At 45.7% G+C, this 101,941-nt stretch overlaps 1 long non-coding RNA gene across 1 annotated transcript; it reads right to left on the bottom strand.

Moving 5' to 3' along the window:
• Positions 1-3,829: 3,829 nt before the first annotated feature.
• On the bottom strand, positions 3,830-59,588 carry LOC143959450 (uncharacterized). Its single transcript, XR_013270236.1, has 2 exons — positions 59,485-59,588; positions 3,830-4,074 (listed from the first exon to the last, which is right to left on the bottom strand). It is a non-coding gene; the product is annotated as an uncharacterized LOC143959450 (long non-coding RNA).
• Positions 59,589-101,941: the final 42,353 nt, after the last annotated feature.

Genomic DNA, 101,941 nt, shown 5'->3' with positions numbered 1-101,941 from the left:
TCTTTTTTAATCTAATTTCCCCCCAGCTCCCTCGTCCCTGGTGTAAAAAAAACATTGTCTTTCAAATAAATTAGTGGGGAGTTGTATTTCCAGTTTTTTTGTGCATGTATCCTATCCCATATTTTCAGTGTATTATGAGTGATTTCATGAGTGTTCTGTCCTAATTCCCTAGAATGTGGTGGATTCCATACTATGTGACCCAAATGTGTACTACTCATGTTGAATTCTATATCCCTCCATCTTTTGTTGCTATTCTCCATTGTCTATTCAACCAACCGTGATATTACCACCGCGTAGTAATATTTTTTAAAGTCTGGAACAGCCAGACCTCCCTTTTTCTTACTTTGACACAAAACGGCACCCGTGATACGGGTTTTTCTTTTTTTTTGTTATACCATATATAACGCGAGATGATACCTTTTTAATGTTGTAAAAAAACGATTGCGAGCTCCTTATTGGGAGCATTTGATATTTATAAAGGATTTTGGGGTTATCATCATTTTTATCGCATTTATGCGACCGAACCACGAGAGGGGGGCGGACGACATTTTATTTACTTCTCTCCTTGTCTTGTCCAACAGCGGGATATAATTTATTAGATATATTTTCCTCAGAGTATCAGTTAATATAATCCCCAAATACTTTATGTCCTGTTTCCAAATAAAATGGAACTCTTTTGCTAATCTCTTTTCTTCTATATGGTTTATATTAATATTTAGTATTTCTGACTTCGTGGGATCGATTTTGAGATTGGAAAGTTCTCCGTAATTTTCTAAGACTCCCAGCAAATTAGGCAGCGATGTCCTAGGATGTGAGATAAAGAGAAGTACATCATCAGCGAAAGCTGCTAGTTTATGCTCCTCTCGGCCCATCTTATCCCCCTTATATCCACACTATTCCTTATATAAGACAATAAAGGTTCCAATGTCAGTATGAACAACAAGGGGGACAAGGGGCAACCCTGCCTTGTTCCATTACTCATCCTAAAGGGGGAGGACGAGTACCCGTTTACCTTCACCCTTGTCTGAGGGCCCCTGTACAACGCTTTAATCCAACTAATCATCCCGGGTCCCAGCCCCATCATCTCCAAGACTTTCCACATAAAACCCCAGTCTACCCTGTCAAAAGCTTTTTCAGCATCAATAGACAGGAATAGACTGGGGTTTCCTTCGCTCTTAGCTGCCTGTATTAACAACAGGGCCCGAACTCCATTGTCCCGGCCCTCCCTACCTGATATAAATCCAGTCTGGTCCGGATGGACCAACTCACTCTTCCTCTCCTTCAATCTGTTCGCTAGAATGCTTGGTTGGAGTTTAGTATCTGCGTTTAATATCGCGATCGGCCTATAACTAGAACATAATTTATCATCTTTCCCTTCCTTTAAGATTAGCGTTATTGAGGCGAGCAGCGCATCTGACCCCATATCGCATTCTTTACCCACAGTATCTGCATAACTTCGGGACCAGAATGTCTTTAAACTTCTTTAGGTATAAAGTCCTAAAGCCATCCGAGCCCGGGCTTTTGCCCGGGGGAGATTTTTTTAGGACTTCTTTCTCTGTTATTGGATTATCCATGTACTCCCTATCATACTCCGATATTGTATTTAACACACAACTCTCGTAGAAATCCCGTATCTTTGCTTCCATTATCTGTTCTTCCACTTTCTGTCCCTCCTGATTTTCCTTCCTTACAGTATACAGGGCCTCATAATAATTTCTAAACTCTTGTGCTATCTCTTTTGTAGTATAAATGGGATCTCCACCCTTATTCAGAATTTTCTCAATATAATTGACCTCTCTTTTCTTCTTCACGGTCCTGGTTAATTTTTTGCTGGGCTTGTTTCCCCGTAAGTATTGGTTCCGTGCTAACCTATTAATCTCTTTCCTGGCCGCCTCTTCCATGATGTCCTTTAATTCTTCTCTTTTACTGACCAACTCGTGGAAGACTGCCTGTGAAAACCCCCCCTATTTTTATGTTGTAATTCTAAACCATGAATTTCTTCCGTAAGTTTTTCAATATACGTTTCTCTTACCCTTTTTTTTTTCTGGCCCCTATGGAGATAAGGATCCCTCTTATATACGCCTTAAGCGTTTCCCAGAGAATATTGGGCGCTACTTTACCCATATCATTAGTTGAAAAATAAAACTCAATTTCGGTCTCTTTATCCAATAATAGACTTTCATTAAGCCGCCATGTATATGGTATCCTTTGGATCCCCGGGGTCCCCATCTCCATAGTGACCGGGGCATGGTCAGATATTGATATTATTTCAATCTTAACCTCCTCCAATACTTTGTGTTCAACAAACAAGTAATCCAACCTTGAATAGGTCCCGTGCACAGGGGAGAAAAAAGTATAGTCCCTAACACCATCATGTTTTTTCCTCCAGACGTCCATTAGTTGGACTTGATGTAATTTTGCTTTTATCTTTTTAATTTGTGCCTTACTCCTCCCCTGTGCATGCAACGTACTATCCAGCAAAAGGTCCAAACCAGAGTTTAGGTCTCCCGCCAGGACCACCGTTCCCGTCCGGAATCCCTCCAATATGGTCAATATTCTATTAAAAAATGTACAGGGTTCTTGTTTGGGCAGTATACATTGACCAGGGTATATATCCCTTCTCCCATTTTACCTTTAATGAACATATAGTGCCCCTTCGGGTCTATCCTTCTATCTAGTATCTTAAATTTAACCCTTTCCGAAAATCCAATTCCCACCCCATTTGCCCCCCTTATTGGTGAGTCCCCATAGAACCAGGTAGGATAGTCCCTTGAATGCATTTTAATATTTGTCTGCTGGGTTAGGTGAGTCTCTGGAATAAAAATTACATCTACAGCTCGCTGTTTAATTTGGGGATTTTAAATCTCTTCCCATACAAACTCAATCCCTGCACATTATATGTCATGTATTTTAGCTCCATCATCTACCGGGTTCTATGTTGGGTCCGGTTACTCTAGGGATTCCCATTCATTCTTGTCCTTCTACATATTTATCTGAGATACGTGCATGCCCCCCCCCCCCCGACCTTCCCACGACCATTCCGGTCATATATCTCACGTTGGGTATCTAAACTCATACCCACGGAGACACCTATTCCTGAGGGTGAGACTCAGGCCCTGCCAACTTAACTTTCACCCCCCCCCCCCCAGAACCTCCCCCTATTTACCAGGAGAGATCCGTAGGAGCCCCACTGTCTTTTCGGAGCTCTTCAACCATTTCCCCCTGCTCTCTCGACAAGCTTGTACACAAATAACCCGTGTCTCCCCCTCCCCCCGTCCCCTTAAAAAGGGACAACAAAGACACACCTCTCTTACCCGACTCGTGGGGCACACCTAAAAGGCTTGTGTCGCTCGCCACGCTTCGGGCACGGCCTCGCTTTGCTCGGCTCTTTTTTATTCTAACTATGTCCACTTGGATGGTGGGGCTAGAACCTGGACTCACGACGCAGGCGCCGTTCATCTTCGGATCTTTTCAGAATCTGCTTGTCATGTGTACTGCGAATGCGGACACTATCTGACAGGACACCGCCGCAGCCTCTAGTGGGAAAAAAGATTTAGACCGGGACATTTCCCAGGAAACTGTAAGACCGGGACAAAGGTCTAAATCCTGAGAATTTCCCAGGACAGTTGGCGAGTATGCTCTTCTGGCTTGTAGCATGGATGGGACATTTGGCTGAGACTTTCTCTCTCTCTCTCAATTTCCTGGGTTTCGAAGCCAACAACTCCAGGGCAGGAAGTGCATACATAATATATTACACATGCATAAAGAGAGCATTCCCTAAGACACAAAGTTCAATAGGACTTTAATGGTACCACACCAAGAAAAAATCTCCAAGTAAAAAACAACTTTTATTGTCTATGTTCAGTAAAAATATCCTAAATAAGGCACCAAGTTAAACACATAATACAAAACTGTACACTTTAAATCAAGGTGAGGACAATTATACAACATGTTATATAAATGCCGTCATACATTTTTAAAGATTCCACTCATAGCGTCTTGAATATGTTCTCGACACGTTTCGCAGGGCAGAGTCTGTTTCTTCAGGAAGACAAACTGATGAAGTAGAACTGTCTAAAGACATAAAATATGGGCATTAACTTCTTGCAAAACAATTATGAAGAAAGTATACAGTGCATGTATAAATACAAAATAATATGATTGTCACAGTGGTAACAAAAATGTGAAGGACGACCTGCTGTATAAGGACTGCAAGATGCTGATATAAATATCTAATGCTCAACAAACACTCCTATAGAGTTTGTATGGCATTAGTGTGGGCGTCAGACCGGCATCAATGAGCTTTAGTCTGGGCATTTGACAGGCATTTTACAAGCATTAATGAGGAGTTAAAAATGCTCCCCAAACACCCTATGGGCAGTTTTGAAGCATTTGATGAACGTTAAAACTGCTCCACAAATGCCTATTCCATTACAGTAAATGAACAAATCTTAATGCCCTGCAACCGCCTACCAGAGCATTTACCATAGACTTGAATGGGGGGCGTTGAAAAGGCTTCAAACACCTCCTGACTCGACATGAGGCTTCAATTTTGAAGCAACAGGATGCTAACGCTTAGTGTGAACAGCACTATATATCTATTGTATCTTGTGCATAGGCATTTGGGGGGCTTTTTAAAACTCCTCTCAAACACCTGCTCTTAATGCCAGTGTGAACTCAGCCTAAGGCAAATTCAGGTAAGTACACAGCTTAAAAAAAAAGAAAACATATATGGGCTGGCCCAAGACATTGTGCTGCCTGGGTCCAGGAATGAAATGCTGCCCAGCCCACCTACCCCCCCCCCCCCAAAAAAAATCCCACCCACCAAAAGCCCCCACAACCATTATTTTATATCATGGCAATGAAAATTAAAATGTAATTTATCAGGAAGTAAGATTTAAATGCAACAGTGGTGGGGGAGTTCAATCAAATGCAATGGTGGTTGGGGGGTTTAGACACAGGCAGGGGAGGCGGGGGGGTTTAGGCACAGACAGGGGCAGCGGGGGGGTTTAGACACAGGCAGGGGCAGCGGGGGGGGGGGGGTTTAGACACAGGCAGGGGCAGCGGGGGGGATTTAGACACAGGCAGGGGTAGCGGGGGGGGTTTAGACACAGGCGGGGGGGGGGTTTAGACACAGGCAGGGGGGAGGTTAGACACAGGCAGGTGTGGGGGGGGTGGTTTAGACACAGGCAAGGGTGGCAGAGGGGATAGACACAGGCAGGGGTGGCAGAGGAGATAGACACAGGCAGAGGTGGCAGAGGGGATAGACACAGGCAGAGGTGGCAGAGGGGATAGACACAGGCAGAGGTGGCAGAGGGGATAGACACAGGCAGAGGTGGCAGAGGGGATAGACACAGGCAGAGGTGGCAGAGGGGTTAAGACACAGGCAGGGGTGGCAGAGGGGTTAAGACACAGGCAGGGGTGGCAGTGGGTAAGAATCAGGCAAGCACCCTGACTGCCATTTGGTATCAGGATGAAATCAGAAATCATTATCAGACCCTACGCTGGTGCAGTGGGTTCTGGGTTCCTCCTGGTGTATGACAATGCCCGGCCTCATGTGACAAGAGTATGCAGCCAGTTCCTGGAGGATGAAGGCATTGATACCATTGAATGGCCCCCACAATCGCCTGACCTAAATCCAATAGAACACCTCTGGGACATTATGTTTCGATCCATCCAACACCGCCAGGTTGCACCTCAGTCTGTTCAGGAGCTCAGTGATGCCCTGCTCCAGATCTGGGAGGAAATACCCCAGGACACCCCAAGACACCATCTGTCGTCTCATTAGGAGCATCCCCAATGTTATCAGGCATGCATACAAGCATGTGGGGGCCATACAAAGCAATGTAAGGGGTGTGATGGGAGATCAATTCACTTTGGTGAGATTTCCTGTTGCCTCTCCCAGACAAAATATGAAGGGAACATTTTCTTAGTAGCAAACTTTTAGAAAAAATACCAGATATGGGTTAAGTACCCATTCACATCGTTGTCACTTGTCATACGAATTTGACAGATCCAAAAATCGCATGACAAGTCGCACCTTGTTGACAATGGAACTGATCGAATGGGTGCGTCTTCGACTTTGAGGTGCCTCGCCGATTTGAAATAGAAGTTCCTGCACTATTTTTTGCGATTTCAGTTTTGCACTTGAAGTTGCGATGACCTGCAGCTTTGAAATCTATTTCAAAGTTGGATTCGGTGTGTGAACGGGGCCTTAACCCTTTCCTACTCCATAAAAAAAACCAAAAAACGACCTTTTACTTTTGCAAACACTATGGGTCGATTTACTAAAGGTAAATAGTCTGATCACTGTGTCACTCCTTAGCTTACTGAATGTGGTGAAGCTCTGTTGACCTCCATAATCCAATCATGTGAAAGTATAAATACTGATTTTTCGATCTTCTTTGCACAGATTTTCACCACATTCACTAAGCTAAGGACAATTTCCCCTGTAAAGTCACACACAGTAAATTCAATTTCTGGGGATGTTTTGTACTCGAATGGTGTACTGAACTCCTCCAACATTCCATCCTGCAGGGGAAGAGGTCTGACTGGCAATTTTAGGGGAAAAAAGAGAGAAGACAGGCGCTAATCACTAGAAAGGGTTTCGGCGCTGATTGTGTGTTGAATCGCGGGAGCCACCACTAAAGGCACAATTGCCGCTAGAAATGGCACACTCAGTATACCTGCGTGCCGTTGTCTACAGTGCGTGCGCCATAGACAGCGTGACTGTCTTTTCCACACGGTTTAGGAGATATTTCTTGCACCTACAGGTGAGCCTTAATCTAGGCTTATCTGTAGGTAAAAGTGGTTTGTAAGGGTTTACAACCACTTTCCACCAAATCCCGTACCTGTACATCATTTGGCTTCAAGTGGTTATATTGGGGTGATATGCAACTGCAGACATCACCCCGGTACCGTTTTTTAGAGCCAACCGTCACTTCCTTGTAATAACAACCGATGCGGCTAAGCAGCGGAGAGAACGTTCCCCCCTCCCCCGCCTTCCGCAGCTCGCCCGTCCCACCAGGAGGCCCAAGCGACCAGCCGCCACGTCTGCCGGCAACCCGGACAAAGCTGGAATCGTCTTTGATCGGGTCTCGTATCTAGTAACCTGGAAGTGATGGCATGACATTACTTCCACTTTACTGGAGTCTTAACCACTTGCCGACTGACTCACGCACATATATGTCGGAAAAGTGGCTCGTTACCGCAAAATCCCCTTTAAGAGGCCGCATGCTGCACCACTGGGGACCCGATGCACGTGGCCGGTGGGCACAATCGCTGCCACCCACGCACGATCACAGGCACGAGTGCCAGAACAAGGATTTGTGTGTGTAAACACACAAATCCCCATTTTGTCAGAAGAGAGACAGATCGTCTGTTCCTACTAAGGCGGAACAGCCATATGTCTCCTCCTCTAGTAATTCCCATCCCCCATACAGTTAGAAACCCACACAAAGAACACAATAATCAGTGTTTTTTTATAACATTGATCGCTGTATAAATGCCAATGGTCCCATAAATGTGTCAAAAGTGTCCAATCTGCCCACCGCAATGTCGCAGTCCCATAAAAAATAAAAATAAATAAAAATCGCAGAGCACAGCTATTACTAATAAAAATAAAACATAAAAATAATACAAGCATTTAAAACCACTGTTGTTGACATTTGGAATGCTTTTAAGTGCAAAGGAGGACCCCAGATCCCCCCATAATAATACCTGACACATGCCTATTGGTGTCATAAAGGATGTTTACATTCATTGTGACGGCAACATAAGTGATTTAAAAAAATAATTTAATTAAAGCGACGGTGTCAAAATAAAATAGTATAAATAATTAGAAAAAAAGCGTACGTTGGTCCTGAACACACACAAAACAATCATTCCACACGTGGGGAATCGCTGCGAACGTCAGATCATGGGCAGGAATTCTAGCACTAGACCTCCTCTGTACATCTAAAGTGGTAACCTGTAAAGGCTTTTAAAGCATTGCCTATGAATAGTAAAATTTATGTTGTTTGTCGCCGTTGTGCGGGCGTGTGCAATTTTAAAACGTGACATGTTTGGTATCTATCCAATCAGCGTGACATCATCTTTTATATTTAAAAAAAAATTGGGTTATGTATTGTGTTTTTTCACAATAAAATGTAAAAAGGTGTAGTCTCTAACCCCCCCCCCCCCCCCAAAAAAAGCTGCGTTTGAAAAAACGCTGCACAAAAACCATGTGACATAAACAATGGCAAAACCCACCAACCTCACTGTGCAGAGACGGACCCCTCAGAGTCCCACTCTCCTCTATGGGGAGATTGGATGAAAACGGACCACCTCTCCGCCAGATGGATGGTGGTCCTGGATTTGGTGGACAGGATCAGATTGGATATCGGCGGATGTCAGCAGACGTGTGTCCACTAACATCCACCATTCCATAGAGGTGAATGGATGGTCTGATCAGATCCACCTGAATAACAGACAGGCCGACCTGATCGCACAGCCTGTGTGAAAGGGGGCTTAAAGTCACAACAATATCCTCCTTATTGAACAAATTGAATCCATACATATCCCCCATTTAATCACTTCAGTCCCGGAAGGATCTACCCCCTTAATGACCAGCCCACTTTTTGCGATACGGCACTGCGTTATTTTAACTAACAATTGTGCGGTTGTGCGACATTGTACCTAAACAAAATGTATGCCCCTTTTTTCCCCCACACATAGAGCTTTCTTTTGGTGGTATTTGATCACCTCTGCGGTTTTTATTTTTTTCTCTAGAAACAAAAAAAGACCAACAATTTTGAAAAAATATATATTTTTTACTTTCTGCTATAAACATATCTAATCAAAAAAACAACATTCATCAATTTAGGCCAATATGTATCCTGTTACATATTTTTGGTAAAACAATCCCAATTAGTATATATTGATGGTTTGCGCAAAAGTTATCACGTCTACAAACTAGGGGATAGATTTAGGGACTTTTTTCTTTTTTACTAGTAATGGCGGCGATCAGCGATTTTTAGCAGGATTACGACATTGCGCTGGACAAATCTGACACTAAGGCTGCTTTCACACTGGGGCGGTATTCAGTGCTAAAAATAGCACCTGTGTAATGCCTGAAAAAAACCGGCCCCTTTAACTCCAGTGTGAAAGCCGGAGGGCTTTCACACTGGAGCGATGCGCTGGCAGGACGGTGAAAAAAGTCCTGCTAGCCGCATCTTTGCAGCGGTGAAGGAGCGGTGTATTCACCGCTCCTACCCATTGAAATCAATGGGACACCGCGGCAATACCGCCGGCAAAGCGCCGCTGCAGCGGCGCTTTGCGGGCGGGTTTAACCCCTTTTTGGCCGCTAGCGGGGGTTAAAACCACCCCGCTAGCGCCCGCACACTGCCGCTAAAACGACGGTAAAGCGCCGCTAAAAATAGCGGCACTTTACCGCCGACGCCGCTCCCGCTGCACTGTGAAAGCAGCCTAAGTGACACTTTTTGGGAACCAGCGACACCAATACAGTGATCAGTGCTAAAAAAATGCATTGTCACTGTATAAATGACACTGGCAGGGAAGGGGTTAACATAAGGGGCAATCAAAGGGTTAAATGTGTTCCCTAGTTGTGCTTTCTTACTGTGTGGGCTGACACTAGATATAGAGAGAGATCGGTGTTCCTGATTAGTAGGAATCACACATCTCTCTCTTCTTCTGTGACAAAACGACGGACTGCCTGGTTTACAAACCACCGTTCTGTTGTTCCTCTGAACGATCGCGGACCCGCTGATTAGGTCCTGCTGTGTCCAATCACAGTGGGAGCGGGTTGCACGCACGTGCCCCAGACCAGGAAGTGCAAACAAAGTACAGGTATGTTGTTTTTGTGCAGCCGGGCCGCCCTGCGGCAGTAAATGTGTGGTGGGCCATTAAGTAGTTAATGGTCCTGGGACATTTTTCATGAAATTATTTCTCATTGTGTGTTTCTCTGCCTCCTTACCATCCTCATCCTCCTTGAGCTCCTCAACCTCTCCTTTCCCCCTCACACCCATTTCTTTTAAACAAGCAGTGCATATTATATTAGTTGCAATCATGTGTGAGCAAAAAATAAAAGAAAAGAATTTGGAGGGGGCTGAGAGCCATAGAGGATATTTTTTGAGTTAAGAATACATATTTGAAAAGATGGTTTTAAAATCAGAGTTTAGTGTCGCTTCTAAGTAGGACTGGGGAAAAAATCTATTTAAATCTTGAATCGAGTTGAGAGGTCAAATCGATTCAAAATTTAAAACAAATTGATTGTTTTAGATTTTTTTTTCACCAACCCGCCAGTCCTGAGGTGCTCCGGACAGGAGTTTTTAGGCGAGGCCATGGCTTCAGGCCTAGTCCACAAGGCAGGAAGCCAAGGACTAGGCCGGAGCCTCGGCCTCGCCTAAAAACTCCTGCCCACAGCTCCTCAGGACTGTCCATCAAAAAAAAACAAAAAAACAAACTTGATTTGAATCGTGAATCGAGTTTTTTTTTTTTAAATCGCCCAGCTCTACTTCTAAGCCTCGTACACAATAATCGTTTTTTTTTTGTTCTACGCGGCGGGCTAAACAAAGAAAAAAAGAAAACTGACAATTCAGGGGGAGCCGCTGTACTATCAATGCAATGTTAGTACGGCGATCTCTCCTGCTGTGTGATTCTGTTGTGCCAGGGGAACAGCCCACCCACCAGAACACTCCGGTCAGCACTGAATGGGAGTCGCTCAGCAGACCTCTTTCAGTCATAACCCTTCCAGAGAAGCTGGCTAAAAGAACGGCTTGTCGGATTGGCTGCAGTACACACGGGCCGAACGAGCCCGACATTCACCCGTGTGTACGAGGCCTCAGAGTCCCCTTCCCATCCAAGTATGAAATCATTTGGCTACAACACAAGCAGTAATACAATCATTGCATTTTTTTATTCAAAATTATTATTAATATTAAACATTTGAGAGTCTATTGTTATTCTCTCTATTGTTAATAAGAGAATCCATTTATAGTAGAATAAAATCCACCAGAAAAACTGAATCTGAGCTTTTATACAATCGACCCGTGATAATGCGATTCTATTACCCTACTGTGCAAATGAAGACAATTAGAGAGAATAGAGCATTGTGCAGCACATGTCAGAAGAAACATGCAATAATAATTCTGCCCATACGGCTTCAGTTCACAGATAGGACAATTAGGGCCGTTCACACCACAAAAACACATTCCAGATCTGTTCCGGATGTGTTTCTGCATGTGTGTCTTTAGTGCATTTTTGGATACATTCCTGATGCTTTTTTTTTCTTTTTTTCAGTGTAATGGGATCCGGTGCGTTTTTGATGCACTACAGTGCATTTTTCATGCATTTTACCGCGTTCCAGTACAGGAAAAATGCAATACTTACATTTTTTTTTCTGGAACTGGAGAGCCCCGGAACTGACCGCACTGGTGTGAAATATGCCATAGAAAACCATATAAACTACTTTCCATGCGTTTTTGATGCAGAAAAAAATGCACTGGACTGCATGTGGTGTGAACAACCAGCTATGAGTGACTCCTGTATTGTACAGCCGCTCAATACCTGGGAAGGGAGACAAGCACTATTGCCTGTTGTCAGCTGACATGGCAGAGCAGCTATAGGATCTGGAAGGATCCCGACCATATTGTTGGGATCCACCCAGCTGCCTGAATCTCAATCCACGAGTAAGGCCTGGTTCACACCTGTGCATTTTTTAGTGCGTTTTTAGTTTTGCAGAAACACACTACAGTATGGCTATAGTTCACATCCGTGCGTTTTATGTTACATTTCCTTATTTAGGGCCACATGCAGTCCAGTGCATTTTTTTTCTGGAATCAAAAACGCATGTAAAGTAGGTTATATAGTTTTTAACCCTTTCATGACTAAGTCTATTTTTGGCATCTTGTGTTTACAAGTTAAAATCCATACTTTTTGTTAGAAAATAACTTGGAACCCCCAAACATTATATATATTTTTTTAGCAGAGACTCTAGAGAATAAAACGGCGATTGTTGCAATATTTTATGTCACACGGTTTTTGCGCAGCAGTGTTTTAAACGCAACTTTTTGGCAAAAGGGACACTTTCATGAATTAAAAAAAAAAAACGAAACAGTAAAATTAGCCCAGTTTTTTGCACAATGTGAAAGATAATGTTACGCCGAGTAAATAGACACCAAACATGTCACACTTTATAATCGCATGCACTCGTGGAATGACGATAAACTACGGTACCTAAAAAATCTCAATAGGCGACAATTTAAACATTTTTTTACGGTTACCAGGTTAGAGTTACAGAGGAGATCTAGTGCTAGAATTATTGCTCTCGCTCTGACGATCGCGGCGATACCTCACATGTGTGATTTGAACACCGTTTACATATGTGGGCACGACTTACGTATGCGTATCGCGGGGATGGAGGGCGCTTTAAAAAAATGTTTATTTTTTTATTTATTTTAAAATTAATAAATTGTTTTTTTTAAAAAATAAAAATTTTGATCACTTTTATTGCTGTCACAAGGAATGTAAACATCCCTTGTGACAGTAATAGGTGGTGACAGGTACTCTTTATGGAGGGATGGAGGGTCTAAAAGACCCCCCATCCCTCCTTTACACGTCAATGTATTCAGATCGCCGAAAACGAAGATTCTGAATACTGTATATTTTTTTTTAAAACCGGCGCCATTGGCAGCCGAGTAAACGGGAAGTGACGTCATGATGTCGCTTCCGTGTTTACAATTAGGAGACTGGAATGAAGCCGCTTACTGCTTCATTCCAGTCCCTCCCCAGCCGCTGGAAGCGGCGGATGTGAGATCGGTGCTCCTGATTGAACGGGAGCACCGGTAAGAGCGGCGGGAGGGGGGGGGACGTCCCAATCCTCCGGCATAACAGCCGAGCGGCTTTTAGCCGCATCGTTTGTTATGGTTGGATAGCCGATCGCCCGCTCTGCAAAACGGTACCGGGATGATGCCTGCAGGTGCGGGCATCATCCCGGTATAACCCCCGGAAGCCGAGTACGCACATCTGTGTACGCTCGGCGGGAAGGGGTTAAGAAGAACACGCTGCATTTTTCCTGCACTGGAACACTGTAAAAAGAAACAAAAAAACACTGGAATGCACCTAAATGCACTAAAACACACATATCCGTATTTAGGGCCAGTTCATATCATAGAAACGCAGTTCGGATGCGTTACAGATCCTTTTCGGCATGCGTGTTTTTGATGCAATCCAGGTCATTTTTTCTACCTCTTTTTTCTTAACCTTAAATGTGTGTTTCAGTGCGTTTTTGGTGCATTTAGTTGCATTCCAGTGCGTTTTTGGCATGTTTTACAGTGTTCCAATATAGTCAAGTGCAGGAAAAGTTTTTTCTGGAACTGGAACACTGTAAAATGCACCAAAAACGCACTGAAACACATATGTTCTTATTTAGGGCCAGTTCACACCACATGCAGTCCTGTGCGATTTTTCCTACATCAAAAACGCATGGAAAGTAGGTTATATGGTTTCCTATGGCATAGTTCACACCAGTGCGGTCAGTTTCAGGGCTTTCCAGTTCCAGAAAAAAAAAAGTAGAACACGCTGCATTTTTCCTGCACTGATCTGTATTGGAATGCTGTAAAAAGCATCAAAAACGCACTGGAACACACATGTCCTTATTTAGGGTTAAGAAAAAATGGGAGGGAAATGCACTGGACTGCATTAAAAATGCACCAAAAACGTGCATGCAGAAAAGCATCTGGAACGCATCCGGACTGCGTTTCTATGGTGTGAACTGGCCGTAAGGACCTGTGTGTTCCAGTGCATTTTTGATGCGTTTTACAGTATTGCAGCACAGTCCAATGAAGGAAAAATGCAGCATGTTCTATTTTTTTTCTGGAACGCACTGGAAATGCAAGCACTGGTGTGAACGATGTCATTGAAAAGCATATAACCTACTATCCATGCGTTTTTTAGGCAGAAAAAAATGCACCGGACTGCATGTGGTGTGAACTGGCCCTTTACCATTGGTCATTGGATCCGACTACAACTGAGAGCAGTGAAGAATTGGGGTGAAGGGTGCGATGCCCCCGAGCATCCATTGGGTGAGGAGGGGGCATCCAGGGACAGAACAGACACAGACTGCCGAAGCAGCTCCGTCTGTCTGGAAACTCCCCAGGGGGTGGTAGGTCTGCCCACAGCTCCCCGGGCACCTCGGGCACACACTACTTGTTTGGTATATTGCACTCCGCTTCTCTGCTAAGGCAGGAATACAGAGGGGGGCGGTAATATCACTCCGCCTGACACTGCCGCACTATAGAAGCCGCATCGGCTGATGCGCCGGCTGTTCTCTGTGTGGCCGGCGTTTCCGCTGCCAATAAACAGTCCCACATCTGATAGTCGGCTCGGCAAGCCGAGGTGTCGATCAACCAGTCACTGTGTGGCGATCGACGGGTTGCCAACCCCAGCTATAGAGGGATATGCATTCTTCATATTTCATGTCTGAGGTTTACAAACACTTTTACCCCCCCCCCCATCATTAGTGGTCATGGAAGTGTCATGTGACCATCCCTGTATTAGGGGTCTGGGGCAGTGAAAGTCCCCTCCCCCTCCTATTTCTAGTCATAGCAGCCCCCTCTATGTATATGGGATGGAGGACAGGAAGTGTTACTGAATGATCACCATGGTGACCAGGAAATATAATGCAGATCTGAGGGCTGCTACTCTGCAATATATTACATTTGTTTTATATCATCAGAGGGGGGAGGGGGGTCAGCTTACACATTATAGGGGCCTCAAGTCCGCCCTCCCCTCCCCCACACCCCCTCTCTTCCAGCAATGATGAGGGGGATTAGGAGGCACAGACTGGGGGGGGGCAGATGAGGGGTGATGGGGGGCTCCAGCTATGTCTGCCCCCCCTCCCCCGGATATTATCACCTCTACAGCCGGCTATATACTCCCCATTACACCTCAGAGCTCACCTCACACCACAGAGCGCACACAGTACATTCTGTCAGACCTACCCCCCACCTACTTACCTCCCCCCCACCGCCTTCTCCTACCTACCCCCGGCTCTCCTCCCCTCTGTACTCCTCACCTGTAAAGCTCTGCTCTCCTCACTCACCAAAATTCCCGGATTGGGTGATTTCTTCAGCTTTCCCAGCAAATATAAACTCATAACAATTTCTCATACACAACCATTAGCCAAGATGGCGCCCAACTCCCACTCTCCTCACTGCACAGCCTTCAGCTGATTGGACAGGGACATAGTGGTATGCAAATTAGCTATGGGAAAACGGAGACTGCCACCTAGTGACAATTTTAAAGAATTAAACCCTTAAAAAACCCATTAGAATGTAATGAAATGTGAAATGAATGTAATGATATAAGATGTAGATGTGTACAGTGTTGTATGATGACATATGGGCAACAAATACGATGCTGTGAGGTCACCATAAGATGAATGATAGGCGCTTACTAGAGGGGGATGAGGCTGAGCCTGTCTCAGGTCACTTCTCATTACGAGTTGCTGAGTGCGGTTGCTCTGAGCTGTTGCTCTGCGATCTCACAGCGTTTGACTGCTTTTCCTTGTGACTGACTGCGATTTTATCGATTTTAATTGATAGTTATCGCTATTTCTACCATCTTATTGCTAATTATAATATTATTATTAATATTATAATTTTTTAGCCTTTTTCAGGTATAAAAGGCACCCTTATACCATCGGGATGCGTCGTCCTTCTCGTCCCGGATCCCGGCAGAGGCGTTCTCGTCAGGACGGCGGAGAGTCACCCATCGCCCATCGGACGAGGTCTAGAGCCCGTCGGAGGAGACAGGAGGACCATAGGAGCCGTTCTCCTAGAGACCGCGGCAGAGCTCCTCAACAACCCCCATCACCACCGCCACCCATCCAGCCGGGTGGTGAGGACCAGCTGACATGTTCCATTTGTTTAATAGATTTTCAAAATGGAGAAGACATTACGACTCTGCCCTGCAGTCACCAATTCCACCTGGAATGCATCCAGCGATGGGCGCAGCAGAGCAGGACCTGTCCTCTGTGCCGGGCTGCTGTTCCCCGACTGCCCCGCAGACTGCCCGCTGATGCCCCAATCACCTTGGAAGAAATGCTCAACTACTGGTTTGACATTCGTGTTGATCCCAATGGTGCTCCATATCTGTTTCTAATCCCCATTGTGTGACACATTTTCTTTTTATATACATTACATGAAGTGGTGTAGTACTAGTTCAGGGGTCTCCAAACCTTCTAAGGAAAGGACCAGTTTACTGCGGGAGGAATAGTGCCCCGTTATTGGAGTCTGTGGGAGGAATAGTGCCTAATTATTGGAGTCAGTGGGGGGAATAGTGCCCCATTATTGCAGTCAGTGGGGAAATAGTGTCCAATTATTGGAGTCAGTGGGGAGGAATAGTGCCCCATCATTGGAGTCAGTGGGGGAAATACTGCCCCATTATTGGAGTCAGTGGGAGGAATAGTGCCCCATTATTGGAGTCAGTGGGGGGAGTGGTACCCCATTATTGGAGGCAGTGGCAGGAATAGTGCCCCATCATTGGAGTCAGTGGGGGAAATAGTGCCCAATTATTGGAGTCAGGAGGGGAATAGTGCCCCATTATTGGAGTCAGTGGGAGGAATAGTGCCCCATTATTGGATTCAGTGGGGGAAATATTGTCCAATTATTGGAGTCAGTGGGGGAATAGGGCCCCGTCATTGGAGTCAGTGGGGGGAATAGTGCCCCATTATTTGAGTCAGTGGGGGGAATAGTGCCCCATTATTGGAGTCAGTGGGGGGAATAGGGCCCCATTATTGCAGTCAGTGGGAGGAATAGTGCCCTGTCATTGGAGTCAGTGGGAGAATACTGACCCGTCATTGGAGTCAGTGGGGGAATAGTGCCCTATCATTGGAGTCAGTGGGAGAATAGTGCCCCATTATTGGAGTCAGTGGGGGGAATAGTGCCCCATTATTGGAGTCAGTGGGAGGAATAGTGCCCCATTATTGGAGTCAGTGGGGGGAATAGTGCCCCATCATTGGAGTCAGTGGGGGAATAGTGCTCCATTATTGGAGTCAGTGGGGGAATAGTGCCCCATCATTGGAGTCAGTGGGGGAATAGTGCCCCATTATTGGAGTCAGTGGCAGGAATAGTGCCCCATCATTGGAGTCAGTGGGGGAAATAGTGCCCAATTATTGGAGTCAGTGGGGGAATAGTGCCCCATTATTGGAGTCAGTGGGAGTAATAGTGCCCCATTATTGGAGTCAGTGGGGGAAATAGTGCCCCATTATTGGAGTCAGTGAGGGGAATAGTGCCCCATTATTGGAGTCAGTGGGGGGAGTGGTACCCCATTATTGGAGGCAGTGGCAGGAATAGTGCCCCATCATTGGAGTCAGTGGGGGAAATAGTGCCCAATTATTGGAGTCAGGAGGGGAATAGTGCCCCATTATTGGAGTCAGTGGGAGGAATAGTGCCCCATTATTGGATTCAGTGGGGGAAATAATGTCCAATTATTGGAGTCAGTGGGGGAATAGGGCCCCGTCATTGGAGTCAGTGGGGGGAATAGTGCCCAATTATTTGAGTCAGTGGGGGGAATAGTGCCCCATTATTGGAGTCAGTGGGAGGAATAGTGCCCTGTCATTGGAGTCAGTGGGAGAATACTGCCCCGTCATTGGAGTCAGTGGGGGAATAGTGCCCTATCATTGGAGTCAGTGGGGGAATAGTGCCCCATTATTGGAGTCAGTGGGGGGAATAGTGCCCCATTATTGGAGTCAGTGGGAGGAATAGTGCCCCATTATTGGAGTCAGTGGGGGGAATAGTGCCCCATCATTGGAGTCAGTGGGGGAATAGTGCTCCATTATTGGAGTCAGTGGGGGGAATAGTGCCCCATCATTGGAGTCAGTGGGGAATAGTGCCCCATCATTGGAGTCAGTGGCAGGAATAGTGCCCCATCATTGGAGTCAGTGGGGGAAATAGTGCCCAATTATTGGAGTCAGTGGGGGAATAGTGCCCCATTATTGGAGTCAGTGGGAGTAATAGTGCCCCATTATTGGAGTCAGTGGGGGAAATAGTGCCCCATTATTGGAGTCAGTGAGGGGAATAGTGCCCCATTATTGGAGTCAGTGGGGAATAGTGCCCCATCATTGGAGTCAGTGGGGGAATAGTGCCCCATCATTGGAGTCAGTGGGAGGAATAGTGTCCCATCATTGGTGTCAGTGGGAGGAATAGTGCCCCATGATTGGAGTCAGTGGGGGAATAGTGCCCCATTATTGGAGTCAGTGGGGGGAATAGGGCCCCATTATTGGAGTCAGTGGGAGGAATAGTGCCCTGTCATTGGAGTCAGTGGGAGAATACTGCGCCGTCATTGGAGTCAGTGGGGGAATAGTGCCCCATTATTGGAGTCAGTGGGGGGAATAGTGCCCCATTATTGGAGTCAGTGGGAGGAATAGTGCCCCATTATTGGAGTCAGTGGGGGGAATAGTGCCCCATCATTGGAGTCAGTGGGGGAATAGTGCTCCATTATTGGAGTCAGTGGGGGGAATAGTGCCCCATCATTGGAGTCAGTGGGGGGAATAGTGCCCCATTATTGGAGTCAGTGGCAGGAATAGTGCCCCATCATTGGAGTCAGTGGGGGAAATAGTGCCCAATTATTGGAGTCAGTGGGGGAATAGTGCCCCATTATTGGAGTCAGTGGGAGTAATAGTGCCCCATTATTGGAGTCAGTGGGGGAAATAGTGCCCCATTATTGGAGTCAGTGAGGGGAATAGTGCCCCATTATTGGAGTCAGTGAGGGGAATAGTGCCCCATTATTGGAGTCAGTGGGGAATAGTGCCCCATCATTGGAGTCAGTGGGGGAATAGTGCCCCATCATTGGAGTCAATGGGAGGAATAGTGTCCCATCATTGGTGTCAGTGGGAGGAATAGTGCCCCATGATTGGAGTCAGTGGGGGGAATAGTGCCCCATCACTGGAGTCAGTGGGAGGAATAGTGCCCCATCACTGGAGTCAGTGGGAGGAAGTGATCCATCATTGGAGTCAGTGGGGAATAGTGCCCCATCATTGGTGTCAGTGGGGGGGAATAGTGGCCCATTATTGGAGTCAGTGGTGGGAATATTGCCCCATCATTGGTGTCAGTGGGAGGAATATTGCCCCATCATTGGAGTTGGTGGGAGGAATAATGCTTCAAGGGCAGGATAAAAGCAAGCAAAGGGCCACATCTGGCCCCAGGGCTGCAGTTTGGTGACAACTGTAAGGCCCCTTTTACACGACTGACCCGCTTGGATCCATTTTCAGTCAGATCTGAGCCGGCCACTCATTGACTCATATGGGCAGGCGGATGTCAGTGAAGATGTGTCCGCTGACACCCACCTGCCATCCGACCTGACAAGATCTGCTCAAAACAGACAGATGGCGATATGTTTGCCATCCGTCCAGCGGATCAGATGGGATCGGATGAGAACGGTCACGCAGTCCATTTTCATCCGATGTGCCCATAGAGAACAGCGGGGCTCTGATAGGTCCATCCCTGCACAGGGAGCGGAGACAGACCTGTCATCTGCCGGCTCAGCGAGGATCAACGGAGCGATCCCCCACTGAGCTAGCGGAGCCCATCCATCCGATTCGTCCCGTGTGAAGGGGGCCTAATAGTTAAGGGTTTGAAAAAAATGTATAGAAAATGTATACATGTAAATGTATAAATATTTAACATCTTTCCTCTATACAGCATACTTCTAGCAGTTTTATAGTAATTGATGTTTTGAGAAAAAAAACAAAAAAAACAAAAAAAAATTGTATGAATGTATAAGTATAGTAATAACAGATATTTTCTTTTTAGACTGGGTATTTTTATAAAAAAAAAAAAAAAAATACTAAACATGCCTATACTTACCTGCTCTATGCAATGGTTTTGCACAGAGCAGCCCCTCTGGGTACCCCCCACTGGCACTCCAGGACCCTCCTCTTCATCAGGTGCCCCCACGGAAAGCCGCTTTCCCTGGGGGCACCTGTGCGTGCTCACTCCCGAGACTCGCTGCTGCATCTATTGACACAGAAAGCGGGACTCTGGCCACCGCGCACCCCCATGTCATCGGATTTGATTGACAGCAGCTGTAGCCAATCGCTCCCACTGCTATCAGTCTGTCCAATGAGGAGAGAGACAGCGGTGGAAGCTGGATCGGATGGGCTCAGGTAAGGAAAAGGGGGGTTGGGTGGGCGGCTTCAGCAGAGAAGGTCCTTCTCCTTAGTACATAGAGTGCATTAAGGTGATAAAACTTAGGGCTTTAGAAGCACATTTAGATAGCCATACACTGTAAGATTTGGAGAGGTTGAAGGAAAGAAAACGACTGATTAGGAGAGAGCAGATCGCACACACAGATTATAGGACGAGGCCTACTACAAACATACATCCAACATTAGAAAATCGATGACTAGCATCCAGTAGGGTAGCTTAGTGTAGTTTAGTGTAGGTCCTGCCCTAGAAGAGTCTACCTTGTCGTGGTGGGCAGGCTTGGAATCTATTGGTCAAAAGTATGTTAGCGAATGGGAGAGAGGATCACTAGATCGTCACTTCTGACCAATCGATTTCACCAAAGGACTCTTGGTTTAATCAGAGCACATGAAAAAAGTTCATGAATCAGGTTTACATCCACTTTACGATGAAAGGAGGCTCCAGGCCTCAAGACAACCTTGTCCATACAAGTTTTATACAAGACAATATTGCTAGCACTCACCTCGCAGACATGATGGCAATAAGGAAGGCCACCTTGTGAAAGTTGGCTGGGGATACACTTTAAAGTGGAGCCTACAATCCTAAAATGACCCCCCCTACATGCACTCACAGCCCCCACCCCCCTCTGTATAGTAAAATGCTATTCTTCAGTTAACTTTTTTCATACCACTCTCCTGGGATACCACATCATGTATCCTAGGAGGCTACAGGAGAAGGGATCTGCAGCATCTGATAGGCAGACGTGGCGTGCATCATCTGGAGGGGTGGGGGCGGGGCTTGTGCCTGAACCCAGAAGAGGCAGCCAACTCTCAATGACCAGGATGGCAGCATGGGACCCAGGATGTGACAACTGAGTAGCGGATCGCAGCAAGACAACACTGGATTGTCTGGGCAGAGACAACCCAGCATAAGAGGGACTTAAAACAATGTTATATATATAACCATATTATCTATACCAGCTTTTATCAGCCAGGATGTCCAGGCACCCTGGGGCACCGTGAGGTTTCTTCAGAGGTGCCTTGGCAAAATGCCTGAAAATTGCCCCAAAATTGTATACAAGCCAGCATGTGGATAAAGCTGCCTTTCAGCCACAGGTTTCCATTGTGCACCATTACAACCTTCTTGAGGGCACTTTAGCTGAGTGATGGAGAAAATTTGAGGGAAAAGAGAAACCTTGGAATCCTAGTCAATACCAGTTTATAAAAGATGATTTGCTTTGGAAGAATAAATCCCCCCCTAATGTTGGGGGTCCTACATGTGTGGATGCTGCTGTGTTATGCAAAACTATTAGAATAGTTTTTACCTTTTGAAATGGGGAGCCCCCAGACTGTCCATATTTTTTAAAGGGTGCCTTGACTGATAAAAGTTTGAAAAATAATGATCTATACAATGAAAAGACTGAAAAGATTGTTCAATGTGCCATATATTTAATTGCCATTAACAATCAGGCCGCCTTCACACCTGGCCGACACATTGTTTTGTTTTGGTGCATTTGTTGTGTGACAGCATAGGGCAGCCAGCGCCAAAGTAGCTCCTGTACTTTTTTTTCAGCGGAGAGCCAAGCATATTTTGTCACAAGACTGCTACCCGGGTTTGGGGTGACATTGAGGTTCTGTTCACACAGGAAAGGGGTGTTCTGTGCACATTTCCTGCATGGGAGGGGAACACGTTTCACATGCGGTCTCTTTTTATTTGTTTGATTTTTAGTTGATGATATTGATTAGGAGGTGATCATGGATTTTGTAAAGGGTGCTGCCTTTCAAGACGAATACGAATTGTATAGATTGATGTGTCATTATAAAACTTGACCACTAGATGGAGATGGATTATCCACTCTGAATTAAAGTGATAGTAAAGTCTTTTATGACATTTTTACCTATAGGTAAATTTATAATAAAGCTTACATGTAGGTAATAGGAATATATAATAAATGTGCACTGTTTAGGAGATATTCCAGTGAGCAGCAGCCAGTGACATCACCAGCGCATGTACTTTGAAGAAACTGAACATTGGTGCCATTCCTTCAGAGCTCTGTGTTGAGGCTCCCGCACGAATGCGCTGGACTGACATTTTTGCAGCTACCACATCCAAATTGCAATAGTGTGAACCCAGCCGTAGCCTCCCTGGCGGTATGATTATGTCAGATCTTTGCGTCTCAAAGCAGTACAATTATTTTGCATAGGAATTTGGCGTTTTGTGTTAGAAATAACACACTTAAATCTGTCCAAACAAGAGTCTAGTAGACATCCCGGGTATGATGAAGTTTGAAACACAAACTTATAATATAATAAATATAAATAATTCTAAAAAATAATAATATGATAGTAATAAAATTAATTTCCACATAATTAACTATCACTCAATTTTGCAAGTGTTCTAATTTACTATTGGCGTTTTCTAGCTGGTCTAAAAACACTTTTGACATAAAGGCACACTTTTTGGTTGCTATGGACAATTTCCAGTTTCCAGGCAGTATTTATAATACAAGAAGAATCACTAAAAAAGAGTGTATATCCTCTGATGGGAAATTAAATAGGGTTACTGGCAATAGGTAATAGTACAAGAGTAGAAGAGATTAGAGTCTTTCTACTATTACCTATTGCCAGTAAACTATTTAAAATCCCATCAGAGGATATACACTCTTTTTCAGGGATTCTTTTTCTATTGTACTAGAGATGTGGGTTCACTGACAATCAAGTCTCATACAGGGGCGACACCACTCCTCTGTAGTGATGGCGGAACGGTTCTCTCCCGGCGGTTGTTTCGTGGCGAATTTCGGCTGTTCGCGGTCCGCCCGATCAGCGGACTATTGCCGCCATTCACCGGGCGGGCTTCCGTGTTTACTGTGTAAAAGAACTTTGACCTATGATGACACATCCATCATGGGGTACAGGCAGGCATGTACTGGCCATCGGGACTACCGGGAGTTTCCCTGTGGGCCGATGGCTCAGTGGGCCACTCTGATGTAAGGGGGCTGGTGATGGGACACTCTGATGTAAGGGGGTGCTGATGGGACACTCTGATGTAAGGGGGTGCTGATGGGACACTCTGATGTAAGGGGGTGCTGATGGGACACTCTGATGTAAGGGGGCTGGTGATGGGACACTCTGATGTAAGGGGGCTGGTGATGGGACACTCTGATGTAAGGGGGCTGGTGATGGGACACTCTGATGTAAGGGGACTGGTGATGGGACACTCTGATGTAAGGGGACTGGTGATGGGACACTCTGATGTAAGGGGACTGGTGATGGGACACTCTGATGTAAGGGGGCTAATGATGGGACACTCTGATGTAAGGGGGCTAATGATGGGACACTCTGATGTAAGGGGGCTAATGATGGGACACTCTGATGTAAGGGGGCTAATGATGGGACACTCTGATGTAAGGAGGTGCTGATGGGACACTGATGTAAGGGGACTTGTGATTGGACACTCTGATGTAAGGGGGCTGGTTATGGGACACTCTGATGTAAGCAGGTGCTGATGGCACACTCTGATGTAAGGAGGTGGTGATGGGACACTCTGATGTAAGGGGGCTGGTAATGGGACACTCTGATATAAGGGGGTGCTGATGGGACACTCTGATGTAAGGGGGCTGGTGATGGGACACTCTGATGTAAGGAGGTGCTGATGGGACACTCTGATGTAAGGGGGCTGGTGATGGGACACTCTGATGTAAGGGGGCTGGTGATGGGACACTCTGATGTAAGGGAGTGCTGATGGGACACTCAAACTGTAAGTGGGCCGGTCTGGATGAAGTCCAGGGCCACATTTCTGTCCCAGTCCAGCCCTGGGTACAGGACAGCCAATTGAGACATTACAGCACATGGACACTTGGACATTCCCCCTAACTTATAAATAGACCTGATCCGGCGGCCATTTTACATTCTTTCTTCTGTCACTATAGGGAGAGATTGCTGTGTGGAGCAGGGAGAGATTGCAGTGACCCAAATCGCTAGCTATTTGGTACACAAAAGTTCTTTTCAGGACTGGTATAGGTGTTAGGTGTAGTTCAGGATATAGGTTTGAGGCACTGCTGTGCTACTGATTGTTGCAGCAGCCTGAGTGTCTTTTGTCAGTTTAGAGAAAGGGACAGGACGGTGTGTGCTGCAGGGACAGTCAGTTTAATCATTAGCTGTTACTATCAGGTCCACAAAAGTACTATTCAAGTTATTGTTCCAGCAGCCTCTCTTTTGTCAGTTTATATAGGGACAGGCAGGAAGCTGTGTGTGAGGCAGTGAGGGTCAGTTTAATCAGTAACTGTTACTATATTAGGTCCACAAAGGTTCTTTTCAGGACTGGTATGGTAATAGGCTTGTACACGTATAATATTCTTTCCTCCAAATATAGAAAGAATATTATACTTGACTGCTGCCCTTCTGCTGCAGTCTGCTAATCAGTCACAACCTACTTGTTCCACAAAGGTCCTTATAAGGACTGGTAACTTGGTCTAGGGTGCTAGAGTACATAGGGTTGAGTGAGGTACAGTCTGCTATTCTATAAGGACTGGTATAGGTCCACAATACATAGGGTTGAGGTGCACTACTGCTGACTGCTGCCCTATACTGCAGCAGTCCTTCATCAGTATAGGGACTGACGTACAGTCTGCTAATCAGTCACACACAACCTACTTGTTCCACAAAGGTCCTTATAAGGACTGGTAACTTGGTCTAGGGTGCTACAGTACATAGAGTTGAGTGAGGTACAGTCTGCTATTCCGTAAGGACTGGTATAGGTCCACAATACATAGGGTTGAGGTGCACTACTGCTGACCGCTGCCCTATACTGCAGCAGTCCTTCATCAGTATAGGGACTGAGAGTTTTGTCACAGGGTTATTTAAAAAATGACAGGCAGAGGAAGAGGCAGGCCCTTCCGCAGGGGTAGGGCAGGAGCAACAGGCTTGATCCAAAGTGGGAAGTTGCAGAAGGTGCGTTCAATTCATTTAAAGGACGCACCAGACTTGGTTGAGTGGCTCACTCAGCCTTACTCTTCTGCACCCTCCTCATCCTCTCGATCTGCACCCTCTTCTTCACTCTCTGCTATGTGCACCCCCAAAGACACTACCACCAACAACACCATCACCTCCACATACCTTCCGCTTGAGTCACAGGAATTATTTTCCGATCCATATCAAGACATTTCTGATGCGCAGCCACTCTTGGTATTGGATCAGGAAGAGGAAGTAGCAACAAATGCTACTCAGCAGTCTGACGCCAGTACCCAGATCAGCCCAAGGAGGAGGTTGGTCCCCGGTGTTGCTGCCTACTTCGAGATCTCTACTTATAGCGGTGGGGAAGGTGACGTCGATGATGACATGTCTAGTGATGTCACGTGGGTGCTCACAAGAGAGGAAGAGGAGGGGAGTTCGGAGGGAGATATGGACCAGCAGATAGGGAGGAGAAGCAGGAATAACTTACATTGCACAGGAGGGACAAAGCAGACTGCAAATGTATCAGGAGCGAGTCATCGACCATGTACGGTGTTAGGTGCAATTGTCAACTTAATTGCTTTCTAGTTTATATTGCTGTGCCAAATTTTAGCTCTTTAAAGAATGAGACACAGAAAGACCATGCTCCGTATGCCAGCTTTGAGCTTCAAATGTCCCGTGCTCAGCTTCTTCCTCTTTTTTATTATCTTATATAGGGTGGTTACAAAAGTATAGGTTTTAGCAAAGTTTCCATATAAGGTAACAAGCAGTTAATTTCAACATACATCACGCGATGGTCAGTCGTTTAACAGAAAACCACAAACTACAACCTTGCAACATATTTTGACACGTACACATAGAATGCAGAGAGAGAAATGAAAGAAAATTAAACAAAACTTAAGTAGAACTATAATCCATTAATTTCCAATCTTATCATTTTTCCCCCTTTGACATCATACCCTTCACCATTCTGGGTCCTTGCAAACAAGTGAACAGCCGATACTTCAAAGAGTACTATCCCTGACCGCGGGTTGTCAGAGGAGGATAAGTCTTCTCTATTTACCCTCATCCCTCAAATCCATACCAGCATCTTATAAGCAAAGAGAATAGAAAAGGGGTGATGTCAAAATACCCTTTTTATCATTAGAGTTCCTTAATATCTTTCTCTTTCCATTCTATCTGTTCGTGCCTTAATCTTCCTATATAAGCAACAGTTTATTATGGTAGGCAATACAAAAGCTAAAATTAGAATAAGCATCGGATTGAGCATCCAATTGAAAATACCCGTAGCTGTGGGTGACCATCCACTGAAAACATCGTACCAATGGTGGGTAGTTTCAGCTCTTATCTGTGAGGATAAATGTATTAATTTTCCTTTATCTATAACTGCAGATATTAGATTATTTTGAAGGGTATGTTCCTGTGTCTCTATGTGTTTTCTAAGTATTTCGGACTCTCTTAAAATTTGTTGTAAGGGCTCTAATGATATTATGAAAGGTGTAGTATCAGTAAGATTATCTACCGTCCATTCTTGATTGAATATTCTATGTGCATCTGGTTCAAAAAGGAAAGTTTCATTCTGCCATTTAAGCATTTTAACATTCTTTACACATCCTGAATAAGGAGCTGTTTTATTTAAACTTTCCATAGTTTCCTGATCATTTGTAATTAAACAAATATGTTGTGGTCCTATCTCCATAAATCTGTTTCCTACACTTACTGGTAGTCTCTGAAACTTACATATATTAGATTGATGTTTCAATAAGCAAGGTTCATAGACTGGAGAACTTCTTCCACAAACTATTCCCTTATTAGTTTTAGTACATAGACTTAGATCATGAGTCATGTTTTGTGTATCTACATAATGTCCATAGATCTCAGGATACCAAAATTCAGGTAGATCCTTCCCTATCAGGAGTGGCATTACTATTAACTTACACATTACCTCAATCCCTTCTACTTTATATACATCAAATCTTCCAGCACACCATCTTTCTTCACATTCAACTTCTTTTCCTGGTACTTCAAACCATGTATTTTCTAAATTTAAACCCTTGAAATAGGTCATCCAAGTGTGATAATTCCCCAATCGTAGCTCATCTCGAGCTCTATTAATTTGAATGTGATAAGATAGTGTAGAGAAAGCACATTGAGTAATATTTATGAACGTCTGATTTGCTTTCCACAACTCCAAACTAGCTAGTACTGTGTGATTAACCATAATATTGAGATATTTAGTTAACTGTACCTGGCTAATTTGTGTTTCAAATGTTGTAGGTAACCATTTGCTTGTGATTATTAAACTATCAGCTATGTGACTTCCTGCACGTTTCCACTTATTTTGTATCATTTCCATCTGTATCCCATTCATTACTCCCATTCCAGTTCCTGCAGCTCCCAAAACTGTATCATACCATTCTCGTCGATACCTACACTCTGGTAGCTGGGGAAAAGTTACATTAAATTTGATTTTTGTTTTCTGTTGTGATACCGAAACATTTATGCAAGTTTTAGGAATAGGAGTTAATACAGAGGATTCAAAGATGGTAGGTAGAGTGTCCTCTATCTTTATATCGAAACCATAATGTTGCCATTGTATATATCCTCCTATTTTTTTACCTGATTTCCTTATTGGTACAAAATACCATGCTGCACAAATATAAGTTGCAGATTGATTTGTACTAATAGGACCTGTTAGATTGAATTGTTCACTTCCACTTACTGGTCTGGGACCCTTTCCCCTCGGTTGGTTCCTGTAGATTTGGGAATCTGGGGTAAAAAGTAACATTCGTGTTTTGTCAAATACTTCCCAAAAAGTATTTCATATGGGGATAACCCTGTTTTTCCCGTTGGAGTATACCTTATGGAGAACAAAGCTAAGGGTAGGCATTCAGGCCATGGTTTATTTAACTCCTGCATAGCTTTTTGTATTTTTAACTTTATTGTCCCATTTACTCTTTCTACTGATCCTGAACTCTGTGGGTGGTAAGGGGTGTGGAAACTTTGTTGAACCCCTAACATAGCCATTACATTCTGCATGATTTCTCCTGTAAAGTGTGTTCCCCTATCTGATTCTATGGTTTCAGGAAGACCAAACCTAGGTATTAACTCAGTGATCAGTTTCTTGGCTGTGGCTTTTGCTGTAGCTGATTTCACTGAATAACTTTCGGCCAGCCTGAAAATAAGTCGATGCACACGAGACAAAATTCAAATGGGCCGCTCTTAGGCATTTGGATATAGTCAATTTGCAGTCTCTGAAAGGGATACTGGGCCCGAACCTGGTGTTTCTGTGGAGTTTTTACTCTCTGTCCTGGATTATTCAGGAGACAGATTTGGCAGGCTGCACAGTAGTTTCTCGCAATACTACTGAATCCAGGGGCGAGCCATCCTTGGTTCACAATCCTATACATGGAATTGGAACTGACATGGGTGGGTAGGTGAACTGCCGCTGCCATTGCTAGATACAGAGAGGCAGGTAGGCATATTCTGCCTCCTTCCCTCCATATATTGTCAAGGCCTAGCGCTGCTCCCATTTTTACCCATCTGTCTTTCTCACTCTCCCCTGCTTGCTCCTGTAGTTTACTCAGCTGCTGCCATGTCGGTTCTGGGATACTCACCTTTACCGTTGCTAAGGTTTCAGGGCTTACTTCCCCTAGAGCTGCCTGTTTTGCAGTTAAATCTGCAAATGCATTTCCTTTTGCCTCAATTGTTTTTGCGCTCGTGTGTGCCGCTATCTTCATAATGGCCACTCGTTTACCCTTTTGAAGATTGTTCAGAACTCTCTTAATCCCTTCTCCATGTTTTACAGGTGTACCTGCTGCTGTCAGATAACCTCTAGCTTTCCATATGTGACCATAATCATGTGCAACACCATAAGCATAGGCAGAGTCAGTGTAAATATTCCCTTCTCGCCCTTCTAAGTATTCTAGGGCTTTTTCCAAAGCTGTTAATTCTGCTTCTTGTGCGGACATGTGGACTGGTAAGGACCGTGCTTCAATTACCAGTGTATCAGTCACTACAGCATATCCTGTGTGATATTTACCCTTGTCATCAGCAAACCTACTGCCATCTATATACAAGGTGTGCTCAGCATTTAAAATTGGTGTATCTGTAACATGTGGAAACCCCATTGTCTCTTGTTCCATGAGCTGAAAACAATCGTGTTCATCTATCTCTTTAAACAAAAGAGTGTCAGTGTCAGTTTCCTCATTTCCTTCCTTATTAGCACTATTAGCACTATCATTCCCCCTTGCCAAATCTGGTGACTGAAGAGGCAAAAAGGTGGCCAAATTTAAAGTTGTACAGCGCTGAAAAGTGACATTTGGAGGTAAGAGTAAAGTACACTGTAGCCTTAGTTGTCGGGCCATGGATATGTGTTTAGGCTGTATCTGAGACAAGATTGCATGTATGTCGTGTGTGGTATGCACTACAACCGGATTGTCTAGAACAATTTCTGATGACTTATCTATGATAATTGACACTGCAGCTACCGCCCGTACACAGGACGGCGAACCTCTGGACACAGGATCTAGTGCTGCTGAGAAGTAGGCAACGGGTCTTTGTTTTATATGTGACTGTGTCAAAACACCTGTGGCGTGTCCAGTGATCTCAGCAATGTATAGATGGAATGTCTTGGTGTAATCTGGTATACCGATAGCCGGTGCAGAAATCAATAACTTTTTTAGAGTGACAAACGACTCATAAGCTACTTCCGTAAGCATATATGGCACGATTTTCAAACAATCGTATAATGGCTGCATCAAAGAGCTAGCGTGTGGTATCCATTGTCTACAATATGACACAATACCTAAAAACATACACAATTGTTTGAAATTCCGTGGGGGTAACATTCCCTTTATCACTTGAACCCTCTCCTCAGTGAGATGTCTTGTACCCTGTGATATACAATGTCCTAAAAAGATAACCTTTTCCTGACACACTTGCAACTTTTTCTTATTAACCTTACAACCTTTTTCTGCCAAAAATCGCAACAATTTAAGGGTAGTATCTAAACAAGTTTCCTTGTCAGGGCAGCATAACAATAAATCATCCACATATTGTAACAATACACAAGAATCAGGTGGTACCCATTCCTCCAATACCGTTTGTAACATGAGATGTTTTTATTGTCTATTTGTATTGGGATGTGTAACATTTTTGTATGTGATTTTATATCATCATTATTGTTGCCCCTGGGCTGGTTCCTTCTCTGATTAACTGGAGAATCAACACCTTCCTCTCCTTCATCCCTTATTCTTTTCCTACAGTTGCGTCTGATGTGACCAATCTTGTTACAGTAGTAACAGGTGAGGGGTTTGCGAGAGGAACCTCTACCTTGCTCTTGGGGACCCACAATCGCATTGATTGCATGATGTTTCCTCCCTTTGGTTTCTGCTAAGTCCGCCTCTATGCCTTGTGCCTTCTGTAACAATGTCCCTCTATCTCTAGTTGCCCTCCACTCTGGTGTGCAGGCTTTCAGTCTTTCACTTATCTGTGGAATTAATCCTTCCATGAACTGTCTATTGAAGGCTCGGATCGTGACTGGCAGAGCCAAATCCAATCCCTCATCTGCCATCATACTTTCCATAGATAAGTAAAATTCTGAAACAGTTTGTCCTGGCATTTGTTTCATGGGTGATATGGACCCCCTCTCCTGTTGTTTTGCCTGACAGAAAGCTTCTAATCTAGCAATAAAAGGGGCCCTTGAGTAGTGATGGACGAACTTCCGACGGGACGTTTCGCGAACGCGAAACGCGAACGGACACAAACGTTCGCGAAAACGACCGTTCGCCGCGGGCTCCATTGACTTCAATGGGAGGCGAATTTCGCAAACCTTTAGGTCGAATTTGCGGCCACGGGGTAATTATTAGGGGGTAGCACGTAGTCCCACCACCTGGACAATAGCATAATACATGTATGAGGTGAATTTGGGATCGATAACTACAAGCATTTTTTTTTTATTTGGGAAATTGTTCTGACAATTCAGGACTATGGAGCTAATGAAGGCAATGGAGGAGAGGGAAGGTCAGGGACCAGGGTAGGCAAACAAGAGGGTGCAGGAGATACAGAGCACTGACAGCAGCACCGTAATACAGAGCACTGACATCAGCACCGTGACATACAGCGCTGACAGCAGCTCCGTGACATACAGCGCTGACAGCAGCTCCGTGACATACAGCGCTGACAGCAGCTCCGTGACATACAGCGCTGACAGCAGCTCCGTGACATACAGCGCTGACAGCAGCTCCGTGACATACAGCGCTGACAGCAGCACCGTGACATACAGCGCTGACAGCAGCTCCGTGACATACAGCGCTGACAGCAGCTCCGTGACATACAGCGCTGACAGCAGCTCCGTGACATACAGCACTGACAGCAGCTCCGTGACATACAGCGCTGACAGCAGCTCCGTGACATACAGCGCTGACAGCAGCACCGTGACATACAGCGCTGACAGCAGCTCCGTGACATACAGCGCTGACAGCAGCTCCGTGACATACAGCGCTGACAGCAGCTCCGTGACATACAGCGCTGACAGCAGCTCCGTGACATACAGCGCTGACAGCAGCTCCGTGACATACAGCGCTGACAGCAGCTCCGTGACATACAGCGCTGACAGCAGCTCCGTGACATACAGCGCTGACAGCAGCTCCGTGACATACAGCGCTGACAGCAGCTCCGTGACATACAGCGCTGACAGCAGCTCCGTGACATACAGCGCTGACAGCAGCTCCGTGACATACAGCGCTGACAGCAGCTCCGTGACATACAGCGCTGACAGCAGCACCGTGACATACAGCGCTGACAGCAGCTCCGTGACATACAGCGCTGACAGCAGCTCCGTGACATACAGCGCTGACAGCAGCTCCGTGACATACAGCACTGACAGCAGCTCCGTGACATACAGCGCTGACAGCAGCTCCGTGACATACAGCGCTGACAGCAGCACCGTGACATACAGCGCTGACAGCAGCTCCGTGACATACAGCGCTGACAGCAGCTCCGTGACATACAGCGCTGACAGCAGCTCCGTGACATACAGCGCTGACAGCAGCTCCGTGACATACAGCGCTGACAGCAGCTCCGTGACATACAGCGCTGACAGCAGCTCCGTGACATACAGCGCTGACAGCAGCTCCGTGACATACAGCGCTGACAGCAGCTCCGTGACATACAGCGCTGACAGCAGCTCCGTGACATACAGCGCTGACAGCAGCTCCGTGACATACAGCGCTGACAGCAGCACCGTAAGCAGCCCCAGGAGGAAGTCAGCACAGCACAGGGATGGTGTGATCCCCTCATAATAAGAACCCCCAGGAGGAAGTCAGCACAGCACAGGGATGGTGGGAGCCCCTCATAATAAGAACACCCAGGAGGAAGTCAGCACAGCACAGGGATGGTGGGAACCCCTCATAATAAGCAGCCCCAGTAGAAATATGACACCGCTCAACCTCTTCAAAGAGGAGGGTAGGGGCATATAGTACGGTGTGCTTTTTTGGGTCAGGGAAGTGAGCCAAATGAATTAAGAAGGTCTGTGTGCTTGATTCCAAAAATTGTTTATAGACATATACATGGTCTACTGATCACATGTGTTGAATTCCTCCGAGATCCATGCCTCATTCATTTTTAGAAATGTGAGGTAGTTAACACTGTGGTGAGCTAGGCGAGTACGCTTATCGGTCACAATCCCCCCTGCTGCGCTGAACGTCCTTTCGGACAGGACACTGGATGAGGGGCAAGCCAACAGTTCGATTGCAAATTGGGCAAGCTCTGGCCAGAGGTCAAGCCTGCCCACCCAGTAGTCTAGGGGTTCATCACTCCTCAGAGCGTCCACATCGGCCGTTAACCCAATGTAGTCGGACACCTGACGGTCTAGGCGTTCCCTGATGCTGGATCCGGATGACACCTGTCGATGGGTCGGCTGAAAGAATGACCTCATATCCGAAGTCACCAACACATCTTCAAACCGGCCTCTTCTTGCAGGCGCTGTTGGATTGGTACCCGCAAATCCTTCTCTGGGAGTGGGAATTGCTCCTCTGCCAGCGCACGCAAAAGCAGAATGCAGCATTTCTCGAAGCAAGGCCTGGAAGTGCTGCATTCTGACAGCCCTCTGCGACGGCGGTAACATTTCCGCCATTTTGTGTTTGTACCGGGGGTCTAAGTACGTTGCCACCCAGTACTGGTCCTTGACCCTCATGCTTTTTATACGGGGGTCCCTATTAAAACACTGGAGCATGAAGGCCCCCATTTGCACTAAAGTGGAAGCGGTGTGGTGGCCTGGCTCCTGCTCATCATCCAGGATAATGTCGTCCTCTTCATTCTCCTCTCCCCATCCTCGCACAACAGGGATCCCAGAAAGGTTTAAAGCATGCTCTTCTTGCTCCTGCTCATCCGCCCCGGCACCATCCTCCTCTGACTCCTCATCAGACTCCTGTTGTTGACTTGTCTCAGATAGAGTAGCCCCCCCTGGGAATTCATCCAGCATTGCGACTTCCTCATCTTCCCGCTCCTGCTCCTCCACAGCCTGATCAATGACACGACGCAATGCACGCTCCAGAAAGAAGGCATAAGGTACCATGTCACTGATGGCGCCATGGCTGCGACTGACCAGTTTGGTGATCTCCTCAAATGGCCGCAGAAGTCTGCATGTGTCGCGCATGAGCAGCCACTGGCGCGGTGAAAAAAAACCCAGCTCCCCAGAACCGTTTCTTTCGCAGAGTTCATACAGGTAGACGTTAACTGCACGTTTCTGCTGGAGCAGCCTATCAAGCATATAGAAGGTTGAGTTCCATCGCGTCGGGCAATCGCAAATAAGACGTCTGACCGGCAGATGGTGTCGCCGCTGAATGTCAGCAAGGCGAGCCATGGCCGTGTAAGATCTTCTGAAATGGGCCGAGATTTTCCTTGCCTGCCGCAAGATGTCCTGGACCCCAGGGTATTTGACAAGGAATCGCTGCACGACCAAGTTTAAGACGTGTGCCATGCACGGCACGTGCGTGATTTTGCCCTGTTTCAATGCGCTAAGCAGATTGGCACCGTTGTCACACACCACTTTACCAACTGTCAAATTGAGCGGTGTTAGCCACTCATCTGCCTGTGAACGCAAAGCTGAAAGGAGTGCCGGGCCAGTGTGGCTCTTTGCTTCCAGGCACAACAGACGCAGCACGGCATGGCAACGTCTCACCTGGCATGTGGAATAGGTTCTGGGGAGCTTGGGCGGTGCAGTGGAAGAGACGCTAGCAGCGGAAAAGGAGGAGGCAGCTGAGGAGGAGAGGGAGGAGGATGGAGTAGGAGGAGGAGAAGAAGAGTCAGGCCTGCATGCAATCCGTGGCGGTAAAACCAAATCTACACGGGTGCCACGGGTTACATGCTTGACGGCCGTCAGAAGGTTCACCCAGTGGGCAGTAAAACTGATATACCTTCCCTGCCCGTGTTTGCTAGACCACGTGTCTGTGGTCAGATGTATCTTGGCACCGACACTGTGTGCCAGAGATACATTCACTTGCCGCTGAACATGGCCATATAGCTCTGGGATGCCCTTCTCTGAGAAATACTTCCTTCCTGGGACCTTCCATTGTGGTGTTCCAATGGCCACAAATTTGCGAAAGGCCTCCGAGTCCACCAGTTTATATGGCAGTAGTTGGCGGGCTATGAGTTCTGACAAGCCAGCCGCCAACCGTTGGGCAAGAGGGTTATCCGGCGTCATCATTTTTTTACGCTCAAACATTAGGCCCACGGAAGCCTGCCTTTTTGCAGAAAAATGTGAGCTTGGCGTGATGGAAGGTGGAGTGGAGGACAATTGTGAGGAGAGAGGAGAAGGAGAAGTAGAAGACGAGGCTGGACGGTGAGAGCCTGCAGTGTGGCTTTGTGTGTTCCGTTGCTCCCACTGGGCTCGGTGATGGCTGCTCATGTGCCTTCTTAAGGCGGTCGTCCCTAGGTGAGTATTGGGCTTACCGCGACTAACGCGTTGACTGCAAAGATTGCAGATGGCAACGCTATTGTCAGCAGCGGACACGTTAAAAAAAGCCCACACTGCGGAGCCATGTGCCGGTGTCCTGGGAGCGCCAGATGTGACCGTACATGGTCGATGACTCGCTCCTGATACATTTGCAGTCTGCTTTGTCCCTGCTGTGCAATGTAAGTCATTGCTGCTTCTCCTCCCTATCTGCTGGTCCATATCTCCCTCTGAACTCCCCTCCTCTTCCTCTCTTGTGGGCACCCACGTGACATCACTAGACACGTCATCATCAACGTCACCTTCCCCACCGCTATAAGTAGAGTAGGCAGCAACACCGGGGACCAACCTCCTCCTTGGGCTGATCTGGGTACTGGCGTCAGACTGCTGAGTAGCGCTTGTTGCTACCTCCTCTTCCTGATCCAATACCAAGAGTGGCTGCGCATCAGAAATGTCCTCTTGATATGGATCGGAAAATAATTCCAGTGACTCAAGCGGAAGGTATGTGGTGGTGGTGGTGGTGGTCGTGTTGTTGGTGGTAGTGTCTTTGGGGGTGCACATAGCAGAGAGTGAAGAAGAGGGTGCAGATCGAGAGGATGAGGAGGGTGCAGAAGAGTAAGGCTGAGCGAGCCACTCAACCAAGTCTGGTGCATCCTTTAAAGTAATTGAACGCACCTTCTGCAACTTCCCACTTTGGCTCAAGCCTGTTGCTCCTGCCCTACCCCTACCACCCCTGCGGAAGGGCCTGCCTCTTCCTCTGCATGTCATTTTTTAAATGACCCTGTGACAAAACTCTTAGTCCCTATACCGCTGAAGGACTGCTGCAGTATAGGTGAGCGGTCAGCAGTGGTGCACGTCAACCCTATCTATTGTGGACCTATAGCGGTCCTTACAGAACAGCAGACTGTACCGCACTCAAGCCTATGTACCGTAGCACCCTATACCAAGTTACCAGTCCTTATAAGAACTTTTGTGGACCAAGCAGGTTGTGTATTAGTGTTTAGCAGACTGTACGTCAGTCCCTATACCGCTGAAGGACTGCTGCAGTATAGGGCAGCGGTCAGCAGTGGTGCACGTCAACCCTATCTATTGTGGACCGATAGCGGTCCTTACAGAACAGCAGACTGTACCGCACTCAAGCCTATGTACCGTAGCACCCTATACCAAGTTACCAGTCCTTATAAGAACTTTTGTGGACCAAGCAGGTTGTGTATTAGTGTTTAGCAGACTGTACGTCAGTCCCTATACCGCTGAAGGACTGCTGCAGTATAGGGCAGCGGTCAGCAGTGGTGCACGTCAACCCTATCTATTGTGGACCGATAGCGGTCCTTACAGAACAGCAGACTGTACCGCACTCAAGCCTATGTACCGTAGCACCCTATACCAAGTTACCAGTCCTTATAAGAACTTTTGTGGAACAAGCAGGTTGTGTGTTAGTGATTAGCAGACTGTACGTCAGTCCCTATACCAATGAAGGACTGCTGCAGTATAGGGCAGCGGTCAGCAGTAGTGCACGGCAACCCTATGTATTGTGGACCGATAGCGGTCCTTACAGAACAGCAGACTGTACTGCACTCAGGCCTATGTACCGTAGCACCCTATACCAAGTTACCAGTCCTTATAAGAACTTTTGTGGACCAAGCAGGTTGTGTGTTAGTGTTTAGCAGACTGTGCGTCAGTCCCTATACCGCTGAAGGACTGCTGCAGTATAGGGCAGCGGTCAGCAGTAGTGCACGGCAACCCTATGTATTGTGGACCGATAGCGGTCCTTACAGAACAGCAGACTGTAACGCACTCAGGCCTATGTACCGTAGCACCCTATACCAAGTTACCAGTCCTTATAAGAACTTTTGTGGACCAAGCAGGTTGTGTGTTAGTGATTAGCAGACTGTACGTCAGTCCCTATACCAATGAAGGACTGCTGCAGTATAGGGCAGCGGTCAGCAGTAGTGCACGGCAACCCTATGTATTGTGGACCGATAGCGGTCCTTACAGAACAGCAGACTGTAACGCACTCAGGCCTATGTACCGTAGCACCCTATACCAAGTTACCAGTCCTTATAAAAACTTTTGTGGACCAAGCAGGTTGTGTGTTAGTGTTTAGCAGACTGTGCGTCAGTCCCTATACCGCTGAAGGACTGCTGCAGTATAGGGCAGCGGTCAGCAGTGGTGCACGTCAACCCTATCTATTGTGGACCGATAGCGGTCCTTACAGAACAGCAGACTGTACCGCACTCAAGCCTATGTACCGTAGCACCCTATACCAAGTTACCAGTCCTTATAAGAACTTTTGTGGACCAAGCAGGTTGTGTATTAGTGTTTAGCAGACTGTACGTCAGTCCCTATACCGCTGAAGGACTGCTGCAGTATAGGGCAGCGGTCAGCAGTGGTGCACGTCAACCCTATCTATTGTGGACCGATAGCGGTCCTTACAGAACAGCAGACTGTACCGCACTCAAGCCTATGTACCGTAGCACCCTATACCAAGTTACCAGTCCTTATAAGAACTTTTGTGGAACAAGCAGGTTGTGTGTTAGTGATTAGCAGACTGTACGTCAGTCCCTATACCAATGAAGGACTGCTGCAGTATAGGGCAGCGGTCAGCAGTAGTGCACGGCAACCCTATGTATTGTGGACCGATAGCGGTCCTTACAGAACAGCAGACTGTAACGCACTCAGGCCTATGTACCGTAGCACCCTATACCAAGTTACCAGTCCTTATAAGAACTTTTGTGGACCAAGCAGGTTGTGTGTTAGTGATTAGCAGACTGTACGTCAGTCCCTATACCAATGAAGGACTGCTGCAGTATAGGGCAGCGGTCAGCAGTAGTGCACGGCAACCCTATGTATTGTGGACCGATAGCGGTCCTTACAGAACAGCAGACTGTACTGCACTCAGGCCTATGTACCGTAGCACCCTATACCAAGTTACCAGTCCTTATAAAAACTTTTGTGGACCAAGCAGGTTGTGTGTTAGTGTTTAGCAGACTGTGCGTCAGTCCCTATACCGCTGAAGGACTGCTGCAGTATAGGGCAGCGGTCAGCAGTAGTGCACGGCAACCCTATGTATTGTGGACCGATAGCGGTCCTTACAGAACAGCAGACTGTAACGCACTCAGGCCTATGTACCGTAGCACCCTATACCAAGTTACCAGTCCTTATAAGAACTTTTGTGGACCAAGCAGGTTGTGTGTTAGTGATTAGCAGACTGTACGTCAGTCCCTATACCAATGAAGGACTGCTGCAGTATAGGGCAGCGGTCAGCAGTAGTGCACGGCAACCCTATGTATTGTGGACCGATAGCGGTCCTTACAGAACAGCAGACTGTACCGCACCCAAGCCTATGTACCGTAGCACCCTAGACAGACCAAGTTACCAGTCCTGATAAAGAGCTTTGTGGAACAAGTGAGTTGTGAATGATTAGCAGACTGCAGCAGAAGGGCAGCAGTCAAGTATAATATTCTTTCTATATTTGGAAGAAAGAATATTATACGTGTACAAGCCTATTACCGTACCACTGATACCAGTCCTGAAAAGAACCTTTGTGGAACTAATAGTAACAGCAAGTCTTTAAAATTATCCTCACTGCCTGACACACTGCTTCCTGCCTGTCCCTATACAAATTGGCAAAAAAGAGTAGGCTGGAACGATTAGCTGGAACAGCTCTTTTGTGGACCTGATAGTAACAGCTAATGATGATGATGATGATGATGATGAAGAAAGACTAATCTGGCTGAGCTGTCCCTAAAATAGCAGCATACAGCGCTCTGTCCCTTTATCTAAACTGACAAAAGAAACTCAGGCTGCTGACCTAACACCTATACCAGTCCTGAAAAGAACTTTTGTGTACCAAATAGCTAGCGTTTTCTCTGTCCCTACTCCACACAGGATCCTTTCCCTACAGTGACAGAAGAAAGAATGTAAAATGGCCACCGGATCGGGTGTATTTATAGGTTAGGGGGAATGTCCAAGTGTCCATGAGCTGTCATGTCTCAATTGGTTGTCCTGTAACACATGATAAACGTGTCACGAAAGGTTAAAGTTCTTGTATACATTAAACACGTAAGTCCGCCGGGGCGAACGACGGAAAAAGGCGTTCGAACCCGCGGACGGCGAAAGTCGGAAATTCGCCGCGAAACGACCGCCGGGCGAACCGTTCGGCCATCACTACCCTTGAGTCTATGTGTCTCACATGCCCTCCCAACAGGTTACCATCCGCATCAGTCTGTCCTGCCGGCCGATGTGGACCTATCTCATTCATAAATTGGTTGAATAATGTCAAAGTCATTTTATGTCTACATAAGTCCTCTCCGTCCTGCTAGGCCGCTTCATGCGTATTCATTAATTGGGTTACAAATCTGCAGAAAGCGGCTGGTTTTGCTACTGGGTCTGGGGCGCTCTGTATTAATGCCATAAGGGTGTCTGCTGACCAAGGCGCCCAAGTCCTTATCTGCATTCTACGGGTGACAGTTGGTGGGGCATTTGGGTTGGCTGGTCCAAAATCTTGGTTATTCACTTGCACTATACGCGTGTCAGTTCGTACGGGAGCTACCGTTTCTGGGTGAGGTTTTTGTGCCCCACAATGCACACATTCTATTGCCCATTCTGGGTTCTGTGCTCCACAGACCTGACAAACCCATCCTCTCCCCTCAAGTACAGGATATATCTTGTGTGTCTTACGCTCTATGTCAGCATATGGGGGTGGGGTGGATGGTTTGGGGTTAACTTTAGGCTCAACCAGTTTCATTCGTCGGTCTTTCATATCCCATCCGTCACACTCTGGATTATATTTCCACCCTTCATCCTGTGCTCGATTTGAGACCTTAATTAAGCATTCAATCTGATACGTCCATTGTTTCTCTAACACCTCTCCCTGTCTGTCCTTCCTTATTTCATCCCATACTTCTGGGTCTAAACCCGCTGCTCCTTTCACTTTGAATTTACGGAGGACATTTTTCAAATCCCTCGCTCCATCTTTACCATAGATGTTTTTAACTATCTGTTGCACAGTATAGTGTGCCACAGTTCCCTGTCGGGGCTTTGTATTCAGCTGGCCCATTTTGGCAGTCTGTGCCTAGGTAGCGTGTGGGACACTTAATGTACCGATATATATATAATTCAAAAAGTTACAAAAAGCACCTCGTTACTTTCCTCCTAGGGTGCCAAAAAATACTAAAAACCTCTCCTGGATGAGATTTCTGAAATCGAATTACCTTATATGCTAGCCAACTGACAAATATTATAACCAGACTGACGGCTACAACATATACAAGCATTCCTTTTAAGTGGCCAGGTATCCCCTCTAGATCTCCGGGCTTGTGGAGACCTTATTCCCCTTTGTATCTGGGATCCCTCTCGTGCACTCTTATCCCTGCTTTATGGAGCAGACAGGGCTTATACTCTCAACTCGCCTATGGTTTATGAATTAGATGTGAGGTTAAGCATAAGCGTCAGACCCCCCCGAAAGGGCGCATTCCGTTGCTTAGTTCGGCAATCCCCTTCCAACTCATACCATCCTTGACAAGGCTCATTCACTTTCTCAACAAGACAGACAGACAACAAACAACAAATAATTCCAGCAATATAAACCAAATATACAGTAATTTAAGACCCGCCACTACAGAGGCTGATGCTCTGCACCAGGAGGACAGTAACTGACAGAACGGATAGGCACAAATCAGGGGAGCACAGAATATAAGAAAAATAAAGCTTTTTCTTACCTGCGCAGGTTTTGGTCTGTGGTTCCCAGAATGCCTGATCCGATTGTTCCGTCGGTCCCGTTCGTCCACCTCTTGTAGTTTCATTGGCCGGGTCCCTGTTCGGGCCCAAACTGTTAGGTGCAATTGTCAACTTAATTGCTTTCTAGTTTATATTGCTGTGCCAAATTTTAGCTCTTTAAAGAATGAGACACAGAAAGACCATGCTCCGTATGCCAGCTTTGAGCTTCAAATGTCCCGTGCTCAGCTTCTTCCTCTTTTTTATTATCTTATATAGGGTGGTTACAAAAGTATAGGTTTTAGCAAAGTTTCCATATAAGGTAACAAGCAGTTAATTTCAACATACATCACGCGATGGTCAGTCGTTTAACAGAAAACCACAAACTACAACCTTGCAACATATTTTGACACGTACACATAGAATGCAGAGAGAGAAATGAAAGAAAATTAAACAAAACTTAAGTAGAACTATAATCCATTAATTTCCAATCTTATCAACGGTCACATCTGGCGCTCCCAGGACACCGGAACATGGCTCCGCAGTGTGGGCTTTTTTTAACGTGTCCGCTGCTGACAATAGCGTTGCCATCTGCAATCTTTGCAGTCAACGCATTAGTAACGGTATGCCCAGCACTCACTTAGGGGCGACCGCCTTAAGAAGGCACATGAGCAGCCATCACCGAGCCCAGTGGGAGCAACGGAACACACAAAGCCACACTCCAGGCTCTCACCGTCCAGCCTCGTCTTCTACTTCTCCTTCTCCTCTCTCCTCACAATTGTCCTCCACTCCACCTTCCATCACGCCAAGCTCACGTTTTTCTGCAAAAAGGCAGGCTTCCGTGGGCCTAATGTTCAAGCGTAAAAAAATGATGACGCCGGATAACCCTCTTGCCCAATGGTTGACGGCTGGCTTGTCAGAACTTATAGCCCGCCAACTACTGCCATATAAACTGGTGGACTCGGAGGCCTTTCGCAAATTTGTGGCCATTGGAACACCACAATGGAAGGTCCCAGGAAGGAAGTATTTCTCACAGAAGGGCATCCCAGAGCTATATGGCCATGTTCAGCGGCAAGTGAATGTATCTCTGGCACACAGTGTCGGTGCTAAGATACATCTGACCACAGACACGTGGTCTAGCAAACACGGGCAGGGAAGGTATATCACTTTTACTGCCCACTGGGTGAACCTTCTGACGGCCGTCAAGCATGTAACCCGTGGCACCTGTGTAGATTTGGTTTTACCGCCACGGATTGCATGCAGGCCTGGCTCTTCTTCTCCTCCTCCTCCTACTCCATCCTCCTCCCTCTCCTCCTCAGCTGACTCCTTCTTTTCCGCTGCTAGCGTCTCTTCCGCTGCGCCGCCCAAGCTCCCCAGAACCTATTCGACATGCCAGGTGAGACGTTGCCATGCCGTGCTGCGTCTGTTGTGCCTGGAAGCCAAGAGCCACATCAGGCCCGGCACTCCTTTCAGCTTTGCGTTCACAGGCAGAACAGTGGCTAACACGGCTCAATTTGACAGTTGGTAAAGTGGTGTGTGACAACGGTGCCAATCTGCTTAGCGCATTGAAACAGGGCAAAATCACGCACGTGCCATGCATGGCACATGTCTTAAACTTGGTCGTGCAGCGATTCATTGTCAAATACCCTGGGGTCCAGGACATCTTGCAGCAGGCAAGGAAAATCTCGGCCCATTTCAGAAGATCTTACACGGCCATGGCTCGCCTTGCTGACATTCAGCGGCGACACAATCTGCCCGTCAGACGTCTTATTTGCGATTGCCCGGCGCGATGGAACTCAACCTTCTATATGCTTGATAGGCTGCTCCAGCAGAAACGTGCAGTTAACGTCTACAAGTATAAACTCTGCGGCAGAACAGGTTCTGGGGAGCTGGGGTTTTTTTCACCGCGCCAGTGGCTGCTATAGCGCGACACATGCAGACTTCTGCGCCCATTTGAGGAGATCACCAAACTGGTCAGTCGCAGCCATGGCGCCATCAGTGACATGGTACCTTATGCCTTCTTTATGGATCGTGCATTGCGTCGTGTCATTGATCAAGCTGTGGAGGAGCAGGAGCGGGAAGATGAGGAAGTCGCAATGCTGGATGAATTCCCAGAGGGGGCTACTCTATCTGAGACAAGTGAACAACAGGAGTCAGAGGAGGATGGTGCCCGGGCGGATGAGGAGGAGCAAGAAGAGCATGCTGTAAACCTTTCTGGGATCCCTGTTGTGCGTGGATGGGGAGAGGAGAATGAAGAGGACGACATTATCCTGGATGATGAGCAGGAGCCAGGCCACCACACCGCTTCCAGTTTAGTGCAAATGGGGGCCTTCATGCTCCAGTGTTTTAATAGGGACCCCTGTATAAAAAGCATGAGGGTCAAGGACCAGTACTGGGTGGCAACGTACTTAGACCCCCGGTACAAACACAAAATGGTGGAAATGTTACCGCTGTCACAGAGGGCTGGCAGAATGGAGCACTTCCAGGCCTTGCTTCGAGAAATGCTGCATTCTGCTTTTGCATGCGCTGGCAGAGGAGCAATTACCTCTCCCAGAGAAGGAGTTGCAGGTACCAATCCAACAGCGCCTGCAAGAAGAGGCCGGTTTGAAGATGTGTTGGTGACTTCGGATATGAGGTCATTCTTTCAGCCGACCCATCGACAGGTGTCATCTGGATCCAGCATCAGGGAACGCCTAGACCGTCAGGTGTCCGACTACATCGGGTTAACGGCCGATGTGGACGCTCTGAGGAGTGATGAACCCCTGGACTACTGGGTGGGCAGGCTTGACCTCTGGCCAGACCTTGCCCAATTTGCAATCGAACTGTTGGCTTGCCCCTCATGCAGTGTCCTGTCCGAAAGGACGTTCAGCGCAGCAGGGGGGATCGTGACCGATAAGCGTACTCGCCTAGGTCACGACAGCGTTAACTACCTCACATTTCTAAAAATGAATGAGGCATGGATCTCGGAGGAATTCAACACATGTGACCAGTAGACCATGTATATGTCTATAAACAATTTTTTTAATCGAGCACACAGACCTTCTTTCTTCATTTGGCTCAATTCCTTGTCCAAAAAAAGCACACCGTACTATATGCCCGTACCCTCCTCTTTGAAGAGGTTGAGCGGCATCATATTTCTACTGGGGCTGCTTATTATGAGGGGCTCCCACCATCCCGGTGCTGTGCTGACTTCCTTCTGGGCTGTACCTCTGCTGTGCATATTATGAGGGGCTCCCACCATCCCTGTGCTATGCTTATTATGAGGGGCTCCCACCATCCCTGTGCTGTGTTGACTTTCTCCTGGGGCTGTTTATTATGAGGGGCTCCCACCATCCCTGTGCTATGCTGACATCCTCCTGGGGCTGCTTATTATGAGGGGCTCCCATCATCCCTGTGCTATGCTTATTATGAGGGGCTCCCACCATCCCTGTGCTGTGCTGACTTCCTCCTGGGGCTGCTTATTATGAGGGGCTCCCACCATCCCTGTGCTGTGCTGACATCCTCCTGGGGCTGCTTATTATGAGGGGCTCCCACCATCCCTGTGCTGTGCTGACTTCCTCCTGAGGCTGTACCTCTGCTGTGCATATTATGAGGGGCTCCCACCATCCCTGTGCTATGCTCATTATGAGGGGCTCCCACCATCCCTGTGCTATGCTCATTATGAGGGGCTCCCACCATCCCTGTGCTATGCTCATTATGAGGGGCTCCCACCATCCCTGTGCTATGCTGACTTCCTCCTGGGGCTGCTTACGGCACAGGTGTCAGTGCTGTATATCACGGTGCTGATGTTAGTACTCTCTATCACGGTGCTGGTGTTAGAGCTTTATGTCACGCTGCTGATGTCAGTGTTCTCTATCACGGTGCTGCTGTCAGTGCTGTATATCAAGGTGCTGGTGTTAGTGCTTTATGTCACGCTGCTGATGTCAGTGCTCTCTATCACGGTGCTGCTGTCAGTGCTGTATATCACGGTGCTGGTGTTAGTGCCTTATGTCACGCTGCTGATGTCAGTGCTCTCTATCACGGTGCTGTTGTCAGATCTCTCTATCACGGTGCAGGTGTCAGTGCTGTATGTCACGCTGCTGGTGATCATCTCCTGCACCCTCTTCTTTGCCTACCCTGACCTTCCCTCTCTTCCATTGCCTTCATGCGCTCCACAGTCCTGAATTGTCACAACAATTTCCCATATAAAAAAAGAATGCTTGTAGTTGTCGATCCCAGATTCACCTCATACATGTGTTATGTCATTGGCCATGTGGTGGGACTATGTTTGCACAGCTACTAATTATTTTGTGGCTGCAAATTTGACCTGTATGTTTGCAAAGTTCGCCTCCCATTGAAGTCAATGGGGCCCGCCGCGAATGTTCCGGTTCGCAAACTATCGGCCACGTTCGCAGTCCGCGTTCGCGAAACGTCCCGTTGGAAGTTTGTCCATTACTACTCCTCTGTATTTATAATATAAAACTGCATGGAGGGAACTGGACAAAGCACTAGGGACAAAAGGGATGTGAAATCATTTCATACAGTGATGTAATCATTAAGATTACAGTGTACTGTATGTATTATGATTTTTCACATTTTTGAATTTGCCGCTTGGCTCTACCCCCATGCGCCGCTCGCAGGGAATGGACCCGGCACACAGAGGCATTGGGTGGAAGACACAGACACAGCGGGTGGGATATTGCAGGATCCTGGGGACAAGGTAAGTACACTGCACCAGGATCCTGCAATGCAATCCCGAGTGTGGCTCGGGGTTACCGCTAATGGTGCGGAAATTTAACCCCGAGCCACACTCAGGGAAACCGCCAGGGAGGTTAATGAGAAGTTCACTTCAAATAAATAAATGCACATTTTTTTTGCCTTTGGAGCCTGGAAAACATGGCACCAGCGATCAGCAGATTGCTGATACCATGCAGGTCTCCTGCAGACTGTCAGTGTAAGCTGTTTGCCCTGCACATCGTACAGCCAGGCAGTTTCACACTGACAAGAAGACTCAATTAACTACCATAGCACTGAACAGCGCAGTGGTAGATCATTGAGAACTGCAAACCAACAGCCGCAAAGGATGGCGATGCTTGTAGATCATTCACACACACAGAGTCCTGTGCTGTGAATGAATAATGCAGCCGTGTGAGCAGAGCCCCGTGCGGCCGCACTGTTTTCAAAAAGTGACAGCTAGTATAGGGAACTTCTCCCCATGCTGCTGCCAGAGGGAGAGGAGGGATCGGTGAATGGCTGCAGCAGTAGGAACATGTTACATGTTTCACCTTAAAAACAGATGGAACATGTAACACGTTCCCAAAGGTGGATTTATCCTTTAAAGAATCTTAAAGACACAGCGCAACATACAGTGCCTTGCGAAAGTATTCGGCCCCCTTGAACTTTTCAACCTTTTGCCACATTTTAGGCTTCAAACAAAGATATAAAATTTTTATTTTTTGTGAAGAATCACCAACAAGTGGGACGCAAGTGTGAATTGGAACAAAATCTATTGGATTTTTGAAACTTTTTTAACTAATAAAAAAATGAAAAGTGGGGCGTGCAAAATTATTCGGCCCCCTTGCGTTAATACTTTGTAGAGCCACCTTTTGTTGCGATTACAGCTGCAAGTCGCTTGGGGTATGTCTCTATCAGTTTTGCACATCGAGAGACTGAAATTCTTGCCCATTCTTCCTTGCAAAACAGCTCAAGCTCAGTGAGGTTGGATGGAGAGCGTTTGTGAACAGCAGTTTTCAGCTCTTTCCACAGATTCTCGATTGGATTCAGGTCTGGACTTTGACTTGGCCATTCTAACACCTGGATACGTTTATTTGTGAACCATTTCTTTGTAGATTTTGCTGTATGTTTGGGATCATTGTCTTGTTGGAAGATAAATCTCCGTCCCAGTTTCAGGTCTTTTGCAGACTCCAACAGGTTTTCATCCAGAATGGTCCTGTATTTGGCTGCATCCATCTTCCCCTCAATTTTAACCATCTTCCCTGTCCCTGCTGAAGAAAAGAAGGCCCAAACCATGATGCTGCCACCACCATGTTTGACAGTGGGGATGGTGTGTTGAGGTTGATGAGCTTTGTTGCTTTTACGCCAAACATATCGTTTTGCATTGTGGACAAAAAGTTCGATTTTGGTTTTATCTGACCAGAGCACCTTCTTCCACATGTTTGGTGTGTCTCCCAGGTGGCTTGTGGCAAACTTTAGACAAGACTTTTTATGGATATCTTTGAGAAATGACTTTCTTCTTGCCACTCTTCCATAAAGGCCAGATTTGTGCAGTGTACGACTGATTGTTGTCCTATGGACAGACTCTCCCACCTCAGCTGTAGTTCTCTACAGTTCATCCAGAGTGATCATGGGCCTCTTGGCTGCATCTCTGATCAATCTTCTCCTTGTCTGAGCTGAAAGTTTAGAGGGACGGCCAGGTCTTGGTAGATTTGCAGTGGTCTGATACCCCTTCCTTTTCAAAATGATCGCTTGCACAGTGCTCCTTGGGATGTTTAAAGCTTGGGAAATCTTTTTGTATCCAAATCCGGCTTTAAACTTCTCCACAACAGTATTACGGACCTGCCTGGTGTGTTCCTTGGTCTTCATGATGCTCTCTGCGCTTTCAACAGAACCCTGAGACTACCACAGTGCAGGTGCATTTATACAGAGACTTGATTACACACAGGTGGATTATATTTATCACCATCAGTCATTTAGGACAACATTGGATCATTCAGAGATCCTCGCTGAACTTCTGGAGTGAGTTTGCTGCACTGAAAGTAAGGGGGCCGAATAATTTTGCACGCACCACTTTTCAGTTTTTTATTTGCTAAAAAAGTTTAAAATATCCAATAGATTTCGTTCCACTTCACAATTGTGTCCCACTTGTTGGTGATTCTTCACAAAAAATTAAAATTTAATATCTTTATGTTTGAAGCCTGAAATGTGGCAAAAGGTTGAAAAGTTCAAGGAGGGCGAATACTTTCACAAGCCACTGTATATATATATATATATATATATATATATATATATATATATATATTAGACATGTGTGATTAGTTTCGTACGAATTTCCAAAAATTCGTACGTTCGGGAGGATCCGAAATACGAATTGCCATGCGTCCGAATTCTGTACGGAATACGAACTTTTGTTTACGAATTCCGGATTTCGGACGACGACTCGGTCATTATGCTTATTATGACTTGTAAAAGACTTTTGTGATAGAAGTCAATGTAAGTTACCTGAAGACATCAGTGAAGCACTTTCCTCCTCTCTGGGCAGGCTGCCAAGAAAAGATCAAAGTGATACAATGTTTCTTCTTCAATGGGCTGAACTCTGTGTGTAGAAGTTCTCAGTTTACCCATTTAAAGACTAAATCTTTTCTGACACTTGTTGCTTACTAGTAAAAATCCAGTATTTTCTGCTAGAAAATCACTCAGAAGCCCCAAAAATTATATATATATATTTTAGCAGACACCCTAGGGAATAAAATAGCGGTTGTTGCAATATTTTATGTGACGCGGTATTTGCGCAGAGGTCTTTCAAACGCAAGTTAGCCCTTTTTTTTCGGTCAACCTCTAGAGAGCACTGACATTAGCAGCGTGACATACAGCAATGACACCTGCACCGTGATAGAGTGATCTGACACCAGCACCGTGATAGAGAGCACTGACATCAGCAGCGTGACATAAAGCACTGACACCAGCACCGTGATATAAAGCACTGACACCAGCACCGTGATATACAGCACTGACACCTGCACCGTAAGCAGCCCCAGGAGGAAGTCAGCATAGTACAGGGATGGTGGGAGCCCCTCATAATAAGCAGCCCCAGGAGGAAGTCAGCATATCAAAAGGATGGTGAACTTTGCAAACCTACAGGTCATATTTGCAGCCACAAAATAATTACTAGCTGTGCACACATAGTCCCACCACATGGCCAATGACATAACACATGTATGAGGTGAATCTGGGATCGACAACTACAAGCATTCTTTTTTTATATGTGAAGTTCTGAAAATTCTGGAATCTTGAGACAATGGAGGCGAGGGAAGGTCAGGGTAGGCAAAGAAGAGGGTGCAGGAGATGATCACCAGCACCAGCACCGTGATATAGAGCACTGACACCTGCACCGTGATAGAGTGATCTGACACCAGCACCGTGACATAACACATGTATGAGGTGAATCTGGGATCGACAACTACAAGTATTCTTTTTTTAATATGTGAAATTATGAAAATTCAGGAATCTTGAGATAATGGATGCGAGGGAAGGTCAGGGTAGGCAAAGAAGAGGGTGCAGGAGATGATCACCAGCACTGTGATATAGAGCACTGACATCTGCACCGTGATAGAGTGATCTGACACCAGCACCATGACATAACACATGTATGAGGTGAATCTGGGATCGACAACTACAAGCATTCTTTTTTTATATGTGAAATTCTGAAAATTCAGGAATCTTGAGACAATGGAGGCGAGGGAAGGTCAGGGTAGGCAAACCACAGGGTGCAGGAAAAGATCACCAGCACCAGCACCGTGATATAGAGCACTGACACCTGCACCGTGATAGAGTGATCTGACACCAGCACCGTGACATAACACATGTATGAGGTGAATCTGGGATCGACAACTACAAGCATTCTTTTTTTATATGTGAAATTTTGAAAATTCAGGAATCTTGAGATAATGGAGGCGATGGAAGGTCAGGGTAGGCAAAGAAGAGGGTGCAGGAGATGATCACCAGCACTGTGATATAGAGCACTGACACCTGCACCATGATAGAGTGATCTGACACCAGCACCGTGACATAACACATGTATGAAGTGAATCTGGGATCGACAACTACAAGCATTCTTTTTTTATATGTGAAATTCTGAAAATTCAGGAATCTTGAGATAATGGAGGCGAGGGAAGGTCAGGGTAGGCAAAGGTATCATGAGCGAGTCATCGACCATGTACGGTCACATCTGGTGCTCCCAGGACACCGGCACATGGCTCCGCAGTGTGGGCTTTTTTTAACGTGTCCGCTGCTGACAATAGCGTTGCCATCTGCAATCTTTGCAGTCAACGCATTAGTCGCGGTAAGCCCAACACTCACCTAGGGACGACCGCCTTAAGAAGGCACATGAGCAGCCATCACCGAGCCCAGTGGAAGCAACAGAACACACAAAGCCACACTCCAGGCTCTCACAGTCCAGCCTCGTCTTCTACTTCTCCTTCTTCTCTCTCCTCACAATTGTCCTCCACTCCACCTTCCATCACGCCAAGCTCACGTTTTTCTGCAAAAAGGCAGACTTCCGTGGGCCTAATGTTCGAGCGTAAAAAAAATGATGACGCCGGATAACCCTCTTGCCCAACGGTTGACGGCTGGCTTGTCAGAACTCATAGCCCGCCAACTACTGGCATATAAACTGGTGGACTCGGAGGCCTTTCGCAAAATTGTGGCCATTGGAACACCACAATGGAAGGTCCCAGGAAGGAAGTATTTCTCACAGAAGGGCATCCCAGAGCTATATGGCCATGTTCAACGGCAAGTGAATGTATCTTTGGCACACAGTGTCGGTGCCAAGATACATCTGACCACAGACACGTGGTCTAGCAAACACGGGCAGGGAAGGTATATCACTTTTACTGCCCACTGGGTAAACCTTCTGACGGCTGTCAAGCATGTAACCCGTGGCACCCGTGTAGATTTGGTTTTACCGCCACGGATTGCATGCAGGCCTGGCCCTTCTTCTCCTCCTCCTCCTACTCCATCTTCCTCCCTCTCCTCCTCGGCTGACTCCTCCTTTTCCGCTGCTAGCGGCTCTTCTGCTACGCCGCCCAAGCTCCCCAGAACCTATTCGACATGCCAGGTGAGACGTTGCCATGCCGTGCTGCGTCTGTTGTGCCTGGAAGCCAAGAGCCACATCAGGCCCGGCACTCCTTTCAGCTTTGCGTTCACAGGCAGATCAGTGGCTAACACGGCTCAATTTGACAGTTGGTAAAGTGGTGTGTGACAACGGTGCCAATCTGCTTAGCGCATTGAAACAGGGCAAAATCACGCCCGTGCCATGCATGGCACACGTCTTAAACTTGGTCGTGCAGTGATTCATTGTCAAATACCCTGGGGTCCAGGACATCTTGCGGCAGGCAAGGAAAATCTCTGCCCATTTCAGAAGATCTTACACGGCCATGGCTCGCCTTGCTGACATTCAGCGGCGACACAATCTGCCTGTCAGACGTCTTATTTGCGATTGCCCGACGCGATGGAACTCAACCTATATGCTTGATAGGCTGCTCCAGCAGAAACGTGCAGTTAACGTCTACCTGTATGAACTCTGCGGCAGAACAGTTTCTGGGGAGCTAGGGTTTTTTCACCGCGCCAGTGGCTGCTATAGCGCGACACATGCAGACTTCTGCGCCCATTTGAGGAGATCACCAAACTGGTCAGTCGCAGCCATGGCGCCATCAGTGACATGGTACCTTATGCCTTCTTTATAGAGTGTGCATTGCGTCGTGTCATTGATCAAGCTGTGGAGGAGCAGGAGCGGGAAGATGAGGAAGTCGCAATGCTGGATGAATTCCCAGAGGGGGCTACTCTATCTGAGACAAGTGAACAACAGGAGTCTGAAGAGGAGTCAGAGGAGGATGGTGCCGGGGCGGATGAGGAGGAGCAAGAAGAGCATGCTTTAAACCTTTCTGGGATCCCTGTTGTGCGTGGATGGGGAGAGGAGAATGAAGAGGACGACATTATCCTGGATGATGAGCAGGAGCCACGCCACCACACCGCTTCCAGCTTAGTGCAAATGGGGCCTTCATGCTCCAGTGTTTTAATAGGGACCCCCGTATAAAAAGCATGAGGGTCAAGGACCAGTACTGGGTGGCAACGTACTTAGACCCCCGGTACAAACACAAAATGGTGGAAATGTTACCGCCGTCACAGAGGGCTGGCAGAATGGAGCACTTCCAGGCCTTGCTTCGAGAAATGCTGCATTCTGCTTTTGCGTGCGCTGGCAGAGGAGCAATTACCTCTCCCAGAGAAGGAGTTGCGGGTACCAATCCAACAGCGCCTGCAAGAAGAGGCCGGCTTGAAGATGTGTTGGTGACTTCGGATATGAGGTCATTCTTTCAGCTGACCCATCGACAGGTGTCATCCGGATCCAGCATCAGGTAATGCCTAGACCGTCAGGTGTCCGACTACATCGGGTTAACGGCCGATGTGGACGCTCTGAGGAGTGATGAACCCCTGAACTACTGGGTGGGCAGGCTTGACCTCTGGCCAGACCTTGCCCAATTTGCAATCGAACTGTTGGCTTTCCCCTCATGCAGTGTCCTGTCCGAAAGGAGGTTCAGCACAGCAGGGGGGATCGTGACCGATAAGCGTATTCGCCTAGCTCACGACAGCGTTAACTACCTCACATTTCTAAAAATGAATGAGGCATGGATCTCGGAGGAATTCAACACATGTGACCAGTAGACCATGTATATGTCTATAAACAATTTTTTTAATCGAGCACACAGACCTTTCTTCATTTGGCTCACTTCCTTGTCCAAAAAAAGCACACCATACTATATGCCCGTACCCTCCTCTTTGAAGAGGTTGAGCGGTGTCATATTTCTCCTGGGGCTGCTTATTATGAGGGGCTCCCACCATCCCTGTGCTGTGCTGACTTTCTCCTGGGGCTGCTTATTATGAGGGGCTCCCACCATCCCTGTGCTGTGCTGACTTCCTCCTGGGCTGTACCTCTGCTGTGCATATTATGAGGGGCTCCCACCATCCCTGTGCTATGCTTATTATGAGGGGCTCCCACCATCCCTGTGCTGTGTTGACTTCCTCCTGGGGCTGCTTATTATGAGGGGCTCCCACCATCCCTGTGCTATGCTGACATCCTCCTGGGGCTGATTATTATGAGGGGCTCCCACCATTCCTTGTGCTATGCTTATTATGAAGGGCTCCCACCATCCCTGTGCTGTGCTGACTTCCTCCTGGGGCTGCTTATTATGAGGGGCTCCCACCATCCCTGTGCTATGCTGACATCCTCCTGGGGCTGCTTATTATGAGGGGCTCCCACCATCCCTGTGCTATGCTGACTTCCTCCTGGGGCTGCTTACGGTGCAGGTGTCAGTGCTGTATATCACGGTGCTGATGTCTGTACTCTCTATCACGGTGCTGGTGTTAGAGCTTTATGTCACGCTGCTGATGTCAGTGCTCTCTATCACGGTGCTGCTGTCAGTGCTGTATATCAAGGTGCTGGTGTTAGTGCTTTATGTCACGCTGCTGATGTCAGTGCTGTATATCACGGTGCTGCTGTCAGTGCTGTATATCACGGTGCTGGTATTAGTGCTTTATGTCAAGCTGCTGATGTCAGTGCTCTCTATCACGGTGCTGTTGTCAGATCACTCTATCATGGTGCAGGTGTCATTGCTGTATGTCACGCTGCTGGTGATCATCTCCTGCACCCTCTTCTTTGCCTACCCTGACCTTCCCTCTCCTCCATTGCCTTCATGCGCTCCACAGTCCTGAATTGTCACAACAATTTCCTATATAAAAAAAGAATGCTTGTAGTTGTCGATCCCAGATTCACCTCATACATGTGTTATGTCATTGGCCATGTGGTGGGACTATGTTTGCGCAGCTATTAATTATTTTGTGGCTGCAAATTTGACCTGTAGGTTTGCAAAGTTCGCCTCCCATTGAAGTCAATGGGGCCCGCCGCGAATGTTCGCGGTCCGCGTTCGCGAAACGTCCCGTTGGAAGTTCGTCCATCACTACTCCTCTGTATTTATAATATAAAACTGCATGGAGGGCACTGGACAAAGCACTAGGGACAAAAGGGATGTGAAATCATTTCATACAGTGATATAATCATTAAGATTACAGTGTACTGTATGTATTATGATTTTTCACATATTTGAATTTGCCGCTTGGCTCTACCCCCATGCGCCGCTCGCAGGGAATGGAGCCCGGCACACAGAGGCATTGGGCGGAAGACACAGACACAGCGGGGGGGATATTGGAGGATCCTGGGGACAAGGTAAGTACACTGCACCAGGATCCTGCAATGCAATCCCGAGTGTGGCTCGGGGTTACCGCTAATGGTGCGGAAATTTAACCCCGAGCCACACTCAGGGAAACCGCCAAGGAGGTTAATGAGAAGTTCACTTCAAATAAATAAATGCAATTTTTTTTTGCCTTTTGGAGCCTGGAAAACATGGCACCAGCAATCAGCAGATTGCTGATACCATGCAGGTCTCCTGCAGACTGTCAGTGTAAAGGCGCGTACACACGGGCGGACTGTCTGGCCAACTTAGTCCGTCAGACAATCCAACGGACAGTCCGTCCTACTTTCGAATGAACGGACTTGACCACACACGGATGCAAAACAGTCCGTCGAAAGTTTGCGCGATGACGTGTACAGCACGTACGACGGGACTAGAAATAGGAAGTCCAATACACAGCAATGCAACCTTTCGCCGTGTAAATCCTTTCTGAGCATGCGCCATACTTAGTCCGTCGAACTAGCCTACTCACGAGCGGATTGTCCGCTGAAACCAAAGTCTGACGGACAATATTACGGAAATTCCGAAATACTTAGTCCGCCAGACTGCACGCTGAAAAAGTCCGCTGAAGCCCACACACGAGCGGACTGTCCGCTGAAATGTGTTTCGACGGACTAAGTTGGCCAGACAGTCCGCCCGTGTGTACCACAAAGGATGGCGATGCTTGTAGATCATTCACACACACAGAGTCCTGTGCTGTGAAGGAATAATGCAGCCGTGTGAGCAGAGCCCCGTGCGGCCGCACTGTTTTCAAAAAGTGACAGCTAGTATAGGGAACTTCTCCCCATGCTGCTGCCAGAGGGAGAGGAGGAAACGGTGAATGGCTGCAGCAGTAGGAACATGTTACATGTTTCACCTTAAAAATGGATGGAACATGTAACACGTTCCCAAAGGTGGATTTATCCTTTAAAGAATCTTAAAGACACAGCGCAACATACAGTGCCTTTGCGAAAGTATTCGGCCCCCTTGAACTTTTCAACCTTTTGCCACATTTCAGGCTTCAAACAAAGATATAAAATTTAAATTTTTTGTGAAGAATCACCAACAAGTGGGACACAATTGTGAAGTGGAACAAAATCTATTGGATTTTTGAAACTTTTTTAACTAATAAAAAAATGAAAAGTGGGGCGTGCAAAATTATTCGGCCCCCTTGCGTTAATACTTTGTAGAGCCACCTTTTGCTGCGATTACAGCTGCAAGTCGCTTGGGGTATGTCTCTATCAGTTTTGCAAATCGAGAGACTGAAATTCTTGCCCATTCTTCCTTGCAAAACAGCTCGAGCTCAGTGAGGTTGGATGGAGAGCGTTTGTGAACAGCAGTTTTCAGCTCTTTCCACAGATTCTCGATTGGATTCAGGTCTGGACTTTGACTTGGCCATTCTAACACCTGGATACGTTTATTTGTGAACCATTCCTTTGTAGATTTTTCTGTATGTTTGGGATCATTGTCTTGTTGGAAGATAAATCTCCGTCCCAGTTTCAGGTCTTTTGCAGACTCCAACAGGTTTTCATCCAGAATGGTCCTGTATTTGGCTGCATCCATCTTCCCCTCAATTTTAACCATCTTCCCTGTCACTGCTGAAGAAAAGAAGGCCCAAACCATGATGCTGCCACCACCATGTTTGACAGTGGGGATGGTGTGTTGAGGGTGATGAGCTGTGTTACTTTTATGCCAAACATATCGTTTTGCATTGTGGACAAAAAGTTCGATTTTGGTTTCATCTGACCAGAGCACCTTCTTCCACATGTTTGGTGTATCTCCCAGGTGGCTTGTGGCAAACTTTAGACAAGACTTTTCATGGATATCTTTGAGAAATGACTTTCTTCTTGCCACTCTTCCATAAAGGCCAGATTTGTGCAGTGTACGACTGATTGTTGTCCTATGGACAGACTCTCCCATCTCAGCTGTAGTTCTCTACAGTTCATCCAGAGTGATCATGGGCCTCTTGGCTGCATCTCTGATCAGTCTTCTCCTTGTCTGAGCTGAAAGTTTAGAGGGACAGCCAGGTCTTGGTAGATTTGCAGTGGTCTGATACCCCTTCCATTTCAAAATGATCGCTTGAACAGTGCTCCTTGGGATGTTTAAAGCTTGGGAAATCTTTTTGTATCCAAATCCGGCTTTAAACTTCTCCACAACAGTATTACGGACCTGCCTGGTGTGTTCCTTGGTCTTCATGATGCTCTCTGCGCTTTCAACAGAACCCTGAGACTATCACAGAGCAGGTGCATTTATACAGAGACTTGATTACACACAGGTGGATTATATTTATCACCATCAGTCATTTAGGACAACATTGGATCATTCAGAGATCCTTGCTGAACTTCTGGAGTGAGTTTGCTGCACTGAAAGTAAGGGGGCCGAATAATTTTGCACGCACCACTTTTCAGTTTTTTATTTGCTAAAAAAGTTTAAAATATCCAATAGATTTCGTTCCACTTCACAATTGTGTCCCACTTGTTGGTGATTCTTCACAAAAAATTAAAATTTAATATCTTTATGTTTGAAGCCTGAAATGTGGCAAAAGGTTGAAAAGTTCAAGGAGGGCGAATACTTTCGCAAGCCACTGTATATATATATATTAGACATGTGCGATTAGTTTTGTACGAATCTCAAATTCTTACGAATTTCCAAAAATTCGTACGTTCGGGAGGATCCGAAATACGAATTGCCGTGCGTCCGAATTCTGTACGGAATACGAACTTTTGTTTACGAATTCCGGATTTCGGACGACAACTCGGTCATTATGTTTATTATGACTTGTAAAAGACTTTTGTGATAGAAGTCAATGTAAGTTGCCTGAAGACATCAGTGAAGCACTTTCCTCCTCTCTGGGCAGGCTGCCAAGAAAAGATCAAAGTGATACAATGTTTCTTCTTCAATGGGCTGAACTCTGTGTGTAGAAGTTCTCAGTTTACCCATTTAAAGACTAAATCTTTTCTGACACTTGTTGCTTACTAGTAAAAATCCAGTATTTTCTGCTAGAAAATCACTCATAAGCCCCAAAAATTATATATATATTTTTAGCAGAGACCCTAGGGAATAAAATAGCGGTTGTTGCAATATTTTATGTGACGCGGTATTTGCGCAGAGGTCTTTCAAACGCAAGTAAGCCCTTTTTTTTCGGTCGACCTCTAGAGAGCACTGACATTAGCAGCGTGACATACAGCAATGACACCTGCACCGTGATAGAGTGATCTGCCACCAGCACCGTGATAGAGAGCACTGACATCAGCAGCGTGACATAAAGCACTGACACCAGCACCGTGATATAAAGCACTGACACCAGCACCGTGATATACAGCACTGACACCTGCACCGTAAGCAGCCCCAAGAGGAAGTCAGCATAGTACAGGGATGGTGGAAGCCCCTCATAATAAGCAGCCCCAGGAGGAAGTCAGCATATCACAGGGATGGTGAACTTTGCAAACCTACAGGTCATATTTGCAGCCACAAAATAATTACTAGCTGTGCACACATAGTCCCACCACATGGCCAATGACATAACACATGTATGAGGTGAATCTGGGATCGACAACTACAAGCATTCTTTTTTATATGTGAAGTTCTGAAAATTCAGGAATCTTGAGACAATGGAGGCGAGGGAAGGTCAGGGTAGGCAAAGAAGAGGGTGCAGGAGATGATCACCAGCACCAGCACCGTGATATAGAGCACTGACACCTGCACCGTGATAGAGTGATCTGACACCAGCACCGTGACATAACACATATATGAGGTGAATCTGGGATCGACAACTACAAGTATTCTTTTTTTTATATGTGAAATTATGAAAATTCAAGAATCTTGAGATAATGGATGCGAGGGAAGGTCAGGGTAGGCAAAGAAGAGGGTGCAGGAGATGATCACCAGCACCAGCACTGTGATATAGAGCACTGACACCTGCACCGTGATAGAGTGATCTGACACCAGCACCGTGACATAACACATGTATGAGGTGAATCTGGGATCGACAACTACAAGCATTCTTTTTTTATATGTGAAATTTAGAAAATTCAGGAATCTTGAGATAATGGAGGCGATGGAAGGTCAGGGTAGGCAAAGAAGAGGGTGCAGGAGATGATCACCAGCACCAGCACTGTGATATAGAGCACTGACACCTGCACCGTGATAGAGTGATCTGACACCAGCACCGTGACATAACACATGTATGAGGTGAATCTGGGATCGAAAACTACAAGCATTCTTTTTTTATATGTGAAATTCTGAAAATTCTGGAATCTTGAGATAATGGAGGCGAGGGAAGGTCAGGGTAGGCAAAGGTATCAGGAGCGAGTCATCGACCATGTACGGTCACATCTGGTGCTCCCAGGAAACCGGCACATGGCTCCGCAGTGTGGGCTTTTTTTAACGTGTCCACTGCTGACAATAGCGTTGCCATCTGCAATCTTTGCAGTCAACGCATTAGTCACGGTAAGCCCAACACTCACCTAGGGACGACCGCCTTAAGAAGGCACATGAACAGCCATCACCGAGCCCAGTGGGAGCAACAGAACACACAAAGCCACACTCCAGGCTCTCACCGTCCAGCCTCGTCTTCTACTTCTGATGTCAGTGCTGTATGTCACGCTTCTGATGTCAGTGCTTTCTATCACGGTGCTGCTGTCAGTGCTGTATATCACGGTGCTGATGTCAGTGCTGTATGTCGCGCTTCTGATGTCAGTGCTCTCTATCACGGTGCTGCTGTCAGTGCTGTATATCACGGTGCTGATGTCAGTGCTGTATGTCACGCTTCTGATGTCAGTGCTCTCTATCACGGTGCTGCTGTCAGTGCTGTATATCACGGTGCTGGTGTGAGTGATTTATGTCATGCTGCTGATGTCAGTGCTCTCTATCACGGTGTTGCTGTCAATGCTGTATGTCACGGTGCTGGTGTTAATGCTTTATGTCACGCTGCTGATGTCAGTGCTCTCTATCACGGTGCTGTTGTCAGATGACTCTATCACGGTGTAGGTGTCTTTGCTGTATGTCACGCTGCTGGTGATCATCTCCTGCACCCTCTTCTTTGCCTACCCTGACCTTCCCTCTCCTCCATTGCCTTCATGCGCTCCACAGTCCTGAATTGTCACAACAATTTCCCATATAAAAAAAAAGAATGCTTGTAGTTGTCGATCCCAGATTCACCTCATACATGTGTTATGTCATTGGCCATGTGGTGGGACTATGTTTGCACAGCTATTAATTATTTTGTGGCTGCAAATTTGACATGTAGGTTTGCAAAGTTCGCCTCCCATTGAAGTCCATGGGGCCCGCCGCGAATGTTCCGGTTCGCGAACTATCAGCCGCGTTCGTGGTCCGCGTTCGCGAAATGTCCCGTCGGAAGTTCGTCCATCACTATTCCCCAATAGATGGGGACTCTCATTCTGCCAGTTCATTTTTAGGATTCATACTTATTGACTACCATGAGGCTCCATAGATTTATTGTCATAGTGCATACACTAGCATTGCCCTACAGGGGACATGAATTTATGTAAGGGCCTACCCTTAAACATTGACTGGAATATGCATGGCACCTAGACAATTACACTTTTAGTCTTTCCTTTGGTGCACATACTCTACAACCTTTCCTCCGTTGAATAGTCCTTTCCTCGCAGAATGTAGACACTGCATGCAAAACATAAAATATTTCCGTTCTGTTCTGTACTTACACATATTCAGCTGCCTCACAAAACTTGCCATGTTATTGTGCTTGAAGTACTTGGGTAGAACTTCCTTTGCAAACCTGCCTTGGTCAAAAACATGGAAACTGGTGCCATTCTGCAAGAGAGAATTTGGAATATATTTAATGGTGCCGGGAACAAAATAATCTGAAACTGAAAAGAATTTAAGAGTAGTATTCCCTACTAGAAAGGAGGTAGGCCAGCAATACAATAGAACATTTGAACCCAGGGGCAAGGGCATTGCACAGCAAACTGTGAACATATTTATTGATGAATAAGTATTAATTCCACGCTAAGGGTCTATAATCTGAAATCTGGCTGCTGCCTTACCTCAACTTCCCCACCTGTAGGTGGAGTCTATAAAGGTAAGTCTAAAAGAGAGGTATGTGTGGTGCTGCCCAATACTAGTGTCTATTTTATTAAATAAATAAATTCATCTGCATGGTGCCTTTAACTTTAGTGCTAATAAAACTATGTGTTCTAACTGATTTGTGTCACTTATTTATACCTTGTTACCCTTTTAGTAGCTAAATAAATAAATAGCTAAATTGAGTGAACAAATTTATGCCTGCTGTCCCTTTAAATGCTGCACTGAATGAAAAGTGTGTGTTGTTGTTCAAACTACATTTTCCCAGTTGTAACACATTTAATAAATACAATTAATACTGGTAAATGTTCAATATGAAAGTACTCTCATGCCCATTAAACAAAAACTTATGTGCAACAAAACAATTTAAAGGTCTATAAAGAAATGTAAAAATCATTAGTCCATATAAACTCTTCCAATCCAAAATGGATGGTGCTTAAGCATTCATGCATGTACAAGCGGCTGGTGAATAGGTGAAATCACTCGTGCTCCCCCCTCCAGGTCTGTGCTCACCACCAGATGGTTAAGCCCCAACAGGGGTCAAAGGAACCAAACATACTGTAGATGCTCCAAATCCCTTTGGATGGTATCTTATATCTCATCCTCCTCTTCACAGTATATAGTCAGTGGATGTGCTCATATGGATGGGTGAACAGAAAACGCATCTCGTAGCGTAATTCAGTTTTTACATTTATTCTTATAAAAGACAAAAACTCACTTATATGAAAGAGGGAAGATAAAATGCATGCAATATACAATGTGGCCAGGATGCCCTGTGGAAACTGAAAGTGACGCGATGACGCTCCAAGCCCTGCCCTACACGTTTCATCAGAGTGACGCCATAAGGAGCTTGTGAGATAGATTAAAGTAATAAAGGGGTTTACACTAGAGTTCTCTATTTTATATATATTAAGAAAACAGTTATTTTGGAGTGGAAAAGCTGCTGCCCTGGATATATTAACCTGTTGGGGAAAAAAAATGCATTAAGATCATACTCTTCACAGAGGGGTCATGGTCATCTAGTGAGTTCTCGGCTGTGGTGGCGATGCACGGTGGAGGATTAGCAGCACGGAAGAGATAATTTATACTCAGAGCACCATATAAAGTGATATCACTTATTGTTTTATACACAGACAGTATTGGATAGTACTTGGATACTTTGCAGAAGAATTGTTATGTTAGAGCTCATAAACAAAAATACTGATTTGCACATGGAAGAACATTTGGACACTTTACATAAGACTCCCTAACTCCCTAAGGCACACAATAAAGAAGTTCCTCTAAAGCTGGCTATACCGTATGTAGTGCTACCCCCATAGGAGCCGGTTGAGTATTACCTAGATAGTCCTTACTTCTTCACTGGCAGCCAGGTAGACACACTTAGGCTTGATGTAGTCAAATACCAGTCTAGGGGTGTTGTTTTGTAGTTTTTTTTTTGAGGAACTTGGATGAGGTAGGGTGTTTGTAGTAGGACACTCCAGAACAAAACTATTTACAACTTAAGCACTCTAGCTGATCTGGAATTGAGTAGGTGAAGGCCCTTGCTGGGAGCAGATGGCAGACTTCTCCTGTGTAGCAGTGAAGGAATAAAGAATATGAGCAAAGTCTGTTGTAGTAAATGATAGGTTGGCAAAGCTCTTTAGGTCACTAGCCAGTGATCTCTTTAGTTGGACCCTTGGCTAAATGTACTAACGCAAAGGGGTATCCAAAAAGAAACACCCCCTAGATCTTTGGTCTGTACTCACAGGTGTACTAGGACCCCTCCATTTTAGCTTCAGGCCCTCCGGTTGCCCACCTGGGGCAGCATAGCAGCAGGTACAAGGGGAGGCAAGCCTGCCTCACCCCTGACTGGTGCACTCTACCCAGAGCTAAAGTGTTCTCTGAATATATAGGCCAATCCCAGCATTCTCAGGAGCACCTCTCCTGTAAATGGCCGAGACTGCTACGTACATACTCATGCTGCCTATTTGCCTAGCTCCCACCAATGTTCCAAAAAGCTCTACTAGTTTCTTGAAGACAGGAGGAGCCCCTAGGCAAACTTAGAGTGGTTGTTAACCCACTTCTATCAAATCTTCTTATTCCCTCTGTACCTTAATAACGTAAATGTCCCTGTGCCTGTGTTCTGCAAAAAATCAGTTGATCTGTACTGATATAAGCTCCGCTCCGGGCGCACAGCTGATTCCCCTCATCGCTTCTCTCTCTGGCTCACAAAGGGCAATTTGACCACACTAGTGACCAGAAAATCAAACAAACGTTCTTAACTATTTGCCTACCGCCAACAGTACATTTACTGCTGGTGGACAGCTTCCCAAGGCACTGCTGCATACCCGCATGTTGTGGTGGTGATGCGCACAGTTCGCATCCCCTGGGGTGTGCAGCATGATCCACTCTAGACACAGCAGATTGCGTTACTCATTATTGGGTCACTGTGAGCAGCCTAGAGACCAATAGTAATGGAATCCATTCATGGCATCATTGTTTACTACTGTGTGTGATCTGTGACTGGTCACCAGTGATCACATGGGCCATGGGTAATAACTGTGGGTCAATCACAGCATCATAATTGTAAGCTATAGGGTTGATTTACTAAAGCTGGAGAATGCAAAATCTGTTGCAGCTGTGCACTGTAGCCAATCAGATTGTAACTTCAGCTTATTCAATTAAAGTGATTGTAAAGGCAGAGTTTTTTTATCCTAATGCATTCTATGCATAAAAAACCTCTGTGTGCAGCAGCCTTCCTCAGCCCCCCTAATACTTGAGCCCCATCTAGATCCAGCGATGTTGCAGGAGGGTCTTGGCTGCCCGGGATTTATTTGTTATATATATATATATAGATTTGAGCGCCTGTAAAGCGCCTGAAAACTGCTTTACATGCCGTCCAAATATGAAAGTCCAAGTGCTTTCACACTTTCACAGGTGGTGCGCTTGCAGGACGTTAGAGAAAGTTCTGCAAGCAGCATCTTTGGGGCAGTTTGGGAGCACCTGAAAAGATCTTCAGAAGCACCACAAGATGGTGCTTTTAACTCCTTCTTTAGCGCTAATACTTCGGCGGCCCCAGTGTGAAAGTGGCCTTATTATTACCAAGGAAATGTAGCAGACTACATTTTGGCCTAAATTTATGAAAATAGGGTTTTTATTTGCAAATTTTTATAATAGACATTTTTTTTTAAGTTTTTCTAGCACACAACATAGGCATACTTAGAATTACTCCCCAAAACACCTTCTGCTATTCTTTTTATGAATAGTAATAGCACATGTGTGAGAATTTTGCACAGCCTATCTACATAGAGTCCCAAAATCCAAGAAGCACCTTCAGGGGGCTCTAAGGACACAAATTACTATTTCCTGACTACCTATCACATTTTTGGAGGCACTGGAGCACCAGGGCAGTGAGAACACTCACAAAATTACCATTGTTTTAAAATTATACACCCTAATGTATTTTTTAAAAGGCATGAGTTTTTGGAAAGGAAAAATGAAAGAAAATGAAAGTTTTTTGTTTTGTTTTTACAAAAAGTTGTCAGTTTAATAGCATATTATTCACCTACAGCTTAGGCATACTTACAATTACAACCCAAAACACATTCTGCTACTCCTCCCAAGTATGGGTATACCACACGTGTGACACTTTTTCACTGTTTGGAATGACTATGTACTAAACAACGTATCTTGCGTGCCACAAAAATCAACTAAATTAAAACCAATGTACTTTAATGGTAGTTTCTTTATGAGGTCAAGGAATGTAGCTTAGTGTAGCATCACCTAAAGTAGTCACAGTTCCTAAAAGCCAATCAAGCTTAGCCTACTGGTATGTGGCTTCCCTCAGGAATGCCATGTTCACTGGCCAGGAAGTACAGGAGGCTATAAAAAAAAGTAAGAACAAAAGTGTTTCTGTGATTCCAAGAGTGCAGTTGTCTGTTGAAGATGGCTGAGACTACTTTCTGGCAAGAATGTCATCCGTCTCACATACAGATGGGTCAGTTCAGTCGTTAGGCAGAGACATGGTCAGCAAACAGGCAAAGAATTAGTCCAGGCAGCATGCAAAAATGTGGTCAATAAACAGGTCAAAGTCAGTACAGGCAGCAGGCAGAGGCAATACTGCACCCATGTGGCAGTGATTAGGGACACTATTGCTTACTTACACTGGTTTGGTGACACTTGCCACTACTATGGCAGCAAATTTAGTGACACTGGTGACTGGTGACACTGGTGACACTGTGACTGGTGTGACAGTGGCGATGATCAAGAAAACATGTTAGCTTCACTGGTCTGGTGTGGTGGAAATCAGGAAAATTCTTGATGCACTTATCTGGTGACACTGATGCCGCGTGCACACGAGCGGAATGTCCAACAGAAAAAGTCAGACAGAAGCTCATCATTGTATATTCCGATCATGTGTATGCCTCATCTGACTTTTTTTTTTATTCTGACGGACCTAGAAATAGAACATGTTCTAAATATTTCTGACCGAACCAATTCCTATCAGGAAACCGCCCGTCTGTATGCTGTTCCGACGGACCAAAAACATTGCATGCTCTGGAGCAAGTACGAGATAGAAGCTATTGGCTACTGGCTATTGAACTTCCCTTTTCTAGTCCCATTGCATGTTTTATACGTCACCACGTTCTTGACAATCGGAATTTCGTGTGATCGTGTGTACGCAAGACAGTTTCAGCGGAATTCCCTCAGAGTTTATGCCAACGGGAAAACCGGTTGTTTCTACAGGGCATGAGACTTGTGTAACAGTGATCAAGAACACTGATGCTGACTTGCACTGGTCTGGTGATACTGGGATTGGTGGGACGACAATCAAGGACACTGTTACTGGATAACACTGGTCTGGTGATACTGCAACTTGTGTGGCAGTGATAATGAACACTGTAGCTGACATAAACTGATCTGGTGACACTGCAACTAGTGGCTCACTTTTTGAATGTGTGGTGGTGATCGGAGACGCTGTTGCTGGCTTCACTTTTAGGGCTCATTCACAGGAGTGGTAAAACCTTGCAGTTGAACCTCAGTTTTCCTGCCCCTCAACCACTATCCTCTTTAACTGCAGAGGCAGCGGCCGGGGGTGTACATATGCCTAGGCTGCAATCAGTAGCTTTGCAGCTGTGGGAGAAATAATATATCCCCCTAGACGCCCACCAATTGTGACCCATTCAAGTGAATGGGGTGCTTGTGCAGGGTTCAATGGGCTAAAGAGGGAGGAAGGGAAGCAATACGATGCCTCATCACCGCCTGAAAAATGCTCCCTAAAGAGCGATTCAAACAGGGATCACACATGTGAATGAGTCTTTATGGGGACACTATGACCAGAGTGGCAGTGATCAGGGACACTGGGACTGGTGTGGTGGTGAACAGGCAGTGACGGAATTATAGGGGTCGCTGAGATTGCCAAGCCCCCATGCTGCAGGGGGTCCTCAAGTATATCTGAAGGAGCGGGCGGCTGAGACCGAGCTCCCCGATCTTCAGCCGAAGTGTAATCGGCACTGTGCGGGGAGCTCGGAGTCATCACACTGCTTATGACTAAAGTGAAAGCAGTGTGTGCTCTTTGTCTACCCCTACAGTGCAGTACCCGGCAGGAAGAGGTAAGATAAAGCACTGCCATTTTTGAAAAGACTTTATGTGTGTGTGCATTTGTGTGTGTATGTGTGCACATGTGTGTGTGTGTGTGTGTGTATGTGTGTGCATGTGTGTGTGTGCATGTGTGTAGATGGCGACCGGGCGGGGGGCACACTGGGGGCATTCAAGGGCACACTAGCAGCATTTGATGGCACACTGGCAGCGTTTAATGGCACAGTGGCTGCAATTGATGGCACAGTTGTAGCATTTGAGGGCACAGTGGCAGCGTTAAATGGGCACAGTGGCAGCATTTGGCACAGTGGCTGCAATTGATGGCACAGTGGCAGCATTTGAGGGCACAGTGGCAGCGTTAAATGGGCACAATGGCAGCGTTAAATGGGCACAGTGGCTGCAATTGAAGGCACAGTGGCAGTGTTTGATGGCACAGTGACAGCTTTTGATGGCACAGTGGCTGCAATTGATGGCACAGTTGTAGCATTTGAGGGCACAGTGGCAGCGTTAAATGGGCACAGTGGCAGCGTTTGGCACAGTGGCTGCAATTGATGGCACGGTGGCAGTGTTTGGCACAGTGGCAGAATTTGAGGGCACAGTGGCAGCATAAAATGGACACAGTGGCAGTGTTTGATGGCACAGTGGCAGCGTTTGATGGCACGGTGGCAGCGTTTGATGGCACGGTGGCAGCGTTTGATGGCACGGTGGCAGCGTTTGTTGGGCACAGTAGCAGCGTTCGGGCACAGTGGCTGCGATCGATGGCACAGTGGCTGCATTTGAGGGTACAGTGGCAGCGTTTGACGGCACAGTGGCTGCATTTGATGATTTGGTTTATAAAAATGTTGTGCCCCCCAAAAATTTTGAGCATCAACCGCCGCTGTTTAGATGTATGTATGCACATTTTATGTATCTGCGTTTAATCCTGCCCCCCCTTCCCATATTAGAGCTGGGTGATTTAAAAAATAAAAATAAATTTGTCATAAAAAAAAAACTCGATTCACAAATCGAATCCAGTTTTTTTTTATGGACACTGCGCCAGTCCTGAGGAGCTGTGGGCAGGAGTTTTTAGGTGAGGCCGTGGCTTCGTCCTAGTCCGCAGGTCCGGCCTCGTGGACTAGGCCGAAGCCACGGCCTCACCTAAAAACTCCTGCCCGCAGCTCCTCATGACCGGTGTGGTGTCAGCACCGATCCTGGTGAAAAAATAAATATCTAAAAAAAACTATTTGCTGAAAATTTGAATCGATTTGACCTCTCAACTCAATTCAAGATTCAAATCGATTTTTTTCCCCAGCCTTACCCCATATGTGTACAATCAGAACTGTTTTTTTTTCTTGCTTGTTCAAAGTACCAGCAAAAAAAGGCTATTCCTTTGACAAGCGATCTGTGCTCAGATCGCTTTTCCGAGGCATTTGACAGCTGGTAAAGGGGCAATATGTTGCCTCCTGACCACCTTTCTTTTTTTTTTATAACAAACATGTTATACTTACCTTCACTGTGCAGCTCGTTTTGCACAGAGTGGCCCCGAACCTTGTATTCTGGGGTCCCTCGGTGGCTCTCGTGGCTCCTCCTCTTATCAGACAACCCCCTAGGGAAAGTGCTCTCCCGGGGGGGGGGGGTTACCTTGCAGGCGCCCCCGATGCCCGCGTCATTGGATTTTATTAACAGCAGTGGGAGCCAATAGCTGAGCTGCTATCAATCTATCCAATCAGGAGCCGGGCAAAGGAAGAGCGCATCTCCACCTGGTGAAGTTCCAGGGCTCAGGTAAGTAAAACAGGGGGGGGGGCTGGGGTTCCGATGACTGCCAGGTGTTTTTTCACCTTAATGCATAGGATGGATTAAGGTGAAAAAACACAAGGGTTTACAACCCCTTAAATGCATCATCACTATGCTGCAACCGCATGCAATGCACACAGTTGCAGGGAGGTTGCAGTGCAGCCCCATTCACATAGGGATGTACTTAAAGGGTGCCCTGACTGGAAAAAGATTGAGAAACACCAACATAGAGGAACCCATCTCTCCATTTTCCTCCTGCAGCCGCTGAATGCCTGTGGAAGGGAGAAGTGGAGAAGCAGCGGCAAATGGAGAAATTGGTTCCTTTACATGCAGCCACCCAATTGCAACCGGGCCCTGTTGTTCCGCCACCAAACTCGGAGTAAAGGGCCCTGTCAGGGGGGCCCTTCATGGTTTCTTGCATCGGGACCCTGAAGGTTCTAGTTACGCCACTGTGAACAGGGACGCTGTGACTCGAGTGATGTTATTAGGGACACTGTGACTGGGGTAGTTTTTGTTTTGGGTGACATTGTACTGCTGGTGGCCCTGACATACAGTGATTTCAGAGCAGCCAGCTATTGTCCATGATCAGTGCCACAGCAGTACAATGTCACCAAAGCAAAAAGCGATGTGTGCAAGCATTTGACACTGTTTGTCTGCATTCATGCATCCATTCAGTACTAATGTAATAGATACGATTGGCCACAGCTATCCCATGGCAAAGAACTGCTGTGATTGGCCCTGTACCATGTGATCACTGTGACCAAACACAGAGACTACAGTAGTAAACAATGACGTAATGAATAACAGCTGTTGTTTACTACTGGTAATGCGATCCCTGTGATTGGTCAGTAACAGTTGTATCCCGATCTGTTATTCTGGACACAGCGATCACCAATTGTGCTGCTGCACGCTCTAGACAGAGCAGATGAGCAGCCGATGCTGGAGAACATATGGGAATTGGTACTGCTCTCCTCCGGCCAAATATATGCATTGGCCTGACAGGAGGTGATTGATACAGCTATGTAATCATTAATACATCATTAAATGTATTTCTATATGCAAGCAGTTGGTATCAGAAGCAGTACAAGTAGGGTTGCCACCTTTTCTTCAAGCCAAACCCGAACTCTTTAGCGGCCTGGGAATGCCCCAAGGAGAGCAGTAACGTGGTGCAGATAGAGCACCACAGCAAACAGTGGGTGGGGTCAAATTGCTCTTGCTGACATCATCACCCTGCCCCCTGGTGATGCCGAAACTACCCAAAAACAGTCGCCCGCAGCTCCTGGGTGGTGTCCTGTCATATACAGTCCCCCATCGGATAGTGTACGCTTTGTACTGCGCATGCGCAGTACACAGCACACACAGATTCTGAAAATACCGAACACATTATTCAGACCAGGCTGTGGCTCACCAAGTAACTAAGATAGTCGCACACAAATCTGTTGCCACTGTTCTGGCATATAGTGTCCTGCCATCATATACTGTCCGCCCCATACTGCGCATGCGCAGCGCTTGCACAGTACGGAGCAGAAGAAGCTTTGGAAAATCTCCGAAGATGAACGTCGCCTGCGCCGTAAGTGGAGGTTCTAGCCCCACCATCCAAGTGGACATAGAGTTGGAATAAAAAGAGCCGCGCGAAACGAGGCCAATCCTGAAGCGTGGCGAGGGGCCCTCTAATTTTGCCAGCCCTATGTCCGCTTGGATAGTGGGGCTACCACCTCCACTCACGGTGCAGGCGACGTTCATCTTCGGAGATTTTCCGAAGCTTCTTCTGCTCCGTACTGCGCAAGCGCTGCGCATGCGCAGTATGGGGCGGACAGTATATGATGGCAGGACACTATAGGCCAGAACAGTGGCAACAGATTTGTGTGGGACTATCTAACTGAGGAGCCACAGCCTGGTCTGAATAATGTGTCCGGGTTGCAGTCCACCTGAAACCCAGACACATGATTCAAAACATGGACTATCCGTGTGAATCCTCGACAGGTGGCAATCCTAACTACAAGGAGCTAGCAAGTTGTGTTTCAATGCAAGGAGCCATAAACTCATTAGTCTGCTACTTCTCTACTCTGCAGGATTAGGAGGAGACCAGTAAGTTAAGTGAAAGTGCAGCTGAAAAAAGATAAAGTCTACTGCCCTACCAGGCAGGTCTGTGCTGTGTGGCAGAGATGTGTTGATCTCAGAATTGGATTTATGGAAATACATTTCTTTTTCAGATATAACAGCTCTCCTATATGTATTTTATCTGTGTGTTCAGTATTTTTCCTGTAGTTTAGCTTTAACAAACAATGAAAGTTAAAATAATTACTATATGTATTATTTTAATGCAGACAGTGTCTGTTGGACAAAATCTGCAGCATACAAATACAATGACCTGTGCTAGGATCAGTCATCTGTGGGTAGTCGAGTTATTATAACACAAAAGGTACACTCCAGATGACATCAGAGTGACGAAACGTGTAGGGCGGAGTAAACACACGTTCTTGCATCACTTTCGGTTGTCGCGATAGTGTCAGCAATACATGCTTTATTGTTTGTATCTAAATGTGAGTACATTTCCACATCTTTTTACTGAAATAAAAGGTTTAATAGTATTACTCTATTGGGATCCTTCTCTCCTTTACATGGTACATGAGTGGAACATTACCAAAATATCTTGGGTGGGCCAGTTCTCAGGGTGCTACACAGTGGCAAATACTGTGAATGCCTTATACCCCAGGCGGGTAAGAAAATTCTGGTGAGTGCAGTCACAATAGGAGCACGGATAAGTCACGTATGCTGTGATCACCTTTTGAAGAGGAAATTTGATCAGCGTTATTTTAATATTTTTTCACTAGCACAAAGCACTTTATTGGACACTAATTATTTAATGCAATGGGATTTTTATATTTTATTTAATTAACTTTATTCATATTTTCCATTGGTATTTTATGTTCACCAAGTGGCACAGTGGTGTAGTGGGTAGCACTCTTGCCTTGCAGTAAAACGCGCTGCTGGTTCAAGTCCCAACCACGACACTACCTGCCTGGAGTTTGAATGTTCTCCCTGTGTCTGCGTGGGTTTCCTCTGGGTACTCCAGTTTCCTCCCACACTCCAAAGACATGCAGGTAGGTTAATTGGCTTTTGTCCAAAAATTGTCCCTAGTATATGAATAGGGACCTTGGATTGTGGCTCCTTGAGGGTAGGGACCAATGTGAGTGTGCAATGTACAGGGATAGGGACAATTGAGGACACTTACTCAGGTTGAACTGGATGGACTGGTGTCTTTATTCAACCTTGCAAACTAACTACCGTATATACTCGAGTATAAGCCGAGATTTTCAGCCCCTTTTTTTAGGCTGAAAGTGCCCCCCTCGGCTTATACTCGAGTCACGCAGATCGGCGACCATTCCACTATTCAAAAGCTGCGCCTCCCTGTCTGTGATAGGCGGAACACTCAATTTCCCAGCAGTCAGTGTTCCGCCTATCACGGACATCCGCTCATTCTCATACTACGGACGAGGATGAGAGGATGTCCGTGATAGGCGGAACACTGACTGCTGGGAAATTGAGTGTTCCGCCTATCACAGACAGAGAGGCGCGGCTTTTGAACAGTGGAATGGCCACCGTCTGTCAGACAAGGAGGAGAGGTGTGGCGCGGCATGGCACACAGAGGCTGCAGAAGGCAAAGAGACAGGTAGGCTGCGATGGACACAGGGAGGGACGGGACACAGGCATGGACGGGACACAGGCATGGACAGGACACAGGCATGGACGCATGGACGGGACACAGGCATGGACGGGACACAGACATGGACGGGACACAGGCATGGACGCATGGACGGGACACAGGCATGGACGGGACACAGACATGGACGGGACACAGGCATGGACAGGACACAGGCATGGACGCATGGACGGGACACAGGCATGGACGGGACACAGACATGGACGGGACACAGGCATGGACACAGGGATGGACGGGACACAGGGATGGACGGGTCACAGGCATGGACGGGACACAGGCATGGACACAGGGATGGACGGGACACAGGGATGTAACAGTAGCTGCTGCATGTCTCACCCTCGGCTTATACACGAGTCAATACGTTTTCCCAGTTTTTTGTGGTAAATTAGGGGCCTCGGCTTATATTCGGATCGACCTATACTCGAGTATATACGGGTATGTGCTATTTGTATGCACATGATTGTATATCAAGTTTATTTGGAACACTTCAAAAATGTTATATTTATATACCACCATTAGTTGTCATTTTATTTTTTGTAGTTATATGTGAGCATATTTGATTATAGTAATTCAATTTTGAATCAATGAATTGCATCACTACTACTTTATCCAATTCTCAGTCAAGTTAGCTTTATACCTATTAAATGAACAGCGCCATATCTACTTTATTTTTTATTTTTTTCTATTATAACACATCGACACAGGCCATCAGGTTTATAAAAGTAAATTTTGTACTAACTGGCAGATACTACAGACCAACCCACATCAACTAGCTAAATACCTATCTATGCCAGTTCATAAACTTCAAATAAAAAAAGTCTTGCAAAAGCACCTGTGTGTGTACTCTATGACTCAGCCCTTGTACACACGGTTGGATTTTGTCCGAAGCTTGTGTTGCATACACACGGTCGGACAAAGTTGTCGGAAAATCCGATCGTACGTAACGTGATGACGTTATTTCGTTAGGACGGACTACGTTCATGCTAGTAGCCAATAGCTTTGGTCTAGGAATTTGATCTGAGCATGCGTGGCACTTTGTCCTATCGGAATTCTCTACACACAATCAGACAAAGTCCGATCGGATCGCGTTGTCAGAAAGTTTTATAGCCCAGCTCTCCAGTCCAATGGAGCCCACACACAGTCGGATTATCCGACAACATGGTCCGATCGGACATTTTCCGTCAGAATTTCCGACCGTGTGCACAAGGGCCAACAGACAAAACAGAATGTGCTTTCTTGTTGGAAAGCTACCAATGTAAAGGGTATCTCCTCCAAATGAAAACTGTGTAAGGCCCCTTTCACACTAACGTCCCGTTCAGGCCCGCCTGTCAGTTTTTCAGGCGGACCTGAACGGGTGCTCCATAGAGCTCTATGGAGCGTCGGATGTCAGCGGTGACATGTCCGCTGACATCCGACCCGCTCCGATCCGAAAAAGTGTGACGGAGGAAAAAGCTATTTTTCCATCCGTCTGCGGATCGGATCGGATGACGAGGGGCACTGCGGTCCGTCGTCATCCGATCTCCCATAGGGGAGAGCGGCGCTGTGACAGGTCCGTCCCTGCACAGTGTGCGGAGACAGACCTGTCATCTCCCTGCTCAGCGGGGATCGGCGGAGTGATCCCCGCTGAGCAAACGGACATCCACGGGGCGGATCAGAACTGATCCGCCCCGTGTGAAAGGACCCTAAGATAGAATGTAAACTACACCTAACAACATAAAATGTATTTCTGTAATCCAGGTACTTTGATATTTCCATTTTACACATGTTCAGTAGTAAGATTCATGCGCTGTGATGAGTAGCAGTTCATAGATTGAATCCCTGCACTCTGTATGTTACATAATCCAGATTTGTGCACTACAATGCTTTGAAAAAGTATTCACACCCCTTGAAATTCTCCACATTTTGTCATGTTGCGACCAAAAACGTAAATGTATTTTATTGGGATTTTATGTGATAGACCAACACAAAGTGGCACCTAATTGTGAAGCGGAAGGATAATGATAAATGGTTTTCCACATTTTTTACAGATAAATATGTGAAATGTGTGGCATGCATTTGTATTCAGCCCCCTTTACTCGGATAACCCTTACTGAAATCTAGAGGAACAAATTACCTTCAAAAGTCAGCTAAATAGTAAATAGAGTCCACATGTGTGTAATTTAATCTCAGTATAAGGCTGGATTCACACCTATGCATTTTTTGTGCTTTTTGCATTTTGCAGATTTGCACTACAGTCCATTTAAATGGTTTCCTATGGAACATGTTCTATAGTGCAAATCTGCAAAATGCAAAAAGCACAAAAAATGCATAGGTGTGGATCCAGCCTAATTACAGCTGTTCTATGAAGCCCTCTGAGGTTTGTTAGAGAACTTTAGAGAACAAACAGCATTATGAAGGCCAAGCAACACACCAGACAGGTCAGGGATAAAGTTGTGGAGAAGTTTAAAGCAGGGTTAGAGTATAAAAAAATATCCCAAGCTTTGAACATCTCACAGAGCACTTAATCAGGTAAGCAGCCAAGAGGCCTATGGTATCTCTGGAGGAGCTGCAAAGATCCACAGCTCAGGTTGGAGAATCTGTCCACAGGATAACTATGTGTATTCCCCAAATCTGACCTTTATGGAAGAGTGGCAAGAAGAAAGCCATAAGAAGTCCTGCTTGCAGTTTGCGGGAAGCCATGTGGGGGACACAGCAAACATGTGGAAGAAGGTGCTCTGGTCAGATGAGAACGAAATTGAGCTTTTGGGCCTAAAAGCAAAGCGCTATGTGTGGCGGAAAACTAACACTGCACATCATTCTGAACACACCATCCGCACCGTGAAACATGGTGGTGGCAGCATCATGTTATGGGGACGCTTTTCTTCAGCCGGGACAGATAAGCTGGCCAGAGCTGATGGGAAGATGGATGGAGCCAAATACAGGGCAATCTTAGAAGAAAACCTGTTAAGAGTTTGTAAAAGACTTGAGACCGGGGCGGAGGTTCACCTTCCAGCAGGACAACAACCCTAAACATACAGCCAGAGCTACAATGGAATAGTTTAGATCAAAGCATATTCATGTGTTAGAATGGCCCAGTCAAAGTCCAGAGCTAAATCCAATTGAGAATCTGTGACAAGATTTGAAAATTACTGTTCACAGACGCTCTCCATCCAATCTGACAGAGCTTGAGCTATTTTGCAAAGAAGAATGGGCAAAAATATCACTCCGGGTGTGAAAAGCTGGTAGAGACATCCACAGAAAGACTTGCAGCTGTAATTGCACCGAAAGGTGGCTCTACAAAGGATTGACTGGGGGGAGGGGGGTCTGAATACAAATGCACACCACACGTTTCAGATATTTATTTGTAAAATTTGAAAAACATTTATCATTTTCCTTCCACTTCACAATTATGTGCCACATATTATGTTAGATGCTGAAGCCCGCTGTTGGCTGACAGCACAGAGCTGATCCAAGCTGAGGAAAAATCGCAACCATACGGTCAGGATCCACCCAGAACCCTAGACCGTTGCCGGGTTCAGCCTTTCATTTTTCTAATCAATTGTCACTCAGTTATTAGTGATACCTAATAAATGTATAGGGTGATTGATTGTCATTATATCATTTAATTGCTTTACCTTTTAGATAATCATTATTTAGTTTCATAACCTTTTAGACAATCATTTTTCAGGAAACGCATGAATATATTTTGCTTTATAGTGAGCCCTTGAGAGCTTGAGCCAGCCTCTCCCATCCCCTCCACAGCCCAGCACTCCAGTGAGTGGAGGAGAGGGGGCAGAGCAGAGAGCCGGTGACTGACAGTCTCCTGCTCTCTGCTCACAGAGCACTGGGAAACGAGCGATCAGTGGTGTTAGATTGCTCGGTTCTCAGCCTTAGAGGCACTGAGGACCGATGCTGCATCCACCTAGGTAGGTATTATATAAGAAAAAAAAAATAACTTCGCTTTTACATGACTTATCCGCTTGCCGACCGCCTCACGCCGATATATATCGGCAGAAGGGCTCGTACAGGCAAACTAATGTACCTGTACGTTGCCCTTTAAGAGGCGGCCAGCAGGTGCCCACGGCAAGCTCTGTGAGTTGGGTCGTGGGTCCCGCAGACTCGATGTATGCGGGGATACCCGTGATCGTCACACAAAGAGGAAGAACAGGGAGATGCTAATGTAAACAAGCATCTCCCCGTTCTGCCTAGTGACAGTGTCACTGATCTCTGCTCCCTGTGATTGGGACATAGATCAGTGATGTGTCACACATAGCCACGCCCCCCCCCCCACAGTTAGAATCACTCCCCAGGACACACTTAACCCCTACACTGCCCCCTAGTGGTTAACCTCTTTACTGCCAGTGTTATTTACACAGGAATCAGTGCATTTGTATAGCACGGATTGCTGTATAAGTGACAATGGTCCCAAACATGTGTCAAAAATGTCTGATGTGTCCACCATAATGTCGCAGTCATGATAAAAATCGCTGATCGCTGCCATTACTAGTAAAAAATTATTAATAAAAATGCCATAAAATTATCCCCTATTTTGTAAACGCTATAACTTTTGCACAAACCAATCAATAAACGCTTATTATGTTTTTTTTAACACAAAAAAATTTAGAAGAATACATATAGGCCTATACTGAGGGAAAAAAATGTTTATATATATATATATATATATATATATATATATATATATATTTTTTTTTTTTTTTTTTTTTAATTATAGCAAAATGTAAAAAATAATGCATTTTTTTCAAAATTGTTGCTTTTTTTTTGTTTATAGCGCAAAAAATAAAAACCGCAGGGGTGATCAAATACCATCAAAAGAAAGCTCTATTTGTGGGAAAAAAAGGACGTCAATTTTGTTTGGGAGCCATGTTGTTGCTTAAAGCGACGCAGTGCCGAATCGCAAAAAGTGCTCTGGTCAGGAAGGGGGTAAATTCTTCTGGGGCTGAAGTGGTTAAAGGATAAATTTCCTTTTGGGAATATGTTACATTTTTCCAGCCATTTTTTAGGGTGGAACATGTAACATGTTCCCACTACTTCAGCCACTCCCTGATTACCCCCTTCCCTATGACAGCAGTATGGGGAGAAGTTCCCCATACACGTTGTCATTTTTTGAAAAGAGCGTGGCTGTGCGGGGCTCTGCCCACATGACCGTGTCAGCCATTCACAGAGTTCTGGGAATAAATGAACTACAAGTACGGACATGCTTTGTGACTGGTCACTTGTAGTTCTCAGTGAACTATTACGGTGCTGTTGAGCGCTGTGGTAGTTCATGGACTCTTCCTGTCAATGTGAAACTGCGTGCAATGCTGTACAATGTACGGACGGGCAGCTTACACTGACAGCCTGCAGGAGACCTGCTGATTGCTGCTGCAATGCTTTTCAGGCTCCTACACAAAACAAAAAGCAAATGCATTTTTTAACTGCAAAAAATGTTTATGTTTTATTTATTTTTTAAAAGTGAACTTATTCTTGAAAGCACATGTTCTTACAAAACAAAAAACAACATAATATTGTAGTGCTGACCTCCTGAGCACATGTTTTTGGCCTTTAGTTCTACTTAAAGTAGAGGTACACTTTAATGCCGCATACACACGACCGGACTTTCTGGCAGACTGGGTCCGACGGTCTTCCCGACGGACTTTCGACAGAATTTCTGAATGAACGGACTTGGCCACACACGAACGGACTAAGTCCATTCGAAAGCCCGTTCGTTTTGAACGTGATGACGTAAGACGGGACTAAAAAAGAAATTAAAGAAAGTTCAATAGCCAGTAGTCAATAGCTTTCCTTGCGTCGTATTTGGTCCGTCGGACCAGCATACAGATGAACGGTTTTCCCGGTAGGAATTGAGTCAGTCGGACAGATTTGAAACATGCTCTATTTCTAGGTCCGTCAGTTTATTTAAACGAAAAACGATTGGATTAGCCCACACACGATCGGATTGTCCGACAGAATGATTCCATCGGACCTAGTCTTCCGAAAAGTCCGGTCATGTGTACTCGGAATCAGAAATGCACTTGGAATTATCTATAAAGAAGATGAAATTCAAATAACGGAATATTCTGGCTAGGGGCTAAAAACTGAATTGTGTTCTTTGACTATTTCCTTGTTTTGCTTATAAAAGTATTTCATAACTGATTTAAGTTCACCTTGTGACCAAGATACATTCTTGGTCACAAGCCAGTACAACTCAACGAGCAATAACGAGACTGATGACAACCAGAGACAAACGAATGTCTTTACCGAAAACTTTGCACACAGGACATGGCCGATAAAATGGCTGATAAAACTACAGTAGCATTTCTTGACTTTGACCTTAAAAACATGACTCACATCGCTCCATTTAAATACACTGAGATAGCAGCTTGTGTAATAAAACCGAATTCCCTCAGATATAATGAACCCACTTTTTTTTCTGGTATTGCTTGTTAATCAACCAATTCAAAACATCACTGAAATAACACACAACCTCCTCGACTTATATCCAACTCCAGCCAAACCTTTTTTTCTTATGCCGCATACACACGATCGGAAATTCAGCCAGCAAAAGACCGATGAGAGCTTTTGGTCGGAAAATGCGATCGTGTGTATGCTCCATCTGACTTTTGCTGGCCGAATTTTGGGCAGCAAAAGATTGAGAGCATGTTCTAAATTTTTCGGTCGGAAAAAGTTCCTATCCGAAAATGCGTTCGTCTGTATTCAATTCTGACGCGCAAAAGCTCACGCATGCTCAGATTCAACTACAAGATGGAAGCTATTGGCTACTGGCTATTGAACTTTCTTCTTCTAGTCCCGTCGTATGTGATGTACGTCACCACGTTCTTGACGGTCGGAATTTGGTGTGACTGTGTGTATGCAAGACAGCTTGAGCAGAATCCCGTCGGAATTCGGTCAGGAAAACCATCAGAGCTTTTTCCAACCAAAATTCTGATTGTGTGTACGCAGCAATAGTCTTGGAGTGTAGAAGGATTAGAAGCTCTGTTTTTTTATTGCTAGTTGGCATTTTTTACCTCGCTTCTGCTCTATTCAAAAACATTACTTTCAGTAATAATCAAAAAAATTTAATGAATAATAATCATCAGAATTTTTTTTTAAATTGTGTCCCCTTTACATTGGTGATCAGTATAGCGATCTTTATTTTTTATTTTCATTTCTTTAGCTCTTTTCTCCTTGGGGACTCAAAGCACTTAGGAGGTGGGGTGGCCATCTTGAGCACACTCAGTTGAGCTATTTACCCTACCAGCATGTCTTTAGAGTTTGGGAGGAAACCTGAGTACCCAGGGGGTAACCTGCACAAGCCAAGGGATGACATACAAACTCCTTGCAGGTAATGTCCTGGTCAGGATTCAAACTGAAGGCCAAAGGCAGAAACGCTAACAGCCACTAAGTCATCAAGCTGTACTGCCCATTGTCAACATTCTTGGTCAGTGGGATTAGGTCCCCTTACATTGGTGATTAGTGTAGTGGCCTTTTACATTGATGGTGAGTGGAAATGTAGTACAGCCATACCCCACTTTTAAGTACACAATGGGGTTTATTTACTAAAGCTGGAAAGTGCAAAATCAGGCTCCCTTCTGCATAAAAACCAATGAGCTTCTAACCCCAGATTGTTCAATTACGGCTTTGGCAATAAATCCTGGAAGCTCATTGGTTTCTATGCAGAAGTCAGCCTGATTTTGCACTTTCCAGCTTTAGTAAATAAAACCCATTGTGTACTTAAAAGTGGGGTATGCCTGTAAGTGGTACTGTAGGTGCACCCCATATATGTGGCTTTTAGTGTAGTCATACCTCCCAACTTTCCCATTTTCTGAAAGATTGTCCCGGGGTGAGAACGAAATCTGAGGGTCCCCCAGACCCAGTTTATGTCCTGGAGCCGAGTGCTGGAATGCTCATCCCAGCCAGCACTGCTGACCACCGACAGGTACAGGCAGGGCCGCTGATAGGGCAGTACAACCAGCCCCATTGTACGGGGCCCGCCCCCATCAGCTACACAGTGGGGCCCGGGCATCTTACAGTTTGTTACTGCATTTAAAAAAAAAAAAGTTTCCTAAATTCCTCTCCCGCTCCTACTTGCTTACAGAGGGGGGGTTATATAATTTTCCAGGAGGGGAGTGCAGGCGCAGCAGAGGGACTATTTCTTTATTTTCGGGCACATGTACATCATGCCGCCCCACTATTTTATTAGTCCCGGCTGGCGGAGTGATACAGTGATACTCCGTTCGTCTCCCGGCTGCATTCCTCATGAGTTATATAGAAGTTGATCGGCTGACAGGGGAGAGGAGAAGGACAGCGTGGCTGCACTGGACACAGTGAGTGGAGAATAGAGGTTAGAATACTCACTGTGTCCTATCATGTATCTCACAGCTCAGCAGGTTATCAGCATTACAATTATCACAGGTAGCAGAATAAGCAGGTGCTCTGTCATGGTTCTATCATGGCTCTAGGTCACATTGCTTTTGGGTGCTCACTGTATTATGGCTGTGCTTTGTTACAGTCTGTTACATACAGTACAGCCATAAGTTAACTCAGTGAGCACCCAAAAGCAATGTGACCTAGAGCAATGATAGAGCCATGACAGAGCACCTGCTTATTGTGCTACCTGTGATAATTGTAATGCTGATGATCATAAGAAACAACGAGATGCTACTTGAGGGTCGGTTCACACTGAGGCAGCGCGACTTACAGCGCTATTGCCTCAGGCGACCCAGACGCGACCGCTGCAGCGACTTGCAAAACGACTTCTGTATAGAAGTCAATGCAAGTCGCCCCCAAAGTCGTTCAGGAACCTTTTTCTAAGTCGGAGCGACTTGTGTCACTCCGATTAGAACGGTTTCATTGCAACAGAACGGGACGCTACAAGTCGTCCTAGTGTGAACCGACCCTTAGACTTCATTTGGGGGAGCAGTAAACATGCAGCAGAGCTACATTTTTACGGCTCCCCAAACCAATCCCCTTTAACTGCTTCCCATCCAGCAATGTACCAGTAAATCGCTGGGATAGGCGGATGATATCTTGATCATCACTACAGCAATGATCAAGATATCATTTTTTTAGTCCCAGTCGAGGGTGGTTGAAGGGGGCCCCGTCAGGTAGGCTGTACAGGGCCCCATGATTTCTAACAGCTGCCCTGGGTACAGGGTCTTGTACAGGAGCATGCATATGGCACAGAGTTGCTAGGAAAGGCTAGGAACATACTCACTCAGAGTGCTCTGAGCCTCTGTGCTGCTCTAAGGTCTGCAAGAGTTGTGGAGGATGGACAGAGGAGGGTAGGATGATGATCTGGGTTCTAAAGAAGGTCTGATCTGGGAGTCTGAAGTAAAGGTAAAGGTGGGGAGGTCTGAAGAGACGCTTAAAGGGGGCGCTGATCAGGGCAGGGGTCTGAAGGAAGCTTTAAGCCAAGATGATCTGAGATCAGAAGAGAACTTATCTGAGACCCAAAGGGGCGTTTAAAGGTGGCTAATCTAAGATAAGAAGAGAAGTATAAAAAGTTTGAAGGGCTGATCTGAAGCCTGAAATAGAGTTTAAGGGGGAGCTGAACTGAGATCTGAATCTTAAGAGGGTCTTATTATATTTCCTCTCACCGACCAACGGCATTAGTCATTTTTCACAAACTGCCCACTGCTCCCAGTGATTAAAAATTCCAGGCTTTTTTTCTGACACATACCACCAAAAGCAAGGCATTTTCCCACTGCCTAAATGGTCAGTGGGAAAAATGATCTGTTACATTGGTGGTCAGTGGGAAGAATGCACCTTTACATTGGGGTCAGTGGGAAACATGCCTCTTACCGTGGTGGAAAGCAGGAAGAATGCCCCTTATATTGGTGGTCAGTGGGGAAATTATTAAATATTCCATTACAATGTGGATTATTGGGAGGAATGCCTCTTACACCTGTTACCAGCAGGGACCCCTACTTTTTAATATATTTGCAAATGATATAGGGTCTGGGACTTGCCTACATGGTAGGCCTGGTATCTGGCATCAGGGCTGAGAGGCAAAACTCTGGTCAACTGGAAAGAATGATGATTATGAGGCCATAAAGTACTCTATATTTATGAAGTATCTATGGACACCAGAAGTATATTACATGGAATTCAGGTTGCTGCAGAGAGGACTTGGAGATACTTTCACAGATATGGTAAGCTGTCAACACTCCAGCAGTGCACTAAAGTGTTCGAGAAAGAGGCAGGATCACCTCGAAATGCGTAGCACTCCATTCACACCTCCTGGCGTCTGATGTCACAGACTTGGTTCCCACGCCTGTCAGAGAAGCTTCCCTGCTTCCTGGTTGTCCCTGGGTCGGTGCTGCTAGCTGCACATTGTGGACTGGATTCTCTGCATCTGTGATACTGTGGTTCCAGCAGCAGACCACCAGATTGAGATATTGTTGACAGGCACTTATTCTTCTGATGCTTGTGAGTTGCCAAATGTCTTTTTATTCAATAAACATATGTTTACTATGCTTAGACTGCGCCCTCTGCTGTCTGTTTGGTTTGTTACTCTAAAGATCTCTTCAATCTCCTGAGGCGCTGCACTGAATGAATTGGAGCTCCTGGAAATTAACCCCCCATGTACCTGTCAAGGACTAATATGGATTTTCTACTGTGTATACATTGAAGAACTCATGCTTCACTGCTTGCATCATTACCTATTTTTATTTTTTTTTATTTTGCAAGGAATGATACTGAGAGTGGATGGACCAGTGAAATAAAGTATTATGTGATGCAGTTTGTTAATGAAACCTCATGCTTCAACTTATATATATATATATATATATATATATATATATATATATATTGTATTTTTTCTACATGAATAGTTCATAAGTCATAATGACAAATAAAAACAGCTGAATAAAAAAATGATTGAACGATTCCAATTAATGAGTCTAGTATTCCACTCAGGGACTGCCTTGATCTGACCTTCCATAGCAAAAATATCAATATTTAAGTGCAATATGGCTTGATCAAAAGAGATTTCAGTGCAGCAATCCCATTAGAAATGTTGTTGGCGCTCCCAAGGCTGTAAAATGTTACAAAAGAATTTCTAAGGACTTGGACCCTCCATCAATTCACAGACTAGCAGATAGTTTGCAATCAGTCTGAATCGATCACTACTCTACAAATGGTGTCCTACAATCAACAATGCAAGCACATGCCATACAACCCTCATACAAGTGAAAGTGAACCCTATGGTTGCAATGAAGAGCCTGCCCACATATCTTGCTCCTGATAACCTCATATTTATGGGTATATCAAAAGAAACAACTGAACAACAATTACATTTATGCTAGTTTATCAAAAGAGAGAAACTAGTTCTCTCTCCCCAAAAAAAAAAAACTGCCCTGATAATGACCACTTTGGCATCTTGCAGCATTAAGCCCGGTACACACGATGAGAATATGAATGATTGTCTTTTTTGTTTGCATGCTAGTCTCATATCGAAAACCAATAGGTTACTAAAGTTATGAAAATTCTCGTACAACAGAATACAACTTCAGAAGTGATGTCATGTATTGTATTGTAATGTAGTCTTTCATTTGCAAGCATGCGTGGTCTTGGTCACGTTTGTTTTTTTTTTTGTACAAATATTATACTAATTTAAAAAAAAATCAGTCGTTCTGAAATCGTACGAGAAAAAGTTTTGTGCTTGATCAGCTCTTAAAAGCTGTGTACTAATGATTCGATTATCGGAACGATCGCTACAAAAGCAGTATTTTTCGTCCGATGTCTACTAGGCATGATCAGTGAACAGTTTAAAAAAAAGCAGAACAATATGTTATGCCAAGTGTTATGCCAAGAAGCAGCAATGCATTTAATACCACCACTATAACCATATCTCAACTGTGAAGCATGGTAAAGTCAGTATGTTACGTCTTGCAATCGCTATTGAGTTCCAATTGTTTGAAGACATTTTACAACAGAATGCCAGGACATTTGGCTCGGAAAAGCCAAACAGAAGGGTCATGCAGCCTGATAATATTACAAAACACAGAAGTGTATCAACAATGGAGTGTCTCAATTAGAAAGAATGCTCAAGACTACAGTACCGACCTCAGTGCCAATGAAATGCTGTGGCATGATTAGACACGCCAAGGATTTACACACACTGGAATTGCTTTGAATACAGGATTGGGCCATATTAAGATTATTTCCAGTAATGTAGATCCACTATTTATTAAATACATGGGTTCACAGTCTTTGCATCAATAACCTTTGGTGTTTACACCATTTTTTCAATAAAGATTGTAATATGTGTATTTGTGAAATAAGATTTTTATTATAAAGACTAGATGGCTCATAATGTATTAATACAGAAAAGGGGTTCACAATTATATGCTAATTAACCCACAGGATATTACTACAAACTTACAACATTTTCTCATCCTTCATGATTAAATATGCTTTAATCTTTTTTTTAATAAACATTTTTCTAAGATAATTTCTAATGAAAATAATTTAAATGTAGGTAACAAAAGGCAAATGTAAAATACACAAAAAGAGCCAGGTTCAGGTAGAATTACAAGACAAAATATATATCATAAAATTAAATATTAGTTCATAATCAATGTATTTTCTTGATTAACCAACCAGGTATCTTTCTTGGCTGCAGGTGCTTATGAAGGTCAAATAGGAAATTAAAATATTAACTCCGCTCTCTTTTCATCTCTGGGTATGATATTAACCTCTATGTACTGTATATAGAAAAGACTTACAAAATCCCTATAGCATCCCTAATCCCTACAGTTCTGAACCTCTTTAGCTGGGCCTCACCAATGAAACACTTACCAACGTGGTTGGTTTCGGGATCTTCTACAAGTGTCCACAGCTTGGAGAGGAAGGCTGGCACGTTGCTGCAGTACCCGTCCATCGCCAGGGAATTAGCAGATTCCTGCATGGTGACCGATGTGTGCTACTCAAACTCCATGCCTATGAGATGGTACAGTGATAGGGACAGCTGAGAAGAACCCATGGGCTGAGGTCACAGTGTCACAATGAGAGTGGTTGCAGCTGATTCACACCACCAGGTCACACTGTGAACCACTCAGCACTATTTTGCTGGCACCGACCCCCTCTCCCCAGCACAGAACAATGCTCAGTGATGCAGTATTCATACAAAGCTCTGAACAAACATACAATATTATGTAAAGGGCTCATACAAACCCACCGAAAGGCAATGGATCACTGCACATCGCTAAGACACTTCAGTCGTATAAGATCACACAGCTGTGTATGACAAATGCATCCTGTGATACATTGTACTAGAACATGTCCTTGTGTATTGCCTACAAGCTGTTACAATGCATGTAAGCCCCAACAAGTATTAGCTCCGTTTATAAAAATGAAAAGAAAAGAGGGGGATTTTTGCAGTGCCGTAATACAGAATGAAATACATGAAAGGTACTATATAAAATGTATTCATTTATTAAGATACAATTAAAAAATTGCACATAGTACAATCACAAGAAGATATACATAAACAAATGGAGGGGTCCTGAAGACAAGACATGAGGTACTTGCTGCACTTTATCCCAACATGTTTCGCATTGGCTTCATCAGGGGATGTGCAAACTATCAAGTGTTTGAGAAAAACAGAAATTAGTAATATTCAATGTAAGATTTGGAAGACATAAACAAGAAATTATAAAATGTGTGAGAAGCTTTCCATGTGAAGATTCAAGAAGAAGCGCTTACCCTCCCCTAACTGAACCCTCAGATGCACTAAAAACCAGCCACTAAGTGTGGAAAATATGTGTAACCCTCTGCCCACAGATGGCCACTCAATAGAAGGAGGGCATAGACGAAGGTAAGTCAAGGCTAGAAAAAAAAAGGGGAAAATATATATTTATATAGTACCTTTCATGTATTTCATTCTGTATTACAACACCGCAAAATCCCCCTCTTTTCTTTTCATTTTTATAAATCAAATATGTACAGGGGATGAGGTGCCTATCTTTCTGGTGTTCCATGGTAGTCTAGACCCCAATTCTATAAGTATTAGCTCCCTTTTGGTCTGTTCAATATACTATTAAAAGCCTTTTGTTATTTCTGTTTGATAAGCGCAAAAAAATCTTTTCAGAATTTCAGAGCTGTCCTGAGTCCTCTGTGGTCTTCCTGTGTTATTTCATAGAGCCCTCCTCTTTCCTGTCTTGGACTACAGAGGAATTAACCTGTATGCTGTCGAGATCAGAGAGAGGAGTGGTTGAGTAGTTTAGGAAAAAGATAATGAGTATGGCTGATAACACTCACACATACAACAGCACTTCTGACAGATCAACAGCTATTCTCTGTACTTGTAACAAAAGAAATGGAAAAACTGATAAGCTCTAAAGCAGTGGTCTCTAAACTATGGCAACAGGGCCAGATGTGGCCATTTGCTTACCTTTATCTGGCCCTTGGGGCACTATTTCATCCATTGACTCCAACAATGGCCTACAACTCCTGCCAGTGATACACACAACATTGAGGCACTCCCACTGACACCAACAAAGGGGCACTATTCCTCCCAGTGACACCAATGATGGGGCACTATTCCTCCCACTGACATCAATGATGGGGCACTATTCCTCCCACTGACATCAATGATGGGGCACTATTCCTCCCACTGACACCAATGATGGGGCAGTATTCCTCCCACTGACTCCAATGATGGGGCACTATTCTCCCACTGACTACGATGATGGGGCCCTATTCCTCCCACTGACACCAATGATGGGGCAGTATTCCCCCACTGACTCCAATGATGGGGAACTATTCCCCCACTGACTACGATGATGGGGCACTATTCCTCCCACTGACTCCAATAATGAGCCACTATTCCTCCCACTGACACCAATGATGGGGCACTATTCCTCCCACTGACATCAATGATGGGGCACTATTCCTCCCACTGACACCAATGATGGGGCACTATTCCTCCCACTGACACCAATGATGGGGCACTATTCCTCCCACTGAGGTCACTGCTGTCAGTGTCACTGTGAGAGTGAATTTTATGTGCGTGTGCGCCCATTCTAATTTCGTGCCCTCCTGAGTCCTGTCCCTGAGCTACTTACTTACTATATCAAAAATAAAATAAAAAATATGTTTTTTTGCCTTATCTACTTTAAATCATATTGATAATTGCAATTTGTACTTGTTTGTAGCCTAAATACTCTCATTTGCACTTAAAACTGTGATTTTGTAACTTTTGGAAATGTCAGTAAAAACTTGGCTGTGCCAGTAAATTTTTAGTGCTGTGTCATTAAATTTCAATCAAAGGTTGGCAACACTGAAAACAAACTAATCTCCAATGCAGTGCACTTAAACATCCCTCCCCCACCAATCCACAGCCTGATAGGCGGCAGCTATGTAGGGTTGTGGGAGGAAGAAGCAGGTGTTCCCTTCCTGACTGACCTCCCCCAACCCACTGACACAGAACGCTACCTAGCAGGCTCAAACTTCCCACTGGAGTAGCAAGATGGAGGCCAAGTGAGATGGAAAGATCCAAAGGATCATGAGTGGCCTCAAACACCGACACAGGCATGAAACCTTGGGCTGCTTTCTGTGCCGGGCGATCCCGCTGCCACCCCCCACAGGGACCCCCCAGGAAGGCACAAAACAGGAGAATATACAGTAAATGGTGCAAAAATATATAAAGGAAATACTCGTCCAGCAAGTACACAGTGAAAGAAATAAAGGAAATTGAAGTAAACATCCAAATATCATTCTTCATTTCAGTAAGTCCACAGTGAGAAAAAAAAAATATTCAAAACTTAATTTCAGCAAGTCCACAGTGAAGAAAATAAAAAAATAAAAAAATGTGTGTGTGTATATATATATATATATATATGTGTGTGTGTGTTTGTGTATGTATATATATGTATGTATATATGTGTGTATGTATGTATGTATATATATATATATATATATATATATATATATATATATTAGAAGCAAACAGTGCCCAGTAAAAGAAATATAAAAATATTGAAGTAAACGTCAAAATAAGATATCAAAAATTCTTAATTTCAGCAAGTCCACAGTGAAAAAAATAAATATATATATATATTATTCAAAACTTATTTTCAACAAGTTCCCAGTGAAAAAATATATATATAATATAATGTCCCGTAAAGTGACTCTGAGATGATGATCCAAATAATATTAACTGTGACTTCACACACGTGCTCCCCCCATGTGACTGCGCTCACCTCCAATTGTGTGACCGCACAATTAAATTTGGTCCACAACAGCAGCTGAACCACCTCTGGGCTCTAAGTAGCAGGATTTACAAGCTCCCCCAGGTGTAATCCAAAGATGGTATCCTCAATTTAAAATACAAAGGAGGCCAGATAGTACATTATCGTTTAAATATAGAAATTTATTGTAGGTACATATCAGGGTACTCACACTTTATAGGTGCTTGCAGAGCACCAGGCTATAGAAAAAATACAATGTTAAAATCCTCTCCAATTGGTTTGCAGACTTGTGCGAATCAGCAGCTAGCTCAGAGAGCAAGTGACTGTCTCCTCCACTGTCCTGGACCCTCCCCTCTCTGTGACGACACATGGCGATCACGTGTCTTCCTCAGGGGGAGACAGTTGAAGTTGCACCAACATTCACTCACGCATTGCCCACGGCAATTATATCAATTTTTTCACCTGAGTGAGTGATATAGCACATAATTTGTTTATTTTTAAAATACATTTATGTTTTTGGTTGTAACATGACGAATGTGAAAAATTTCAGGGGGTAAGGATACTTTTTCAAAGCACTGTAAAGTCCATAAAGAAAAAGGGGAAATATCCATTACATCAGGGTCCCCAGAGAGCCCCCCCTTACATCAGGGTCCCCAGAGAGCCGAGCTTACATCAAGGTCCCCAGAGAGCCCCTCCTTACATAAGGGTCCCCTGAGGGCCCCTCCTTACATCAGGATTCCCAGAGGGCCCCCCTTACTTCAAGGTCCCCAGAGAGCCTCCCCTTTACTTTAGGGTCCCCAAAAAGCCCCTTCCTTACATCAGGGTCCCCTGAGGGGCCCCCTTACTTCAGGGTACCCAGAGAGCCTCCCCCTTACTTTGGGGTCCCCAGACAATCCCTTCCTTACATCAGGGTCCCCAGAGAGCCCCCCTTACTTCAGGGTCCCTAGAGAGCCCTTCCTTACATCAGGGCCCCCAGACATCCTTACATCGGGGTGCCCAGAGGGCCCCCCTTACTTCAGCGTCCCTAGAGAGCCCTTCCTTACATCAGGGCCCCCAGACATCCTTACATCAGGGTCCCTAGAGAGACCCCTTACTTCAGGGTCCCTAGAGAGCCCTTCCTTACATCAGGGTCCCCAGAGAGCCCTTCCTTACATCAGGGCCCCCAGACATCCTTACATTGGGGTCCCCAGAGGGCCCCCTTACATCAGGGTCCCCAGAGGGCCCCCTTACTTCAGGGACCCCAGAGAGCCTACCCCTTACATTAAGGTCCCCAGAGAGCCCCCTCTTACTTCACAATCCCAAGAGAGCATCCCCCTTACATCGGGGTCCCCAGAGAGTCTCCCCCTTATATCGGGTCCCCAGAGAGCCCCTTCCTTACATCAGGGTCCACAGAGAGCCCCCCTTACATAACGATCCCCAGAAAGCCCCCCTCATCACATCAGGGTCCCTAGAGAGCCCCCCTTACATTGGGGTTCCCAGAGAGCTCCCCCTTAGATCGGGGTCCCCAGAGAGCTCCTCCTTACATCAGGGTCCCCAGAGAGCCCCTCCTTACATCAGGTTCCCCAGAGGGCCCCCTTACTTCAGGGTCCCCAGAGGGCTCCCTTCAGAGAACCCAGAGGGCCCCCTCTTACATCAGGGTCCCCAGACAGCCGCAACCCCCCCTCCACCTTGCAGAGGTTCCCTTGTCCCTAGCTGGTCTCCACTTTTTGTGCACCTCCAACCCCCAGCACATCTCTGTACCTCCCACCTGGGGGGAGGTGGGATGTGGCGATCAGCAGCTCTATTGCATCCACGGGTGGTGGGATCTCCCTGGAGCTTGTAGTTCTCTCTCCGATTGTATACAGTAGAGAGGGGAGGGGCGTCTGACCTGGGCATGTATCGGCAAGAGTGTAGAAGCAGAGCGACACGCTGAAGAGTGAGGCCCCTCCCCTCTCCACTGTATACATTCGAAGAGAGAACTACAAGCCCCAGGGAGATCCCGCGGGCACCATACAACTTCTGATCGCCGCCTCTCACCTCCCCCCACTGCATACTAAAAACAGACAGCCAGAGGTGCAGGGGAGATGCCAGGTCTTGGGGCCCCCCACAGTGGCAGAACGGCAGGGCCTGCTGCGTGACTGCTGCGACCCTGAAAGTTTCACCACTGCTTAGGATTTACAGTACATCTGGAAAGTATTCACAGCACTTCGCTTTTTCCACATTTTGTTATGTATTTCCCTCAAAATTCTACAAACAATAACCCGTAATGAGAACGTGAAAGAAGTTTGTTTATAAATGTATTAAAAATAAAAAAATAAAAAATCCCATGGATTCATAGCTTTGTCATGACACTCAAAATTGAGTTCAGGTGCATCCTGTTTCTACTGATCGTCCTTGAGATGTTTCTACAAAGTGATTGAAGTCCACCTGTGGTAAATTCAGTTCATTGGACATGATTTGGAAAGGCACACACCTGTCTATAGAAGGTCCCACAGGTAAAAGTGCATGTCAGAGCACAAACCAAGCCATGAACTGCAAGAAATTGTCTGTAGACCTCCGAGACAGGATTGTATTGAGGCACAGATCTGGGGAAGGGTACAGAAAAATGTGTGCAGCATTAAAGGTCCCAACGAGCACAGTGGCCTTCATCATCCATAAATGGAAGAAGTTTGGAACCACCAGGATGCTTCCTAAAGCGGGCAAAACTGAGAGGTCGGGGAAGAAGGGCCTTAGTCAGGGAGGTGACCAAGAACCCGATGGTCACTCTGACAGAGCCCAAGCATTCCTCTGTGGAGAGAGGAGAACCTTCCAGAAGAACACCCATCTCTGCACTCCACCAATCAGGCCTGTATGGTAGAGTGGCCAGATAGAAGCCACTCCTCAGTAAAAGGCACATGACAGCCCACCTGGAGTTTGCCAAAAGGCACCTGAAGGACTCTCAGACCATGAGAAACAAAACTCTCTGGTTTGATAAAACAAAGATTTAACTCTTTGACCTGAATGGCAAGTGTCATGTCAGAGAAAACCAGGCACCGCTCATCATCTGGCCAATACCATCCCTACAGTGAAGCATGGTGGTGGCAGCCTCATCAGCCAACCTGATGGAGCTTCAGAGGTCTTGCAAAGAAGAATGGGAAAAACTGCACAAAAATAGGTGTGCCAAGCTTGTAGCATCATACTCAAAAAGACTCGAGGCTGTAATTGGTGCCAAAGGTGCTTCAACAAAGTATTGAGCAAAGGCTATGAATACTTATGTACATGGCATTTCTTTTTTCGTTTTTTTATTTTTACAAAATTTGCAAAGATTTCGAACAAACTTTTTTCACTTTGTCATTATGGGGTATTGTTTGTAGAATTTTGAGGAAAGTATTGAATTTAATTCATTTTGGAATAAGGCTATAACATAACAATATGTGGGAAAAGTGAAGCGATGTGAATACTTTACGGATGCACTATATGTAGGCGTTCATTTCCTTATTGGATTTTTTATTTATCTTACAATATAAACAAAAGTTACAGCAGGGCTGCAATGGAGTCAGATTGTGTTTCTTTAATCCCCGAGAAGCATAAGGAGCCAGTGAAAGATTAAAAATAAAACAAAAAAAAACTCCGCCCAAAAGTAAAATAGCAGTTTTGAGCAGATTGGACCTTTAATATAATAGGGTACTCTTTAATAAAGCACCCTTGGTAGACCTGGAGCCAAAAATATATTTGTATTTTATTCTGAAAATGATGGTGGCCGGTGGCTTGTGCTATATATTATTTTTAGTTCTTTATTTACACTGACTGCTTAAGGTCCGGTTCACACCGCTGCGGGTAAGAGATCCGGATGTGATTCGCACCGCACTGCAGTGCAAATCACATCCGATCTCCGTAGCGATGCGAGTTCAGCCATACAGATAGTATGGCTGAATTCGCATCACTCCCGCCGCAAACTCGCATGGGACCCTTTTTTTGGTCCGCAGCAGAATCGTATCGCATGGGTGTTCACACCATGCGATCCGATTCCTGTGCGAGTGTGCAGATCGCACTGCGATATGCGGACGGATCTGGGGGTGTCATTAACATTTCATTGACACTCCCAGCAGTCCGCATAGGGCAGTGTGAACTGCCGGCGGGAGGCATGCGATGCGGGAAAACGCTGTGGATTCGCGGCGTTCCTGCATCGCTATGGTGTGAACCCAGCCTAATGTAGAACTAAAGGCAAAACATTTTTTTCATTTTGTATAGAGTAAAGGAGGGTTATAACCCGTTGGGTATTGTTTTGCAATCTGTGTCCCACTGGGAAGATATCACTTAACTTCTTGTCCAATAGCCAAAACAGGAAGTGAGAGGAAATCCCTGGTTGTCAAAGAAAAAATACCCTGGGACAGACCCCTAATGGAAAAAGAGGTTGATCCTTCCCCATGCGGCTTGTACTGGTAAAAATGCATATAAAGAAATACAATCCCTGGTTGTTGTCAGAACTAGTGTTTCCATTTAAAGTGGTTGTAAACCCTTACAAACCACTTTGACCTACAGGTAAACCTAGATTAACCACTTAAGGACCGCCGTATTGCCATTGTACGTCATCACAATGGCACAGGCAGGCACAAGCACGTAGATGTACGTGCCTGCCTTCCAGCGGGTGGGGGGTCCGATCGGACCCCCTCCCGCTGGATACGGCGGTCCGGTTTGCTCCAGGAGCGATCCGTGATGAGGGGATGGCCGTTGGTTTCTGGCCACCCCCTCTGGATCTCTCCTGGCCAATGACAAGCTTCCTCCCACTGTGTATTGTTTACACAGGAAGGAGGAAGTGATGTCATTCTCCTCGGGGCGGTCTTTTTGACCGGACTACGAGGAGAAGACTAAAAGTAAGTGCACCAAAACACTACACTGACACATAGGTACACATAGGTACACAAACCCCCCCCGATCGCCCCCCCCCCCCAGTCACAGTGTCACTGATTGCATTGATCATTTATTTACTGATCACTGCATTCAGTGTCAGTTGTAACAGTTAAAACTGTCAGGGCAGTTAGTGTTAGATCCAGGGTAGACCCCTATCACCCCCCAATAAAGATTTAACCCCCTGATTGCCCCTAGAGTTAACCCTTTCACCCCCTTTTGCCAGTGTCACTAAGCGATCATTTTTCTGATCGCTGCATTAGTGTCGCAAGTGTCGCTAGGTAGCTAGTTATTTTTTTAGGTTCACCGCCAGGTTTTTATAGCGCTAGGTACCCCAATATACTACCCAATAATGGTTTTAACCCCCTGATTGCCCCTAGTTAACCCTTTCACCCCCTTTTGCCAGTGTCACTAAAGCGATCGTTTTTCTGATCGCTGCATTAGTGTCACTGGTGCCGCTAAGTAGCTAGTTATTTTTTTAGGTTCACCGCCAGGTTTTTATAGCGCTAGGTACAGCGATATACTACCCAATAATGGTTTTAACCCCCTGATTGCCCCTAGTTAACCCTTTCACCCCCTTTTGCCAGTGTCACTAAGCGATCATTTTTCTGATCGCTGCATTAGTGTCGCTAGTGTCGCTAGGTAGCTAGTTATTTTTTTAGGTTCACCGCCAGGTTTTTATAGCGCTAGGTACCCCGATATACTACCCAATAATGGTTTTAACCCCCTGATTGCCCCTAGTTAACCCTTTCACCCCCTTTTGCCAGTGCCACTAAGCGATCATTTTTCTGATCGCTTCATTAGTGTCGCTAGTGTTGCTAGGTAGCTAGTTTTTTTTTAGGTTCACCGCCAGGTTTTTATAGCGCTAGGTACCCCGATATACTACCCAATAATGGTTTTAACCCCCTGATTGCCCCTAGTTAACCCTTTCACCCCCTTTTGCCAGTGTCACTAAGCGATCATTTTTCTGATCGCTGCATTAGTGTCACTAGTGTCGTTAGGTAGCTAGTTATTTTTTTAGGTTCACCGCCAGGTTTTTATAGCGTTAGGTACCCCCATATACTACCCAATAATGGTTTTAACCCCCTGATTGCCCCTAGTTAACCCTTTCACCAGCGATCACAGTATAAGTGTCACTGGTGACGCTGGTTAGCCAGTTAGTTATTTAGGTTCCCCGTCAGGTTTTTATATAGCGCCAGGGACCCCCATATACTACCTAATAAAAATGTGAACCGCCTGATTGCCCCTAGTTAACCCTTTCACCACTGATCACCGTATAAGTGTTACGGGTGACTCTGGTTAGTTTGCTTTTTATAGCATCGGGGCACCCACCATTTATTACCCAATAAAGGTTTAACCCCCTGGTCACCCGGTGGGTGATATCAATTAGGTTTTAGGGTCAGGGTCTGCATCGCCCCAGGCAGCGCTAGGTTAGTGCCAGTCCGGCAAAACCCACACGCAAAGTATAAACCTCCTGTAGTGGTATAGAATCTGAACAGATCAATATCTGATCTGATCAGATCTATACTAGCGTCCCCAGCAGTTCAGGGTTCCAAAAAAACGCATTGTTAGCAGGATCAGCCCAGATACCTGCTAGCACCTGCGTTTTGCCCCTCTGCCCAGCCCACCCAAGTGCAGTATCGATCGATCACTGTCACTTACAAAACACTAAACACATAACTGCAGTGATCGCAGAGTCAGGCCTGATCCCTGCGATCGCTAACAGTTTTTTTGGTAGCATTTTATATTTAAATCCGGAAGGCAGTGCTTGGTTTTCGGGGTCCCGTACGTGGCTAGGCTCCCAAAAAGTCCCCCACATGTGGTATCCTCGTACTCGGGAGAAGCAGCAGAATTTATTTTGGGGTGTAATTTGACTTATGCCCATAGCATGTGTGAGCAATATATCATTTAGTGACAACTTTGTGCAAAAAAAAAAGTTTGTAATATTCCCGCAACTTGTGGCAAAATATAAAATATTCCATGGACTCAACATGCCTCTTAGTAAATAGCTTGGGGTGTCTACTTTCCAAAATGGGGTCATTTTGGGGGGTTTTGTGCTATTTTGGCATTCTATGGCCTTCGAAACTGTGATAGGTAGTGAGGAGTGAAATCAAAAATTTGCACCCTTAGAAATCCTGAAGGTGGTGATTGGTTTTCAGGGTGCCGTGCGCGACTAGACTCCCAAAAAGTCCCACACATGTGGTATCCCCATACTCGGGAGAAGTAGTGGAATATATTTTGGGGTGCAATTCCACATATAACCATGGCATGTGTGAGCAATATATAATTTAGTAACAACTTTTTGTAAAAAAAAAATTTTTTTTTTTTGTCATTATTCAATCCCTTGGGACAAAAAAAAAATATTCAATGGTCTCAACATGGCCCTCAGCAAATAGCTTGGGGTGTCTACTTTCCAAAATGGGGTCATTTGGGGGGGTTTGTGCCATCTTGGCATTTTATGGCCTTCAAAACTGTGATAGGTAGTGATAGGTAGTGAGGAATAAAATAAAAAATGTATGCCCTTAGAAATCCTGAAGGCGGTGCTTGGATTTCGGGGTCTCGTACGCGGCTAGGCTCCCAAAAAGTCCCACACATGTGGTATCCCTGTACTCAGGAGAAGCAGCAGAATGTATTTTGGGGTGTCATTTCACATATGCCCATAGCATGTGTGAGCAATATATAATTTAGTGACAACTTTGTGCAAAAAAAAAAGTTTGTAATATTCCCGCAACTTGTGGCAAAATATAAAATATTCCATGGACTCAACATGCCTCTCAGTAAATAGCTTGGGGTGTCTACTTTCCAAAATGGGGTCATTTTGGGGGGTTTTGTGCTATTTTGGCATTTTATGGCCTTCGAAACTGTGATAGGTAGTGAGGAGTGAAATCAAAAATTTGCACCCTTAGAAATCCTGAAGGTGGTGATTGGTTTTCGGGGTGCCGTGCGCGACTAGACTCCCAAAAAGTCCCACACATGTGGTATCCCCATACTCAGGAGAAGTAGCGGAATATATTTTGGGGTGCAATTCCACATATTACCATGGCATGTGTGAGCAATATATCATTTAGTGACAACTTTTTGTAAAAATTTTTTTTTTTTTTGTCATTATTCAATCCCTTAGGACAAAATAAATAAATATTCAATGGGCTCAACATACCCATCAGCAATTTCCTTGGGGTGTCTACTTTCCAAAATGGGGTCATTTGGGGGGGTTGTACTGCCCTGCCATTTTAGCACCTCAAGAAATGAGATAGGCAGTCATAAATTAAAAGCTGTGTAAATTCCAGAAAATGTACTCTAGTTTGTAGACGCTATAACTTTTGCGCAAACCAAAAAATATACGCTTATTGACATTTTTTTTACTAAAGACATGTGGCTGAATAAATGTTGCCCTCAATGTATGACTAAAATTTAGTTTATTCGATTTTTCTTATAACAAAAACAAGAAAATATCTTTTTTTTTTCAAAATTTTCGCTCTTTTTCCATTTATATCGCAAAAAATAAAAATCGCAGAGGCAATCAAATACCATCAAAAGAAAGCTCTATTTGTGGGAAGAAAAGGACCCAAATTTCGTTTGGGTGCAATATTGCATGACCGCGCAATTACCAGTTAAAGCAGCGCAGTGCGAAATTGTAAAAAGACCTCTGGTCCTTAAGGTGTTTATTGGTCCGGGGCTGTAGTGGTTAAGGCTTACCTGTAGGTCCAAGAAATATCTCCTAAATCTACACGGTTTAGGAGATATTTGCCGAAAGACAGGCACCGCTGTCTACAGAGCATGCGCCGTAGACAGCGGCGCGCAGGCACACTGAGCGTGCCGCAGTTAACGACGATATGCCACGAGTGGCGGCTCCCGTGCGCATGCGTGAGAGTGACGTCATCACGGCTCCGACGAATGACAGCGCCGGAGCAGCGAGACCCACCAAGAAGATGGAGGCTCCGGACTACAGGGGACAGCGGTGACTTCGCTGGCTCCTGTGTCAGGTAAGTGACACATAATGGACTACTATGCGATGCATAGTAGTCCATTATGCTTTACCTTTGCAGGGAATCAAAGAGGAAGTAAACCCATCAGGGTTTACTTCCTCTTTAAACATTTCCCCTCTATTACTATTCTGATGACAACCCAACATTTTAGATTTTAATAAATTTTCAGTGATAACTGTAAACATGACAAATACAACAGGTGAATCTCCCTAATAGGGGGAAAGGAAGCAGTAAAAACCTGACAGATGTTCTAATCGCTCTCCACTCCATCAATTACTAAATAAATGTTGCCTTTAGTTACACTACTGCATAGCAGAACTGCAGTCTGCAATTCTACCAGCAGAGGGCAGGGCTGTATAAGTTTTACTCTGTTAGTATTGCAAGTTAAAGGATCTCAAGATTACAAAATAATGTTTAAAGCGGGAGTCCGCCGGGACTCCGCGTTTTTTTTTTTTAAAAGCCAGCAGCTACAAATACTGCAGCTGCTGACTTTTAAAATAGTGACACTTACCTGTCCAGTGCGCCCGCGATGTCGGCACCCGAAGCGGATCTTTAGATCGTCACTCGGGTGCTGCCGCCGCCATCTTGGGTATGGGAATCAGGAAATGGAGCCTTTCGGCTTCATTTCCCGGTTCCCTACTGCGCATGCGCGAGTTCCGCTGCGCAATAAGGATGGTCCCCGCTGCCTCTGGGATCTGTGTGTTTCCCAGCAGGCAGCGGGGCACTTGCGGAAGGGGGCGGGCACTTGCGGAAAGGGGCGTAATCTATGCCCCTTTCCGCAGAGAGCTATCCCGGAAGTGGGTGCAGTTACCTGGATTATCCAGGTAACTGCACCCCCCTCCCCCCTGAAAGGTGCCAATTGTGGCGCCAGAGGGGGGGAGGATTCCGATGAGCGGAAGGTCCATTTTAGGGTGGACCTCCGCTTTAACCACTTTCAGACCGGACCATTTTGCTGGTAAATGTAAAAGGTCTTTTTACACTTTGGTACTGCGCTGCTTTAACTGGTAATTGCGCGGTCATGCAATGTTGTACCCAAACGAAATTTGCGTCCTTTTCTTCCCACAAATAGAGCTTTCTTTTAAAGGTATTTGACTGACTCTGCGATTTTTATTTTTTGCGATATAAACGTAAAAAGACCGCAAATTTTGAAAAAAAATGATATTTTCTACTTTTTGCTATTAGAAAAATCCAATAAACTCAATTTTAGTCATACATTTAGGCCAAAATGTATTCAGCCACATGTCTTTGGTAAAAAAAAAGTCAATAACTGTATATTTATTGGTTTGCGCAAAAGTTGTCACATCTACAAACTAAGGTACGTTTTCTGGAATTTACGCAGCTTTTAGTTTACGACTGCCTATCTCATTTCTTGAGGTGCTAAAATTGCAGGGCAGTACAAAACCCCCCCAAATGACCCCATTTTGGAAAGTAGACCCCCTAAGGAAATTGATAAGTGGCATGTTGAGCCCATTGAATATTTTATTTTTTTGCCTCAAGCGATTGAATAATGACAAAAAAATTTTTTTTATTTTTTTTTTTTACACAAAGTTGTCATTAAATTATATATTGCTCACACATGCTATGGGCATATGTGAAATGACACCCCAAAATAAATTCTGCTGCTTCTCCTGAGTACGGGGATACCACATATGTGGTACTTTTTGTAAGCCTAGCCGCGTACGGGGCCCCGAAAACCAAGCACCGCCTTCAGGCTTTCTAAGGGCGTAAATTTTTGATTTCACTTCTCACTACCTATTACAGTTTTGAAGGCCATAAAATGCCAAGATGACACAAAACCCCCACAAATGACCCCATTTTAGAAAGTAGACACCCCAAGCTATTTGCTGAGAGGCATGTTGAGTCCATGGAATATTTTATATTTTGCCACAAGTTGCGGGAAAATTACAAACTTTTTTTTTTTTTTACACAAAGTTGTCACTAAATGATATATTGCTCACACATGCTATGGGCATATGTGAAATGACACCCCAAAATAAATTCTGCTGCTTCTCCTGAGTACGGGGATACCACATATGTGGGACTTTTTGGGAGCCTAGCCGCGTACGGGGCCCCGAAAACCAAGCACCGCCATCAGGCTTTCTAAGGGCGTAAATTTTTGATTTCACTTCTCACTACCTATTACAGTTTTGAAGGCCATAAAATGCCAAGATGGCACAAAACCCCCACAAATGACCCCATTTTAGAAAGTAGACACCCCAAGCTATTTGCTGAGAGGCATGTTGAGTCCATGGAATATTTTATATTTTGCCACAAGTTGCGGGAAAATTACAAACTTTTTTATTTTATTTTATTTTTTCACAAAGTTGTCACTAAATTATATATTGCTCACGCATGCCATGGGCATATGTGAAATGACACCCCAAAATAAATTCTGCTGCTTCTCCTGAGTACGGGGATACCACATATGTGGGACTTTTTGGGAGCCTAGCCGCGTACGGGGCCCCGAAAACCAAGCACCGCCTTCAGGCTTTCTAAGGGCGTTACAGTTTTGAAGGCCATAAAATGCCAAGATGGCACAAACCCCCCCCCCAAATGACCCCATTTTGGAAAGTAGACACCCCTAAATTTACGGGTACACTAGTGAGACTAGGTAATAAATGGCGGGTGCCCTGAAACTATAAAAAAATAACTAACCAACCAGCGTCACCTGTAACAGTTATATGGTGATCACTGGTGAAAGGGTTAACTAGGGGGCAATCAGGGGGCTTTATGCGGTAGTATATGGGGGTCCCTGGCGCTATAAAAAGCTGTGGCGAACCTAAATACCTACCTGCCTAACTAGTGTCACCCGTGACACTAATACAGCAATCAGAAAAACGATCGCTTATTAGGCTGGGTTCACACTGGAGCGATGCGGGAACGCCACGAATCCGCGGCGGGTTCCCGCATCGCATGCCTCCCGGCGGCAGTTCACACTGCCCTATGCGAAATGCTGGGAGTGTCAGTGAAATGTTAATGACACCCCCAGATCAGTTCGCATATCGCAGTGCGATCTGCAAACTCGGATCGCATGGTGTGAACACCCATGCGATCCGATTCTGCTGCGGACCAAAAAAAGGGTCCCGTGCGAGTTTGCGGCGAGTGTGGCGGGTGCAACGCGAATTCAGCCATACTATCTGTATGGCTGAACTCGAATCGCACAGAGATCGGATGTGATTTGCACTGCAGTGCGGTGCGAATCACATCCGTTCTCATAAACCACTGCAATGTGAACCCAGCCTTAGTGACACTGGCGACGGGGGGTGATCACGGGGTTAAACCTTTATTGGGGGGGTTAGGGGGGTACCTTAGAACTAAAGGGGGCTAACCCTAACTGCCCTAACAGTTATTACAGTCACAAATGACACCCGCCGGGTGATCAGGGGGTTAAACCTTTATTAGGTAATAAATGGCGGGTGCCCTGAAACTATAAAAAAATAACTAACCAACCAGCGTCACCTGTAACAGTTATATGGTGATCACTGGTGAAAGGGTTAACTAGGGGGCAATCAGGGGGCTTTATGCGGTAGTATATGGGGGTCCCTGGCGCTATAAAAAGCTGCGGCGAACCTAAATACCTACCTGCCTAACTAGCGTCACCTGTGACACTAATACAGCGATCAGAAAAACGATCGCTTATTAGGCTGGGTTCACACTGGAGCGATGCGGGAACGCCACAAATCCGCGGCGGGTTCCCGCATCGCATGCCTCCCGGCGGCAGTTCACCCAGCCCTATGCGAACTGCTGGGAGTGTCAGTGAAATGTTAATGACACCCCCAGATCAGTTCGCATATCGCAGTGCGATCTGCAAACTCGGATCGCATGGTGTGAACACCCATGCGATCCGATTCTGCTGCGGACCAAAAAAAGGGTCCCGTGCGAATTTGCGGCGGGTGCGGCGGGTGCGGCAAATGGCTGAACTCGAATCGCAGAGATCGGATGTGATTTGCACTGCAGTGCGGTGCGAATCACATCCGTTCTCATAAACCGCTGCAATGTGAACCCAGCCTTAGTGACACTGGCGACGGGGGGTGATCACGGGGTTAAACCTTTATTGGGGGGGTTAGGGGGGTACATTAGAACTAAAGGGGGCTAACCCTAACTGCCCTAACAGTTATTACAGTCACAAATGACACCAATGCAAAAAAATAAAAAAAATGCATTGGTGTCACTGTGACTGGGGGGGGCAGGGGTAATTGGGGGGGTGATCGGGGGGTAAAGGGGGGGTGTGAGTGTGCCTGGCATGTTCTACTGTGAAGTGTCGTGTTGGTGCAACTCACCGATCCTCTCTCCTCGGTGCCGGAACGAAAAATACCGACACGAGGAGAGATTACATCACTTCCTCTGCCTGTGTTTACATTACAGGAGAGGAAGTGATGTCACGAAGGATTTCCATTCGTCGGGAGCGATTGCGAGGGGGTGGCCATGAATGAATGGCCGCCCCCTCATCCCGGATCGCTCCCGAACGAATACCGACCGCCGCAGGCACCGGGGGGCCCCCCACCCGCGGGAAGGCAGGGACTTATATATACGCCCATATGCCTGCCCGTGCCATTCTGTCGATGTATATCGTCGTGCGGCGGTCGGCAAGTGGTTAAGTGCTGGTTCACACTACCGCAATGCCAGACATTGCATGTAATTCGCAGCGCACTGCTGTTCATGTTACATGCGATGTCTGTGCGGGTGCGATGTCAGCCATACAGATAGTATGGCTGATATCGTACTGCTTTCGGTGCAAACACGCACAGGACCCTTTTTTCTGTTCGGACCAGAATCGGATCGCATATGTGTTCACACATATGCGATCCGATTCATGTCCGAACTGTCAGTTCGCAGTGTGATATGCGAGCTGAAATGGGGGTGTCGTTAACATATAATGACACCCCCCAGCAGTTCGCATATGGCAGTGTGATTCGCAGGGTTCTCGCATCGCACTAGTCTGGACCGGCACTTAGGCTCGTTTCACTCTACTGCGATACGGGAACCCTGCGAATCCACTGCGGGTTCCCACATCGCATGTCTCCCGGCGGCAGTTCACACTGCCCTATGTGAACTGCTGGGAGAGTCAGTTAAAAGTTAATGATACCCCCAAATCAAATTCGGACAGGAATCGGATCGCATTGGCGGTCCTGTGCGAGTTTGGTCCAAATGCGATGCAAATTCAGCCATACTATCTGTGTTGCTGTAATCGCATCATACAGAGATCGCATGTGATTTGCACTGCAGTGCGAATCACAACCGATCTCGGACATCGCACCGGTGGGACCCGCCCCTCATTGCTTTACAGGTTGTCTCTTTCCAGAGAACCTTTGTAAGACCATATTTCTTAGTTTAGCCCAAATTCCATTAAATGTCATATTTTACCAACAGATTTCCCATCCATTCAAATAAAATGTCATCTTTTTATGACTTTCTAGGAGAGGAAACTGGAGGCTCCGAATGTGAAAAGAGGCTTTTTTTGGCATTGCCCAGAATCCCTTTCCGTTTTGTAGAGGGTTCCTTGTACATTATTGCCTTTTATTTTAATTATATTTTATTTAAAAAATGTTAGTTATTTTAAAATTATTTCAGTTTAATTTTGATGACACAAGCCTTTGTTTCTGGTACAAAACCTGCTGAACATACATTTTAAATTAAAGTGGAACTAAAGCCCTATAATAATAATGAAAAGTACGCGGGGCGTAGAAAGTTTTTGGCAGAAGAGACTTGCAAAGTTTATTCCTGACCCCGGGTTTTTTATTTACTAAAAGTATGTATTTATGCACCAACAATTAATACAGCACTTAGGATATTTTTGTACATTCACATCAGCCCCTGTCCTCAGGAGCTTACAATCTAAGATTCATATCTCAGATGTACACTATATTACAAAAAGTATTGGGACGCCTGCCTGTCTTAGTCTGTAAGGTTCAATATTGAGTTGGCCCACCTTTGCAGCTATAACAGCTCCAACTCTTCTGTGGGCTGTCCACAAGGTTTA

This window comes from Lithobates pipiens, unplaced genomic scaffold, assembly GCF_037356315.1.
Source record: "Lithobates pipiens isolate NorthernLeopardFrog02 unplaced genomic scaffold, aLitPip1_a1.2 Scaffold_75, whole genome shotgun sequence".
Taxonomy (NCBI): domain Eukaryota; kingdom Metazoa; phylum Chordata; class Amphibia; order Anura; family Ranidae; genus Lithobates; species Lithobates pipiens.
Note: the sequence above shows the minus strand (reverse complement) of the source record. Positions and strands in the feature narration are given on the sequence as shown.